The sequence below is a fragment of the Petromyzon marinus genome, chromosome 31 (assembly GCF_048934315.1).
Source record: "Petromyzon marinus isolate PM22_M1 ecotype Great Lakes invasive population chromosome 31, UKy_Petmar_22M1.pri1.0, whole genome shotgun sequence".
Taxonomy (NCBI): Eukaryota; Metazoa; Chordata; class Hyperoartia; order Petromyzontiformes; family Petromyzontidae; genus Petromyzon; species Petromyzon marinus.
The window spans coordinates 6,671,767-6,815,945 of NC_133697.1; the positions used below are offsets into that span (position 1 = coordinate 6,671,767).

At 52.6% G+C, this 144,179-nt stretch overlaps 1 protein-coding gene and 2 long non-coding RNA genes across 4 annotated transcripts; all 3 read right to left on the reverse strand.

The window, feature by feature from the left end:
- Positions 1-12,968: 12,968 nt before the first annotated feature.
- LOC142929573 (uncharacterized) lies at positions 12,969-18,939 on the reverse strand. The gene is made up of 2 exons (XR_012945721.1): positions 18,849-18,939; positions 12,969-13,471 (listed from the first exon to the last, which is right to left on the reverse strand). It is a non-coding gene; the product is annotated as an uncharacterized LOC142929573 (long non-coding RNA).
- Positions 18,940-36,912: 17,973 nt separating this feature from the next.
- Positions 36,913-96,668, reverse strand: LOC116947727 (uncharacterized). 2 transcript variants are annotated; one of them, XR_012945722.1, is made up of 3 exons: positions 96,489-96,668; positions 71,635-71,755; positions 36,913-38,544 (listed from the first exon to the last, which is right to left on the reverse strand). It is a non-coding gene; the product is annotated as an uncharacterized LOC116947727 (long non-coding RNA). The 2 variants fall into 2 exon arrangements; XR_004403720.2 differs by lacking the exon at positions 36,913-38,544 and adding an exon at positions 61,935-69,238.
- Positions 96,669-134,552: 37,884 nt separating this feature from the next.
- On the reverse strand, positions 134,553-137,599 carry LOC116947728 (uncharacterized). Its single transcript, XM_032963778.2, has 2 exons — positions 137,188-137,599; positions 134,553-136,433 (listed from the first exon to the last, which is right to left on the reverse strand). The coding sequence occupies exons 1-2, from the start codon at positions 137,239-137,241 to the stop codon at positions 135,126-135,128; spliced, it is 1,362 nt and encodes a 453-aa protein (XP_032819669.1). The 5' UTR covers positions 137,242-137,599; the 3' UTR covers positions 134,553-135,125.
- Positions 137,600-144,179: the final 6,580 nt, after the last annotated feature.

Genomic DNA, 144,179 nt, shown 5'->3' on the forward strand with positions numbered 1-144,179 from the left:
AAAACGACAGGACTGCAAAGGACAGGAGAGGTAAACAAATCACTCGAAAAATATTAAAATAAAACTTTTTATTTTATTTCAGGTAAAAACCCACTGACGTATTCACTTTCTTTTTCAGAAGCGACCTGGCCACAAATGATAGCTCGAACAAAGTCGCTTAGCGCGTGAATATTCACAACAGCAAACTAATGTGAATAATCCGAATGCACGTTTCTAAATGTGGAGAGAGAAAAAAAACCCGGAGAATAAAAACAAACATATCCACGCGACCACGGGGAGCGAGGGAGAGAGAGAGAGAGACGCAAACTCTAAATAAACGACGCTCAATAACCGCACCCGCAGCACCTGCTGGTCTGCGCGTGACGATGTGCATGGTGGCATCTCGTCTCTGAGCCAACTGCTCGTGTTTTTGCGCTGAGTTGCATGTTTTTATTCTTTCCGAAAACCCATTTACTTCCAACATCTGATTAGTCACATCGGAGGAAGTGTTTTTTTTTTTTGCTCAGAACAGACTCAGCTACCGCAAAACCGCACAGACATCGTTCAGAAGCGAAAGCTCATTCAGGCTCAACGAAGAAGACGAAATTTAAAAAATCCGTCTGCGGCAAATTTTTCACGCGGTTGCGTGGGAAGCAGTTGTTGGGTTTGTAGTTGCCTTCAGCTACTACTACTACCGGCCAGTTGGAAGAAGTCGCCCACCGACAATAACAAGGACGACGACCGGGAGTCGGAGGAGCGACACTCACCAACAACCAGCGGAGCGCCCGGGCCAATTAACGCAGCGAGTTGGCACAGTGGATTGGCACAGGGTAGTGCATCTGCCAGTCATCGGAGTCAGTTTATAAACGATTAAACTATTGTGTTATGTTACCAAGTAAAGCCCATTGAGCTAAATAGCTCGTTTTTTTGGTTATAAGCGACCTGGCCACAACATGATGTCTCAACGAAGTGGCTTATCACGTGGAAATGAATAGCAGTCCAATACTCTACACGTTAACCCATGACGGCTGGGTCTGTCCCGTGATTTAATGCCGACAGCGAGCCTTCTACACTTCACGTATCCTCAAAGTGGCACCTAGACTGGCACAAGCGCCGTGGTGACGTCACCGCCACTTGGTGGCGAACGGCGGGTTGGTGTTGCTGCTGCTGTTGTTGTTGTACAACCTGGTTTGAATTCGGAGTAAATTGATCAAAATGTACATCGTGAGAAGAGGCACCATGGGAAAATCAATAACGCGGCTGAGTGATGGTGAAGCGCCCATTGTGATGAAACCAGATGCGACAGCCAGACGTCTCTCGTCCTGCAAACCCTAAACGAGAGCACGTGACCCCCGACAGCGCTCCCTCCCCATCATCCCTCCACCGTGCTCCCAGTCCGATGCAATCCCCCGGATCAATGTCCAGATCGCACTCGCCGTCTTCAAGAGCGTCCCGTGCAGTTCCCGCTGGTCTCTCTCTCTCTCCCCTTCTCGCTCAACCCACGATATCCGCCTGTAACCTGCCTTCAATTCCCACTCATGGATATAATATGACTAGCGGCGTGCGCCATCAGAATAATAATCAAGTTAAATTTTGATTTAAAGCTTTCGTGACTGCAGGGATTCATATTCTTGGTTCTTTCGGTAAAGTCACCACGTAGAAGGGAAACAATAAAATAATAAAAATATAAGACAATAAAATTATCACGACGTTTCGACTGCAACACAAGCAATCATCCTCAGGTGTGAAACCACAGCAAAAAAACCCGCGACTTTTTTCAAATTTTCTTGCTGTGGTTTTCGCACCTGACGATGATTGCTTGTGTTGAAGTCAAAACGTCGCGATAATTTTATTGTTTTATATTTTTATTTTTTTATTGTTTCCCTTCTACGTGACTTTACCGAAAGAACCAAGAATAATAATAAAGTTATTTGTCCAAGACAACTACGCACTCTGAGTCATGGTACTCTTTTTCATTGGGTGTTTAAAAAAAAATTCTGCCAATTAATGATGAGTTTAGTTTATTCTTGATTTGAAGCTTTCGTGACTGCAGGAATCCATACTCTTTGGTTCTTTCGGTAAAGTCACGTAGGTAGAAATGAAATAAAATAAAACGAATCACGACGTTTCGATCGCAACACAAGCAATCTTCATCAGGTGGAACAAACAACAACAACAACTCTCGCCTACTTCAGCAATGTTTTCTTGCTGTGGTTGTTCCACCTGATGAAGATTGCTTGTGCTGCGATCGAAACGTCGTGATTTGTTTATTCTATTTATACCTACATGACTTTACCGAAATAATCGAAGAGTATGAGTTTAGTGTATTATTATTATTATACAGCTGGAAGGAAACCGAAGCACCCGCAGAAAACCCACGCCTTGCGTGAGGAGGCAACACTCTATCCCCATACAGATGGCAACAGATGGCGATTGGTCCACTTTCTGTACTGCCTTCTCCTGGCGAGCCAGGGTATGGCACCTCCTCGACACCCACGGGAAGGGAGTTTCACCACAACATCTGCGCGGTGGTGATCCACCAACCCTCACTGCTGCATCCGCAGCGCTGGATCACAGGCAGCTGCCACGTGCAGCAGCGTAGCCACGACCACCACCACGCTACAGAGCGTACAATGGGTCAACCACGTAGGTAAACTCAGCCTTAAATGAGCACCTTGCTCAGTGCGTAACCGTCAGTGGTGCTAAATTCAGAAAATCCTCGTGAGATGACAGAAGAGATGGAGGCGGGAGGTAGAGACGTAGCGAGATGAGAGACGCGTGGACTCGGGAGTAGTGGCGGGAGATACGGGCGATGTTCGACAACAGATGGAGCTGTATGGAGACGAGATGAGAGAGAGATGCAGACAGTACGGCCACAAGAGATGTATTATCTGATCTGTTAAATTTAACTGATATCCGTCGCACCTAGAATTTTTCAAGAACCCTTTTAAGCTGTTTGTGGGGTTTGGGGAACTCTACGATGTTTACTTTGAAGGGAAAAAAATATATATAATCGTCGACGTTTCGGGCAATGACCCTCCTTCACAGCACGTACGGTGTTATTTTGTGCCGTAGATTTCCTGCGCCTCTGAGCGCACCACGGAGCCCGCTAGCCCCACCCGCGCGCCCTCCTCGTGCTCTGCTCGGCAGGCGCCCGCCAAGAGCGCTCACAGCCGAGGGCGGCGGCTCCACAACGGCGGTGTCGCTGGGGCTGCTGGGAGCGCGCACGGATCGCAGCTCGCGGGCTGCCCCCCCCCACAGCCCCCCCGCACCGCCCAGCCCCCCCCCTCCACCGTACCATGCCCCCCGCACTGCCCCCCCGCCCCGCCCACTGTTGACGGTCGACCATGGGGAATGCGTCGAGAAGTCACACGTGTGTGTCATACCTGTGTCTGTGTGTCACACGTGTGTGTCATACCTGTGTGTGTCACACGTGTGTGTCATACCTGTGTGTGTGTCACACGTGTGTGTCATACCTGTGTGTGTGTCACACGTGTGTGTCATACCTGTGTGTGTGTGTCACACGTGTGTGTCATACCTGTGTGTGTGTCACACGTGTGTATTTGTGTCATACCTGTGTGTGTGTGTGTCACACGTGTGTGTCATACCTGTGTGTGTGCCACACGTGTGTGATTGTGTCATACCTGTATGTGTCTGATACGTGTGTGTGTGTGTTACACGTGTGTGTGTTACACGTGTGTGTGTGTAGGGCAGAGCGAGAAAGAGTGGCGCTCACAACAACTAACTTAGCGCCGGGCGGATAAAATACAGACAGTTGGCAGAGTAGGGGGCACAGGTGGTGCATCTGCCAGTCATCTCAGTCAACCCATAGCACCTGGGTCTGTCCCATGACATCCTGTCAGCGAACCTTCTTCGACACTTCACGTGACATCGGAGTGCACCTAGCCTGGCACATGCGCCCTAGTGACGTCACCGCCACATAGTAGCCATGGTTGTTGTTGTGTGTATGTCATACCTGTCTGTGTGTCTGACGCGCACGTGTTTGTGTCATTGTCATACTTGCGTGTGTGTGTCTGACACGTTCATGTCACGTGTGTGTGTATGTCTAACACGTGCATGTGTGTGTGTGTGTCATACGTGTGTGTATTTGTCTGAAGGCCGCCACGAGGATGGTATGGTGTGGTTGTCGCTCCGCTAGGCCGCCTTTGTCTCTCCATTGCTGATATTTTACACACTGCACCACGCACTCATTTATGGCTGAGTCGACCTAGGAGTCGAACCGGAATGTCTGATAATCGGCAGATAATCAGCGTAAGCTATATTTGGTCATAGCCGGGACTCAAACTCGGATGGTCGGGTCCGTAGGGCAATGCGCTAACCACCACGCTACCGTTCCACGCAGACGTGCTCAGATTCGCATACACAAAAAAACATTCGCCAGGAAGTGAAGTTGACCACCAACGCGCATGGTGCCAGGCTCGCTGTGCCGTGTGAAATATCGATAGCAGAAGTTTAACTAAGTTAACTGAGTTAAGTGTATAACAACCGAATGTCGTAGTTATTTACGTTTGAGTCGATAGGTAAATGTGTGGGTCTCTCTGAGTGAGTCCGTGGGTCCACATGAGCAATTGGTATCTGGGCTGAGGCCACATCATCTCGGCTCCATTGGAGAAGCCAGTTGAACCACGGGCAGCCGATAAAGCCCAGAATCCGATCCATGGATCTTCGCGGTGCCGACTCTGATCTCTGACCTCTGAACCACCTGGTCATCTCCTTGAACCCACGACGTCACACTTATGTACCAGGCTAAGTGCAACCTTACACACGTACGAAGATGTCCTGTTCTCTATCCACTGCTCCACGCGACCAGATTATTTGTACAGTACACATATGTACATCACGTTGCGTTGTTGACAGAGGTGCAATGTCTAATATGGAGTTCCCTTGTCAAAAAAAAACCATTTGGTAACGCAGCAGCATGTTTTGTATAGCAAGGCCTGGCTCTGCTGATGAGACCCGGGAGGTTGAAACCGGTCCAGAGTTTGTTCGCTTTCAATAATCGCTGCTTCATGCGATATTGGTCTGGCAAGCCAATAACATATAAGCTGACGGACCAAAGCAATCATTGTATTCGTGTGTGGACGTGGAGAGAGAGAGGGGGGTCAAGGAGCGGAAGTCTGCCTCGTCTTGAATTAAATGCCACGGTGGCGAGATATTATCTCTCTCGCCTGCTATGCAGGAGCGCGTGATATCGATCCCGACCCTAACGCCTGCTGCTGCTGCTGCTGTATATTTTGAGTTTGCAAGTTCTCCCCGTGGTCGTGTGGATTGTCTCCGCGTCCCTTACTTTTTTCCCCTCCACATTTAGAAACACGCGTTTAAAAATGTTGGCTGCTATTAATTTCCACATGGTAAGCCACTTCGTTGAGCTAACATTTGTGGCCAGGTCGCTTCTGAAAAAAGAGTTGTACAGCTCAGTGGGCCTTACCTAACCTGGTATAAAAGTGTAAATATACATACAAATGTATGTATATAATAAGCAGTTGCACCACTAAACTAAAAATACTTTTAAAAAATAATAGCTCAACAAAGTGGCTTATCAAGCGGACATTTATCGCAGCCACATTTCCTACACCAGTGGTTCTTAACCTTTCCTGCTCTCAGAAAGGGCATCTGGCACCCCCAGGGAGTGCGTGCACCCCAGGTTAAGAACCACAGCTCTAAACGCATGTTTATTTTTTAATGTGGAGTGAAAAATCCACGCGACCACGGGGAGAAAGAGAACACGCAAACTCCAAATAAACAGCAGGCGTCAGCGGCTCGGGATCGAACCCGCGACCATTCCTGTTTTCCGGGCGAGGAGAGGCTCGCCGGCGCGGCGCGGTAATACGATAAAATCGTACTCCCGACGACAATTCTTCGAGTTATTCACTGTTGTCGATTCACCGCCAATCGATCCATGGATCGAGCAACGACGTGACTGCAGAATGCAGCGATGTCGCCGATCGGCACCGGGACCCCCTCTGGCACCACCCCCCCCCTCCTCCTACACGTTGCACCAGCTGGGAACCCGTTGAGACATCTCGTCTCTGTGCGAGCGTCACCCCCGCCGAGGGTGACGCTCGCAGGGCGCCGTTGCAATGTCCCAGAGAGAGAGAGAGAGAAAAGGAGGCGACTCATTCGTCAACAACACAGTGGACAATTTCAAGGGCATTTTATATGCTGGGTGCTTCACGAAAATCAGTGTTGACACTTCTGAGAATTTGTTTTCTTTCCGATGGTCCCATGTAAGTGTTAATTTTTTTTTAAGCACCCTGTATATATAAAATAGGCGAAGTTTCAGGCAATGGCTCTTTATTACGTAACTATGAAAATTGGGGAGTCATTGCCCGATACGTCGACAATGTTTTATTTTAAGGCCAAAACAGTGTTATCGGCTACCAGAATTAACAAATATATATTTAAAGAACACGTGTCGAAAACACTGTGCATGTTTTTATTTTTACCCACGAGTCTGTGTGGTTAAGGCAGACGCGACGCCTTGCGATAAGTCTCTATTTGGCGTTTTGGATATCTTCACGCCTCCTGTTTTAGTGCCATTTACTTATCCATCATCATCATCATCATCTTCTTGACACCGACAAAACAGGGGCTCCATAGATTAGAGAGCACTTGCGTGGCCCTTCAAAGGAAATGTCACGATAGGCCGATGTGTCAGGCAGCGGTCCTTCTTGTGTGCCTGAGATGACACGCGGCGGCTGACACCCTTCCCGCTCTCTCTCCCTCGACCTTGAATGCCCAATTAAAGCGAATTATATCAGGGTGGAAGAATTTGAAGAAAAAAAAAGAGAGAAATAAATGTCACTTCGTAATTGTTGGGAGGGGTGGCACGGTGCCACAGTTGGGTGCAATGGGTGCAGGGCACCACTGACTGGGCTGGCAGTCCAGAAAGTCGCCGCTTGGATTCCATCTCCCGGCGTGGCAGCTAAAACAATTGTGCGAGTATCTTAATGAGTCGGGTTTTATAACCTCCCCCGCCCCCCACGATCCACCCGCCTACCACCACCCCGACCCCCACCCTCTGCATACGCAGCAGTGGCAATGAGCACAGTTACACCACGGTTCGCTGATGGGTAGGTCGCGCGTGTTGGGGTAAAGTGTGGCTACTTCCGCATCTTCCACGGCGATTGAGCACCCACTGAGCGGGCCCTCTCTTGAGCTCTCTTCAGCGAAGACCTTCCCACCAAAGGGGTCGTGAGCCGTGCTTTTGCAGGGCTGCGCCCGTGCCTTTCATTGGCCGCACACACTAAACAATGACAACAACAAAACAACAAGAAAACTAAATGGAGCAACAGCCCCCACTGCCACCCCCCCACTGCCACCCACCCCCCCACTGCCACCCCCCCCCCCAATGCCACCCTCCCCATTGCCACCCCCCCCCCACTGCCACCCCCCCACTGCCACCCCCCCTCCCCACTGCCACCCCCCCCCTCCACTGCCACCCCCCCCCACTGCCACCCACTGCCACCCCCCCCCCACTGCCACCCACCCCCCCCACTGCCACCCCCCCCACTGCCACCCCCCCCCCACTGCCACCCCCCCCCCACTGCCACCCCCCCTCCCACTGCTACCCCCCCCCCACTGCCAGCCACCCCCCCCCCCCCACTGCCACCCCCCAACTGCCACCCCCCCCACTGCCACCCCCCCCACTGCCACCCCCCGAGTGTTTTCTCAGCTGCTGCTTCAGGCTGATCCGTGACGCGCGTGGCACCACCGCGACCTACAGAGAGACCCTCCTCACAGCAGCCTCCACAATCACACTGGCAACAAGAAACACATCCCACCGCTTCTTCCATATGCTGCTGCTGGCTCAGACTGATGAAGGCCGCTTGTGTTGTGGCCGAAACGTCGTGAGAATATTATTGTGTTATTTTATTTTATCAATTTATTATTTTATTCTCATTCTACGTGACTTTACCGAAAGAACCAAAGAAGATGAATCATTGCAGTCACGAAAGCTTTAAATCGAAATTGTTGCTGCTGCTGGCTATTGTTATCTGTTGCTGCTTCTGGATGTTCCTGCTGCTGGCTGTTGTTAACTGTTGCTGCTGCTGGATGTTGCTGCTGCTGGCTGTTGTTAACTGTTGCTGCTGCTGGATGTTGCTGCTGCTGGATGTTGTTAACTGTTGCTGCTGCTAGATGCTGCTGCTGGATGTTGTTAACTGTTGTGGCTCCTAGATGCTGCTGCTGCTGGCCATTGTTAACTGTTGCTGCTGCTAGATCTTGCTGCTGCTGCTGGCTGTTGTTAACTGTTGCTGCTAGATGTTGCTGTTGCTACTGGCCATTGTTAACTGTTGCTGCTGCTAGATGTTGCTGCTGCTGGCTGTTGTTAACTGTTGCTGCTGCTAGATGTTGCTGCTGCTGCTGGCTGTTGTTAACTGTTGCTGCTGCTAGATGTTGCTGTTGCTACTGGCTGTTGTTGACTGTTGCTGCTGCTAGATGTTGCTGCTGCTACTGGCTGTTGTTAACTGTTGCTGCTGCTAGGTGTTGCTGCTGCTGCTAGCTGTTGTTAACTGTTGCTGCTGCTAGATGTTGCTGCTGCTGCTGGCTGTTGTTCACTGTTGCTGCTGCTAGATGTTGCTGCTACTGGCTGTTAACTGTTGCTGCTGCTAGATGTTGCTGCTGGCTGTTGTTAACTGTTGCTGCTGCTGGATGTTGCTGCTGCTGGCTGTTGTTAACTGTTGCTGCTGCTAGATGTTGCTGCTGCTGCTGGCTGTTGTTAACTGTTGCTGCTGCTAGATGTTGCTGTTGCTACTGGCTGTTTTTAACTGTTGCTGCTGCTAAATGTTGCTGCTGCTGCTGGATGTTGTTGACTGTTGCTGCTGCTAGATGTTGCTGCTACTGGCTGTTGTTAACTGTTGCTGCTGCTAGATGTTGCTGCTGCTGGCTGTTGTTAACTGTTGCTGCTGCTAGATGTTGCTGCTGCTGGCTGTTGTTAACTGTTGCTGCTGCTAGATGTTGCTGTTGCTACTGGCTGTTGTTGACTGTTGCTGCTGCTAGATGTTGCTGCTGCTGCTGGATGTTGTTAACTGTTGCTGCTGCTAGATGTTGCTGCTGCTGTCTGTTGTTAACTGTTGCTGCTGCTAGATGTTGCTGCTGCTGCTGGCTGCTGATGCTGGCGCCCTGTTTGGCAGCAACAACATCAGCATCAGCAGGCAGCAGCAGGCATCAGCAGCAGCAGGCATCAGCAGACATCAGCAGCAGCAGGCATCAGCAGGCATCAGCAGCAGGCTTCTGTAGCAGCAGGCAGGCATCAGCAGGCATCAGCAGCAGCAGGCATCAGCAGCATCAGCAGCATCAGCAGCGTTACAGCCGCCGTCGAAGTCTCGTTCGCAAGCAGCATTGACGACGCGCACATTGCGAACTTTAACAAGGGACATTGGGAGGCGCCGGATATAACTGAGCCGAGAGAAAGCTCTTTGAGATTCCGACGACAGCAGGGAGACACCCGCGGCGATGTGGAGCGAAGTGGAGGTAGGGAATGAGCACCAGACGAGTGGGGCTGCGAGAGCTCCACTCTACGTGAGCAGACACACACACACACGCACAGTCTACGTATGTGCGCGTGTGTGTGTGTGCGTGCGTGCGCGAGTCCATGAGGATTCGTCCATGGAGGGAGTGCATTGCAGAGGGGATGCGACGTTCCCGTCGGTTGGCTCGACTCGACGAAGAGGAGGTAAAGGAGTAGAAAGAGGAGGTGATGGACGAGCGACCGAGGAGGAGACCGAGGAGGTGGCCACTTGTGGCCCATCGGAGGTCGCGAGAGGTGACGTGCGGTGGGATGGGACGTGACGAGCCAGCCAAGCGCGTTGTTTTCTACGGCAGAGATAAAGCAACGTTCAGCACAGGATGTGTTGTTGAACTGGTAACCAGTGAAGTTGATTCAGGAGATCAGAGGAGGAATGCTGGGCCCTGGACTAAAATCCCTTTTCTCCCCCCCCCCCACTAAATCTGACCGCTCCTCCTCCCCCACGGGGATGGTGGTGGGGGGGCGCAGCCTGAGTCGCGAGTTCACAAAGGCGGCGTTGCCTTTCTCTCCCCCTCCCTTGTTGTTACAACAACAACAACCAACAACAACCTCATTTCGGAAATATTAAACAAGCAAAACAAACTTCCCGGCGTCTCTCCCCACCGCGATGTCTACGACTCTCACAGAACGGCGAGCCACCCACGAGAAGCGGCATTCGTGCCCCGAGGACGGGGGGGTGGGGAAGGTCAAGGGGTCATCATGACGAATACCCGTTTGATGGCACCACACCTCACCATCGCTTCCTTCCTTCTGCCAGACCCTGTAGCTGTTGTAATGTTGACACGTGACCTTTAAGATCCGCTCTTGCAATCTCAACACCACTACCACCACCACTACCCAGTGCTGGATTAAGCTAGTGCGGGGCCTGTAGCATATGTTGTTATTAAGAGGCCCTAAATAATACAAAAAAAACACGTAAATATTTAACGACTAATTTTTTACTTGCACAGTAAAGTCATTGTATTTTTTCATTTGCTATACAGCCAGATAATACGACAAATCGCTAGGCTTAAACACCCAGTCGTTCGTAAAAGTTGAAGGCGGTATAGTACTATAGTAATAGAGCAAGTGCCACTGAACCGGAATTGATAGCTTGAAAGCATTTTGCGCGGGGCCCTTGAAAGTGTGGGGCCCGTAGCACGTGTAGCGACTTGTGCTGCTGGGAGAATCCGGCACCACCACCACCGCTGCCATCACCATCTGGTTTTCCCTTCCCCTTGGTCATCGATCTCTGGGTGTCACTCCACTGCTGGTCTGGGTCACCCGCCTTCCTCCTCCTGCACCCTGCACAAGGGTGCCACCCATCGAACAAAGACGGTCTACGCATCGCGCGCTTTCAGGCGCACTTCTGCGGCCGTCTGGAACGCTCTTCCTTCCGATGTTAGGAAGCCACTTTCAAATCATTTAGATTGACCAACTCATTTATTTTAGAAATGCGTCTTTGCCTGTTTCGCTTGTTTGTCCTTCCCCCTCAACCTCCGATGAGCACCTTTGGCCAAGTACGGCCGCGGAAGCGCGCATCTGAAAGCGCCGCGCGACGCGGTGACCGCCTGGGTTCGATGGCCAGCCAAGAGCCGCTGCTGCTGCGAGGAGGACCGGAGTGGACGTGATGGTTAACGCGTCCCAGCAATCGCCCTTCTAAACCAACTCTCATCCCACTCGCAAGCAGCTGGGTATCCACGCACCTCCTCAATTCGTGCATTCTATAGAGCAGGGGCGGGGAACGTACGGCCCGTGGGCCGTATAAGGCACCGCGAAGTCATTTGGTGTGGCCCTGCCAAGGCAATCGCATGCGGGACTCGAAATTTTATGAATCTAGGAGCAAACCTGGAAAAGCAGTTGCGAGTAGCAACATCATCAATACCAGCTAACATCATCACATGCCTCGCCAAAGGGAAGCAGTTCCAGCCATCGCATTATGGGTGAGTTAATTAAATGTCTGAACAAATATAACAGGTACATTTTTCAGTTAATAATTTTGTATGGCCCGCGAATGATGTTATAAATATTCAAACGGCCCTTGGCAGAAAAAGAGGTTCCCCACCCCTGCTATAGAGCATGCGAAACTCGGGTGACGAAATCTTAAGTGGAACTGAGCTACACGTGAGGGATGCCATCCAATCAAAGACAACAACACCAACAGAGGCGTCGATGGCACTGTTATCGCCTTAACGGGAGAGCGCATCTAATAATAATAATAGGCGACGTTTCGGGCAATGATCCTTCCTTCGCAGCACATGCAATATGCCAATCAAAGGCAGACATAATCGGGACACTATCGTGCAAAATCGAGGCGCATGCACGAACGGCGGTGCGCAGATGCGGTAACTCAACTCGAACGAACGAAATTTCGTTTCTTTCCTCCATCTTCCTTCCCCTTCTCTGAACGGAAAACCCGGCGGCTGTTGATCGCTGGCCCAGGGTTTGAGGTTTCCCCCCTTCAGCGACTTGAATTCCCCAGGAGGTCGCGGAGAACTAGGAAGCAAAACAAAGTGTACTGCAAAGCAGAAGCAGCAGAAGCTAAGGGTGATGGCGGGAGTTGGCGGGGTTATGGAGGTGGGAGGGGCTGTGTGTGACTGTGCCTCCTTTGTGCGTCACGCCACGCGTAATGTGTTTGCAGAGGCCATGCGGAATGTTTGATCTCGCCACATACATCATCATGATCGTCGTCGCGTTACTTATATATATAAAACTGATGTCGCAAGACCATCCACCGACGGACGGAGTCAAACAAAATCGAAATCGCCACGCGTGCAAGCCTTTGGCGAGGCGTACAACTCGAGCTGCAGGACAATTCTCACCACCGAATTTAGCAGCAATCAGTTACGCGACGTTTCAAAAGTCCTACGTGTTAGGAGGAGGAGGAGGAGGATGATGTAAGTATGGTGATGATGACGATGATGATGAGCATCGCCACATCTTAGTTTCACATTAAGTGGCTGCTCCTTTGGTCCAGGTCGAGGAGACTTCAGAGAAGTTCACCTCCCGCGTTCTGTTTTCTTTTTCAACAATCCAATGTGCGTGACGCGTGCACGTGGATTCACTGGGAAACAGGAATGCCCTTGCAGTGGTTTCTCGCGTTACAGATCCATAGACTCATCACACGGAGAACCATAGACTCAAACAGAGAACCAGCGACTCACGCAGAGAGCCATCGACTCAAACAGAGAACCAGACACTCAAAAACAGAGAACCATAGACTCACACAGAGAACCATAGACTAACACAGAGAACCATAGACTCACACAGAGAACCATAGACTCACACAGAGAGCCATCGACTCAAACAGAGAACCAGACACTCAAAAACAGAGAACCATAGACTCACACCGAGAACCATAGGCTCACACAGGGAAACATAGACTCACAAAAAGAACCGTAGACTCACACAGATAACCTTTGGCTCGCACATAGACCCATCGAATCACGCAGACTTGATGGAAAGTGTGAATTAGTTTTATTAAAGATAATCGGAGACTCACATAGACACCCACAGTCTGGACCGCGCCTGCAGTGCCTTCATCATGAGACGCTTTCTCCAGCAGAAGGGCGCTCGCAGCACACACAGCTTCCCATGGGAACTGGTCCGGTGGGAGTCCAGCACCAGGACATCATCATCATCATCACACATCGCCTTCGTGTTCCACTGATCCCTGAGTCCCATCGACTCCCTTTGAGATCCACAGACTCCCACAGAGACCGGTAGACTCGCAACGGCGAAGCGAGTACTGGTGCAGCATCGCCATCAACCATCGCACGTCGCCCTTTGTCTGTGCGCGTCATCACCGGGGGCTGGGAAATTCGAGAAGGACCTCGTAGACTCCTCAAGGCGGAAGCACCATCCGCCAGTGACTCACGACGCACGGGGTTCCAACCTCTTCATATTTTCCTTCCAGGTCGTATTATTTTTTTTATTTTTCATTTTTTTTAAGCCGTCCATGTCCTGGAAAATAAACGCAAGTCTTTCCCATGACGTTAAAATGCCGATTGTTGGTCACTTGCGCAATGATGATGATAATAACCATAATAATGCAATGATGAAGACAATGTGTGTGGCTGTGGAGTAGCGCCCTCCCCCCCACCCCACTCCTCTGGCACCACGTGAGATTGCTCTTTCCATGTCGGTTAACCGCGTGCAGCACTCAAGAGACCAGCATAGGGTGACCTCGGTCAACCACCGTTCAATAACAAAACAAAAATCTGGGCAAACAGATCCCAAAAAATACACAACAACATATGAATCAGAACCAAGACGACCGCGATACAGAAGATATCGAAAACATAATTAAGACGGGAGGTTGAATCGTTCCTTCCAGGAAATGCGGCCCACGTGCGCGCGCGCGTGTGTGTGCACGTGTGTGTGTGTGCGTGTGTTTACGTGTGTTTGCGTGTGTGCGTGTGCACGTGTGTGTGTGTGTTTACGTGTGTGCACGTGTGTGTGTGCGCGTGTGTTTATGTGTGTTTATGTGTGTTTGCGTGTGTGCGCGTGTGTGTGTGCGTGTGTGCACGTGTGTGTGTGGGGAGCGGTGGTGTAACGGTTAGCGCGCTGCGCTACGAACCCGGCGGCCAACACCAGTGACGATTATCTGCACCGGCCCTGGGGCCTCCCCTAGGTCGCCTCGGCCTCAAATGAATACCTGGTGCGGTGTGTAAACAACGCCACTCGTGTGACAAAGTCGTGTACCGTTCCAGCCTTCATAGTCGCAAACAGCACTTGCCCCCAACAGTCCGTTGAGGCTATACGGGGGATCTTTGCCTTTGTTTGCCTCTGTGAGTATCACGGTCACGTGCCGACTGACGCACGGCAAATTCGTCCCAGACCCAGACCTTGGCGGCTGAGCGAGTGACATCGCGAGACTTACAATTGTACGAGTCAAATTAAGAGATCCATGGGCTCGTACCTGGCATGTTATTTGCACCCGTATTGATCTAACGATCCCCATCATCAGCGGCAGCAGTAACCGTGATCTATCGACTGCTAGATGATGCCCCTCCCCCGAAAAGCAGTCACCGCCACCTATCATTTCTGCATCTTGAGAACAGCTGATTGTCTTTAGTTTGTTATCCTTCCTCCGCACCTCCGATTAGCGCGGTTGGCTCCGTACGGTGCGAAATAAGTTCAACGTACAGTGCATACGCCTTCGCGATAATAGAGCGCCTGCTAAGAAGGGAGGCGTGCGTATGCGTGGGGAGCGGTGGCGCTGCGGCGAGCTCACTGTGCTGCTGTACGTGTATGTACGTGATTATTACGAACCCGGCGACCCGAGATCGAGTCCCGCTCACGGTCAATAACGGTGGCGATTATCTAAGCCACGGTCTGGGCGTCACCCTACATCGATGCGTACCCGGTGCGGTGTGTTAAACAGTCAGCACCACCACCAGCCCGCTAACGAGGCCGATTTCCATCGCTCCGTCTGCAAGGTGGGACTCTCTACGTGTGCGAGTCAGTCCGCCTCCGGCTACCACGGTGGCGAGATGTTTACTACCTCGCCTGGTGTGCAGGAGGTCGTGGGCTCCTTCCCGACCCTGACGCCTGTTGCATATTTGGAGTTTGCGTGTCTCTCTCTCATCACCATCATCACGGTGGCTAGGGTGTGTTAACTACCTCGCCTGGTATACAGGAGTTCGTGGGCTCCATCCCAACCCTGACGCCTGTTGCATATTTGGAGTTTGCGTGTCTCTCTCTCTCTCCCCGTGGTCGCGTGGTATTTTCTCCAAGTCCTGGGGGGTTTTGTTTCGTAACCCCTCCACTGTGTATGATCAACACGCGTTTAGATTATTTGGTTGCCGTACATTTCCGAAACAGAGTTATATAGCTCAGTGGGGCCTCACCTGGTAAAATAAACATAAGAAGTAGAGATAATTTATAGTTAGTTAGCCTCGACCACTCAACGAGCGACGTGGGCTGGACCGACCCCCGCCGTTTGTTGTAGCGAACGGTCCGAAAGATGTCCCTCTAAGTTGCGCGTGCACTTTAATCCGCGTGTCCATCTTAATGTAGCCTTGTGTGCTCCGTGGATGGCTACCTCGCAGGGAACAAATGTTGCCCAATATGACGAGTGATGTTTGTTGCTGGCCGCTTTGCACGACAACAAACCGGTAGGCCCGTGCTTCGTGACGGTGATTTGTCACAAACGCAGTTCGTGCACGCACGTGGCTGTGTGGTGGAGTGGTGGCGCAGCAGTCAGCGAGCGCACTGCACAGCAAACCCGGCGTATCTCAGTTCGATTCCCGGGTCACGGCTAACATCAGTGGCGAGTGATGGCATAAACAGTCACCCACCCCCCCCCCACTCCCGATCCCCCACATGCCCCAACCGTGGCTGACGCGGTCTTCTTAATCCGCTGGTGTTTTTGGAGAATAGCTGGCATGTATTATTCTTCTCATTATTATCGTGCACATTCTATTTCAGATATTCGACCTCAAAGTTTAACAAAACAAAAGTTTGCGCGCGCCTTCGAACAGAATACGCGCTACCTGATACACAACATGGGCTGCGAGCGTCCGGGTCGGGGTCTCTGTTACTGAACCGAATGCCCCCCACACAGCAGCAGCAGCAGCAGCACCCTCGCCTGCCCCCGCTGTTGTGGCTGGGCGGTTGTATTTGTGGATACCCGAGACCAGCAGAGTTGAATAGTTCACACTTCACCACCAGCACCAGTACCACCACCAGCACCACCACCAGCACCAGCTCCAGTACCACAACCGGCACCACCACTACCACCACAAGCACCACCACCAGCACCACCTCCAGTATCACAACAAGCACCACCACAAGCACCACCACCACCAGCACCACCACCAGTATCACCACCATCACTAGCACCACCACCACTAGCACCATTAGCACCACAACCAGGACCACCACCAGCACCACAACCAGCACCACCATCACCAGGACCACCACTAGCACCACCAGTACCACAACCAGCACCACCTCCAGTACCACAACCAGCACTGCCACCATCACTAGCACCACCACCAGCACCACCACTAGCATCAGTACCACCACCACCACTAGCACCACCAGCACCACAACCACTACTATCACCACCAGCACCACATCCAGCACCACAACCAGCACCACCACCACTAGCACCACCAGCACCAACAGCACCACCACCAGTACCGCCACTAGCACCACCAGCACCACCAGCACCACAACCAGCACCAGTAACACCACTAGCACGAACAGCACCACAACCAGCACCACAACCAGCACCACATCCAGCACCACAACCAGCACCACTAGCACCACCAGCACCACCAGCACCACCACCAGTACCGCCACTAGCACCACCAGCACCACCAGCACCACAACCAGCACCAGTACCACCACCACCACTAGCACGAACAGCACCACAACCAGCACCACCACCAGCACCACAACCAGCACCACCACCAGCACCACAACCAGCACCAGCACCACAACCAGCACCACCAGCACCACCATCACTACCAGCACCACCAGCACCACCAGTAGCACCAACCACGACCGACCACCACCCTCACCGTGGTCATCTGGTGCCACCACCCACCACGTGTGCGGTCTGCACGTCCACGTCGTTTCATCGGTTGGTTGGTTTTCGTTTTTCGGTTCGGCGCGACGCGGTGGCGTTTTGCTACGAGTCCGGCCATCGCCGCCGAGGGGAATGAGAACCACGTGGGCAACTCACGCGGCCCCGGTGAGGTTTGTGTGTGACGGTGAGGGTGAGGTGTGAGGTGTGTGTGTGACGGTGAGGTGTGAGGTGAGTGTGGGGATAGGAGAGGTGAGGATGAGGTGTGTGTGTGTGACGGTGAGGGTGAGGTGTGTGTGTGTGACGGTGAGAGTAGGGTGTGAGGTGAGTGTGGGGATAGGAGAGGTAAGGATGAGGTGTGTGTTTGTGTGACGGTGAGGTGTGAGGTGAGGGGCGCTACGGAGGCCAGATGTTATCTCCCTCGCCTGGTATGCAGGAGGTCGTGGGTTCGATCACGACCCTGACGCCTGCTGCTGTATATTTGGAGTCTGCGGTGTCCCTCTCTCCCCATGGTCGCGTGGATTTTCCTCCGGGTCCTCCGGTTTTTCCCTCCACATTTAGACTCAACATCACGCGTTTAGAGTATTTGACTGCTATACATGTCCACGTGATAAGTCACTTCGTTGAGCTATCATTTGTGATAGCCATATCGCTTCTAAAAAAAATAGCTATATAGCTCAGTGGGCCCTTATCTGGTGAAACTAAAAATAGTAATAGAGGTGAGTGTGGACCGTGTCTGTCGCTGACATTGTATCGCGTGAGAACTTCCCGACGCTCCACGTAACAAAAACTCAACAACAAAGACCTCTCGTATATCCTTTAACAGGCTGTTGTGGCAAGTGCTGTTAGCGAGCATCTACAGTATGAAGGCCCAAACAGCACACGATGAGGTGGGTGGCCAACACCACATCCCGGCCGCCTTTCTCTCCCCAGTGGCGATGTTTGCACACCGCACCAGGTACTCATTTGAGGCTGAGTCGACCTAGGGGAGCCCCAGGACCGGCTCAGATTTTTCCCTCACTGTTTTTCGCAGTGAGCGGGAATCAAACTAAATGGTCGCTGGGTTCGTAGCGCAGTGCGCTAAACACGACACTCCACGTAACATACACTCAGCAACGTCGACGCAAACACACAGACACACAATCCACAACCCGCATTGCCGGTTGGCATTCCAATAAAGGTTGCGCTGAACATGTTGTTTGATTAAAACCATAACGCAGCCCTTCCTTTGCCAGGCGGCGGCGGCGGTGGATAACCCGCACGTGGCCGCTGCCTGTAATCCAGCACTCTGTAGTGGCAGCAACAAGGGTTGGTGGATCACACACGGATGCTGTGAAACTCCCTCCACGTTGGCTCTGCCAGGAAAACAGCAACACGTGGATGCCACCACGTGTTGCTGTCTGTACGGAATATAACGTTTCTCCCTCGCATGCGTGGAGTTTTTTTCAGGGGCTCCGGTTTCCTCCCGCAATGTAGACATCCGTTAAGTGGGCGATAACACCTTAATATATTGAAATACACTTTTTTCATTTTTTGCCGGTAAGGTTCACTGAGCTAAATAGCTCTTTTTCAGTAGCGACCTTGCCGCAAATGATAACTCAACGAAGTGGTTCATCATATGGAAATGTATAGCAGTTAAACACTCTATACGCGTGCCGTTTATAATTGTAGAGGGGAATACCTGGGGACACGGAGAAAAATCCACACGACCACGGGGAAAACATGCAAAATATACAGCAGGCGTCAGGGACGGGATCGAACCCACGACCTTCTGCACACCAGGCGAGGGAGTTAACATCTCACCAGCACAGAGCTTGGGTGGGGGGATGTGGCTGTCTTCGCGCTCATCTGTTGTTCCTCCACGCACCCCTGGGCCGTCCTCTCTCCCAGCAGCAGTGTTCTAAGTAGACATCATTATTATTACTTAAAATTAGAACGTGAATGAACAGCCCAACTTCACTTTTTCTAATAAAACAAAACAAATGCATTCATGTGTTGTTTTCGTGGGCCCCTCTGGAGTTTTGGGGGCCCTGAACAAATATTCCGTTTGCTCGCCCCCCCCCACCTCCCTCCGCGCCAACCTCACCCCTCCCCGTGCCCTCCAAATACCACCCAACCCCCGTGTCCAGCGAAATCCGGCCTTGGATCAACCCAGCTCTATCATGGCCAAAAATGTCTCACCCCCAGCCAGCCAGCCAGCCACCCGCCCATCCAATGACCCAGCCAGGCAGCCAACAACCCAGCCACAGCTCTCTTATTCCAACATCACCACCATCATGAAAAACACGCGGCGAAAAACACGGCTCTGGTGAAACGCCACTGCGAACGGGCCAATGTCCGTGGAGGTAGAATTGCTTAATTATTGAGTGGAGTCATTTGAGCCTGGCGCATTTTTTTTCTCTTTTTCTTCTTGTTATTAAACGAGAGCTTCCCTCTGTTAATAAATTTTGACCTCGAAATCAAGACTGGCTTCCTTTCCATTATCACTACACGGGTGGGCGCAGATTGGTATCAGCCGGTCTCGGCAGCGTTTTACGTACGCGTTAACCCCTTGAAGAAGGGCTATTGGCCGAAACGTCGCCTCATGTCGTTGCCTCACCTTTTAGAACCGACCACGTGTGCTCAGCGGTAGAGTGAGCGGCTCGCAATCGGAAGCCTCTGGAGTTCAAATCCGAACATGGTCGACGAAGTGATCTATGGATAGACTCACCCTTGTCATAGGAATGTGGCATTTCCACCACTCGCTCAGGGCTGTAAACGGGAGCCTGAGCGCCACCTCGATTGGCCACGTGAACAGCAAATCACTTTGGCCCTTGTTGCCATCAAGGGCGGGTGGCCGTGCGTCGTTGAGGAGCGTGTTGATGTTTTGGTATTTGCACCTCTTTGTGCTCCATCGCCAATGCAGCGTCACGAGATCAATTTAATTTTCTCTGCACCTTAGATTGGAGGTCTCACGCACGCTCAAGGCGCCACGGAGGTGGGATGTTAACTACCTCGCCCGGTATACAGAATGCCGTCGGCTCTGGAGCTCGCATGTTCTCAACGTGGTCGCGTGGATTCTTTTGTCCGGGTCCACCGGTTTTTCCCTCCACATTTGGTACTGCGCGTTTTGAGTATTTGGCTGCAGTACACGTCGACGTGATGAGCCGCTTCATCGTTGAGCTGTCATTTGTGAGAGCCAGGTCGCTTCTGAAAAAAATAACCACAGAGCACAGTGGGCCTTACCCGGTGAAAAATAAATGTTTCGTTGTAAAAAAAAAATAAAGCATTAGGACAGCGACTACGGCTGGCGAGCGAGTCGGTGAGCAGGACGCGCCACGGCCAGAAGGGATGACGACCGGTGGTCGAGAGTGAGGACAGAACGGCAGGCAAAGGAGGGACGACCCACACCCCCCCCCCCCCCGGCCGCACGGAGATGGAGCCATGAGATTGACTTCAGCTCACGACGCAGGTGCTGTCCAAGCGGGGTTGTTGCGTCGCAAGAACTTCCAGCGGCCGGCGAAAGGGAATGCGTCTGAGGGTTGAGAGCGAGACGGAGCGGTGAAATCAGCTCGTGCGCAGGTGCTGGGTGGAGTGTTTACGTCGAGCCAGGATGAGGATCGCGAGGGGTGCGGGCGGCTTTGGGGGAGGCATTCATCCGGCGGTGGATTGACCACGGCGGATAATGATGATGATGATGATTATGGAGTTAGAGAAGGAAATATGAATAATTGCTCGTCAAATCTACAAACGAGGCGTCCAAATTGGCGTTAAGCGGAAATTCCAATTAGGGGGAACATCATCATTAGACCTCCTTTGCCAGTAGCAAAATGTAATAATAGGGTTTTTCCCCTTTTTTTTCTGGCAACAAAATTGAAACCTTTTTACAAGGATTCATGTCTGCATTAACCACAACACCTGCAGTCAAAATGCAAACAAAAAACCACACACTATGATAATATATGTGTCATTGTCCTTGAAACTGATTGGTCAGTTGGATGCAATGGGTTCATGTGACCAGCCACTAGAGGCCGCTATGTTCACCACAAAGGAACCAACAAGAATATAGCCTCCGATGCAAATTGAGAGCCTAAATGAATAAGTCAGCACCTAGTTGATATTAATCAATCAATCTATGTATCGATACAGGTTAATAAAGTTCTGCTTTGATGAAAACTCCCTGTGTCTCCCTCTAGCGGTGAAAGCCGATCGTGCAAGCGTTACTGTCCCAGAATCTGAACACCAACATCCCTCTGCAGGTATCTAAATCGGCTCAAGGTTCCCGTAAATCACGTGACTCCTGCGTGGCCACCCCCACCGTCGAATCCCTCGCCTCGCCCCGCCCACTATTAAAACAGACGCCGTTTCTGCGTGCAGCATCGTCGAGGCCCTCCATGCAGCCTTAGTTTAGAGTAGTTGCTCAGGATACCCATCTTCGCATTTATGCGGCGCTTCCTGAAGAAACCCCACGCATGCGAGGGGGAAACATTCTATCCCGTACAGAGAGAGGGGAGGGGGGTAGTGGTGACTCCTCCGTGGAGTCTAACTTGATTTATTTTAACGCGAGCATCAACACATAACAGAATGGTAATTCATCTGATCTGAGCCACTGCTAAATTCGGCGAAGCGAAACAAAACAACAACAATCAATACGAATATATTATAGAGCCATGGATCAATCCACTGCTGGATGAACCGTTTCGTCAAATCACCGAAACTCCGCATTGAAGAGCGTGCGGTGGTGAAGTACGGTGAAACAAGCCCGACCACCGCCACGGTGTGCATAGGGAGGCCTTCATCCAGCAGTGGATACACAAAGGATGGTAAACTCACACCGCTGACTTCTAACCATAACTGCACACCCGACACGAGTGAAGGATGTCGAGTAGTCAGGGCAGTCCAGTCGGGATGTCACGGTGGTGGGATCTTAACTCTCTTTGCCTGGCGTGCAGGAAGTCGTGGGTCCGATCCCGACCCTGCCGCCTGTAGATTTGAGGTTTGCGTTCTCTCCCCCCCCCCCTCCCCCAGTGGTCACGTGGATTTTTATCCGGGGCCTCCGGTTATTCTGTTCACATTTATAATCGACGTCCGTTTAGGGTATTTGGCTTCTGTGAATGTCCACGTGATGATAAGCCGCCACTTTCGTTGAGCTATCATTCGTGGCCAGGTCGATTCTGAAAAAGAGAGAGGTTGCTCAGTGCGGCCTTGCCTAGTAAAATAAAAAATACCCACGTGACTTTGTCGAAAGAACCAGAGTATGGATCCCTGCAGTCACGAAAACTTCAAATCTAGATCGAACAACTTAGTTAAATAGTAGTTCGAGGTTAGAAGGGGTCGACACAAATGACGAAATGTGCAGTGGACACCGACGGGATATCTGCCCATGGATCGCGATGATGATGATGAGGAGGAGGGGTGATGGACCGACGGTCGAAACGAGTGATGGAATGACAGCCAAATAGTTGAAATGTGTCTAAGGAAGGACGTCCTTAGAGCGAACAAGCTCGCATGTGCATAGCAAGTGCCAGGTTGGGTTATTGTTTTATTTTATTTTTGTACCACGACATCGCCAGATCGTGAAGGATAAAGACGGCTTGCGGAGGAGGCGTTTACCCAGCAGTGCATAGATGATGGACGGTAATCGCTGTTGTTGTTGTTGTTATTATTGTTACGGTATTACTACCACTGCTGCCTTGTTTGTTTCGATCATAGCTTCCCAGGGTGACTTACGCGGGCAACGGGGTCCACATCATCACAGCGGCTGTGGTCGTGGAGGGAGGCAGCGGTGGTGGTGGTGGTGGGATAGCATCATTGACCCTAACCCCATCTCTTAGTGGTGGGGGGGTTCTGTCGCAACCTCGCGGGTTGGTGGTGGTGGGGGATGAAGGGGGGGGGGGCGTGAGTGGTGGGGGCGGTGGGGGGGGACTGATATATCTGTAGTCGCTGCCCTTTGCAACCATCGCACTGTGAACACTCAACGAGACAATGGAGGGTCTGTTGAGGCCATCACCGCCACCGCTACCATCATCGCTACCCCCCCCCCTCCACGAACTGCCCTGTTTACCGCGTTACCCATTAATGCCCCCGCGCCGTGCCGGAGTTTTAATATCAAACGGCGACGGGCCGAGCTGCAGCAGCGTTACAAACAGCGCGGGCGCGCTCCTGCTCGTGCAACAAAAGGCAAAGGTCGCCCGTGTGACCTCTGGGCAAGGGCTGCTCGCGAGCGCCTCTTGAAAGGTTTGGCGGGCGGGGGAACGGCGCACGAGGATGCGGCATTGTGGCCCGGGGCTTTTGTTTGTTAACACACCGCAGCAGTGAATCGTTTAAGGCTGAGCCGATCTAGGGGACGGTCAGGATCGGTTAAGAACGTCAGATTTGACTCGCCACTGATGTCAGGCGTGGGGGGAGGGGGATGAAGCAGTGCGGTAATCACTGCGCCATCACTCTTCAAAGGCATGCAAATGAACCATCAGTCACACACTCATAGCCCCAAAGCACGACAATTCCCCATTAGGACAGAAGACAAAGACCCCCCCCCCCCCGATAGCCTTAACAGGCATGTTGGGAGCGCCTATGAAGGCCGGTATCGCACGCGAGAGGGTGGCTGATCAGGACAAGGTATTCATTTAAGGCTAAGTCGACGTAGGGGAGGACCAGGACCGTTTCAGATAATCGTCCCTGGTGTTGGCCGTGAGCAGGAATCGAACTCGCCGGGTTCGTGGCAGAGCGCGCTAACCGCTACACCACCGATCCCCACAAAAACTCAGAGCTCACACACACAAAAAGACAAATATCCTCCGTATAACCTTAACAGACTGTAGGGGTAAGTGCTGTTAGCTAACATCTATGAAGGCCGGCACGGCACACGAGGGGGTGGGTGGCCAACGTAACGCCCGGTTGCCTTTGTCTCCCCAGTGACGATGTTTTTACACCGCGGCAGATACACATTTGAGGCTGAATCGACCTAGGGGAAGCCCAGGACCGGTTCAGATAATTGTCACCGGGGTTGGGCGTGAGCGGGAATCGAACCCGGGTCGCCAAGTTCGTAGCACAGCGAGCGAACCACTACACTACCGCTCTCCACACACGCACACACACAGTCACAACCAGCCACACACACACTACATAACTCGCATAGCTCACACACACACACACGCCTCATAACTCTCACAAACACACACCATCAGTCACATAGACACGGTTACACACACACACATCATTCACGTAGCTCAAACGCACACACAATCGCCAGCAGTCACCCACATGCAGACACCATAACTCACACACACACTCACCATCAGACCCACACACAAACAAATCGACAATACGCACACTCCCCATAGCACACACAGACATACCGACGTACCCATATAGCAAACACACATTGCTCACCCCCCATAATGCATACACCATCAGTCACACACAGCACATCTCTATGGAGTGCACCAAATACACACACACATTGAAGACAAAGATCCCCCATATAGCATTGACAGGCTGTTGGGGCAAGAACTGTTAGCAAGCACCTATGAATGCCGGAACGGCACACGAGGGGATGGGTGGCCAGCCCACGTCCAGCCGCCTTTGTCTCCCGAGTGGCGATGTTTTTTACACACCGCAGCGGGTACTCATTGAAGGCTTCGTCGACCTCGGGGGAGGCCCAGGACCGGTTGAAATAATCGTCACCGATGCTGTTTGTGAATCGAACTCGGGTCGCCGGGTTCGTAGCGCAGCACGCCAACTCTTGCACTACCGCTCCCCACAAACTTACACACACGTACAATAACGCAAACACTCGTGCGCACACACACACACACGCGTACTGGGCATTCACTCACACAAGCTTCCTGTACAATTCCCTACCCCGGCATAATTCATCGCAGCAGGAAAAGGCAGCCGTGAGCTGCTCTTTCGCCAAGACCGAGTTTGGCCTCGATTTGAGAAATAAATAAAAAACACTTGACCAATCATATTTTTTATTCATTGAAAATGATCCTTGTTTTTGCGTGGTATAAATACAACCCGTAATAGTGACCGCCTTTTTCCTAACCGTCTACAGGCCAACGACGATTATTCATCATCCGTCTTGATTTGAAGCTTTCGTGACTGCAGGAATCCATACTCTTTTGGTTTTTCGGTAAAGTCACGTAGGTAGTCACGTTTTTTTAAAGTCACGTATTTTTTCTACCTACGTGACTTTGCCGAAATAACCACAGAGTATTCATAATCCTTGTCGGCCATGGTCAATCTACTGCTGGATGAAGGCCTTCCCAAGGAACCACCATCAAAATCAGCCGTGGTCAATCCGCTGCTGGATGAAGGCCTCCCCAAGCGGCCTCTTGCCATCCTAGCGCTGTAACAATCTCGGCAGCAGCTGCGCCAGGGATCATCTCGCCGCTTTATTATTTCACCACCGGTGCCGAGCGTACGCGGGTCCCGTGCCTAAGCTGCCAGTCCATTACCAATCTTGACCCGTTGGTCGTCATCGTCATCCGTTACGGCGACGTGTCCTTGAACGAGCCCACTGACTCTCTTTCATCATCACCGCCGTCGTCGTTGTTGTGATTATTTACAATTACTATGATCAATACCCGTGCGTACACGTACAGCGAGCGCCGTGTTGTCAATCCTCACTGCTGGATGAGGGCCTCTCCGCACGCCTTGCTGCACAGGCCGTGGTGAGATTTAAACCATACTTCACCACGCTGGTCAGCGTGGGTTGAAGGTGGGGGGGTTGACGTTGCTCTGCTCCGCACTTTACTACCCCTTCCACAACGCATACTGTAACACCTGTGACTGCTGTACACGGCAGTCGCCCAACTCCACCGCTATCGATGTGGTCATATTATATCATGAATCATCTATAACAGCAATACTCACCGCAAGACATATACTTATCACCAGCCATGGTCAATCCCCTGCTGGATGAGGGCTTCCCCGAGCCGCCGCCATCTCTCATGATGCTGCGTCGTTAATGATCCACCCGGTACCCCTGCACATTAACCGATCTCATCACTCCCCTTCATCGCTCCGTCTCCTCCGTCGCTGCGAGTATTCTCAGCACTTCCGAAGGTGCCAGGGTGGGGCTCAGGGCGGGGTGTGGTTCGTGACCGCACGGCAGCATCCAGCAGTGGATTGACCATGGCGGCTGCTGCTGCTGCTTATGATTATTTTTAAATTGCGTTTTCGTTCCATTTCACTTCCAATCATGTGGAATTCATTTAATCTTTAAACGTTATCTTGGATATTTTGGGAACTATCGTGGGCGACGACGCACGGCGGCGTCTGAATTGAGAATGCATTCATCCAGCAGTGGATTGATCACGGCTGCGGCTGCTGCTGCTGCCGCCGGTGATGGTGATGATGATGATCACGACGACGACGACGGCAATAGCACGTGCTGCAAGCCCACGTGCTGCAAGCCACGTGGCAGGCTAGCGCGCCTTGCGGTGGGCAGTCTGCCACGCACGATAAACAACGGCGTGATTATTTTCAGTCTCCGAGTAGGCGTGCAGAACATTCCACCGCGACCACTCGCCCGCTCTTGCTCCCTCTCTCTCTCTCTCCGATTTCATTTCCAACCTTCGCCGTTATACGAGCTCGTTAATATCGCCCTGCGTAATGGTTGGAACGGAGTGAATTCTGCCACGCGTCCGTAAGAGAAGGGGGCACCGGACGGGCCGAGGAGATGGAGCGATGAAATTGGGTCTCGTGTGCAAGGTGGCTATGCGAACAATTGATCCGTCGCGTGATCGCCGGGGAGGCCTGCGGCGGCGGATCTGGATTAGAGAGGCCTTCATCCATCCATTGCTGGATGAGGCCTTCATCCAGCAGTGGATTGGCCATGGCTGTTGCTCCCGCAGCTGCTGTTTTGTTGTTGATCGTGTTGCTGCAGACAACGAGGCAATGGAAATTATAGTTTTTGGATTGTGCCTCTAAATATAATATTATTTCACTGGCCCTGTAAATTTATGAAGCCAAAATATTTTGGAAATCCCCCACCGCTCTCCCGTGGATGGCAATGGGTTTATATTTAATTGTGTTTTTGTGGCTTTTCACTTCCAGTCATGTGGAATCTATATTTTATTTTTAAACAATATTTAGGAAATATTTACGTATGAAATGTGCCTAGTTTCCATACTCATGAGAAAGAGTTTGTGGCGCTATATTTTGAGTAGGGACTGGCTTACCCCTGACCTCTCACCTCATCACGTGACCTCCCGCCTCATCTCTCATCTAACCTCCCACCTCTCATTAAATTGATCACCTTTCAACCTGATCACTCACCTGACAATGTCACCTAAATTATCTCTTGAACTCTCACCCCGAACTCTGACCTGACCTCTCATCCTTACCCAGATCAATTTCGGTGTATAGTCTGGTCACTTATATATTCACATGCAGTTTAAAATAATAACAATTATAATAATTATAATAATGCGGCCACGTGTTCATCCTCCGCTGGAAGAAGGGCTCCCGACGCAGTGTCTTGCCACAGGCGTTGTTTGAACATATGTCGCCACGCTTTGCCAGTGCGAGTTGGTGAAGGGACTGCATTAACCGACTCGATCTCCTGCGACTCAAGTGAGCATTGAGGCATGAGCGCTCATCTGTTGAAATTCCACATTCCTATGGCGGGGACGACTTCAACACAGAAGTGGTACTCAATGTACTGTATCGACCTCCGGAGGGAGGGATGGGATGATGGGCTGTCAACCTCCGTGGGCGAGATGTTAACTCCCTTGCCCGCTATGCAGGAGGTCGTGGAATCGATCCCGACCCTGACAGCCATATATTTGGAGTTTGCATGCCTCTCCCCCCGTGGTGGCGTGAATGTTCCTCCGTGTCCTCCGGTTTTATTTCCTCCCACATTTACAATGAACGTGCTTTTAGAGCATTTGGCTGCTGTGAATTTCCGTGTGATAAGCCGCCACATCGTTGAGCTTTCATTCGTAGCAACGTCTCTTCTGAAAAAAAAAGAGCTGTACAGCTGAGTGGGCCCTTACCTGGTATAAAATAAAAAAATAGTTTATAGGAAGCGAGTTGGCCTCGCCCACTCGGCGCCGTTCCTTTCGAGCGAGCGACGTGGGCTGGACCCGACCCCCGGCCGGGTGCTTTGCGAGGGGTCAAAATGACGTCCCTCTGACTTGCCCGTGCACTTCTATCCGTGTGTCCGTCTCAGCGTGGTGGGTTGTTTGTTTTTGTTTCTCCCCAACTATACTTTGGACTTGCTATCCGCGCGTTCGCATCGTTTGTTTGTTGGTTGTCACGTTCTGACCTGCCCCGCACACGGCCACCAACGGCGGTGGTAGCGATTATCTTGAACCGGTCCTGGGCTTCCCCTAGGTCGACCCAGCCTCAAATAAGTGCCTGGTGCGGGCGTGTTTGTTCTTTTTTGAACCCCCCTGCGCTCGCTCCGTACCGCTTGAACCACGTCAGCTGCTGCTGCAGCTCGGGGCGATGGCGTGCTGAGCAAATTTCCCCGTTGCAGGATCCCGCAAGCGGATTGCAGATTGCGCCATCAACCGCCACCAGCCAAGCACCCGCGTTTGCAACGTGTCTCAGGGTTCGTCGTCAGCGGCGTCGTCATCGCCACCGTCGTCGTCAACTCTTTGCCATCAGGTGCTGCAGCTCGCTGAGCTCTCAGCTCAAGGACGTGCAGCCGGTCACGTGTGCTGATAGCTCGTCGTCGAAGTGGTTTAACATGATCATCGCCGCAGGTGCGAATTTGTCGTCGCAACCAAAAAGTGATCCGAACGCGTGTGGGTTCTGGAGGAGGAGGTGGTGGAGGGCAACACCGGAGGAACCCGGAGAACGACCCACGCGAGCACCACGGAAAGACAGAACGCGCAGATTCCAAGTATTCAACAGGCATCGTTGAACCCAGGACCTCCTGCGTCCCAGGAGCAGCAGCGGCAGTAGTGGTCAATCCACTGCTGGATGAAGGCTTCCCCTACTCCGTGTCATTCGTGGGGATGTTGTTTCGACCGCTGGTGTTTGTTTGGTCGGTGCCGAGTGAAGATGTTTTTTTGGATGACGCTCGCTCTGGGCACAAGTTGGTGGTGGCGCTGTCACTTTTGTCAATATTGGGGCTGAGCAAAGTTGGAGTGGAGTGAGAGAAGGGGTGGGGTTTGGGGGAAGAGTGAGGTGCGGGGCGGGGTGGTGGGGGATGTTCAGACCACAGAGCCTGCGACTGAATGCATGGGAAACCAAAGTTAAGGCTCTTCGCGTCATCGACTCCTGCCGAGCCGAGCTGGAGATGGGGGACGGGGAAGGGTGGGTGACGTGTTGACGAGTCGGGAGATTGGGGGGAGGGGAGCGAACGGGGGGGGGGAAGAGAGAGCGAGAGGGGGAAGGAAGAGAGGATGAGAGAGAGAGAGATGTGGGGAGGGGTAATGGGGGGGGGAACTTGGAACTAAAGCAAAGCTTTGTGGATCTGTGGTTTGGATGCTTATCCCGTGATCGTGACTCATTCGGCTATTAATATAGAATCAAAGACAAAGACAAATATCCCCCGTGTAGCCTGTAGCGGGCTGTTGGGGTAAGTGCTCTGAGCCATTACCACGCCCGGCCGCCTTTGTCTCCCTACATGGCGATGCTTACCACACCGCACCAGGTACTCATATGAGGCTGCGTCGATGTAGGGGAGGTCCAGGACCGATGGCCGTGAGTGTGAATCGAACTCGAGCGGTAGTGGATACAATCACACGCACGTACACGCATTGCAGCGCATAGAATGCGGTTGTAAATCTCGCACGAAGCCGCTTTTTCAATCAATACACTGCTGGATGACGGCCGCCGACCCCCTCCCTCACGTCGTGCGGGTCTCGTGGATTTGTCTTTGTGTGTGTGCGTTTGTGTGACTGCTGAGAGTGGTTGGCCATACTTCACGCTGGTCAGTGCGAGTTGGTGAATGCCAGAGCCATAGACGTGGGGGTAATAGAAGTGCAGTACAACACGTGCAGCAGCCGATAGCAACCGGGTGTACGCGGTGGTGGTCGTCCATCCAAGGACGACGATTCAGACTCGAAGCCGGTGACGCATTCTGCATTACATTTGGTCATAAGCTGTATTGCGTTCATGGACCATGACATTCCACCACCATCACTGTAATCACCACCACCACTGTAATCAACATCACCATCACTGTCATCACTACCACCACCACCACTTTCATCATCACCACCACTGTCATCACCACCACCACTGTAATCACCACCACCACTACTGTCACCACCACCAGTCACCACCACCATCACTGTCATCACCACCACTTTAATCAATCACCACCACCACTGTCATCACCACCACCACCAGTTACCACCACCACTGTCATCACCACCACCAGTTACCACCACCACTGTCATCACCATCACCACGAGTCACCACAATCACCACCACCACTGTCACCACCACCAGTCACCACCACCATCACTGTCATCACCACCACTTTAATCAATCACCACCACCACTGTCATCACCACCACCACCACCAGTTACCACCACTGTCATCACCATCACCACGAGTAACCACAATCACCACCACCACTGTCACCACCACCATCACTGTCACCACCACCACCACTGTCATCACCGCCACCACCAGTCACCACCACTGTTGTCACCACCGCCCAATAACCAACGTGTCCCGAGCACCATCGTGCACTGTGAAATCTTCGGCTACAACTCAGCCAATCTCTATGCTCACTCGCTCTGCTTTGAAGAAGGACCATTGCCCGAACCGTCAGCCTATTATACCTCTCTCTCTGTTGAAAGGCAGCGTTGGCTCACTGTGTTTGGTGAGATGTAAACCTCCGCTTCTTGTGTTGTGCAGCTTGCTGATGGTGGTTGGCATGGGCCCTGGTGAAAGGAATGGAATCGGGCCCCTGTCCAATCCCCCCCCCCTCCCACCTCTCCCCCACCCCCCTTGCCCCGCCCCTCCCCCCGCCCCCCTTTTTTGTGCCTGAGCACCTCTGGCCCCTGAGCGGCGCAGTTGCACCGCCTGCGCACTCGATAGCTACGTTCCAAAGCGGAGCCGCCTTACTTTCTATTTTAAGTGCGGGGGCTCTTCACCAGAATAACCCCACGCATGCATTCCGTGAACTATTCATCAGACGGTGCCCACTCTCACTCTTGTACTCTTCTAAGCACACACCCCGTGCGGCACCCTTGGCGCGCTGATAGTCTATAAATCAGCCCCAAGTACTGTACTGAAGAAGCTTGATTCCATCTATCACTCGGCATTAAGATTTACATTGAACTGCCCATATAGGACTCACCACTGTGATCTCTACATTGGGTCAAACTTAGCATCTCTTAATGTTCGACGGCTTGTGCACCAGATCTTATTTATTCACGATGTACTTACAAAAACATCCGCAGACTACCTGCTGGATCTCCTCTCTGTTTCAAAGAACAAATTTGACCTCAGGTCTTCGCTCATTTACCAGCTTCACATTCCCTATTGCCGTACAAAAACTGGAGGAAGGTCCTTTGCTATTGATGCCCCCAGGGTCTGGAATGCTATTGCCAATAAACTGCAACTTGAATCGCTACCAATAAGATCTTCTCTCAAAACTGCTATAGAGGAGTTGTACACCCCTAGCTGCCACTGCTATTCATTGGCGTAAAATAAAATGTTTCACTCCGGATGACGCTGCAAAGTATTATCTGTATTTAGATTTAGCGTGCTGATCTTAAAGGTGCATTGAAAAATGTGATACTCCGACTGATGCTTCTGTTGTTGTGGAGTAACTCATGCAGCCAGCTATGGCTCTAGGATTTGGTGTTACATGTTATTTATGTAGTTTATTGTAAAAATTCGGTCACAGTCCCTATGATCACTGTTACGTTGCAATTATGGCTTTATTTTTTGGTGATTTCGAAAACGTGTTTTGGTTCGGACATGTTTGTTGTGTTGTAGTACGGAGTTAGATTGATGGCCTTAATCTAAGTTGTCTTGTGGTTGTTGTTGTTTGACTTGCATCCCACTGGGATTTTGTGCACATAGCGTTGGTGTACGGTGCTTTTTTCAGGAATATTTTGATGTTTTTTTCCCTGGATTTTCTGTTTGCCCAGTCACACACAGTCACTTTAAGATGTTTTTCTTGTTCGTGTTTTTTTTGTTTGTTGTGGTTGCACCCGATTCAAGAGCCGAATGGCTCACAGGGCTATACCAAAATACATCAACTGAAACTGAAAACCTACTAACATATATCAAATCAATAGTTGACAAAGTTTACAGTAAGTTAGTTGGCCTCGCCTACTCCTCGGCGCCGTTCCTTTAGAGTTAAGAGCGAGCGACGTGGGCTGGACCCGGCCCCCGGCCGGGTGCTTTGCGAGGGGTCAAAATGACGTCCCTCTGACTTGCCCGTGCACTTCTATCCGTGCGTCCGTCTCACTGTGGTGGGTTGTTTGTTTTTGTTTCACCCCAACTATACTTTGGACTTGCTAGCCGCGCGTTTGCATCGTCTGTTTGTTGGTGTCACGTTCTGACCTGCCCCGCACACGGCCTCCAACAGCAGTGGTAGCGATTATCCGTACCGGTCCCGGGCCTCCTCTAGGTCGACTCAGCCTAAAATAAGCGCCTGGTGCAGTGTGCAAACATCGCCAGGCGTGGTGGTGCTGGCCACCCATCCACTCGTGTGTGCCCCGCCGGCCTTCGTAGATGCTCGCTAACAGCACTTGCCCCAACAGTCTGTTAAGGCTCCCATGAGGGATCTTTGCCTTTGTTTTGGGTGGTGGATGCGAGCGGTGATGGTGATTGGTGTCTGTTGTTGACGGGTGTAGGTGGTGAGCATGGGTGGTGGATGTTGGTTGTGATGGTGGTTGTGGTGGTGGGTGCATGGAGTGGTGGTCGTGGTGGCCGTTGGTGCTTGTCGGTTTGTTGTGGTTGTGGATGTTGGTGGTGATTGACGTGGTTCGATGGAATGTGATGGTGAGATTGTTTTACTGGTTGTTTGAACAGTGGGTTTGGCAATTCGTGTTACAATCTGCATGGACACGAGTATACCTTGCTCGTATTTCGATAACGTATGCCTCTTGCCTTCCCGCCATCAATCACCCTCCCACCCACTCACTTACTCACGCACCCGCCTACTCACCCTCCTGCTCACCCACCCACTCACCGACTCAACTACTCACTCACCTACCCACTCTCACTCACCTACCCACTCTCACTCACGTTACCCCACTTCCCACCCACCCAGCCGCAAGTGGCGTAGTAATCGGGTGTGTACAGGCGGTGCAACTGCACATGGGGCCTCCGGGACAGAGGAACCCAGAGAGGCGCAGATGTCGTGGGCTACGAAAAGTATGCATGGGGAGGAGCGGTGGGGTGGGAGTGCGGAATTGGATAGGGGGCCCCCATTTCATTCGTTGCACCAGGGTCCATGCCAACCCATGCCACGCAACTGGCACCCCACTCACCCCCCTCACCCCTTCACCCACTCCCCACCTCCCGCCCGGCCGCCACCATCACCCAAAACAACCTTTTTTTTTGCTGCACGAAACTAAGCCGGTAAGCGAAACGGCGATTGTGCAACAGAAAAAACACACACACGGACACACGGACACGCGCACACCACGCAAACACACACACACGTACACACACACACACACGGATACACACACATGTACACACGCACACACACGTACACACACACGCACACACACGCACACACACGTACACACACACGTAAACACGTACACACACGTACACACCCACGCACACAAAGACAAAGACCCCCCGTATAGCCTTAACATACTGTAGGGGCAAGTGCTGTTAGCGAGCACCTATGAAGGCCGGAATGGTACACGAGGGGGTGGGTGGCCAGCACCACGCCCGGCCGCCTTTGTCTCCCCAGTGGCGATGTTTACACACCGCACCGCTCCCCATACATGTACACACACACGTACTCACACACACGTACATACAGACATGTACTCACACAGACATACAAAGATCCCCCGTATAGTCACACAGGCTGTCTGGGGCAAGTGTAGTTAGCGAGCAACCGGTGAAAGCGAATGCGACGCACACGTTGTTGGTTTGGCTACGCCCCACCCCCGGCCGCCTTTGTCTCTCCAGTGGTGATGGTTTACATACGCCACATCAGGTACTCGTTTTTTAGTCTGAGTCGACCTAGGCGAGGCCGAAAACCGGTTGGAATATTCGTCACGGTTATTGGTGGCGAATAGGAATCAAACTCGGGTTCGCCGAGTTTGCAATGCAGTGCGCTAACCACTGGGCCACCGCTCCTCGCAGTCACACACCCACGACGAACGATCCTGCGTATCGCCTTAACAGACTGTAGGGGCAAATGCTGTTAGCGAGCACCTATTAGGGGCCGACATTGCAAACGAGGGGGTGGGTGGCCAGCAGCACGCCCGGTCGCCTTTGTCTCCCGAGTGGCGATGTTTCCACACATGGCACAAGGTACTGTACTCATTTGAGGCCGAGTCGACCTAGGGCAGGCCGGCGACTGGTTCAGGATATTCGTGGCCGATGTTGGCCGCGAGCGGGAATCCATCTCTGGTCCCCCAGGGATTTGTAGCGCAGTGCATGCGAAACCCACTGCGCTACCACTCTCAGCAGTCACACAAACGCACACACACAAAGACAAAGATCGTGTGGGGGACGCGGGCCCCCGGCTACCCCTCCGGGGGAAGGCTAATCTCGGTAGGGCTGCGGGCTCCGGACCCCTCGCTCGTGTGAGAGCCGCTGTCGGGGAGGCTGACCCCCAGCTCCTTGCTCACGTGGGATCCACTGCTCCACTCCTCCGTGTCCTGGGGAGGGTTTCTGCTCACCGTCTCCTCTTCACTGCGGTCCCTCGGGGCATGATTCGTGGCTGGCGCTTAGCCACCTGGGATCAATTCACACAATCTCTGCGCACACTCACTCACACCCACTCACTCGAAATCCGACGTCGCTCCTCTCCCCTGCCACGCATCAATCGCGCGCGGGACTCGGGGTCGGGGGTCAGAGGGCAGGGACGTCACTCGCACACACACAGCCGATTGGGGGGGGGTTGTCTCGGAGATTTATTTAAAGGGATGTATGAACAATCTCACGGGTATGCCGCCCATTCACCCCACGCACACGCTCAACAAAAGGCCGTACGAATAATCTCGCGTGTACGCCGCCCGTTAGCCTCACGCACACGTTAAACGAAAGGGCGTATGGGTAATCTCACGTGCCCCTGTACGAGTCCGCCGCCGCGCACCACACGCACACGCTAACCACGAGCTACACGCATGGGCGAGCGCAAGCACGTGGGTAAATACACACTCACGCACAAACACAGGGTACAACTACGCACACCAACATGCATCCGTTCCACCCTCGCAGAAACCACACGACAAGGCTTATTGATCCCCAGCAGTTTATTCTCAGCAAGTCCGAGGTTAAATTACCCGAGTCAGTTTGAGTCAGCAGGGTAGGTCTAACCTATCTCCCGATGGTCTAAGACCCGATCTGTATCGCCTCTTTCAAATCACTCTCCTGAGACAATCTCACAATGGCCTCAATATCTCACTCTCGGGTACTCACGGTTCGACTCGTACGGAGCTGCTGGGTCGGATCCTCGCTGCACTTCGACTCGTCACACGGACGTTCGAGTGGCTGGGAAGTCGACGGCCCCGAGCCTGGCTTGAATAGAATACGAACTAACTCTATCCCTACCTTCTCTACCCTTTTTATTGTCCTCTACATCAAATATAAATCGGCGCTGATCCGCTGGCCTCCCGTCCAATAAGATGGCTCGGATTTCCCGCCACTCTCCCTGGACCGGTGCTCTCTCAGACGTCCGCTTTTCACCCTCTAAACAAGCGCATCTGTCCTACCAATCAGAGGACCGGCCCTGTTTTTCCCGCCGTTCGTGACTCCGTCCCCCCTACCTGCCTGCTGACCCGTGTGTGTTGTATGTGTTTTCTATCCGCGGTGGCTCAGCAGCCCCGTCGTGACCACGTGATTACAACCCAAGTCACGGCGCCGCGGTACGAGTTAGCCTCGGGGGAGGTCGCCCAGTACCCTGGTCGCAGGAAATCGTGAAGTTTGGTCCCATGAGAGGACTTCTGGGTGAAAACCTGTCGGCCAGGTGACCTCCCCTCAGGGCTCTATGTGGTGTGTGTGTGTTCATGTGGGGGCTCTATGTGGGGGTGTGTGTGTGTTCATGTGGGGGGTGGTGAGGGAAGAGCAGCATCGGCCCCGTCGCTCGGAGGTGGCGGCGTCGTGGCCATGGCGTCGGCAGGACGGCCTCGCTGCTGCGGCATCACAGCTGCAGGCACGGCTCCGACAGAGCGGCTTCGCTGCTGTGGCACCGCACCGCCGTTATCCGGCTCCTCGCTCGTGGAAAGAGGGCTGCTGCCCTCCGTCTCCTCTCCTCGCGGCGCAGCCCCTCGGGTCCGCAGGTCCTGTTTGAGGGGCATAGCTCGGGGCTGGCGCACGGCTGCCTGGAATCAATCCGTCGCTTCTCAGCCACTCAAACGCAACATCTCCGCTCACACAACCCCGCGCACCACTCACATGCTCTGAACGGGGGTCAGGGGTCAGAGGGTAATGACGTCCTTCGCACACGCGTTGCCGATTGGAGGGGGTGTCTCCGAGATTATTTAAAGGGCTGTGTGGATAATCTCACGTGTACCCGGGCGAGTCCACCGTCGCTCACCACACGCACACGCTAACCACGAGCTACACGTATGGGCGAGCGCAAACACGTGGGTAAATACACACGCGCAAACACAGGGTACAACGATGCAGGAACCCTGGTCGGGTGTGCATACAATGGCCGCCTCAACAGAGTTACCCGCACGCAAATCCCCGTACCACGACGAGCGGACTCGCACCACCATGCGCCCGTTCCACACTCGCAGAAACCCCACGACAAGGTTTATTGATTACTGACGATTTATTCCCAGCGTGTCTCCGAGCTACTATCACCCAAATCAGTCTGAGTCAGCAGGGCAGGTCTAACCTATCTCCTTATAGTCTAACCCGATCTACCTCGTCCCCTTAGAATTAAACTCCCTAGGATCTTACCCTAAATCCCAACTCTCTCTTTCGTACTCACGTTTTGCCTTGGATGTGCGGGAAGCCGTGGAGAGGCGAGGCTGCTCAAAATTCTCGCTGGGAGCGGGGCCTGGCTGCGCTGTGACTCGTGTCACGGACGATCCAGTGGCCGGCAAGGTGACTACCACGATCCCTGACTTGAGAAGAACACGTGACTCCTCTATCCTTACCTTCTCTCGCCTTTTATTGTTCCCTACATCAAAGATAGTTCGGCGCTTGACCGCTGGCCTTCCCGGCCAATCAGGTGGCTCGGATTTCCCGCCACTCTCCCCGGGCCGGTGCTGTCTCAGACGTCCGCATTTTACCCTTTACACAAGCACATTTGTCCTACCAATCAGAGGACCGGCCCTGTTTTTCCTGCCGTTCGTGACTCCGTCCCCCCCTACCTGCCTGCTGACCCGTGTGTGTTGTGGGTGTTTTCTATCCGCGGTGGCTCAGCAGCCCCGTCGTGACCACGTGATTACAACCCAAGTCACGGCGCCGCGGTGCGAGTTAACCTCGGGGGAGGTCGCCCAATGCCCTGGTCGCAGGAAACCGTGAAGTTTGGTCCCATGAGAGGGCTTCTGGGTGAAAACCTGTCGGCCAGGTGACCTCCCCTCGGGGCTCTATGTGGGGGTGTGTGTGTTCATGTCGGGGCTCGATTTGGGGTGTGTGTGTGTTCATGTGGGGGCTCTATGTGGGGGTGTGTGTGTGTTCATGTGGGGGCTCTATGTGTGTGTGTGTGTTCATGTGGGGGCTCTATATGGGGTGTGTGTGTGTGTTCATGTGGGGGCTCTATGTGGGGGTGTGTGTTCATGTGGGGGCTCTATGTGGGGTGTGTGTGTGTTCATGTGGGGGCTCTATGTGGGGGTGTGTGTGTGTTCATGTGGGGGCTCTATGTGGGGTGTGTGTGTGTGTGTTCATGTGGGGGCTCTATGTGGGGGGTGTGTGTGTGTTCATGTGGGGGCTCTATGTGGGGGTGTGTGTGTGTTCATGTGGGGGCTCTATGTGGGGTGTGTGTGTGTGTTAATGTGGGGGCTCTATGTGGGGGTGTGTGTGTGTTCATGTGGGGGCTCTATGTGGGGTGTGTGTGTGTGTTCATGTGAGGGCTCTATGTGGGGGTGTGTGTGTGTTTATGTGGGGGCTCTATGTGGGGTGTGTGTGTTCATGTGGGGGTTCTATGTGGGGGGGGGGTGTTCATGTGGGGGCTCTGTGTGTGTGTGTTCATGTGGGGGGTGGTGAGGGAAGAGCAGCGTCGGCCCCGTCGCTCGGAGGTGGCGGCGTCGTGGCCACGGCGTCGGCAGGACGGCTTCGCTACTGTGGCACCACAATCGCCTGTATAGCCTTCATGGACGGTAGGCACACACACGCTCCCGCTTTGGCGGTGCCGTGTTGTTTTCGAGGTCAGCTCAGAATGGGATGCAGCGAACACGGGCGTGAGGCCACCGGTCGACCTCGCATCGCACATGGACACTGAAAAAAAACGAGGGACAGAATTCTAATTTGGCGGTCGTTATCCAATCAATATTTCCCCAGAAAGCACCACAAGCCGCTTAAATTTTTACCTGCGTGACTTCGCAACAACAACAACAACAAATGCCATATTCGACGCAGAGGACGAAACTGCTTCACGCAACCGTCTCCATGTGCTGCTGTAGAGTGTTCCGCATTGTTGTTGTTGTTCGGCGTGACGTCCGACGTTTCGCACCACGCGGCCGGGAACTTCTGCAATCGCGCTTCCCTCTCGGTCAAGTCAGCTGCTGAAGAAAGTTTCTACAAGCACGTGGTGCGAAATGTCGGACATGGTGCCGCACGGGAGAGCTGTAATGCAGCACATTGGCAAACAAATAAACTAAAATATTTACGCGGTGGTGATTCGTGTAAATCAAACGAATCCGCCGCCTTCCCTCCCACCGGTACACTGCAGTACAAGTGGCAGTACAGCAAGTTTGTGAACTTGTCTGTATGCATTGTTGGTTTTCTCTGACTGCTGTGGGTCATGCCAACTCCTGGAAGGAATTGGCCTAACGTTCCGATGCAGGATCCTCCTGACAAACAAACCCCACACTATTGAGACTCATTTTGTCCCTCCACATTTTCTTTCAAGCGACCCGATTATCTTTAAACATGTGCAATTGGAACTCGTGCGGCTGAGGGTGGTGCGGTGTATACCCACCGTGTGTCGCAATGCGGCCGCGAAAGTAGACATCAAAGAGACACTCCAGAAGTCACTTCAATAGCGCTCTTACAAGCACCAAGTGGTGGCCTTCATGTGCCCGTGTTCAGTGTTGGTCGCACGTCAATACTACCAGAACTGTTCATCGCTAAGGCTGGGATTTACCCAACTAAGTGACAGGGCAAATACATACGTGATGGGTTGTTTAGCGAGTTCAGTCATTGGTGACTGCGCTGAGACCACCGTCAACTCGCACTGTACTTGGTAGTGCGGTTTAATCAAAAGCACTCCATGTGAGTGCAGATGTCTCTGTCTAAGTCGATGGCTCTCTCTGCGAGTCTGTGGGTCTCCACGCAAGTCATTGGTGACCGGGCTGAGACCATCAGCTAACTTACATTTTAGAACCCGGGTTCATCGCAATGAGATATATACGAGTCAATGGGTCAACGTTTGTTGGTCTATGGGACTTTAAGTGCTTCTCCACGCGAGTCTGTGGGTGTCCGTCTGCGAATCCTCGAGTCAGTCTGTAGTTCTCTCTGTGAACGCGGTTCTCCGCGTGAGCCACTGGTGCCTGGGCCGAGACCACCAACTCACTGCACATGAGAACCCGGTTTTTAATCGCAGGGCAAAATAAAATAAAATTTGAATTTCGAACCCAGGCTCCCAGCGGTGCCGGGCTCAGCGCTCTGACCCACTGAGCCACCCGTTTTGACCTCTGAGCCACCAGTTTTGACCTCTGTGCAACCCGTTTTGACCTCTGTGCAACCCGTTTTGACCTCTGGTAAACCCGTTTTGATCTGTGAACTACGCGTTCACCTAATCTCACGGCGATAATAGCGTGGGACGTGTACGTCTGGGTGTGGTGCGGCTGGGGTAGGAGACGGGGGAGGGAGGAGGGGGAAAGGGAGGGGGGGGCAAGGGGAGGAGGAACGAGGGGACTCAAGTTGCGCCGGAAGGGCGGAGAGACGAACGACACTCAGCGAGTCACGTACGCGATGTGCCACCCCCCCACCATCCACTCGCTTCCCAGCGAGTAAATTAATTATAATTACGATTCAAAGTTACGAGCCGAAACAATAATCGAATGTTGTTATGATTATTATGAACAGCGGATGAGGCCCTCATCCAGCAGTGGAGAGACTAAACGCCGCGCGTGTGCACGATGAAGGGCCGTACACCCCTGCCATTTAATTACCCATTAGCCAAAGGTCCTAAACGACTCCCCTTAAACATTAACCGCGTTTAGTACCTGGGAACTGATTGCGTAAATGCTGGGACTTAACGCCCGTAACGTGAGGTTAATCAGTTGCACTCTGTCTCCCCATAGCGCAACTGAGTGGGGGGCGGGGGGGGGCATAATGGGCACGTCCCGCCAGAGACACCGAGTAGGAGACAACGCTGAGAGCCTTAGGTTCGCATCCGAGTCTCGGGCGCGCATCGCCACCGTTCTGTCCGCGTCATGCCTCGCCAAGGCTCGACGTCGGAATTCACTCCCGTCGGATATACTTCCCCCAGGTGATAATAATCTTGCTCACTTCAAACAAGACGTGTGGACTCTTCTGCGATTGCGAATTTTACTGCTTCTGCGATTGCAATTTTACTGCTGTTTATTGCTGGCCGCTTGGCGTACTGGGGGATGGGGGTGCTTTGGATCTCTGTGGTTCGGTCAGTTTCATTTATACAAAAATATAGATCTACAAATACTAAGGGTTGCAGGTGTATGATGGTCCCAGCCTAGTCATGAATGAAAACTTGATATAAAATATATATGAATGTATGCCACGCTAACGATGTTCGTCACGTGTCAATCAAAAACAAGGTTTGACGTCTCAAATCCGGAGTAAGCAGGTGAAAGTGAAAACAAACTAACATTTTACGTGATGCGGTTTTGTGTGTGTGTGAAGTTATTGGTGAACCGACTGAGACAATCAGCTCACTGGATCCATCAACTCACTGAGCATCAGCTCACTGGGTCCACCAACTGAGACCATCATGTCACTGAGCATCAGCTGACACCATCAGCTCACTGAGTCCATCAGCTCACTGGGTCCATCAGCTCACTAAGTCCATCAGCTCACTGGGTCCACCAACTGAGACCATCATCTCACTGAGCATCAGCTGACACCATCAGCTCACTGGGTCCATCAGCTCACTAAGTTCACAGCTCAATGGCTCCACCAAATGAGGCCATCATCTCACCGAGCGTCAGCTGACACCATCAGCTCACTGGGTCCATCAGCTCACTGGGTCCATCAGCTCACTAAGTCTATCAGCTCACTGGGTCCACCAACTGAGACCATCATCTCACTGAGCATCAGCTGACACCATCAGCTCACTGAGTCCATCAGCTCACTGGGTCCATCAGCTCACTGAGATCATCAACTGAGACGGTCAGCTCACTCCGCTTTAGATTGAGATTGAATCACGCGCGTACGACAAAACGAGTGGCCAACACCACGCCCGGATGCCTTTGTCTCCCCAGTGCTGATGTTTATACATCACCGCACCAGCTACTCATTTGAGGCTCAGTCGACTTTGGGGAGGACCCAGACGGTTTTAGATATTCGCCACTGACGTTGGCCGTGAATCGAACTCGGGTGGCCGGGTTCGTAGTGCAGTGTGCCGCTAAGCAGTGCGCCTCGGCTCTCGACATGTAGCACGCGACTCACGCGCGAACGCACTCCGCGTGTGACTCGTGACACACGAAATCGCCTGCGTTGTTGAAAGAGCGCGCGCATGGGCCTGACCTAAGTGACGTTTGAGTAAACGAAGGAACGCATTTTTGCAAAGTAAAAACCCACAGAGTACTGTATAGGGTAAAGGCGCAGCCCTGCGATATCCCGATGACGCCACAGATGTCCAGTAGGGCCCGAGTGGGTGGGGCCATGTTAGCGGCAGCGCGGCTTGGAAGAGGTTTGAGTACCCTTTGGTTCTTTTGGGTAAAGTCACGTAGGTAAAAAATAAAATAACAAAAATCACGACGTTTCGGCCATAACACAAGCGGCCTTCATCAGGTGAAGGGACGAGACTGTCTGGAGGACAGCGCTGTCCTCCAGACAGTCTCGTCCCTTCACCTGATGAAGGCCGCTTGTGTTGTGGCCGAAACGTCGTGATTTTTGTTATTTTATTTTTTACCCTACATGACTTTACCCAATAGAACCAAAGAGTATGGATCCTTGCAGTCACGAAAGCTTCAAATCGAGGTTTCAGTACCCACGCTTTACCCCATCCGCGCCCGGAGACCCTGCCGATCTACTTCATAATAATAACAACGGTGATGTGCGGAACACATTTTGGGTCGACACGTCGTAGGCTTTCGCGACCAATATCGTAAATATAAAATTGTTTTTTTTGGCGGGTGGGGGGGGGGGGAGTTATATCGCGTAAATATAATTGTGTCGTTGAACCCGCCAACACCCGACACAGCCAATCCGTAAGTTTTGTCACGAAAAACAAAACGTGCCAATGCGTTTTGCTACGGCAGCCCACGGGTGTGTTGGAGAGTAAACCCCCAGCGTTTACGATTCGAGTACGACGAACTAGTATGGGCAACCCATTTCGTTTGAAACGTATCGGTGGACATCGGCGCGGAGTCGGATTATGTTGGGGTGGTGGGGGAGGGGGGAGTTGAAGGGGAGCTGGGTTTAATAAACTTAGTTATTGTTTATTCAACTGCCTCGCCCGGAGATCGAACCGTGGCGAGGCAGCTGTGTGCTGGGCTCAGCCGAACGCGACGCGCGGTTTGAAGACGAAATGGGTTCTTGGCACGGGCAACGTCGCGCGTTTGTTCACAGTTTGACATTTTAGAGGGGGTGGAGAGAGCGGGAGGGAGGGAGGGGGGGTAGCAAAAGTTTATTCCTTTTTTTTTGCAAAAACATCTGCTTCCTGTTTTTATAGCTTATGGTGAAATATCGAGCGCACACAGAGAGAGGGTTTCACTTGGGTCTCTCAGCAATGCGCCACAACAAATACGCGCACAAGTAATCTCTGGAGTTAAATAACCTCAGCACCCCCCCCTCTTCTCTAACCCCCCCCCCATCACCACCACCCAGCCCCCCTCCACCCACTACACCCCGCCTTCCCCATGCCCCCACGCTGCTGTGCGCGTGTGTGGCGCGGTTGGAAAATGTCGAACCGCGAAGCCACGACGGAGTGAGTGACGTCAGCAACAGTTACCCCCCCCCACCTCCTCTGCCCCCCCCCCTACCTCCTCTGCCACCCCCCACCTCCTCTACCCCCCCCCCCACATCCTCTGCCCCCCCTCCCTTCCACGGCCCCCACCATCAATGCGACTGTACCAGTTGCCGTAGGGCCCGTTCGGACTGTAATGGGTTGGCCCGATTATTTTAGCGGCGCAAATGACACAATGCCGCGGCGCGACGTTACTCGTCGACAACGCACGCGTCAATCGTGGCTCTCAAAGAACAAACATTATATACGTGTGGACGACGTTTCGGGCGACAGCCCTTGTTCATAGGGGGGAAGTAGAGAGATCTATTCGCTGTAGACATAAAGAAGGTGCGTTGCCCGAAACGTCAGCCGTTAAATATATACTGCCGTTACTTTCACTGCTATTGTTATTGAATAACGTTAACTGTAACCATGGGCAATCCACTGCTGGATGAAGCCCCCCCCCGCCCCCTCCAGTACTGCGACGTAACAATGCACGCAGCACGTGCTCCCACGAGCTCCATCCGTGCGCTCCATCTCCGTGCTGCGCGTCCTCTCCGGGACGCGTCCCATGCTTTGGCAGTGCCGGATGAAGCTAGTGCGGCGATTGTAGCATGTTGTCGTTATAAAGGGGCCCGAATTTTTTTTTTAAACACGTAAGTATTAAAACACATACATGTTTAACTTGCATAGGAAAGCAATTGTATTTTTTTCATTTGCTATACAGCCGAATAATACGACAAAACGCTAACCTTAAACATTCAGTCGTTCATTAAAGTTGAAGGCGGTATAGTACTATAGTAATAGAGCAAGTGCAGAATCACTGAACGCGAATTGATAGCTTGAAAGCATTTAGTGCGGGGCCCTTGAAAGTTCGGGGCCCGTAGCTACTACATATGTACTACATATGTACAGTGAGGGAAAAAAGTATTTGATCCCCTACTGATTTTGTACGTTTGCCCACTGATAAAGAAATCATCAGTCTATAATTTAAATGGTAGGTTTATTTGAACAGTGAGAGACAGAATAACAACAACAAAACCCAGAAAAACGCATGTCAAAAATGTTATAAATTGATTTGCATTTTAATGAGGGAAATAAGTATTTGACCCCTCTGCAAAACATGACTTAGTACTTGGTGGCAAAACCCTTGTTGGCAATCAGAGGTCAGACGTTTCTTGTAGTTGGCCACCAGGTTTGCACGCATCTCAGGAGGGATTTTGTCCCACTCCTCTTTGCAGATCTTCTCCAAGTCATTAAGGTTTCGAGGCTGACGTTTGGCAACACGAACCTTCAGCTCCCTCCACAGATTTTCTATGGGATTAAGGTCTGGAGACTGGCTAGGCCACTCCAGGACCTTAATGTGCTTCTTCTTGAGCCACTCCTTTGTTGCCTTGGCCGTGTGTTTTGGGTCATTGTCATGCTGGAATACCCATCCACGACTCATTTTCAATGCCTTGGCTGAGAGAAGGAGGTTCTCACCCAAGATTTGACGGTACATGGCCCCGTCCATCTTCCCTTTGATGCGGTGAAGTTGTCCTGTCCGCTTAGCAGAAAAACACCCCCAAAGCATAATGTTTCCACCTACATGTTTGACGGTGGGGATGGTGTTCTTGGGGTCATAGGCAGCATTCCTCCTCCTCCTCTAAACACGGCGAGTTGAGTTGATGCCAAAGAGCTCCATTTTGTTCTCATCTGAAAACAACACTTTCACCCAGTTGTCCTCTGAATCATTCAGATGTTCATTGGCAAACTTCAGACAGGCATGTATATGTGCTTTCTTGAGCAGGGAGACCTTGCGGGTGCTGCAGCATTTCAGTCCATCACGGCGTAGTGTTACCAATTGTTTTCTTGGTGACTATGGTCCCAGCTGCCCCGTGTAGTTCTAGGCTGATTCCTCACCGTTCTCATGATCATTGCAACTCCACGAGGTGAGATCTTGCATGGAGCCCCAGGCCGAGGGAGATTGACAGTTATTTTGTGTTTCTTCCATTTGCGAATCATCGCACCAACTGTTGTCACCTTCTCACCAAGCTGCTTGGCAATGGTCTTGTAGCCCATTCCAGCCTTGTGTAGGTCTACAATCTTGTCCCTGACATCCTTGGAGAGCTCTTTGGTCTTGGCCATGGTGGAGAGTTTGGAATCTGATTGATTGATTGCTTATGTGGACAGGTGTCTTTTATCCAGGTAACAAGCTGAGATTAGGAGCACTCCCTTTAAGAGTGTGCTCCTAATCTCAGCTCGTTACCTGTATAAAAGACACCTGGGAGCCAGAAATCTTTCTGATTGAGAGGGGGTCAAATACTTATTTCCCTCATTAAAATGCAAATCAATTTATAACATTTTTGACAGGCGTTTTTCTGGATGTTTTTTGTTGTTATTCTGTCTCACACTGTTCAAATAAATCTACCATTAAAATTATAGACTGATCATTTCTTTATCAGTGGGCAAACGTACAAAATCAGCAGGGGATCAAATACTTTTTTCCCTCACTGTAGCTACTTGTGCCACTGGGAGAATCCGGCACTGATGCTTGGGCTGCCACTGCGTCACTCTTCTCGACCATAGGCCATCGTGAACCTTCCAGCGACGCGAGTGTGGCCCAAGCCCACTAAACTCTCCTCCGACAGCTGTTTAAATGATATATTAATCCAAAGCACTGTGGCTGTGTGTGTAGCGGCCTGCGTGTGTGTGAGAGCGCTGCGCTATGCACCCAGCGACCAGAGTTCGCTTCCCGCTCACGGCCAACGCCAGTGACGATTTTCTGAAACCTGTCCTGGGCCACCCCTGGGTCGACTCAACCTTTAAATGAGAACCTGATGCGGTGTGTAAACATTGCCACTGGGGAGACAAAGGCGGTCGGGCGTGTTCCTCTTTGCGGCGCTCAATGTCGCTGGCGTCGCGGAGAGGAAGAGGCGTCGCTTGGCCAGGACAGCCTCGCTGACGAAGTGAGTCCCGTGACTGTGGTTTTTTGTTGTTGCTCCAGGAGGGAAATGCCAAAGGGAAACGACCGGGAGAAAACATTTTCATTCACAGCCTCCACACGCCGTCTCCGCCGCAACGGTCTCAACGCCCCGATCAAATGCTGTTTTAAACGCTCTCGGCTCTGCACGGCGAGGAGCCGTCGCGTTCGCGGTATCCGGGGCAGCTTTAGAGAAGAAAATCGGAGAGGGGCACGATAAATAATGTGAACGACCATCAATCGATCTGAGAGCAGGTAAACAGCTGGCGTGTCACGTGGTTCACGTAACGAGGTGGCGCGTCACGTGGTTCAGATAACGAGACGGCAGACCACGTGGTTCACGTAACGAGGTGCCGAGTCACGTGGTTCAGGGAACGAAACGGCAGACCACGTGGTTCAATCAACGAGGTGGCGTGTCACGTGGTTCATGTAAAGAGACGGCAGACCACGTGGTTCATGTAACGAGGTGGCGTCTCACGTGGCTAGTGTAACGAGGTGGCGTGTCACGTGAGGCAGGTAACCTCGTCAACACGAGTCACGTGAGAAGGGCAGGGGCCGACTCGCGATGTTTGCGCTGCGCGTTAATGATTAGTGTCGCGCCAAACATAGCCTGGGTCAGGAGTTGAACTGGGTCGCTCAATCACCGCGGCAATCTCCGCCCCGGCGGAACCTCACGGGGCAATTGATTGTCCTTTATTTAACCAGGTGAGAGGGCACTTCGATTGCTGATAGAGTGAGGCTATTTTAGTTAAGCAAACGCATTCCTAATTAATTAATCGTGTCCTTAGGGCGCAGCGGCGTGTGTGTGCGGGAGTGATGACGTACAGGTGTGTGTGTGTGTGTGCGGGAGTGATGACGTACAGGTGTGTGTGTGTGTGTGTGCGGGAGTGATGACGTACAGGTGTGTGTGTGTGCGGGAGTGATGACGTACAGGTGTGTGTGTGTGTGCGGGAGTGATGACGTACAGGTGTGTGTGTGTGTGGGTGTCAATGTGTGCATTTGTCTGCCTTTGTCTTTGGTCGGTGCTGGCCTGGGACTCCCCTAGGTTGACTCCGTAGTAGGTGTACTAGGGAGACAAAGGCGGTCAGGCGTGGTGGTGCTGGCCACCCATCCCCTCGTGTGTGCCCCGCCGGCCTTCGTAGGTGCTCGCTAACAGCACTTGCCCTCTAACAGTCTGTTAAGGCTATATGGGGGCATCTTTGTCTTTGTCTCTATGAGCACTTCTATGGGTGGGAAGCGGTAGCGTAGTGGTTAGCGCTCTGCGCTACGAACCCGGCCACCTATCTTCGACTCCTGGCCACGGATAACATCAGTGGCGGCGTCTCAACCGGTCCAAGGTCCTCTCTCGCATTCCTGCACTGACCAGCGTAGTGAAGTATGGCCAAATAACTCCCATGACCCAAATAACTATCGTGGTGTGAGGCCTTCGTCCAACAGTGGATTGTACATGTACTTGACGGCGCTTTGTTAATCCACTGCTGGATGAAGCCTTCGGTTAGGCGCATTTGTTCGTCCATACTTTACCACTCTGATGAGGGTGGATTTGTCAATCTGCTTATTTAAGGGTGAGTCGACCATAAAGAGCCTCGGAACCGGTGAGAGATATCACTCTGAACCGGTTAAAGATAACACGCTGAAACAGGTAAGATATCACTCTGAACCGGTTAGAGATATCACTTTGAACCGGTGAGAGATATCACTCTGAACCGGTTAAAGATAACACTCTGAACCGGTTAAAGATGACACTCTTAAACCGGCGAGAGATATCGCTCTGAACCGGTGAGAGATATCACTCTGAACCGGTTAAAGATGACACTCTGAAACCGGTTAAAGATAACACTCTGAAACCGGTGAGAGATATCACTCTGAACCGGTTAGAGATATCACTCCGAATCGGTTAAAGATAACACTCTGAAACCGGTGAGAGATATCACTCTGAACCGTTGAGAGATATCACTCTGAACCGCTTAAAGATAACACTCTGAACCGGTTAAAGATAACACTCTGAAACAGGTGAGATATCACTCTGAACCGGTTAAATATGACACTCTGAAACCGGTGAGAGATATCGTTCTGAACCGGTTAGAGATATCACTCTGAACCGGTTAAAGATGACACTCTGAAACGGGTTAAAGATAACACTCTGGAACCGGAGAGAGATATCACTCCGAACCGGTTAACGATAACACTTCTGAACCGGTTAGCGATATCACTCCGAACCGGTTAACGATACCACTTCTGAACCGGTTAGAGATGTCATTCGCCACTGATGTTCGCCGTGGCCGGGGAATCGAACGACCAAAGGTGGCCGGGTTCAAGAGGCGCATGGGCGCAAACCGCTCAGCGCCACCCCCCCGCCCCGTGTGCGTGTAACGTGGTGGGAAAAAAACAAGCACACATCCCGTACGATATTGCATTCGATCTATCACGGCGACCTGCCGTTCGGGGCCTGTGTTAACGACGGGGCGCGTGTTTAAACACGCGGACTTTGGAGCGGCATCGATTCGTATCTCTCATCAGCGGAGTCAGGCTTTGTAGTCAGCAAACACCGCCTGAGTTAACTCCGTGAGATATTGCTGAGGACAATCCCTCCAGGGGAGGGGGGTGGAGCATCCCTGTCAGAGGAAACCAACACTGTCATCACCAGCAGTGCTCAATCCACTGCTGGATGAAGGCCCACTTAAGCCGCTGCCATATCTCACACAGCACGGGGGGGGGGGGGGGGAGGGGGATGTCCCACTCTGCACCTATCATAAAATTTTCATTTTTATTATTTTACCAGGTAAGTCCCACTGAGCTATGTAGCTCTTTTTCAGAAGCGTTCTGGCCACAAATGATAGGTCAACGACGTGGCTTATCACGTGTGGAAATGTATAGCAGACAAATACTCTGAACGCGCGTTAATTCTAAATGTGGAGGGAAATCCCGGAGAACCCGAAGAACGATCCACGCGAGCACAGGGAGAAAGGATACACAACATCCAAACATACAGCGAGCGTCATGGTCGGGATCGAACTCTCGACATCCTGTATACCAGGCGAGGTAGTTAACATCTCCTAGCCACCGTGATGATGATGAGAGAGAGAGAGACGCAAACGCCAAACATACAGCAGGCGTCATGGTCGGGATCGAACTCTCGACATCCTGTATACCAGGCGAGGTAGTTAACATCTCCTAGCCACCGTGATGATGATGAGAGAGAGAGACGCAAACGCCAAACATACTGCAGGCGTCATGGTCGGGATCGAACTCACTACATCCTGTATACCAGGCGAGGTAGTTAACATCTCCTAGCCACCGTGATGATGATGAGAGAGAGAGGGAGACGCAAACGCCAAACATACAGCAGGCGTCATGGTCGGGATCGAACTCACTACATCCTGTATACCAGGCGAGGTAGTTAACATCTCCTAGCCACCGTGATGATGATGAGAGAGAGAGGGAGACGCAAACGCCAAACATACAGCAGGCGTCATGGTCGGGATCGAACTCACTACATCCTGTATACCTGGCGAGGTAGTTAACATCTCCTAGCTACTGTGGCTCCCATTTGCACGTTGGCGGCGCTCTCAGACACGTTTCATTCATTGGCAGCCACTCTCGTGGGACCATCGGTCCCTTGTGCAATTGAATCGATTGCGCTGCACACGCAACATGGGATGGATGTCACGCTACGCTTTACTCGCTGTTACGTTGCGTGCGGATGAGCTTGCAAAATGGAAAAAAAAATGTGATTGTTCCCCCCCCACCGCCCCAGCAACTTCCTCCCTCCCAGGAGTTTTACATGGGGCAGGTGCGGGGGGGGGAAGTGGGAGGAGTGGGGGGGGGTGCAGAGTGGCGGTGCCGTGAGTCGATGTCATTTCCTTTTTCCAGGAAAAAAACCTCACCGAGTTTCAAGACTGTTATCAGAAGAGTCCGGCTACAAATTCTCACTCGTTATTAATTGGAAGAAACCCCCAACAGAAAAAGACAAAAAAAGCCTTAACAGACTGTTGGGGCAAGTGCTGTTAGCGAGCACCTATGAAGGCCGGCACGGCACACGAGGGTGTGGGTGGCCAGCACCACACCCGGCCGCCTTTGTCTCCCTAGTAGCGACGTTTGCTCACCGCACTAGGTATTCATTTGAGGCTGAATCTATCTGGGAGAGGACCAGTACCGGTTCAGATAATCATCACCGGTGTTGGCCATCAGAGGGACTCGAACTCGGGATACCAGGTTCGTAGGGCAGTTGTGCTAACCGCGACACTACCGCTCCCGCACCCCCAACGCTCACACACACACAGCACCATTTGTCAATCCACTGCTGGATGAAGGCCTCTGCCCCACCGCTGTGTCGCTCGCGGGAGTTGTTTGACTACACCTCATCACGCTGGGTCAGATGGGACAAGGGTCCAGTTCTGACCAGACCAGGGGTTTGCAACCAAAACAACAATAAGTGCCATTTTTTGTTCGAATTCGGTGAACAAAAAAAACCCAAAACACCCCTAAATATGTCAAGAGCCGCTATGCACGTGATGAATACGAGACGGTGGTGGGTCCTTGATAATAATAAACTGTCACGAAGCGGTCCTTAACGTGCCGCCCCATGTGGCTCCAGTGCCACAGGTTGCTGACCCCTGCAACCACAGACCTTGCCCACCGAACTCATTAAAGGTTGATTCGGTGGCCTATTGGCAGCTTTAGATGTCACCTTACACTGACATTAGCCGTGGCCTTGAATTGTCAATCGGGTCGCCGGGTTCGTGTCGCAATGCGCTGACCGATGCGCCTCTGCTCGATCATCATCAGTCAGTAATTCCCATAATCTGGCTGCGGTAAAAAAAAAAGATTTTTGCTACGTTCTTTGAGCAGTTAATGAAATGTGGGTTCAAAATGACGAAAAACAGAACAGGCGGCCACGTACATCGATGTTGGGGCAAGTGCTGTCACCACACACACACTCCATCTACTGATACTCACCACAAACACACTCCATGTATCCCACACACACCACACACACAAAAATACCAATACTCACAACACACACATTCCATGTACTGACACACACCACACACACACACTCAATGTATCCATACTCACCACACAGCCACACAATGTACACACCCACACACCCATACACTCAGTGCACCTATACTCAACACACATACACAATGTACCAATACTCACCACACAGCCACACAATGTACCCACACACACCAAGACAAACATTCCCCGTATAGCCTCACCAGACTTTTGAGGCAAGTGCCGTTAGCGAGCAGCACCTATAGATGCCAGCACGGCACACGAGGGGGTCGGTGGCCAGCACACCGCCCGGCCGCCTTTGTCTCCAACGTGGCGATGTTTACACATCGTGCAAAGGTACTCATTTGAGGCTTAATCGACCCAGGAGAGGTCCAGGAACCGGTTCAGATAATCGTGTACTGGTGTTGGTGGCCGTGACCGGGAGTCGAAGTCGGGTCGCCGAGCCCGTAGCGCAACGCGCCAAACCTCTGCACTACCGCTCCCCACACACACACACACAATACACCCACGCACACCACAATCACACACGTTCCACCACACACACAATGTGCCCACGCACACCACACCGCACGCACACACACACACGCGCGCGCACCACACACACCCACGCAATGTGCCCACGCGTACGCCGCAGAAACGCATCGGTTCCGCTTCTCCGGGCTCCCCGCTCGTGCGTCAGGGAGGCTACCGGGGCGCGCAGCTGCCACGGCGACGGCCAAATCAGCCGGCGAGCTGCTTCTGCATTCGCCGTTGACGACCCGACACGGTCCGCGTTCCCTTCGCCCCGACGGGGCGAGGCACGCGGCGCCTCCGAACGCCACTGAACTCCGGGCGTGTTACAGGAGCAGCCCCCCGCAATTGCGAGTGCCCGAGCCACTGCCGGCGAGCGTGCCCCCCCCCCCCCAACTGGAAGGAGCTCCTGGGAGAGCACTCTTTTCCAGGAGGTATATTTTGGCCTGCTCTTCCGCGCGGGCCATTCGTTCGGGGAAGAGGCGGGAGTAACCCCCCCCCCCCTTCCCACGCATCTGACTCAGCGTCGTACGCGACCCTAACCATGGTGGTTTAAATCTGCCGGGTGGGCAGAGGCGGTTGTGATGTAAGCAATGTGTGCACCGTTGCTGCAACACTGCGGCTTTGAAAGGAAGCATCATAGGCGACGCACAAAGGCCAGCGAATTAAGAGCGGATAATAAAATATCGTTGAAGCTCGTTCCTCTTGGTTACGGCTAAATTCATGAGCAGAGTCTCGATGAGTCTCAAGACAACCTCTCAGGAGGGCCCTGCTCCATTGGGGTGATCCCTTCGCGTGAGAGGAGCCCGGAGAGGCTGGAGGTAAAAAATAAATAAAAAGCTCGCACACGACGGTGAAGGGGGGGGGGGGGTTAACGCTCAACGCACCGCACAGATAGATTTTAGAATCCACTTCCGTGCTGCCATATATTGACAACGTTGCAACCCCGTAGCCTACACTCGCCTTGCCTAGGATATTCGCAAGCAGCAGTCTCCCGTTGCAGATGCAGTGCGAACCAGGCGCACAGCAGTGGAGCTTTCCCCAGATCTGAGATCCGTGGTGACTCGGTCACTGCTGTGGTGCGCGTGTGTGTGTGGTGTGCGTGGGTACATTGTGTGGGTGTGTGTGGTGCGCGTGTGTGGTGTGCGTGGGTACATTGTGTGGGTGTGTGTGTGGTGTGCGCGTGTGTGTTTGGTGTGCGAGGGTGCATTGTGTGTGTGTGGTGCGCGTGTGTGTGTGGTGTGCGTGGGTACATTGTGTGGGTGTGTGTGTAGTGTGCGTGGTTACATTGTGTGGGGATGTGTGTGGTGTGCGTGTGTGTGTGGTGTGCGTGGTTACATTGTGTGGGTGTGTGTGTGGTGTGCGTGGGTACATTGTGTGGGAATGTGTGTGGAGTGCGTGTGTGTGTGGTGTGCGTGGTTACATTGTGTGGGTGTGTGTGTGGTGTGCGTGGGCCCATTGTGTGGGTGTGTGTGTGGTGCGCGTGTCTGTGTGGTGTGCGTGTGTACATTGTGTGTGTGTGGTGCGCGTGTCTGTGTGGTGTGCGTGGGTACATTGTGTGTGTGTGGTGCGCGTGTGTGTGTGGTGTGCGTGGGTACATTGTGTGTGTGTGGTGCGCTTGTGTGTGTGGTGTGTGTGGGTACATTGTGTGTGTGTGGTGCGCGTGTGTGTGTGGTGAGCGTGGGTACATTGTGTGTGTGTGGTGCGCGTGTGTGTGTGGTGTGCGTGGGTACATTGTGTGGGGGTGTTTGTGGTGCGCGTGGGTACATTGTGTGGGTGTGTGTGTGGTGTGCGTGTCTGTGTGGTGTGCGTGTGTACATTGTGTGTGTGTGGTGCGCGTGTCTGTGTGGTGTGCGTGGGTACATTGTGTGTGTGTGGTGCGCGTGTGTGTGTGGTGTGTATGGGTACATTGTGTGCGTGTGGTGCGCGTGTGTGTGTGGTGTGCGTGGGTACATTTGTGTGTGGTGTGCGCGCGTGTGTTTGGTGTGCAAGGGTGCCTTGTGTGGGGGTGTGTGTGGTGCGCGTGTGTGCGTGGTGTGCGTGGGTACATTGTGTGGGTGTGTGTGTGGTGTGCGTGGGTACATTGAGTGGGGGTGTGTGGGCGCGTGTGTGTGTGGTGTGCGTGGGTACATTGTGTGGGTGTGTGTGTGGTGCGCGCGCGTGTGTTTGGTGTGCGTGGGTGTGTGTGTGGTGTGCGTGGGTACATTGTGTGGGTGTGTGTGGTGCGCGTGTGTGTGGTGTGCGTGTGTACATTGTGTGTGTGGTGTGCGTGGGTACATTGTGTGGGTGTGGTGCGCGTGTGTGTGTGGTGTGCGTGGTTACATTGTGTGGGTGTGTGTGTGGTGCGCGTGGGTACATTGTGTGGGTGTGTGTGTGGTGTGCGTGTGTACAATGTGTGTGTGTGGTGCACGTGTGTGTGTGGTGTGCGTGGGTACATTGTGTGTTGTGGTGCGCGTGTGTGTGTGGTGTGCGTGGGTACATTGTGTGTGTGGTGTGTGTGGATACATTGTGTGTGTGTGGTGCGCGTGTGTGTGTGGTGTGCGTGTGTACATTGTGTGTGTGTGGTGTGCGTGGGTACATTGTGTGGGCGTGTGTGGTGCGCGCTGCGCTAAGAACCTGACGACCCTAGTTCAACTTAGCCTCAAATGAGTACCTGGTACGGTGTGTAAACATCGCACTAGGGAGACAAAGGCGGCCGGGCGTGGCGTTGACCACACACCCCCTCGTGCGCCGTACCGGCCTTCATAGGTGCTCGCTAACATCACTTGCCCCAACAGTGTGTTAAAGGCTATACGGGGAATATTTGTCTTTGTTGTGCACTGTACATGTCCACGTGCTGGTGTGTACAGTAATGTGTGTGTGTAGATTGCAGGAATATTCCAAGCCGCGTGCTCGCCTCCTGTAAACAGGAACTTAAGTTAAGATGCGGTCCTCTGATTTTATGAACGAGGCTTGTCAGCATAGGTGGGGGTTGGGGTTAGAGCCAGGGGCAGGGTTAGGAGCTGGGAGCTGTTTGGCTACGTTCGAACCGGCTAGGACTAGGCACTGGTCTTCACTGACTTCAGTGAGCGCTACGGGCATGGGTGTTGCATGTTGTTGACTAGTTAGGGGTCGTCCATAAATGACGTCACGCGATTTTGGACGATTTTTGACCCCCCCCCCACCTCGTCACACGGCGTCACAAAAAGTCAGACCCCCCCCCCCCTCAAATATGACGTCACAAAGCTCTGCCCCCCCAAAGAAAAATATTAAACATGCTTCAAATCGCTTCAAACTATTGTCATTGTAGTGCGTATTTAATGTGCCGCTGCACTCTGATGTTGTAGAAGACATTTATCAAAAAGTCTATTTAATTCAGTAGAACGTGTTGTCTATATTTATTTAAAGTTGCGCATTTTGATGTGACGTCACATTTCTCAAACCCCCCCCCTCGTCACACATCGTCACAAATGTCTGACCCCCCCCTATGTGCGTGACGTCATTTATGGACGGCCCCTTAGGGAATTGGTTAGTGCTATGGCGTTGGTTGCCACGTGTTGGCAGTGGCGCAAATGCATTCGTCAACACCCTGCTATATTATTAGACACAAGTCTTGCTGGCTGGCTTGATGCCTGGATTCCTGGCTGGCTGGCTGGCGCGCCTGTGCGTGCTGACGTCACCGCGCCTCCCGCGAGTGCGTGCTGACGTCACGCATCCACCCCGCCCTCCAATCCCGGGCCGTGAGTCCCGTGCAGAGCGTGGGGGAGATGCTCGTGGCAGACTATGACAGTGCTTCATATTCTTTGGGTCTTTCGGTAAAGTGGCGTTCGATAGGTTCAAATGAAGATAACAACAAAAACTACGCCCTTTCGATCGCAACGCAAGCGATCGAAACGTCGTAGTTTTTTGTTGTTATTTTTTATTTTAACCTATCCATTAACGTGACTTTAACGAAAGACCCAAAGCATACGAATTCCTGCAGTCACGAAAGCTTTAAGTCAAGATTCATTACGGTGCTGTTTAACACGTCGGTAAGCGCTTTGGCTTGGCTCTCCAACACACCACCGGTGTTGCTGTACAAGTAACGAATCGGCACGTTCTGTTCACGTGACAAACCTTACTAATTGGCTGTGTCGGGTGGTGGCGGGTTTAACGACACAACATTTATATTGTTACGCGATATAACCCCCCACCCACCCCCCCAAAAAAACGTGTATAATTACAGTGCTGTATATCATGCTATGCACTGTGTATGTATGTTGCACTTTATTAGCCCCATAAGTAGCCAAACCGTGGTAATGGGCTGCAAGGAGGGAGGGACTGTCACGTCCAAAGGAAACGTGCGGGCAGCTATTAGGGGCCGTCCATAAATGACGTCACGCACCTAGGGGGGGCGGGGGTCAGACATTTGTGACGATGTGTGACGATGGGGAGGGGGGGGGTTGAGAAATGTGACGTCACATAAAAACGCGCAACTTTAAATAAATATAGACAACACATTCTACTTCATTAAATAGACTTGTTAATAAATGTTTTCTCCTGCAACATCAGTGTGCAGCGCCACATTAAATACGCACTACAATGACGATAGTTTAAAGCGATTTGCAGCATATTTTTGGTTATTTCGGTAAAGTCACGCAGAAGGGAAACAATAAAATAATATTTCAATTTAAAGCTTTCGTGACTGCAAGGATTCATCTTTTTTGGTTCTTTCGGTAAAGTCGCGTAGAATGAGAATAAAATAATAAATTAATAAAATAAAATAACACAATAAAATTCTCACGACGTTTCGGCCACAACACAAGTGGCCTTCATCAGGTGAAGGGACGAGACTGTCTGATGAAGGCCACTTGTGTTGTGGCCGAAACGTCGTGTGAATTTTATTGTTAATTTTTTTTATTAATTTATTATTTTATTCTCATTCTACGTGACTTTACCGAAAGAACCAAAGAAAATAAAATAATAATGTGAGAATTTTATTGTTTTATATTTTTATAATTTTATTGTTTCCCTTCTACGTGACTTTACCGAAAGAACCAAGAATATGAATCCCTGCAGTCACGAAAGTTTTAATTCAAGATTTGAAGCATGTTTATTTTTTTTTTGGGGGGGGCAGAGCTTTGTGACATCATATTTGAGGGGGGGTCTGACTTTTTGTGACGCCGTGTGACGAAGGGGGGTGGGAGTTAAAAATTGTACAAAATCGCGTGACGTCATTTATGGATGGCCCCTTACCTTAAAAACAAATAAAGTATATATACTAGCGACAGGCAATGACCCCTCACAACACGCAGAGAGGCCACTAAATGGTTAGTTTGTTCAGGTTAGCGTTAGGGCTCGAGTTTCCTTGGATAGTTTAGGGTGAAGTGGTTATTTGGGGTGGAGTGGTGGCGCAGTGGTTAGCACACTGCGCTACGATCGTGGCGATCGGAGTTCGATTTCAGGCCACGAGCAACGAGTTACGCAACCGGCGTTGCAATCAAACCGATATTTTCATTCTCAGAGGTGAAAGTTAGCGAAACGAAGTGCAGATCCACGTGTAATGTCATCGTTTTGTGTGTTATAATTTAGTTTGATCACAACTCGTGTCAGCGTATGTGAGTTTATGGGTCTCGACATTCGCCTATGGAACATGGGTCTCTATTTGAGAATGTGGATCTCCATTGAAGTCTTTGGGTCTCGTTTTGAGTCTGTGGGTCTCTATGTGAGTCTCCAGGTTCAATATGGGCATGGGTCTCTATGCGAGTCTGTTTCTATTTGATTATGTAGTTCTCTGTGTGAGTCTATGAGTTTCAGTTTGAGTCTGTGAGTCTCTTGTGAGTCTGTGAGTCAACATGTATGGGTCTCGATGTGAGTCTACGGGTCTCGATGTGAGTCTGAGTCTCAGTTTGAGTCGGTGGGTCTCTGTGAGTCAACATGTATGGGTCTCGATGTGAGTCTACGGGTCTCTATGTGAGTCTCTATGTATCTGCGTGCGAGTCATCGGTGCCCTGGTTGAGCCAATCAACTCACTGCCATTGAGAACCCCCCCCTTCTGTGATCGCAGGTGGCGGCGTAAACCTGGGACTCGAACGCAGTGCGCTCTGAACTCTGAGTCACCCTACGACCACCACCACCACCACCACCTCCGTGCGGAACCCTGTCGTGTGTTGGGTCGACTTTTATTCACTCCCGCCGCCGCTGACCATTAATTGCGCGCGGCGCTATTTTCTCACCGCACCTTGCCACGTGTTTATTGATCCAGGGTTGCGTTTCGTTTCACTAAATGGCCTTTCTTGTTGCGCGCGCGTGTGTGCGCGCGTGTGTGTGTGCGCGCGTGTGTGTGTGCGCACGTGTGCGTCTGTGTGCGTGTGTGTGTGTGCGTGTGCGTGTACGTGCGTGTGTGTGTGCGCGTGTCCAAGCAAGAACATCTGCTGGACCACGTAGTAACTTATCAGCGGTTGCGAGCCCATGTCCTTGACACCAGGACCTACCGTGGAGATGATCTGCCCTCTGACCATCGACTTGTGATCTGTAAGATGCGCCTGCCATTCTTCCACTCCGGTGGTGGGTGTACACCCCCTGACCATCGACTTGTGATCTGTAAGATGCGCCTGCCATTCTTCCACTCCGGTGGTGGGTGTACACCCAGGACCCCATTCCAACCTAAGGTGGCCTGGTCTCAGTTAGCTAATGAAAGTTCCAAGCGAGAATTTCATCATCGCTTGCGGCTGGGTTTGGCATCGTCCTCCACTCCTCCTGATGTCGAGGGTAAATGGGCGAGGTTTAGGACTGTGACTCATGTAGCTGCAATGGCTGCTTTGGGTACGCGGTCCACACCTCCCCAGAGACCCTGGCTGACAGAGGAGGTGTTCAGGATGGTTGAGAAAAAGCGACAGGTCCACTCTAATCGTCTACAGAATCCCACGTCAGAGGATGAGGAGACTTACCGCAGCCTTCGCTCGGAGGTTCGAAGAGCCGTGAGGCGCTGCAAGGAAGGGTGGTGGTCGCGGGTTGCTGAGGAGATGGAGTCTGCCTCAGTGGCCCGCGATCACAATCCCTATTTAACTTAATCAAAAAAGTAACCTGCAGCGCCACACCTATTACCATCATCAGGGGAAAATACGGTGATCCAATCTCCAAACCCCCAGGAGCAGGTTTGCAGATTTGCTGAGCATTTCTGTGAGGTCCTGGGGGAGGGGAAATCCCTCAGCCAGGAAAACATCGTGCCACAAAGTGGGGATGACCCTGCTGAGGCTGCGGTGCCTCACATTTTGGAGGAAGAAGTCACCCCCTGTGAGTGACTGGCTGAGGTGCCATCTGTTGAGGAAGTACTGAAGACGATCCGGAGTCTGAGACCAGGAAAGGCACCGGGCAGAGATGATCTCCCAAGCGAAATGCTAAAGGAGGGTGGCGTTTGTGCACAGATTGCCCTACATGACATCATAGCAACAGTCTGGACCACTGGACGGGTTCCGCAGGATTGGAAGGATGCCCTGGTGGTTCCCCTTTTTAAGAAGGGGGACCGCACAGACTGTAACAACTACAGGGGCATCTCACTCCTCAGTGTGCAGGGAAAGGTCCTGGCAAGGATTAGTCAACATTGCCTTGCTAGGCACGCTGAGGAGAGGCTTGCAGAGCCCCAATGCGGTTTCAGGAAAGGGCGGTCCTGCACACATGCCATATTTTCTGTCCGTCTGCTACAGCAGAAGTGTAGGGAATTCCAACAAGACCTACATCTCTGCTTTATTGACCTGGTCAAGGCCTATGATACCAACAGTAGGCCTGGGCTCTGGGTTGTTCTTCGTGCTTTCGGAGTCCCTGACCCTCTGCTCAAGATCATTAAGGACCTTCATGATGGTGAGCGGGCCCGGGTAAAACTACGTGGCCGGGAGTCAGAGCCATTCCCTGTACACCTTGGGGTGCGACAGGGATGTCCTCTGGCTCCCACATTATTTAACATCTATTTTGACCACGTAGTTCGTGAAGCCTTCAATAGCTGTACCGGGGGAATTTCCATTTGGTACAGATATAATGGGAGGCTGATCGATGCCCTGGTGCGGTCAAGGGATGGCTCCCTATTGCTCAACCACGTTATGTATGCCGATGATTTGGTAATAGCTGCTCATTCAGAGGAGGAGTTGGAGACGCTGCTGCTGAGACTGGAGCGTGCCACTAAGAGGTGGGGCCTTACCATTAGCCCCACCAAAACTAAGCACCTGCCTGGATATTTTGTACCATCGGACACTCCACCCCCACAACTCTCAATCGGTGATGGGGCAGTTGTGGAGAGAGTGGAGAGTTTCCCATACCTGGGCAGTGTGCTTATGACTGGCTCCAGTTTAACAGCAGAGGTCTCACTCCGAATCAGTCGAGCGGCAATATATTTTCATCAGCTGCGTAACGCTGTGTGGAAGCTACCTGGTCTGTCGCTCCGCACTAAGCTTCAGGTCTTCTCGGCCACGGTCATTCCCTCTCTTCTCTACGCTTGCGAAACGTTGACCCCCCTAATGGAACATCTTCGCCGGTTAGAAACATTTAGGCTGGCCTGCCTACGATACATCCTGGGTTTAACCAGACTGGATTGTGTGAGGAGCTCACAAATCCTTGAAAGATCTGGGCAAGGTCCCATCGGTGAGCTCCTCCGGCGGGGAAGGCTGCGATGGCTGGGTCATATAGCCCGCATGCTCAGCCACCGCATGCCGAAACAGCTTTTGTTCGGCCGTATTGTGGGGGCTAAGCGGGCGCGGCACGGGCTAGAGAAGAGATGGAGTGATGTGGTACAGGAGGACGTGGAGCTGAGTGGACTTGCCGATGACTGGTACCAGCGGTGTCAAGATCGGCCTCTGTGGAGGAGGCTCGTGATGGACGCTACTGGGCAGTTGGAGATAGTCGCCCTCCAACAACAACGGAGGGCGGAGGAGCGACGCTCACAACAACGAGCGGAGCGCCGGGTGGCTGAAGCACAGCGAGTTGGCACAGTAGGGGGCACAGGTGGTGCATCAGCCAGTCATCTCAGTCAGTCGACCCGTGGCACCTGGGTCTGCCCCGTGACCTCCTGCCAGCGGGCGTTGGACACTTCACGTGGCCTCAGGGTGCACATAGCCTGGCACAAGCGTCGTGGTGACGTCACTGCCACTTAGTGGCGAATGGCGGTTGTTGTTGTTGTGTACGTGTGTAAGTGTGTATGTGTAAGTGTGTGTGTATTTGTGTGTGCGTACCCGTGTGTGTATTTGTAAGTGTGTGTGTACGCGTGTAAGTGTGTGTGTATTTGTAAATGTGTGTGTTTGTGTATTCGTGTAAGTGTGTAATGTAAGTGCGTGTGTATTTGTGTGTGTATTTGTGTGTGCGTGTGTATATGTGTGTGTGTATTTGTAAGTGTGTATGTATTTATAAGTGCGTGTGTATTTGTGTGTGTACGCGTGTAAGTGTGTAATTGTGTGTGTGTATATTGTGTGTGCGTACACGTGTGTGTGTATTTGTGTGTATTTGTGTGTGTGTACGCGTGTGTGTGTGTATTTGTGTGTGTGCATGTATTTGTGTGTGTGTACGCGTGTGTGTGTGTATTTGTGTGTGTGCGTGTATTTGTGTGTGTGTACGCGTGTAAGTGTGTAATTGTGTGTATATTGTGTGTGTGTACGCGTGTAAGTGTGTGTATATTTGTAAGTGTGCGTGCGTGTGCGTGATCGCGATGGCGTTGTGCCCCCGTAGTTTTCACCGCAAGCCGTAAAACAGAAATTTCGAGTGGAATTACCGCTCCTATCGCCGCGATCAGAAAGCAAGGGACACACTCACTCCGCCTACCTGTGTCCAGTGTTTAAATATAAACACGCGTTTCCTCTGCCACCACCCCCTCTAACCCCCCACTCACGGTCCGTGCTGGGGGTTAGGTGAGAGCGGGGGGGGGGGGTGGTGGGAAGTTTGAGAGGTGGCTGGAGAGCGAGCCGTGGTTTGGCGACTCAACTAGTCCACCTGAGATCGGTTCCTCGTCAAGGCGAACAGCAGTGGCGAGCGATACCTGGACCGGTCCCGCGACCCCCCCCCTACCCCACCGGTGAAGTCTGTTCGGTCATAGAACCCTCACCCCCCCCCGTAACCCACCTCCATCCAGCAGTGGATTTACGAAGGGCTCAACATTATTCGTTGTTTTAGTCTCCCCACCTACTCGCCCTTGTCGACAAAAGCACGAGACGCTTGTTACTTTGGCTGTCATTCGCATGTTCAATCCACTGCTTGATGAGGGCTTCCCCCACGTCCTATGTGTCGGTGTGGGGGGGGGTTGACTTTACTTCACCACCCTAGTCAGGGTGCCACGGTGGCGAGATGTTAACTACCTCGCCTGGTATACAGGAGGTCGTTGATTCGATCGCCGACCCTGACACCTGCTGTATATTTGGAGGTTGCGGTGTCTCTCTCCTTGTGGTCGCGTGGATTCTTCTCCGCGTCCTTAGGGGTTTTCCCTCCACGTGTATAATTAACGTCACGCGTTTAGAGTGTTTGGTTGCTGTAAATATCCACGTGACAAGCCGACACTTTGTCGAGCTACCATTCTGTGGCCAGGTCGCTTCCGATAAAAAAAAACAGAGCTTATTTCGCTCATCGGGGCCTTACCTGGTAAAATCAAATAAAAAAAACAATGTTCAGTTTACAATAGTTTCAGTGCGTTGTTGATGAAGTGGAGGGGAAGCATAGTGCAGTACAACACCGGATTTTTACGTGTTTGCCTTGCTGCACTGGCCTCTTGTCGCTCGCAACGTAGCGGCCGCATCAGCCTGAAAGCAACCTGGCAGGGCGTGGTGGTCGCCCCTCCAAGCACTATCCAGGCTCACACCAACCGCTTACACTTCCAAGATCTTGCGACAACAAAAATTCGGGAGCTTTACTTGCACCTGTGCCGAACTCTTTTTTGTTGTTGTTGTTGTCGCTGGCGCCTCTTGATCCCACACGCTTGCAACTCCGTGCGTTTCAATTCGAGCGTGTCTATGTCACCGATGGGCGAAGACGTGGAGCACATTTGACAACTGTGCCTTGCTTTCTCCGGCACCTCCTGGGTACTGTTTGATTGTTTGATTGTGTTCGCGCGCGTGTTTCGTGTGCAACCGTGAAACACGCCCGGCCAGCGAGTGAGTTGTTTCATCTTCCGAAAGGACCCTGCTCTCTCTACTCGTTCTCTGCGGTGCTCACGTCCGTGTCTTTGTTCTGTTGCTGCTTCTGTGCTCACGCAGCACCGCGAATCTCCCGTGTAAGATTGCCCCCCCCCCCCCCCCCCCGGGGCGACTTTGCTAAACTGGACCATCATCCGTGTGAACAAATAAAATCAACGCAATTGTCAGAGTGACATTGATAGATAAAACAATGTGCGAGCAATGCCTGAATGCAGTGGTACAAAACAAGTCTGCGTGTGGTCGCACCCGCACAAAATGCCAATTTCACAATGAAATCTACCGAGAGCTGAATCGGTGGAATTATTTCTTCATTCACGGGTGCATTTTTAATGATTCCTTGTATTTAAAATAATCGGTTTGCGATGATTTGTCGTGTCCAGAACGAAGTCTCCCTCCCTCCTTTTTTTTAACGATCAGAAGAAACTGAAAGATGCTCGGTCTTTCGGCACTTTGCTTCGTTCATCATGTCGTCTTTTTTTGTCTTTTTTGTTTGCTTATGTGCCCCCTTTAAAAAATAAAATAAAATATATAACACGGTTTTCCCATGTAACGTAAAACCCATTGTGTGCTACTGTGTTCATAAATACCAGCAAAAAAAATTCAGCCTTAAAAACCCATCACCACCAGATCCCCTGCTTTCGTCACATGACACAAAGCGCCCTCGGTAGCCCAACGCGTCGAGAAATACGCGACACTCCCCGTCAACTGAGCGTACCGAAATTCCAGCCAAATTCTGGCAGAAATCAAGGCCTTGAAGATGCGGCAGTGGCTGGAGAAGCCGCTCCCGTCAATTGCGCATTTTCTGGCCCTATAGATGGCCAGTTTGGCGTTGTTCATGATAAAAGTTAATCAACCCCTCTATATCCTTGGTACCCTCGTTCCCCCTATATACAAAAATAAGAATTGTGGGTGAGAAATGAAGATTGAATTTCAGTAGAATATTGCGTGACAGCTTATAGAGTGAGTCTAGGCTTTTGCTGTGTACGTATTGATGCGCCACTGTTTCGAGCTCACCAACAGAATCCGCATTCAGGATTTGTGTCTGTGAAAAGTGCCAGAAATGTGTTCGTGGTCACAGTCCCATGGGCAATGCTCCAGCTAAGATCACCGTGGCACTTGTACGATGGATGTGAGTAAAACAGCTCCCAATGAGGCCTCACGCGATCACTGCAGAGCATCGTTTCCCTCCAAGCATAGCCTTTGCGTGACGTTATTATTTGTTGGTGGTGGAAATCGACCATTTGGGCGTACAGCTTTTTCCGGTCTACACCTGAGAAGCACCCCTCCTCCTGGTCAATCCCCGAGGTGTGCCCCCCGTGCTGCTGTGAAGAAGAGAGTTGAGTGTGCTCCCGTGCTGGGGCGACATTCAGTGTTGGTGGAACTGGGCCACCGCCGGCTGACTCGTCACCAGCACTCACAGCAGGAGCGCTCCCCGCTGCTGTTGAGAAGGACCTTCGTACCTCATTGACGAGTTTTGCGGCGAGTCCGAGTACATTTTGGTCATCGCAGTTATCTCGGCAGGGAGAAGCCACTGCCCCTCCGTGCCCGGTTTCACCAAATCGCCCACCCTCGTGAGACGTGCGTCCACCACGGGTTTCTCCATGGCAGGGCCCACACGAGAGGGTAGTGCCATGTTGGGGTTTCGTAACAGCGGCTCGTGAGCGAATTCTGATGCTGACTGGGGTGTATTCAGTCGGGCGGTGACAAGGAAACCTCATGTATCTAGGATACTCCTGTAGAAGTGGGGAATCTGTGCGAGTGGAATATCTTTAATGTCCATAAAGAAGAGCTGCTTGCTGCACTGAAGGCCCCCGAGGTTATTCAGAAAAAAAGATGCTGTGGAACACCACGTGGGTGATGGAACCGTGTAGAGAAACCTCTGTACGGCTTGTAGACGAAAAGTAGAGAGCTGGCTCCGTACACACACCAGACCGTGGCCGCCCTCCCGCAGTGGTAAGGCCAAGATACCAGCAGTCGCACGGTGCTTCCTCTGCGACCAGAAGAAGGCAGCTACCAGTCTCTCACGTTTTGCTATGAGGTATGCGGGTGGAGTGAAGGAAAAAAAAAGTGGTGCCACGAGGTGGATGCAACCAACTGGTTCACCACCAGGGTTTTCCCTCTAAACGTGAGAGACTTGCGCAGGCGCCCCCACGGCTCCAGTCGTTTCCTCACCTTCTCTTCCAGGAAATCCCAATTTTCCTGCAGTGGTTTTTCTCCAGGCCCCAGGAGCACGCCGAGATGGTGCAGACGCTCTTGGCTCCACGTTATTGTTTTGGCCAACTCAGGGAACTGGGCTTCGTCCCACTTCCCAACAAGCAGCCCTCTGCACTTCTCCCAGTTCATCCTGGAGGAGGACGCACGGGAGTAAGCCTCTTGGCACTCGTGAAGCCGTTCGATGTCATTCAAACTTAGTAAAAAGAGGAGGATGTCATCGGCATATTCTGTGAGGGTCACTCTCATACTGGGCTCCTTTAGAATCAATCCGGTGAGTCGGCGTCGGAGTAGATGCAGAAAAGGCTCCACGACGAGGGTGTAGGGCTGTCCTGACATAGGACAGCCTTACCTGATACCTCTTCTGAAATCTATAGGAGCAATTAGTCCACCATTAACTTTAACCAGACACTGGGCCATGTTGTACAGCAGACTAATCAATACATTGAAGCTGGTCCCAAAACCAAAAGCTTTCAGAGCGTCAAGAAGATACTGGTGATCGACCCTGTCAAAGGCTTTCTCTTGATCAAGGGAGAGAAAGGCAAGTGGAAAGTTCAAATGCTCGGACAGACTGATCAAATCTCTGACCAGGAAAATCCCATCATCGATGGTCGTCCCTGGAACAGTGTATGCCTGATCATCGGCAATAACCTTAGCCAACACCCTCTTAAGCCTTGCAGATGCAGCTTTCGCGATAATGTTATAGTCTGTGCTCAGCACTGAGACTGGACGCCAATTTTTAAGGTGTCTGAGGTCGCCCTTTTTCGGAATCAGTGTGAGCACGGCTCTCCTCCAGGACTGAGGCATCATGTTGGTTTCCACTGCTTCATCCAGCACGGCTTTGTAGTCTTTACGTATGGAGTGCCAAAAATGGTGATACAACTCCCCCGTCAGCCCATCAATCCCTGGGGATTTGTTCCCGGCCAGGGCACTCACTGCCATGTCCAAGTCGCTTTGTTCGACTTCTTCTTCTAGAAGGTCACTGTCTTCTTCACTCAAAGTAGGCAGGTCCTTCCAGATTTCATTCTGGGCCACTGTGGATATATGCTCTGGAGAGAAGAGATTTCCATAGTACTGTGCTATTGTTTGTAGCTATCTGATTATTGTTGGAAACAAGGACCCCCTTGTCATCAAATAAATGCTCCATGGCTTTGCGTCTACCATTCTGCTTCCCTAATGAGAAAGTGTCGAGCTTGAGTCCATATCGAGGGTATCTTTAAAACGAGAGCGTACAAAAGCCCCTTTTGCCTTTTCTTTCTGCAACCCTTTTAGACATTCTAGGGTCTCCACATACTCCTGCAGTAGGGCCTGGATCGTCCCCAATCTTCCGCCTTTGCTCTATAATATGGACCCTGTTCTCCAGCTCACAAATGTATCGGTCAATATTTGTTGTGTTTCCCCAGGCGTACAACTGACACAGTTTTTTTATGTGTACTTTCCCTATGTCCCACCATTGTGCTAAGCTATTAAACGATCTTTCTTTCCCTGCCACTCCACCCGGAAGACCCCAAAAAGACCAGTGAAGGTGGTGTCTTGCAAAAGGGCATTATTCAAATGCCAGTATGCCGATCCCCTTGGGACCCCTCGTATTTTCATTTCAAGTAGTATTAGGCGATGATCTGCCAGTGGTGCTGCCTGAATACTGGACGACACCACTATTTTCAAGATCTTTTGAGATGTAAAACCGGTCAATCCTTGACTGTGACAGTGTTCTGTCAGCTCGGATTCTCGTAAAGGTGAAACTTCGCTGTTTTGGATGTTGCGTCCGCCACACATCTACAAGCCTGTAAGTGCGGAGCACGTGCCGCAAGGTATTGAGGACACCGCTTTTGCACTGCTCAGTGGCAGTGCGGTCGAGGACATCGAGTGTACAGTTAAAATCTCCTCTCAAAATCTGACACTCGTCATTTGGGATGTTTTTGAGATGGTCCTGTAACTCATTGAAACAATTCAGTTTTTCCGCATCATTGATGGGGGTATGAATGTTTATGAGGTGGACAGAAATGTCATTAAGTTTGATCGTTATGTCGAGGGCTCTTTCCGGTACTACCTCAACCTGGTTAACTATAGTGGGTGTAAACCCTGGTGCAATTAATGTTGCTACTCCTGAAGAATAATGAGTAAGGTGACTGAAAAATCAATCACCTTTCCATTCTGTTTCCCATTCATCCTCCTCGCCGGTTGTAAGATGCATCTCCTGCACAAAGAGCACCGAGGCTTTGTGTTCTTTTGCGAGAGAACGCACAAAGTGTATCTTGAGTAGACCTCTACACCCATTTATATTAATTGCAGCTATCCGCAGCATTAAGTGTCAGTGGAGTTGTCGCCAGGTGTATTTTCTTTCCACGTAGTTATTTGGCTCAGGAAATACCTGATCCTCTCCCTTTCCTTCCCAGATGACGACTTTCCCTGTCTCTTGAAGTCCTGTTCAACATGGAGTAGGGAGGCTATAATTGCCTCCACATTTCGCCACCTTGTCAGAGCTGCAGTCACTCGTTCTTCTGAGCCATGCACTTAATCTAAAAAGGTCCACAGCTCTGACTGTGATAATATTGGTGCCCCTTCAGTCAGCTCAGCAGATGTCAGGTTCATCCCACTTCCTGTGCTGAGGGTTTCTTCCAACTCCTCTTCTTGGCTTCCCCCCTCAGCCCCCAGGCTTTGAGGATTTTCAGTCATCGTGGTATCCTCCGTCATTGCTTTATTGGGTGATGCCGCTTGCCCCTCCACTGATGGCCCTCCATCGTCCTCGTCCTGGTCACCCCCCGTAGTTTGGTCAGTTGGGTCCTGTTTGGGCTCCTCCGTGCTCTTGGCCGCTCGCGTTTCCTGGGAGCCCTCGGCCGCATCACTTGTCTCTTTCACCACTGCACAGATTGCGTTTTCCGCCGCTTCTATTTCAGGCTCCAGATTTACTTCAGGCGTCCTGCGCTTAAGCTTGGTTCCTGCAGGGGGCTTCTTCCCTGTGCGTGTCCCACCTCTAGGGGCATCTGGGATGGTGAAGACCCCGTGCTTGCCACCAGTGCTCTCCGAATCTCCCCCAGGCGTTGGTGCGATGTCCGACTCCAACTCTGGGAGATCTTTAAAGGGATTGACCTCATCCCCACTTGACTCTGGAGACAACGAAGCCGAATCCTCCATAAATTTCCCCTTCAGAGGTTAGGCTGTCAATGATGGCTGGGTGGCTGGCTGAGCCTCAGTCTCCATGGGTGTAGCTGGTGTTGGAGCGGGGTCTACCGCCATCTCGGGTGATATCCGTAGGGAGGGACCCTCTCCTGAGTCACTTGTTGGGTGTGCTTCTTTAGCGCACTTTTCCACCCTTGCCTCGCTGTTGGATTGGGCATTTGCTGTTTTTGGGCAGTGTTTTTTTAATATGCCCCTCTGCTTTGCATAGGTTGCATTTTAGCACGTCCCTGCAGTAAAACAGCCTATGGGCCCTTCCTCCATGCATGACCACAAAGGAGCCCTCCTCAAGCTGCCCATTGGGCACCAGCATGTAGACCTGTCTTCTAAAAGACAAGACATGCCGCAAGGCAGGATTTTTGAGGCCCAAAGGCACACGCTGTAGGTTGGAAATCAGCGTGCCCAACTTAGCCAGGTTATCTTGGATGTCTTTATCGGTAATGTAGTGGGGGACGTTGGTTACGATCACACGTACCGATGGCGATGACAGTGGCTCCAAAGTGAAGTGCCAATTGTCAACCGTCAGCCCCTTCTCCATGGCGGCGTTTGCCACCTTTTCGGACTCCATGAAGAAAACCAACCCTTCCGCTCACCTTGGAGGCGTACTTTATCGAGCCTCCAGGCGCGATGGCGCCCAGCGCTTCCACGTAGACTTCGAGCGGGACATCGGTGGAAGCCGGGCAGCGGATCCCAGCCTCCAGCTGCTGCTGCTGCTACGGGCGCCTTGCAGGCCCCAGAGACCGGCCTTGCGTAGGCGCGGTAGCTTTTGCGTACGTTGTTGCGAGTGGGGTGGACATTGTTGGTGAAAAGAAATCCCTAAAATAGAGTGAGAAAAATACAGTTTTAGAGGTAAGGCCAGGAGCTTTGGGTGAAACACGTCTCTCTCCCTCCCTCCCTCGCTCTGACCGCCTCCCTCTTTCCAGTCGGTGGTCAGAAAATAATTATGACCGCAACGTTTGTGTCGCAATTCACCACAATTACATAACCACTCCCCACACCTAGGGGAAGGGGTGAGGGGGCGAGGGGGTGGATGGTGGGGGGCGGGGGGAGTTGCTCATGGTCAGCATTGAACTCATGCCGAGCCAAGGGAAGGTGGCCGGGTTTCTTGTTGTTGTGAATTATAACCTAAACATGTTAAAGGCGCAGCCCTGCAATTGCTCTCTCAACGCCGCTGCTGGCGAAGAGGGGTCTCCTCCACGAACGACATCGCTGTAGTCATTTGCTTCGGCGTCCTCTGTACAACGTGTACAAAGACAAAGATTCCCACCCTCGCCGTTATAGCCCGCACAGACTGGCGGTGCAAGTGCTGTTAGCGAGTACCTTGTTGGGCCTGGCACGGCACACGTAGGCGGTGCAAGGCCAACACCACGCCCGGTCGCCTTTGTCTCCCCAATGCTGATGTTTACACACCGCACCAGGTACTCATTTCAGGTTGAGTCGATATAGAGGGAGGCCCAGGAACCGGTTCAAGATATTCGCCACCGTTATTGATTGCGAGCGGGAAATCGAACTCGGGTGGGAGCCCGAGTTCATAGCGCAGGGCGCTTACCGCCGTTCAAACGCGCACGTACAGCGTCACACCACAATCATCATAATCATCATCATCAGGCGCGGGTAGCGTGTTACCGGCGTTGTATTTGAACGAGGACTGGTTAGCACGGTTAGAGGTGTATACCGTGGGCAGTGTGGACATCTGTAATGTCGCACACCATGCCTTAGACTGTTGCCGATCAAGACGATATAACCAACTATAGCATATATTCACAATTTAATTCACATTCGTCAATAACACTGTGGCCTTGAATCTGAAATATAGATGCGTGCTATGAAGAAGGGCTATTGCCCATGACGTCGCCTATGATACGTTTCATTCGAAGGCCATTGCAATGCCACAAGGTGTTATTGACGAACGTGTTGGGTGGTATTGTTGGAGGTTGTACTGGACATCTGTGAAAAAGAGCATTATAGATCCCTCCAGTATAAATTCAGATTTTGAGAAAGATACTGATTTTGCACGACTGCCAACGCAGCAGCCATCAACATTATATTTCGCTTACATATAACAGATATATATTTGAATCACCGTTTCTGATAAGGCCAGTCGCGATGGGCCGCAACGGGGAACTAATGCGACGTAGCAAATGGAACGAGCGATGGCTGTGACTGATCTTTGGCCGTAAAAAAAAAAATATTGCGGCTTTGATCCTCGCCAGACCATGAGATATGGCGGGCACATGTGTCGGCTACTGTGGCACAGCGGTGGGGGGGGTTAGGGTCGGGGTCGAGGTCGAGGTTGGGCACACGGCTCATCCCAGTCCCTGAGAATGCACGTGTGCGTTCGTGTGCACGCGCGCGCGCGTATGTGTGTGTGTGTGAGTATGGGGAGACACTGGAGAGACAAAGGCGGCCGGGCGTGGTGCTGGACACCGACCCCCTCGTGTGCCGTGTCGGTCTTCATAGGTGCTCGCTAGCAGTCCTTGCATCCAAAAATCTGTTTTGGCTCTACGGGGGATATTTGTTTTTTTGTCTTTGTATTTCTGCACACGTGTGTGTAGGGGTGGCGTTTTCGTGTTTGTTTACACGTAGGCTTTCGCGTAAGTGACATATATGGCGTACACCCTTATCCACCATGTACAGCCAGTTAATAAAGGGTTGCTGTGTACATGTACTTGAAAGGAATCATTTATCTCCCTCCCCACCCCGCACCCCCCAACAATGAAAATAATCGGGAATAATATTTTGGAAACGGTCAAAAAAATATTGTCAAGACAATCCACTTCTAGCGCAGTCACAGGCCTACTGTCAACAAGGCCACCACCACCAACACCACCACCAAGGCCACCACCACTAACAACACCACTCCCAACACCACCACCACCACCAAGACCACCAACACATCACTAAAACCACTGTCACCATCACCAAAACCACCACCAAGACCATCACCACCAATATCACAAACACAACATCGAACACCACCAACATCACTACCACCACAAAGACCACCACGACCATCACCACCCCCAATACCATCAAGAACAATACCACGATTACCGTTACCACCACCACCACCACCACCGCCACCACCACCGCCACCACCACCGCCACCACCACCACATTGACCATGCTAACACCAGCACTGCCACCAGCCCCACAAAACACTTTACAAGGCCGGGCCCCCTGTCCCTGATGAGTATGCTTCACAGGATCACCTTTAACCCAGCTCATCTTTGACCTCTGCGTGGGTGCTCCCTGCCACGCCGATTATCCCGATATTGTATGCTCCCCGGAGTCCGAATCTCCCTCGGCTGTGGTGAAAGGACTCCAGCCCACCTGACGCACACACACGCACACAAAGACAAAGACCCCTCGTGTATCCTCCACAGGTTGTTGGGGCAAGTGCTGTTAGCGAGCACCTATGAAAGCCAGTACAGCACACGAGGTGGTGCGTGGCCAGCACCACGCCCGAACGCCTTTGTCTCCCCTGTATCGATTTTACACATAGCACCGGCTACTAATGATTGAGGCTGAGTCGACCTAGGGGAGGCCCAGAACCGGTTCAGATAATCGTCACTAGCGTTAGCCGTGAGGGGGAATCGAACTCGGGTCGCCGACCATAACCTTCGGGGCTGGATGGCGAAACTCAATATTTATTGTTTACATTCGTGGTTTTTTGGTTTTTTATTATTATTACGTATTATTTTTATTCACTTAATTTTTCATTATTTATTTTTCTTCTATCGACGTGACTTTACCGAAATAACCAAATAATATTTAGTGTTTCTTCTCAGAGCTGAATTTTTGAAGGCAAAGTTCAGTAGCAATTTTTTTTTAAATAACCGCACCTCCGATTAGCACGGTTGGCTACGTACGGTGCGAATGAAGTTCAAAATATCTACGAGACAAATATCCCCCGAATAGCCTTAACAAACTGTAGGGGCAAGTGCTGTTAGCGAGAACCAATGAGGGTCGGCACGGTACACGAGTGGTTGGGTGGCCAGCACCACGCCCGACCGCCTTTGTCTTCCCAGTGGCGATGTTTATACATTCTACCAGGTTTCTCATTTGAGGCTGAGTCTACCTAGGGGAGAAGGCCCAGGACAGGTTCAGGTAATATAATCGTCACCGTTGCTGGCCGTGAGCGGGAATCGAACCTGGGTCGCCGGGGTTCATAGCGCAGCGCACCAACCCATCCCAACACACAAACACACGTACACATGCGCGTACAAAGACAACGATCCCCCGTGTAGCCTTAACAGACTGTTGGGGCAAGTGCTGTTAGCGAGCACCTACGAAGGCCAATACGGCACACGAGGGGGTGGGTGGCCAGCACAACGCCCGGCCGCCTTTGTCTCCCTAGTGGCGATGTTTACAAACCGCACCAGGTACTCATTTGAGGCTGAGTCTACCTAGGGGAGGGCAATGACCAGTTCAATCAATCGTCACATACACACGTACACATGCACGTACATACACACACACACACGCGAGCAAGGCTACCGAAGAGGGAACTCACCACTGTCAAGCACAATCCCCCCGCTTCTCCCCCCGCACAACCCAAGCAGCATCTTCCAACATCTCCGTAACGGGGGGGGGAGGAGGAGGAGATGCAATCATCATCCTCATCATCGTCATCACGGAGCTCTGCACACTGGTGGTGAGGAGGGAGGTGGGATGGTGAGGAGGAAATGGTGGAGAGGAGCAAGTAGTGGTAATGAGGGAGTGGTGGTGAGGAGGGAGGTGGGGTGGTGAGGAGAGAGGGGGTGGTGAAGAAGGAGGTGAGGTGGTGAGGAGGGAGGGGGTGGTGATTATGGAGGTGGGGTGGTGAGGAGGGAATGGTGTTGAGGAGGAAGCAGTGGTGAGGAGGGAGTGGTGGTGAGGAGGAAGGTGGCGTGGTGAGGGTGCAGTGGTGGGGGAGGGGAACCATTCGTTGGAGGTTACTTAAGGAGAGAGGCTGGAGGGGGGTGCGAGGGGGTGACCCAGTGAATGGATGTAGCGGGTGGTGGTCGCGGGTGGCTTTGGAAGATGAAACTAGAAAGTGGAACAAATTCCATCAAAGGCGCGAAGCACTGAGCTCCGGAGAGATCACAGACAGAATGTACCTTGTGTGTGCGTGTGTGTGTAATTAGACTAGCGCACGGGCGGGAGCGGTGGCGCAGTGGTTAGCGCACTGCGTTGTACGATGAACCCAGAGACCTAACATCAGTAGCGAGTGCTATCTGAACCGGTTTCTGCCCCCCCCCGCTCCTCCCCCCCCCCTCCAGGGCCCCTGCTCACTTCAACAACAATTATCACCGATTATTTGCCACGAAGAAGAGTCATCTCCCGAAACGTCGCCTATTAAATACAAACAATGAGTTGAATATTACCTCTTTCGGCCCACCTCCCTCGTGTTCTTTCCGAACGTGCTGAGTGTTACATGTCTGGTCATCCAGATGGTGAAGTATGGTCAAACAAGCCCCCTCCCTCTCCGCCCAGCCGACCGCACGGACCATTTGAAATGAACCCTGTTGATGAACCTCTACAAAGTTAAACAGCAATTGCGTACCGCCGTGTAAAAGTGTAGCGGTTAGCGCCCTGCGCTACGAACCCGGCGATCCAAGTACGATTCCCGCTCACGGCCAACACCGGTTGACGATTATCTTGACCTACGAGTACCTCGTGCGGTGCGTAAACATCACCCCACCGGGGAGACAAAGGCGGCCGGGCGTGGTGCTGGCCGCGGATCCCCTCGTGCGAGCGAATGCGTGGCCAGCACTTCGCAAAACAGAATCCTGCCCCAAAATTACGCGAAGGCTATGCGGGGGATCTTTGTCCCGTGAAGGTAAAAGCGCTCAACCTGCAATTGCTTTGCTCGCAGTCACTGTTGGTGGACGCGCCTCAAGGGCGTTTGGTGTCCTGTTGGACGACGCGTGAACGTCTTCTAACGTCTCCAAGACAAGCGAAAGACGAAAACAATTATATACCCCCCCCCCCTCCTCGACTCGCAGAGTTCGGGGTGGTTGCGTGATTATTTATTTATCTACTCGTTACACATTTATTTTGAATAGCAGAGCGAGAGGGGATCTCTCTCTGTCTCTCTCTCCCTCCCCTCCCACCCTCTCTCTCTCTCCCTCTCCCTGTGCCTAAACAACATCTGCTGCACAGTCAGCCGCCCTGCGAAGCAACCACAATGACTTATTCAATCCACTCGCGCAACTCCTCACAAATCCCAAACGCCACGTGCACGGCCCACCACCATCCCCCACCTCCCCCCCCCCCCCCCACGTGCGTACCTCCGCTGCTGGATGAAGGCCCTCCATCTTCAACGCCATACTTCACCGCGTGGGTCGGTGAAGAAATTGCGGGCGAGGGCGCAAATTTGAATGAGTTCGGAATTTTTTATTTCTCAAAGTACAACTTTTTTTTGGTTTGTTTTATATATTTCCGTAACGCGCAACCGAATTTGCTTCGGCCGTGGCTAATACTGTTGAAGTTTAATAATGGGGATAAATATTGTTTTTTTCTCGTCCGCTCAGTAAAATTAAACGGACACGTGTATTTATTAATGTCCCCAACCACAGATCCGAATGGGAGGAGCGGTGGCGCAGTGGTTACCGCAACACGTTTACGTGAACCCAGTTAACCCTTGGGGGAGTTCACGGTCCGGCCACCGCTGACGATCCCTCAGCAGCGGAGAGTGGCGTCAGAATCCGTTCCGGACTCCCATCTCCACTGCGCACTGACAGGCGTGGTGAAGTATGGTCCGACAAACCCCCGTATGGGATGGGGGTGGGGTGCTTGGTCTTTATCCAGCAGTTGATTGACAAAGGCCCGTAAAATATAATACTGATTGTATTATTATAATTTAATCAGCCGCGCACAATAGGGTCGTGTTTGCGTGTGGAGTGGGCGGTTCGGGGGAGTGCTGTGCGTGGGGTGCGGTAGTGCAGCAGTCACCGCACAGTCCTTTCGAACACGGCGACCCGAGTTCGATTCTCGCACACGGCCAACATCGGTGACGGATATGTATGTACAACACATCGGCCACTGGGGAGACAAAGGCGGCCGGTCGGCCGGCACGGACGTGGTTAGCTTGCCAACCCACCTGCTCGTGGTTGCCGTGCCGGCCTTCATCGGTGCTACTCGCGAACGGCACTTGCCCCAACAGTCTGTTAAATGCGGGCACGGGATGGGGAATCTTTGTGTTGGGAGTGTTGTGTGTGTGTGTTTTTCCCACGTGGTATTTCCCAGAACGATGGTAGCCGAGCTCTCCCTTGCTAGGGGTGGGACAGGCTAAGGGGTTAGAACAATGAGGCGTTGTCACGCACACGACAATGCGTGCCAGTGAACCGTCACCCAATCCCGAGGAAGGCATTCATTAATTCATCAGCAACAAAGCAAGCCCCCCCTTAGCACCCCTCCTTTAGCCCCCCCTTAGCCCTCCTCCTTTAGCCCCCCTCCTTTAGCCCCCCTTAGCCCCCCTCCTTTAGCCCCCCTTAGCCTCCCTCCTTTAGCCCCCTCCTTTAGCCCCCTTCTTAGCCCCCCCCCTCCTTGCATGTAAGACGGCGATGGATCTGTGAGCGAGTCGGTGTGATGCTGCCATGCACGTGTTGGTGAGAGTTTACGTTCCCTTGAAACATTATCGGGTTTCTTTCGGGGGTAAGATCGCATTATGGGGGGGGGGGGGTAAAAATGTCGTTTTTGTTTTACTGTCACCCTGCAACCTTCACCATCCTACAAGTTGTTTCCTAAGCATCGTAGGAGACTATCGCTCGACTGGGTTTTGCGGTGTTTTCGGCAAAAAAAAATGTTTGCGTCGCTGTAAATCCCTCGCAACAAAAAAAAAGAGTGATTTTTTTTCTGTTGTCCGACGTTTCGTATCTGTCTAAGTCACCGGTGCCCGCGCTGAGTCCTCCGATTCGCGTTGTACTTAAGCACCACGGTTCGATCGCAGGCGGCGGCTGAGACCCCGGGATCGAACCCATGCGGACAAAGAGTGCTGGTTCGGACTCTCTGACCTCTGAATCACCTTCCGACCGCACTAAACAAGATTTGCAAACATGCAATGCCACCGATCGTCATTTCGGTTACATTTTGGTTACATTATGCACATTCATGAATAAATCTGCATGCGTAAAACGTGGAACAAAGTATGCGGTATATGTTTGACACGCAAAGACAAATATCCCCCGCATAGCCTTCACACACTATCGGAGGCAAGTGTTGTGAGCTGCATACGAGGGGGGGGGGAGGGGGTGGGTGGCCAGCACCACGTCCGGCCGCCTTTGTCTCCCGAGTGGCGATGCTTACACATCGCACCAGGCACTCGTTTGAAGCTGAGTTGACGGGGGAGAGGCGCAGGACCGGTTCCGATCATCGTTGCTGCTATTGGTGGCCGTGAGCGGGAGTCGAACTCGGGTCGCCTGGTTCGTAGCGCAGCGCGCTAACCGCTGCACCACCGCTCCCCTTTCGACACACGGACACACAGTGAGCGTGTTAGAGAGCGCCTATTAAGGCCAGCACAGCACGCGCGGCGCTGTGGAGGAGGAGGAAGGGGGGGGGGGGCGGAGGTAACCCTAACCCGGCCGCCGTTACCGATGCCGAGAAACACAAAACCAAGGCAAAGCCCCCCCCCCCCCCCCCCCCCATATGGCCAATAACAGACTGCTGGCGCAAGTGCTGCTAACGAGCACCCACGAATACCGGTACGGACGGTACAAGAGGCGGGGGTTTGGGGACCAGCAACCACGCGCCGCCGCCGCCGCCTTTGTCTCCCTACTTGGTAGCGATGACACATCCCAGCAGGGGCTCTATGTGTAACTCTATGTGGACCGACTCTATGAGGAACGACTCACAGAGTCCCTCCTCGCGGTGCGCTGTGGGCTGCTGCTTTGGCTGTTGCGAGTCTCCCTCGCACGTCTCGACGGAACCAGAGCCGATGGCTCCAGAGATTCGGCTCGCACCTCCACAAGGAGGGAGGGAGCGGGGAGCAAAGGAGGGGATCATTCCCGGGCCTTCCTCAGATGCCCTTTCCTCGGGGACCCCCGCTCGCCTGTTCCCACCATTAACGCGATTTCACGCCGACGATAAACTCGGCGAAAGTCAGGCGAGGGAGGCTCCTTTCATATCCCAGCTCTCCCTCCTGTCCCCCCCCCCATACTCCCCTCCCCCTCCCGTGCCACCCTCTTGATCTCCTCCCTCCTCCACTCTAGATCGCCTCCTCCATCGCCCCCCCCCCCTCTCTCTCTCTGCGCTCTTTCCTCTTCTCTCCTTTCCTCTCATCTGTTCCCGTGCCGCCCCCCCCCCGCCCCCCCCCCGCCCCCCCCCCGCCCCCCCTCTCTTCTCATCTTCAACTCACCGCCTCCTGCCATCTCCTCATCCGTCTCTCTTCTCTCTCTCTTCGCTCTCCCCCGGTGCTCTTCTCTCATCTCCTCCCATCTCCTCCCCTCTCCTCTGCGCCCAGCTCCACCTGAATTCATTAAACTCCATCCCCGACTGGGAGAAGCACTGTTGTTCCCCCACTTCCCCCCCCTCTCTATTCTCCACTCCCCCCGCTCCCCACTCCCTGCTCCCACACCAAGTCCCGCGGGGACGCCACGTGACAAAGGAAATAAATAAATAAACTGGGGGGGGATGGGGGTCGGGAGGAGGGGGAAGTATGACAAATTTGTTGGGCATTGTAATACATGACGGTGAGCAGGTCCCACTGGAATTGGCTATCTGAGCGTGACCAACCACTGTGAAATGAATTATCACCATCAGCAGTATCATCATCACGACCACTGTCATCAGCATCAGAGGTATCATCGCTACCATTGTAGTCATCTTCAGCAACAGAAATATTATCATCATCATCGGTAAGAGGAGTGTCATCATCATCAGCAGCAGAAGGAGTGGCTGAAGGAACAGTAAAGGGAGGATTATCATCATCACCAGTATCATTCTACAACAACATCATCAGCAAAAGTACTACCACCCGCAGCATCATTAGCATCATTAGCATCGTCAGCAGCAACATTACTCGCATCAGCAACAGCCACAGCAGCATAATCATCCTGAGAGAAATCATCATTATCTTCATTAACCAACATCTTCGTTTGCATCATCATCATCATCACCATAAAATAGCAGTATCATCATCATCATCCTCAACTTAAGCCATTGTCTGTCCACTGCTGGATGATGGCCTCACCCACGCCGTTGCCATCCCTCCCGAGTCTCGCTCGTGATGCCCCCATCTGTCCCTCACTCCTGCTCTTCTCTGCTCGGAGCGGTGACGCAGCCCCGGTGGCAACAGCGGCGCATCTCCCCGCTTGTCGCAGAGGTTCGCGGTTCTGTTTCCAGCGGCCGCCCCGGTGAATATTGCGGTTCGTGTGATTGCCGTGAGAATTCGCGCCATCTCCTTCGCGGTAGTACGTTGCAGATCCGCTGACCGTCATTCGCAAGGGCAGGCCATTCTGTACCGGCGTCATTGTCCAAATTTGTCAAGAATTGCACCGCAAATGACTTCAGTTGAGATTGCACACCGCAGCAATCATCGCTGTCCCGTACCGGCAGACTCACGTACCCAGGTCACTCATGCAAATGAGACTCATCCTGGTCTCTGGGAACAACATTCACCAAAACTGGAACTCACGGGGTGATGGTGCAAGTAGTTGTTTTTTTTCTGCAGCGCGATTTTCATTGCACACTCGCGCGCTCCTCTCTCGACTACCAGAACCAGACTTGCACAATGCCTGCGTCGCATATCCGTCTCTCTCGACGTAAAACTTAAAAACAAATATTGCAGAGCCCGTCGGCCCTGCCCCAAGGCATTACTTCCGTCGGCAGCATTGATTCAGGACAAGAAGACATCTGCACGGGGACTGCGGTGAAGGATATGCTGTGTTGATGCCTACAGATCGCACACTCCCTGGCGAGCGGACACACGCACACATTAGCCCGTCGGATTATAGTCGCCATCCCACCGCTGGACGGAGGGCGAGCCTACCCGATCGCGCCCGGTGCCGTGATTTGACAACACTCTGACCGCGCTACTCGGTCGCACCAGGTTAGCGAAGGCGTGGAGCGCATAGACGCAGGAGCAAAGTGCAGTACAACGGTTGGGTTCCGCTGCAATTCCCTACGATGCTGCTGCTGCTGCTGCGTGTCTCATGCACAACGCAGCCCCGCAGGAGCCAACAACACCTACAAAGGTGGTTATGGGTGGCAGTAGTAGTATTAGTAGTGATAATAATAATAATATTGATTGATTAAATACATATTCATTCAATGCTAACACTGATTTTAGGGGTCTGGGGTTTCTGTGGGGGGTGTAAACAATTGGGGGGGTGCGGGCGGAGGGGGGGGGCATCTGTCTGGGCTGCTCAAGTTAGACGCTCCAGCAAGTCGTCTTCGTGGCTAGACTCGCCTCATTTGGAAATCATCATCATCATCATTAGATGGTGAAGGGGGGGGGGTAGCGTGGAGGGGCTGGGTGGGCCATTGGGCGTCCTGTGGCCGAAGTTAAAATGAAACCAAAACTCTGGGTGCCGGTTGCGCGCGCCCCCACGATAATTAAAACACTAACAGGATCAATTAGAGACGGTAGCGCCTCGTTGCCACGGCACTGGACTTACTCGGTGGGACTAAGGGGGGTAGGCGAGACACAAAGGAGGGTTGTGGCGAGGTGTGCCACTGTATAGGGTGGGGTGTGTGCGGAGGGCAGTGATGGTGATGGGTTTGGTGGGGGGGGGCTGCGGTGAAGAAGACTCAGGGCACACGGAGGGGGGGGGGGGCATGAGAGGAGGAGGGAGGTGGATGAGGATTGTGGGGTGGGACAGGGGGAAGTTAAGGATGGTGATGGGGATGAGGAGTTGTGTTGATTGTTAGAGGACCCACAAACCTAAGCACACGCGCACACAACACACACGAAGACAATCATCCCCCGTATAGCCTTTAACAGAATGTTGGGGCAAGTTCTGTTTGTGAGCACCTATGAAGGCCGACACGGCACATAGAGGGTGGGTGGGTGGTCAGCACCACACAATCAAGACAAAGATCCCCCGTATAACCTTAATAGACTATTGGGGCAAGTGCTGTAAGAGAGCACCCATGAAGGCCGACTCGCTACACGAGGGAGTGGGTGGTCAGCTCCACGCCCGACCGCCTTTGTCTCCCCACCACCGTTCCCCACACACAAACACAGAAAGGACGAAAAGACACGCACAAACACATAGACAACACCAAGCAATACCAATACCATTCGCCACACAGTGACGGTGACGCCACCACGGCGCCTGTGCCAGGCCACGTGCACTTTGAGGCCACGTGAAGTGTCGAAGGCTCGCTGGAATAGACAACACACACCAAACATCGCCACGCACTGTCGCTCCCTGAGTCGCACTCGGTAAAATCAGCTCCGTTGCCTCGGCGTTCATTAAAAAGACACGCACACGTCACGTACAGACAAAGATCAAAGATCCGCCAGTATAGCCTTAGCGGACGGTTGGGACAAGTGCTGTTAGCGAGCACCTATAAAGGCCGGCACGGCACACGAGGGGATGGGTGGCCAGCACCACGCCCGGCCGCCTTTGTCTCCCCAGTGGCGATGTTTACACATCATACCAGGGTACTAATTTTAGGCTGAGTCGACCTAGGGGAGACCCAGGACCGGTTCAGATAATCGTCCCTGGTGTCGGCCGTAGAGCGGGAATCGAACTCGAGTGGCCGGGTTCGTTGCGCAGCGCGCTAACCGCTACACTACCGCTCCCCACACACACGCACGCACATGCACGCACACGCACGCACGACAAAAGAAGCCACCAGGCAAACAGCTCTTCTCTCCTGGCCCAAAGTGCCATCAACACAAAGACAGCGGCTCTATGGAGTTCCCCCCCCCCCCCCTTCTTATCTTGACCACCCCCTCCCTGCTCCTCCTCATGCACCCACGTGGGCACAGAGAGGGCCCTTCACGCGCCTCGCCTCGCCTCCCCGGCACGGATGTGTCGGCTCCCCTGTTTGCTTAGCAGGCACGATGGGCTAGGCTGGCACGGCATGGCTGAGGTTTCTCATCGTTATTGTGTTGTGGGGTTCCCCCCCCCCTTCCACCCCCCCCCTCCCCATTGTGGTGAGTGATGGGGTTCCAATGCATCGTCATCGGAACACAAAAGTGTGAATAATGATGATGATATTAATTATTTACCCAGACAAAGTATCTCGGAGTCCCAAGACTCGGGTTGTTTTGTTATTGTACAGGAGGGTGGTGAAAACACGTGGTGCTCATTTTGCCTGTGGTGGTGGAATGTAGTGGTCGTGGGGAGCGGTAGCGCAGTAGTCAGTGCGCTACGCAACGAGTTCCATTCCCGATGACGACCAACAACAGTGGCGAATATCTGAATCGATCCTGAGACTCTCCTAGGTCGACTCAGCCTCAAAGGAGTGCCTGGTACGGCTGGTCACCCACCCCCTCGTGTGCCGTGCCGGCCTCTATTGGTGCTCAAAAGCAGCACTTGCCCCAAAAGTCTGTTAAGGAAACACGCGGGACCTTTGTCGTCGGTATTTAGTGGTGGTGATCGTATTGGTGGTGGCGATTTAATGGTGCTTGTGTTACTCGTGGTGGAGGTGATTGCGTTTGTGGTGGTATTAGTGGTGGTGATTGTATTTGTGGTGATGCTGGTGTGGTGATGTTGTTTGCGTTGATGATGGTGGTAGTGGTGGTGTTTGTGTTAGTGGCGGGATGTTAACTACCTCGCCTGGCGTCCAGGAGGTCGTGAGTTCGATCCCGACCCTGACGATATTTGTATATTTGGAGTTTGCGTGTCTCTCTCCCCACGGTCGCGTGCATTTTTCTCCGAGTCCTCCGGTTTTTTTCTTCCGTATTTTGAAATATGAGTTTATAGCTATTTGGCCTCGATAAAGTTCCACATGATAAGCCACTTCGTTGAGCTGCCATTTGTGGTCAGGTCTCTTCTGAAAAAGAACTCCATCGCTCAGTGACTTCCGGTGGTGATAATTGTGGTGTTAGTTATTGGTATTGATAGCGTCGTGGTAATGGTATTGGTGGTGGCAATGTTTTTGGTGTTGGTGATGGTCGTCGTGATGGTGTTAGTGGTGGTTAAGATGGTGTTGTTGGCGATGTTAATGGTGTTGTATGTACGTTGAACTTCTTTCACACCGTACGTAGCCAACAATGCTAATCCGATCCAACCGTGCTAATGCTGTTGGTGATGGGAGTTGTGAAGGAGTTAGTGGTGGTAATGATGGTGTTGGTAGTTGTGAAGGTGTTCGTGGCGGTAATGATGGTGTTGGTAGTTGTGGTGGTGTTAGAGGCGGTAATTATGGTGTTGGTAGTTGTGGTGGTGTTGGAGGCGGTAATTATGGTGTTGGTAGTTGTGGTGGTGTTAGAGGCGGTAATTATGGTGTTGGTAGTTGTGGTGGTGTTAGAGGCGGTAATGATGGTGTTGGTAGTTGTGGTGGTGTTAGAGGCGGTAATGATGGTGTTGGTAGTTGTGGTGGTGTTAGAGGCGGTAATTAGCCGTGGCAATGGCGCTGTTTGACTCCCTTCCCCCCGCACCCCGCCCCTCCACCTCCTCGCGGAAGCCCCCGCCGCGGCCCCGGCTCTCTGCTTCTTGGGCCACAAGGGGCCACAGCTGCGGGCCCCATCACAATGCGAGCAAAACAAACTCGCGGTGCTCGCCATGGCGAGGAAGAAAGGCCAGGAAGGAAGACATAAAATTGTGCGTCTCGGGGCCACAATGAGAGGAGGAGGAACTTTTTGGTGGGGGCCCCGGGGGGGGGGGGTGGGGGGGGGCGAGGGAAAGGGTGGGTGGTGGGGGGTCAGACATGAGTGTGAGACCTGGACCAGGGCTACAACCCGATAACAACAAGAAAAACAACGGGTGTAAGGCGCCAAAATATTTTAGTGGAAAATTGAATTTGTAAGCAGAGCTTAACTTCCTGTTATTAGGCGTGGGTGGGAGGGAAACTGGCTCTCAGTGTGTTATTATTAATAATTATAAAACAATAAAAATGAACACACTCGTCAATAACACTGTGGTCTGAATGTATAAAATAAATGTATAACAGACGACGTTTCGGGCAATGAGCCTATTTTTCTTTCATCATGCAACTGTCAGCGCTGTATCATAACAAGGACTATTTAATCATAGACTCTAATTTTGAATGTGTGTGTATATTAGCTATCGTGATGATAATGCCAAATATTTTTTCACAGGAAAGCATCACCGAGTCTCCAGAATCGCTATTCAAGAGGGTCCTGCTGCAGTGGGATGTTAAGTCAATCCCGTTACAAGTGAAACGAATTGTTTGATACTGCTGCTGCATTGGCAGTAGTGCACAAGCAAAACTAACAACAAAAACAATCTTCATAACTATAAACTATTTTTTTTTATTTCACCAAGTAAGGCCCACTGAGCTAAATAGCTCCCGCACCTCCGATTAGCACGGTTGGCTACGTACGGTGTGATAGAAGTTCAACATACGTGAGTACATTTCAGAAGCCACCTGGTCAAACAGTATCGCTCGACGAAGTGGCTTTTCACGTGGAAATGTATCGCAGCTAAATACTCTAAACGCATGCTTCTAAACTCGACACACTCATTAACAACACGGCGTGGCCTTAAAAGAACAACTCTCTAATAGACGACGTTTCGGGCAATAGCCCTTCTCCATAGCACATCATGGAGGCCAGCGAGATTGACTGGATGCTAAGGGTTGGAGACCGACCTTGGAGCCTGATAATAAATTACGGCTTTAAAAATTATTTCCTGATGGTCACTTTATAAATAGATAGGTGACTATTTACCTAATAGTAACCATGGAATAACAGACAGACCCTTCAATAATAAAAAAACGTTATTACTCAAATAAACTCGTTAATATTCAAAGTAGAGTTATCAAATGTTTGCTGACACATGGCCACTGAGTGTGACCTAATGAGTTGGATTTCATGTGTGAGGAACCTTTCGGGCCCGGAGGAAACCCATCACACATGCATACACAAGGGAGGTAACACTAAGAAGCTCCGCACGGATAGATAAAAAAAAACTATTGCAGTACTGCCATATATATGCATGTTTGGTGAACTGCGTTCGCATCGAATGTAGTCAACCGTGCTAATCACAGAAAGCAGTTCTACGAATAATGTCTCCTCTAACGAGACAATAAGAATGCCCGCCGGCAGACCCTCTTAATCGTTGGCCTCCTTTCCGAAAACCAACAAAATAGAACCGAGGGCCTTTGCGATTATTCACAGCCGTACTGTTCAAGCGTGCGGCCTGCTTTGAAGGCTCCTATTTTCCTGGCCATCTCGCAGCATAAGCCCTCAAACACCTAGTATCCCCATCCAGGTTCACAGAATCAGACTCAGTATTTAATACCGGAGGAATCACCGATGGGATTTAAATCTCCCTTTTTTCACAAAGCAGCGTCCTGCGCAAAGCTATTTAGACTGTTCTTGGTTTTAGCTGTTGCACTTCGTCGATGGAAAAAGAATAAAAACTTTGAATCCCGGGAGAGAAAAAAAAATCGCTAACGAGGAGCGAATGTTCGGAATCCATTGGAATCTAAGGGTCAATAAAGTGCCAAACTGAGTACATTACCACACTACTGTTGCTTCAAATTGCGCTGCAGCGGTTCCAAATCGCAGCGTGCGTTGCGTCGTCTTACAACTTCGTATGCTACTCTTACAGCCTTGAGTCACATCCACTGCTGGATGAAGACCCTCCCCCACACCGTGCTGCTATTGGTCTTTGAGGCTTTGTTTGACAATGCTACTTCACCACGCTGGTCAAACACGCGTTGTTGGTGCAAAATGTGCGGAGGGGGGGGGGGGTTGCTACTGAAGCTAGCGAGCGGTACGTGGGCCGCGTGGTCAGGGAATCGAACTCGGGTTGGACGGGTTTCAGAGGGCCGAAGTGACGAGCGGGCATTGATTGAGGCTTGGGAGTATAAGGGGGTGGGGTGTGGGCATTGGAACGAGAGGGGGAGGGGAGGGGCAGGAGGGGTGTGGGGGCATTGAGATGGGGGAGCTGCCCCCTTCTAGAGGCTACTGCTGCTTACAATGCGGGGCTCATTGTGGCGGAGCTGGGATCTTCTGTGAGGCCACGGGGGTGGAAGGAGGGGGGGGTGTGGAGGGGAGGGATGGGGGGGGGGTCCCGGTGATGGGGATCGGAGTGCGGTGGGGGAGAATAATAAAAATAATGATTTAAAAAAGTTATCTCCGCCGCTTCGCCTCCTCGTGTTCTGGGAAGCAAAGCAGAATTAATGCCCCCACCCCGCCCCCCACCGTCACAGCTCTCCTCATCCTCGTAAAGCGGAGAGAATAACAAAGCGCTTTGTGAGAAAGGCGCGGAGGGGGGGGGGGAATGGGGGGGAGGGGTCGTGCTGGAGCTGGTGGTGGAATGAATCCCCGAGGAGCTGTTTTGTGTGTGTCTGGCAGTGTGTGTGTGTGGCGGTGCGCGCGTGTGTGTGTGTCTGGCAGTGTGCGTGTGTGTGGCGGTGTGCGCGTGTGTGTGTGTGTGTGTCTGGCAGTGTGTGTGTGGCGGTTCGCGCGTGTGTGTGTGTGTGTCTGGCAGTGTGCGTGTGTGTGGCGGCGCGCGCGTATGTGTGTGTGTGTGTGTCTGGCAGTGTGCGTGTGTATGGCGGTGTGCGCGCGTATCTGTGTGTCTGGCACTGTGCGTGTGCGTGGCGGTGTGCGTGCGTGTGTGTGTGTGTGTATGGCACTGTGCGTGTGTGTGGCGGTGTGCGCACGTGTGTGTGTGTGTCTGGCAGTGTGCGTGTGCGTGGCGGTGTGCGTGCGTGTTGTGTGTGTCTGGCAGTGTGCGTGTATGTGGCGGTGTGCGCACGTGTGTGTGTGTGTCTGGCAGTGTGCGTGTATGTGGCGGTGTGCGCGCGTGTGTGTGTCTGGCAGTGTGCGTGTATGTGGCGGTGTGCGCGCATGTGTGTCTGGCAGTGTGCGCGTGTGTGCGCACATTGGTGTAGGGAGCGGTAGTGCAAGGGTTCGCGCGCTGCGCTACGATCCCGACGGCCCGAGTTCGATTCCCAAAACCAGTGACGATTATTTTAATAATTTATGGGCCTCCCCCAGGTCGACTCAGCCTCAAATGAGTACCTGATGCGGTGGGTGAACATCGACACGAGGGAGACAAAGGCGGCCGTGCGTGGTGCTGGCTACCCACCCCCTCATGTACCGTAACGGTTCTTCATAGATGCTCGCTAACAGCACTTGCCCCAACAGGCTGTAAAGGCTATAGGGGGATCTTTGTTGTTTTCATTAATGTGAACCCCAGAGTGTGGGTATGTGTGTGTGCGTTTTTGTGCGTGTGTGCTTCCGCGTAGTGGAGAGCGGTAGCGCAGAGTGTTTGGCGCACTGCGCTACGAACCCGGACACGAGAGTTCGAACCCCGCTTAATGGTCCAGCAAAACTTCACTGCCCGTCTTTATTGAGGGCGATATTGGCACATGAAGTGTAATGGTTGATGGATTTAAGAGCATTGGCGAATATCTGAACCGGAACCTGGGCCAACTCAGCCTCAAATGAGTACCTGGTGCTGTGCGTTAACATCGCCGGGAGTGGTTCTGGCCACCCCCCCCCCCCCACCACGTGTGGCTTCATAGGTGCTCGCTAACAGCACTTGCCCCTAGCAGTTAAAGGCTACACGGGGGGCATCTTTGTCTTTGCTCGTTTGCGGTGGTCACCCATCCAAGCGCTGACCAGGCGCGGTCACTGCGTCGCTCGGCGCGTCCATCGAAGTGATTGGCATTCGGATCAAATCACTCGACGCCCACCGCCAAAAGTAATTACGGGAGCTTGTGGCTACCTGCTCTGTACAGCGCGAGCACTCCTCCGTCGTTCCGTGAATGTTGTTGCGCTACAATAAAAAAATTGTGGTCGAGAGAAGGGCATCTTTGTCTTTTGTTGTATCAGTGGACGTGCTTCATGCCCGCGTCGAGTGTGTGTGTGTGGTGTGTCCGCGGCCACGTGTGTTTGTGTTAACAGGGGCCTGTGAGCACGTACACTCTGCAGTGAGGCCGTACACCGGGAGGAGAAGGAGCGATTAAATAAAACTCGCGTGCAGGAGCGGAATTGGACCATCAGATCAGTCCCGGGGCCGTGATAGATGGCGGGCGGCGGCTTTGGGGAGGGGAGGGCGGAGCCATTCACGCAGCAGTGGATAGAGCACGGCTGCCGCTCATATCCTGTATAGCAAGCTCACGTGACCTGTACAGTCACAAGAGGCCGCGACATTCACCACAATTCACAATGGATTTGGCACGTTCTGTTTACGTGACAACCCTTACTAGTTGGCTGTGTCGTGTGGTGGCGGGTTTTAACGACACATTTATATATTTACGCGATCTAACCCAAAAATAACCTTTATTATGGATTTGATAAAGTCGCCACGACCTACACACACGTGGCAATCGCTTGGGATTTCCTCCCCCCCCCCCCCCCCTCTGGATCCCTCCGTTTTTCCCCTCCACATTTAGAATCAACGTCACGCGTTTCGAGTATTTGGTTGCTATAAATGTCCAAGTGATGATAAGCCACTTCGCTGAGCTATCATTTGTGATAGCCAGGTTGCTTCTGAAAAAATGAAGAGCTCCATCGCTCAGTGGGTCTTACCTGGTAGAATTAAAAAGAAAGTTTTAAGTTTAGTAGTTTTAATTTGCTGTGTCGGGGTGCAGGAAGAGCGTACGACAATTTTGTTGACAAACATCTGACCCTCCCAACAACAACGACAACATATGTACATTAACAACAATTCCCGTATCATTGGTCGCGAAATCCCGCAGGCGTTAAATTCACCGCAGTGTCGAAAACACGAAAGGAATCGATGCCGCGAATCGAATCGCCGAGAGAGTGAATCTTTCTGGGCCTGCTCGGGGTGCCGTAGCGGGGGATGAGGTGGGTGGTGGTGGAGGGGGGGGGGTAAAGTTTAGACCGTTGGGTGCTGGGCCGAGCAGGGGGAGAGACCGGGAGGGGAGGGGGCGGGAGTTGATGATCGAGGGGGGTGGGGTAAGGGGTGGGTGATGGGGGGGAGGCTTCGTTGAAAGAATTCCAGCGTGCAAGGGGCCTGGAGATTGATTAGTGGGAAAGGGGCAGACGCACAAATGGGACTCTCCCTCCTCCTTCACCTCCCCCACCCCCGCCCCTCCCACTATACTCCCCTGTTTTTTTTTACATTCCGACAGATGGGCACAAAATCACAGGCGCGGAAGCCTTGGGGGGGTGTGGGGAGCGAGGATCTGGTGGGAGGGGAGAGAGAGAGAGGCGAGGATCTGGTGGGAGGGGAGAGAGAGAGAGAGGCGAGGATCTGGTGGGAGGGGAGAGAGAGAGAGAGGCGAGGAGATGGGGGGAGGGGAGCCAGCGAGAGAGCGGGTGACCATCAGCAGCATCGACCTACACCAAGCCACTCTGGCGCAGTTGTGGAAACCTCGGCGGAGCAATGGGAGGAGACCAGGGCGGGGGGGGGGGGGGGTGTAGAGGAGGGGGTGAGGGCGAGCGAGAGAATGAAGGAGGAGGAGGAGATGTGGGGGATGTTTTTTGTTGTGGTGCAGCCATTTCGCGTTGTGAGCGCCGTGGCGAAGAAGCAAGCAGATGTAGCCCCCCCCCCCCGTCTCTCCTCGTCCTCCTCTGCAGCCCCCCCCCACGCTCCCCACCGCCCCCCCTCCTCTTCCACCCCCTGAGCTTTGTACCCCGGTCTGCTGCGAGCCCATTCGTGAGGCGTGTGAACCCCTCGCTGCATTTGTCGGCGCGCGCAAAACTCCATGCCTCGCATGGCGTTCCCACACTCTCGCCACAGACCCCGCCCGCCACTTACACCACCACCACCACCACCACACCCCCCTCTTCGTATTGCAACATCTTGTTCCCTTCTCCGCCTTATGTCCATGAGCTCTGGGTCCCCACAGAAGCCGCTGCTTGTGATGTGAGAGCGTGGCCGCGATGTCCCACTGCGTCGGTGTCTGCGTGCGTTTTGTCTGTTGTGTTCGTGTGTGCTACGGGGGTATCGTAACGGTTCGCGCGCCGCGCTGGGAATCCCGGCTAGCCGAGTTCCATTCCCGCTCACGGGTCGACACCGGTGACGAGATATCTGAACCGGTGCTGAGGCTCCCTCTAGGTCGACTCAGCCTCAAATCAGTGCCTAGCGTGGTCTGCAAACATCGCCACCGGAGGAGACAAACGCGGTCGGGCGTGGTGTTGGTTTCACCCCCTCGTGTTCCGTGCCCGTCTTCATAGCTCCGATTAGCACGGTTGGCTACGTGCGGTGCGAAAGAAGTTCAACATACATAGCTGCTCGCAAACAACACTTGTCCCAATAATAGGTCACAGGCTATACGGGGGATCTTTGTCTTTATGGGTGGCTGTTCACCGCTCCTATGGGGATGGGGTAACGTGGTGGCTAGAGTTCTGCGCTCAAGCCATTGTGCTTGTTTGACCATACTTCAACCACGCGGGTTAGTTCCGGACCAGTGTTCAGACATTAATCGCCCTGCTATTACATCAACTGCGTATCCCGGACGCACGAGATATGCTTTAGTTTGTAGAACGAATACACCGTCCTCATCACCACCACCACCACCACCCTATCGATACTCCGAAATAAAACAATAATAATATAACGTATTCTTTGGGTGTTTCGGTAAAGTCGCATAGATAGGTTCAAATAAAAATAGATGAATTCCTGCAGTCACGAAAGCTTTAAGTCCATGATAGAACACGGGTGACATGAACAGCACTTGGATGTGGAGCGGTGGCGCAGTGCTACGAACCACCCGGCGACCTACGTTCGATTCCTGGTCACAGCCAACACCAGTAGTGATATCTGAACCGATCCTGGGCGACACTGTCACCAACCCCAAACTGACCAGCGTCGTGAAGTATGGTCGAACAACCTCCATGGCCTCGACTATTTGACTACTTTTTTGTAAATCCAAATTGAATTTCAGTGTAAATATCAGCGCTGGGGAGACAAAGGCGGCCGGGCATGGTGGGGGCTATCACTACCCATCTCGTGCGCCGTTCTGACCTCAATAGGTGCTAACTAACAGCACGCGCCCCAATAATGAGTGGAGGCTATACGAATAACAAATTAACAATTCCATACATTCGTCGATAAAACTGTGGCCTTGGAGGGAAATGTATACAGCAGGCAACGTATCGGATAGTGACCCTTTTACATCGCATATAAATAGAGGGGATACGATTTGCAGATTGCTCTTCATACCATGGGGCCTAATGAGAATGATTTTCAAAGTTCCATCACGAGGGGGTGGCACCCCCACGTGCCACCGCCTCGTAATTTCGAGCCGCCATTTTGTTTGCAGCCACGTGCTCAGTGAAGCGCCACGCACGTGGTTGACGCGTTCGAGCGTCGAGAGAGATCAGCTGACTCATTGCGTTTGTATGACGCGTGGGGCAACGCCGACGGGCAGGCCGCGGTGCTCTTTAAAGCGAGCTTTGAAACCCAACCAAGTGCCCGTTTAGCACCTCGTGTGTCAACTCATTGCACCCTTTGAGTGCGTCTCAAGAAAGAGAGACAGGAAGAGGTGTGAGGTGTGAAAACCCACACCCCGTAGTTTCGTACTGCAATTGAAAGGCAGCCGCTCAGGCACCGCCAGGAACAGCAAACTCATCATCAATATCCGTTATCAAGCCACTGTTGAATGAAGGCCTCCCCAAGCCAAAAATATATCTGACAGGTTCTGCGATGCGATAATCCACGTCAAAAGGAACCAGTTTCCTGTGGTACTGATGATGCACTGAGATTTCATAAGTGGGCTCTCACGGTCGATATTATTTCGTTTTGTAAATTCGTTTATTTAGGGGTCAGTTCGTGTAGGTATAATGTAAATTAAAACTTTAACCCTCCACCATCCGACGCGGCCAACGATTACGTATTTATGATCTGGCGCAACAAAAACCCATGACCACAACGTCTCGTGATGCTAATCCGCAGTGACATGACAGTGGAGAGCGAACACTCAATGAGCTTTCTGACCAACTCGTTCAACGCAGTTTTATTCAGGATTGCATCGAGTAGTTTCAGAAGAGAAGATCGACCCCGTCCATAGGACGGGCTGGCATATAGGATTGTGTAGCCCGACAGACAAATAGGCGCGCTTTCAATCGCGAACGCATTCAACAAATCGCCTGCCACACCGCCGTGGTACAGCATTGTTTGGATTAATGCCAAACAAAGCTGTCGACTCGTTGGATTTCTCTGAGTCTCATCATCAAGAGGAAGAGGGGAACGGCCCAGATAAGACGGAACGAGCTGCTGTGCGCATCAATCGCGGGATCGCGAGAGATGCTGACGGCTTGACGAGGCACTCATCCAGCAGTGGATTGACCGTGGTTGCTGCTGCTACTGCCACCGCCACCGATGGTGTTGCTATTAATGATCGGTGTGGCAAGTGGGGTAAAGTTGCAGCCCTGCAAGTGCTTGCTCACGTCTCATGCTGGCGGAAGAGTCTCCATAGAGCGAGGGTATGATTATTCCTTTCCGGTAGTGCTGAACTCACTTTGTACCGAGAGACATTTTTTTTTGGAAACCCGATAACGAAACCGCGCTCCGATTACCATCGTCAACAAGTTCCCGAAAGTTCCCAGAGACGATCTCTGCCCCTTTCCCGAGCTCACTGCCCTCTTATCCCCCCTAAACTCACTCCCACCACCGTGCACAACAAAGACAAAGATCGCCCGTAAAGCCTCAACAGATTTGTTCGGGCAAGTTGTTGTTGTTGTTGTTCGCGTTAACGGCAAGTGCTGTATTCTATGCCCTGCTACCCCTCCCCCTACCCCCCCCCCCCCCACCCCACTCACAGCACTGAATGCGCTGTGCCAGGAATGGGAGTCCTTTTGTGTGACAGCAGCTGCCAGCATCTGGAGCATAGCAGCGAGAACACAGCCGCCGCCTCCAGTGATGAGGAGTTAAAGAAGCGTGGAGAGATGGAGCATGCTTGGAATTACGATGAGACGCAGCCAGAGGAGCACGCGGGTCGGAGGATGCAAAAGCTCTACGCACGTCATGTTGAAAAGTATCAGACAGTTTGAGGACAGTAACACAGATATGTGTGCGCACGTAGCAACACATGAACACGTTTGTCGGAAACGCCGCGGCATCTCGACAGAAAACACGAACGCATGTTGAACTTCTTCTGCGCACGTACGTAGCCAACTGTGCTCAACGGAGTCGCGGGGGGAGGACAACAAACTAAACATTAAACGCAGTTCCAAAGAAATTCGTTTTGAATGTAGATTTTATTTTTAAATAAAACATATAATCCACATATTGGGCGACGTTTTGGGAAATCGTCTCTTTAAAGTGGCCTTCCCACTGTATTTTGGTCGGTTGCCCCTGCTCTGTTTTTGTTTCCTGATTTTCATGCATCGCGGATTGGGATCCTATGATGGAATGCGCATTATAAATTGGAATTATTATATGTTAAAAAACATTTGCTTGGGCAGGACGCGTCTTGACTAGAAGGGACGATGACCCGGTGGTCGAGACTAATGAACGGTGTGGCAGCTAAGGGAGGCAAACACGACCGAGAGAAGGTCTGCCATAGGAGTTGGAGCGTTGCCGAAGTCAGCTCGCGTGCCAGCGCGCTGCGTGGATCGCTGCATCGCAAGGGCCCGTGAGATCGAGATGAAAGGAGAGGTTTTCATCCAGCAGTGGATTCATCATCGCTGCTGCTGCTGCTGCTACTGCTGCTGATGGGTTAAATAGACAGGTGGAAGGGAGGAAAGGAGTTACGGGTGAAGAGGAGGGAAATCAAATGGAGGAGCTGAGCTCCGTTTTGCGTCGGCACACACGAAGACAGCACGTGGTTTATTGGTATCAGCCTCGTGGATTTTCACACCAATGTGGGCCAAGAAGCATTTGTTTAATCAGGACAAAACCCTGCAGTGGTTGATGGTGCCTCGTCAGCAGAGCCTGGTTTGTTGCAGAGTTCAAATGCTGCAGTGACATTAGTCCGGAAAGCTAATACGTAAAAAAAAACGGGCGATGAACTGAAACGTAACCAAACATAACGGAGTTCCATTGCGCGCATTTTGGCCGTCTGATGATGCTCCACGCACAATACCGCGTGCGTGCGTGCGTCGAAGTGATGTTCAGGGTTTGGGGAAGGTGGCGGGGGTCGCGGTAGTGAAGTCTGGGCAAGGAAAGTTGCGAGATGAGCGGGGGAGAGTGGTGGTGGGGGGGTAGAGAGAGAGAGAGAATATGTTGAATGGGAGATGAAACAGCCCCCTATATAAACCCCATTGTTGGGATTCCCACGGAAGGAAGGGAAGTGTAAATAACAGCGGCGGAGCGAGACACCAAAAAAAAACCCCACACACACAACAAAATAAAAAGAAATCTGCCGGTCAGTGACGCGGCGTTCGAGCCAGGGATGGAGGGAGGGGTCGAGGATCTGAGAGGTTTGAGTTCTCGGTGTGCCGAGCCCCAAAGCGTGAGTTCGGCCAGGTGACCTCCATCCCACCGCCCCTTTGAAGCCTCGTTCATTGCTTCCTGACCCAGCCAGGCGGCATCAAGACCACCCTTTGTCCCGACCCGGTCCTCGAGGGGGGTGGGGAGGGTGGTGGAGGGGGGTGGGGGGAACACTCGGGGAGGAGAAGGAGCGTGGGCGATGGAGCGAAAACAGGAAACTGCGTGCGTGGCCCAGAGAGGGCCGGATTCTGTGGCCATAAAAGCCAAAAAAATAGAGCCGGGCTTTAAAGAGTGTCGAGGAGCTCCAAACTTGTGCGCGGGTGTTAATAAGAATAATAATCATTAAAAAAAAAACACACATTCCCGGGACCCTGCCTGTATCGCGAGACGAGATCACAAGAAAAACCAAACTCGCGGCGCGTTAAAGTTAACAAATCTCCCGCCGCTGACGGCAGCGCCGAGAAGGGGGGCCGGCGTCGGGTCGGGCGAACCGACCCGGAGATGCGACTCCACGGGGCCGCCTCTTGCTCGCTCGCTCGCTCGCCCGCCCGCCCGCCCGCTGGCCCGATCGCTCACTCGCTCGCTCGCTCGTTCGTGTGAACTCCCGCACAGGTGCGCACGCGGGAACGGGCCGCGCTCTGAGGTTGCCGATCGTGAAACCCACGCGACCAAGGAACGTGCCTCGAAATGTTTACGGCCACTTTCCAAAAACGTCGGTGCGCGTGGAGCAACGGTGGTACGCGCTCGAGTGCGTTCCTGTGCGCGGCTAACGTCAGTGGCAAGTGATGCCTTGAACTGGCCCGCTGCTCCACCCCAATCCCCCCCCGCCTTCCTACACCAACCTTGACCGACTCACACTGACCTGAGTGGTGAAGTATAGTCAAACAATCAGAATATCCCTCAAGGGCTTGAGGAGACTTTCATCCAACAGTGGATTGATAAAGGGCTAATCTTAAGTGAGCTATACCGGTGGAATAATATATCCCCATCTGCGTTAGGTTAAAAATTAATCTTCACTGCCCTAGCCAGTTCTTGACGAGACATTGGGTTCCTTGCTCCAAGTAAATAAATGAATGTAACCGTGTCGGAAATGTGCTTTGAAGACCATGCCGTATGTCGCGGATTAAATGACTCTTAAAGTTGCGTTTTTTTTTTGTCGGGCCGTGATCGCACGTGATAGGCGAAGAACTCTCGCGAAAAAACGTTCAACGGGTGTCCAGTTAATAATAATAATAATACTGCCACCCAGCAACTGCGATTCCTGGGCAAAATCGCCAATTCTACAAAAGCAAAAACAACCGACGCGTCTATTAATTAGTAACCATATGAAGCACCGCCAAGTTTGTCTTTGAAAAGTAATCAAACAAAAGGGTTTCTTTAGAACAAACAAATAAACACAATTAAAATTTGACGGTGGGGTTCGCGGTGGTGTGGTTTAGCCCCCCTCCCCCTCCCCTGCTTGTCCCGCCGCAGCTGGGCTGGGCTCTTGCGAAAGAAGTTCGATAAAGGGCTCTGTGTGGGCTGACGGTGGTTGCGAGTGCTGAGCGCCCCTTCTTCTGGCCCTATCTGTCAAATCTGACATCTCCGTGCCACATGTCACCACCAGCTCACAGCACAACACTTCCGATAAGCAAGTGTCGCTGTTTTTTTCCCCTACTTCTAAACGTCTTTCGGAACAGTTGTTGTTTGACACCAGATTAACTTTGTAGTCGGCCAACCCACTTATTTTTTTGTAAAATATTTTTTCAGAATAATTATTTTACCACTCTTTAAACGTGTATATATATATTTTTTGAGAATTCTGCGATTGGCAAAGTCATGAAATGAGGAATCCATTTGAAATTTTCGCACAGCAGTGCAGTGAATGACTTTCGGAGGAAATTTTGCACCGAATTATCCCAATAAACACAGTAGGAGGCGCACTTTCACACACGCACTCTACTATGAGATCGTTTGTCACGTGGCAGTAAATATGATTGGGTTTTTTTTCTTCTCAGAGCTGGATATTTAGCAAAATCAAATAAAAAAAACTAATTTTAATGTCGTGCAGTTATCAGTAACTGAACTGAGACTATTAATTCGCTGCACTTGAGGATGCGGTTCACTCACAACTTAGTCGACTTGAGTCCATGGGTCTCTATGCGAGTCTATGACTCTATATGTGAGTCTATGGGTCTCTAAGTACGGTTGACAATCATAAATCCATCTCTGTGAGAACGCGGTATATTCACGGTTGGGTGGCTAGAACCCAGATTCCAACCCAGAATTCCAGAGCATCTGGCTTATTATCTATGATCTCAAGGCCACCTGGCCTCCTCTGTGATTTGCAATATTAATCTCGGAGCTTGTGCCAGTGTTGTATGTAGATGTACGTTGAACTTCGTTCTCACCGGACGTAGCCAACCGTGATAATCGGACGCGCGAGGGAATCACAACAAACTAAGCACAAAAAACAGTTCTAAGGTTATTACTTTTCAATCGAGATGCTTTAAAAGTGCACAGCTCCAGTGGCTTCCTAATATCGGAAGAGCATTCCAGACGGCCCCAGAAGCGCATGTGAAAGCGCCGCTGCTGTTGGATAGTTATTATGTTGCTGCTTAACTTTTGTGATCATCACCATCAACAATTAATCCAGTACTTACACATTAACTAGTTCCGTCGCTCCATCTCCCCTGGGTTGGACGTACTCTTAGACGCGTTCCATTTCTCGGCTGCCCACTCCATTCGGATTCTTGGCCATCGGTCTCTTCTAGCCACCACGAGTCCTGCCAAAACCCACTTTATTTGCGTTAACAACGTGAAGGAGGTATTAGTTTGATAAATGATTTTCATTTTCATTTGCAATTTCAATCTTTTTTCTTTTAACCAGACCTTGGTTTGACAGAGAGAGGCAACGGGGGAACTGCAAATCATTTATCCTGCGTCAAATTGCTTATTTCTCAGTCTTCATAGCGTGTGGCTCGTGACATTGATGACGATGACGAGTCTAAGCCAACCAGAACTTGGACTCGCTCACATGAAGCTTGCCTTCAAGCCGATTTAAAGTTGCAGTGACAAAAAAAACCCAATGCATTTACGGGGAATTGGCCGCTGGGTGGTATGTCGGCCGGCTTGCGCAATATTCCCGCCAGAGACGGCCGGACGAGTCTCTTTGTCGCATCACTGCACCCGTAGAAAGTTTGTGTCGTAACCGGAAGAATATAAATACTCAGTGTTTTGGCACACACACAAAAAATGAAAAGGATGACTATTTTGTCCATCCTCATCGCTCTCCGAACGCGCCTGGCATGGCCACGGTTGCCGTGGACTTCTGTCATCACTCCACCCACGTTGAGGGCTGGGTCGACACCAGACTGGGTGTTCCGTCTCATTCACACTGCGTGCACCCACCCACCCACCCACCACCACCACAACGAAGGTCATAGCAGCACAACAACAACCGCCATTCGCCACTAAGTGGCGGTGACGTCACCACGACGCTTGTGCCAGGCTATGTGCACCTCGAAGCCACGTGAAGTGTCGAACGCCCGCTGGCAGGTCACGGGGCAGACCCAGGTGCCACGGGTTGACTCACTCACTCATACACTCTCCCATCCACTCGGGCACTCACTCGCACACTCACAAACTAACTCACTCACACAGAGACGAAAGCAACAGAACTCCCGTGTTGCCTGAACAGACTGTTGGGGCAAGTGTTGTGAGCGAGCACCTATGAAGGCCGGCACGGCACACCAGGGGGTGGGTGGCCAACACCACGCCCGGCCGCCTTTGTTTCCCCAGTGGCGATGTTTACACACAACACACCAGGTACTCATTTAAGTCTGAGTCAACCTAGTGGAGGAGGCCCAGGACCGGTTCAGATAATCGTCACTGGTGTTGGCCGTGAGCAGGAATCGAACCCGAGTCGCCGGGTTCGTAGCGCAACACGCGAACCGCTACTACACTACCGCTCCCCTACACTCACGCACTAACTCACACTCACTCGCTCACTCACACACTCCCCCGTCCTCATACTCACTCACCAACTAATTCACTCACTCGCTCACTTACTCACCCACTTACACATTCACTCACTCACTCGTCCACTCACCCACCCACTCACACACTCACCCATTCACCCACACACTCACACACTCACCCATTCACCCACACACTCACCCATTCACCCACACACTCACCCACTCACCATACTGCAGGTTACCGCACTTCTCTCTCCGATTATTCCCTTCCACTGCTTCACTGAGCAACAGTCTCCCATCACCGTTTCCCCCCTCCCCCCCAAACTCTTACATTAATGATGCATTGAATCGTTGATAATAGTGCATTTTGCTGCTGTCCGCTTGACGTTTAGAGCCTTTGGACCTGTACTCAATAGCTTTGTAGAATAGACACTGTCGTGAAACCCTAATCTTCTATTAGAACGTAGTGCTATTTAAATTCCCGTGGTAATCATTCCGCCACTTAATTATGTTGATCATTAAACAATTACACGTTAGATATGCCGGCTCTATACGCTGTTGCTTTTGACCTTTTGTCACTTAATAACGTTCGTGATTCATCATCATAATCATCATCTGCCATGGCTTATCCACTGCTGGATGAAGGCATCCCCCAGGTTCGTCGCCATCTCTCATGGTCTCACGATGCAGCGGTCCAGCAGGCTCCTAGACACGAGCCGATTTCGTCGCCCCATCTCCGCGGGTCGACGTCCTCTCTCCTTTGGGCTGCCACGCCCTCATTAGTCTCGACCATCGTCCATCATCCTTTTCCATACATGCGATATATCTTGCCTTTGTTCTCTAAAGTCCAAACCACGTGCTCCCCCTCCCTCCGTGCTTCTCCACACGCTCGACGGAGACCCCCACGTGCGACCGCCTCGTGCCTTTGGGCCGCCATTTTGTTTTGTAGCCACGTGCTCTGTGAAGCGTCCCGCACGTGTTTGGCGCGTTCGAGCGTCGAGAGGGAGAGAGACGGAGAGATCAGCTGGCTCTTTGTGTTGCGTAACGCGTGGGACAACATCGACGGGGGGGGGGGGAGGGGGAAACGTTCGTTGACCTTAAAGAAAGCTTTGAAACCGAACCAAGTGCCCGATTAGCACCTCTTGTGTATCTGTTGTTCTTTCTTCCTCGCCACCTTAACTCACGAAGCGAACTTAAGGTGGTCGCACCCAGGATGGTCTAGTCACGATAAATGATGAATGAATAACGGTTAATGAGCCGTTATTTGACTAATTAAGAACTGATTAAGCAACTTCAGGAAGCAACAACAACAACACACAACCTGTCAGTAACCATGGAAACCATCTCTGTCTCAGCGAATGATGATGATGGTGATGATGAATATTCGCACCCCCACCCCCCCACTCACCCTCCCCCCCCCCCCGCCCCCCCAAAATTGTGGCTGCGATCACGGTATGATAGTCACATGCACAGTCTGTGGGATGCCTTATCGCCTGCCACTGCTTGGCTACAGATGTCAGTTTCGTCAGAAATTCACAGTCGGGAAGGAAGGGGGAAGGAGGGGGATGATGGGGGTTGGTTGAGGGGGTTGGGACTCATTGGGTCCCGCTCTCGTCGACAAAGATCTACGGTCGCGGGCGAGAGACCACGGTGGCTTTGGCCGGGGGCCTCGGGAGAGACGCGATGGCTGTGCCACTCCTCTGGGCTTAACTGATTGGCACCGCGGCTTGTTGTTCGCACGATTTAATGGAAGTTGACTAAATTTGGCCGGGCAGCTAAAAAAAAATTGTAATGGTTTTGACATTAGGCCTATTCGACGCTCAAATCCTGGTTGGGTGGGTGGACTCAACCCATCATCCATATGGGGTTCGTAAAATGAGTACCACTGTCTGTGGGAGGGTCAACACCCGTTGTTTTGTGAAATTTCCCTGCTTTGGATCAGGGCTGTAAACAGGAGCTCAGCGCTGCCTCAATGCTCTTCCGTTGAGCAGGGAAATTACTTTGACTTTGAGAGGCGACTGAGCGACCTTCCGAGCCGAGAGAGGTCTCTTTGCTGGAGGCTCCGACGGAAGTCTCCTTGGTCCACCTATGGGGATCGGTGCCGGTGTCGAATGGAGGGTCTTGTTTTGGTGATGCTGGAAATATTCTATATTTGAAATCCCACGAACTCAGAGAGAGAGAGATAAGGACAGGAGGAGAGATGGAATGGGAGAGAGAGAGGGGGGGGTGAGAGTAGAGGAGAGAGAAAACAAACCTTTACATAATTGCTCGGAGCTTGCCAAAGGACGTTTACGCATTCCTGTCGGGAGATCACAGGCAGGGTCGGGCTAGCGGAGAGGGGAAAAGAACGAAACGGTGACCCAGCGACTGCGGGGATGGCGATGGAGGCGCAAGGTGCCCCCTGCCCGGCAAGGAATTTCAACGATTTCCGTTCCCTCCGCAAAAAAAAAAAACCTTAACATTTCCACTGCGCTGATCTCACCGGCACCGATGTGCGAGTGTGTGAGCGAGTGTGTGAGCGAGTGTTTTGTGTGTTTCTATCGTGGGGGAGTGGTGGCGCAGTGGTCAGCGCACTCCCCGCTTGCCTCGATACCCCTTCTGTGCTTTCCAACCTGAGTTTGATTCCTGGTCACAGGTGACGCCAGCGGCGGGTGTTAGCAGCACCGACGCTCACCTACCCACTCACCCAGTGACCCACCCTCTTGCACATTCATCCACTCACTCACTCACTTACCTGCCCTCTTGCTCACTCACCCGGCTCACCCGCCAAATAACTCATTCACTCTCGCGCTCGCTCAATCATCTGGCGAATTCTTAAGTTTATTTCTGCAGTCGGCCACCCACTCACCCACTCAGCCACTCTCCTACTTACCCACTCACCCACCGACTCACTCACTCACACACTAACTCACTCACCCACTTGCCCACCCACTCACTCACCAAATCACTCACCCACCCGCCCACTCGCTCGCTCGCTTGGCGAACTCTCAGTCCATTTCTGGAGTCCTCCCATCGCTCGCCTCCCCCCACCGCGGCCCGCTGGCTCGAGTCCCACGGCTCTGGGACAGCGCAAGTGGATGCCACGTGTGCGATGGGGACACACGCGCGCACGCAACCTCCATTTCACACGCAGCGCTCACTCTCGTCACTCGCGCGTTACTCGCCGGCCGCTGAGTGCCGTTCTTGTTGCCGGCGTCTTAGCCGGGAGGATTCGCACGCATCTCACACATTGCAGGCATTTCTCTCTTCTCCTCCTCCTGCCGCTGCTGCTCCTTCTTCTCGCCCCTGCGTGGCTGGTTTCGGTTCGAGTCGAGTGTGCGGTAGTGGCACATGCCACTGCCACCGAACAATATCGATCTTCCAGCTCTCTCCCCGATGTGTTGTCTGGGTTGTACCGCGGTGTTGGTTCGGCACGACTTCCGACGTTTCGCTCCGCGTCGCCTAGGCTGGGAAACTTTTCAGGGAAGTCTATTTACCTCCCGATGTTAGCCTCCCGGGCTATACGGGCAACAGCGAAAACCTAAGATTTAATGTTTGGAGAATGAGTTGGATGAGCTGGTGGGTGTTTGGCCGAGTGGGTTGGTGAGTTATGGGGGAGTAAATTATGGAGTGGGTGTGTAAGTGAGTGGTTGAGTGGGTGGTTGGGCCAGTGAGTGGGTGAGTTAGCGGATGAGTGAAATACTCAGTGGGTGAGTACGTGAGTAAGCGAGTGTGTGGGTAGGCGAATGAGTTGGTGAACTAATAGGTGAGTTAATAGGTGAGTGGGTGAGCGGGTGGGTGAGTGGAGGAGTGAGTTGGTGAGTTAGTGGTTGTTTGGGTGCGTTTGTTGGTGGCATTGGGTTGGCATTTCCAAAGTACCGACAGAGCCAAGTCAGAAGAAGAGGTCAACGGGCAATGGTGCAGCCCTGAAATTGGTAGCTCGCGCCGCTGCCGACGGAAGTGGCCTGCACTAAAGGGGGCTCTCGAGGGGGAGGCTCTCCTCTATAGGACGTTTGGCCTACTTCTCCACACTTAAACCGCGCCACGTGTGGTCTACGCTCCTGAAATGCGTCGGGCTCTTGAGAGATAACTCATAATGTTTGTGCGGATTCCCCGAGAACGATGTTGGAGGCCGAATGAAAATGTCACGCCATGAAATCAGCTGGCGCGTAGGAGTCGGGCGGATTGTTAAACGCGCGAGAGAGAGAGGGAGAATGACGGCTTGGTGATTGGGAGGAGGCCTTCGACCAGCAGTGGATAGATCACGGCTCATGGCCATGATGCTTGTCGACACGTGGCGAGAAAGGATGATGGACGTTCACGCAGTCTCGCCGAAGGGTTTAGGGGATCATCCACGTCGATAGATTCCAACACATCCGGAATGTTCTAGAAGTCGGCCAGGATCTTTGAGTTGTTAGAGGGAGAAAAAATGTATCCTCGAAATCCTGGGCTTATTCAAGGGTGGGTGAGGTGGGGGGTTACCCCGGTATATAGTTTTTCTTACCAAACCGCCGTTATTTCCACGAAGACCACCACATTTGGCTCTGTTTACAAACTGCGCTACGGAAATAAACGTGCTGTTATTTATAATCGCATTCATTACGCGCAAGTATACAGCGAAAGCAATTCTATCAAAGCAAAAAAAAGGTTAAAAAACGACACCCGGAAATGACGAACTAATTCTGGAACTGTAAAGCCGTTTATCTCATTTCGTATGATCGCGACACGCTTACGAACGAGACGGTACGGTTTGTTGTTGTTGTTGGGGCGAGCCACCCCCGGGTGATTTCTCGAGACGCTGAGTGAAGAAACGTGAACAACTCAAGAGTTTGTTGCGGCTGGAAGTTGCACTTGCCCCCTTTTTTTAGCACCGCGCGTAGACAAAACGCCGTGGCAATCAGTGGCATTTAACGCCGGGGTCGAAGTCACTGCGCGGATTGCCACCGTGTGTGGCGGGGGTGGGTGTCTCGGCTTTGCTCGCTCTCACATTTTTGGAGCATTCGGCCCTGGAGAAGGCCTTTCATCCAGCAGCGGATTGACTGTGGCTGGTTCGAGTCAAGTCGAGGAGATGTTTGTCTAACGAGGTGTTATCCGAACTCTGCAGAGACCACGAATAGCGCGTCGCTTGCGAGGGTGACGACGGTAACAACGTACGGCGAGAAAACAAACAGAAATCAGAGCAAAAAAAAACAACTGTGTCGACGTTGTCTGCTGCTGTTGTTGTTGGTTTTCTTCATCGAGAATCGAACTCGGGTCGGCGGGCTTCGTAGCGCAGTTCGGAAAAAAATAAACACCGCCGCGCTCTACCGTTCACCAACGACCCCGGGTACGAGAGATCACGTCTCTGGCGCGATACCAACACTGTGCCGCCATGCCCACATACCCACATACCCTTCGCTGTGTATGAATGGACATAATGGCATGTAGCTGACACACACACACAGCCACAGGCACGCACACACACACACGCGCGCGCGCACTCTTCACGCGCAGCCTTGCTTGCGCTCCGTGTCCGACCCATTCCGGCACAAAGACGCAGGCTTACAACTGCATCTATGCATGTGCTTAGTCACCCACACTGACTGGCCCATTATGAAGAGGCTCTGGGAGCCCAGGGTTAGCGGGAGAGCTTCGCTCGCCCTGATATGCATATCAAAAGTCCCCCGGGCAGCTATTAGCTTAGCTTCCCAGCTTCTCCGCACAATGCTCGCCTTTGTCAGGCTGGGCTGCATGTCAGCTGTGTGCGTGCGCGCGTGTGTGCTGTGTGTGTGCGTGCTGTGTGCGCGCGCGAGTGTGTGAGCGCGCTTGTGCAAAAAGTGCGTGAACGTGTGCGTGTGTACGCGGGGGGGTGGGTGGGTTGGTGGTAGGGGGGGGGTGGAGCGGTGGTGCAGAGGTTAGCGCATTGCGCTACGAACCCGGCGACCCGAGTTCGATTGCCGCTCGCCACCAATAACAGTGGCGAATATTTGAGGCGGTGTCCTGGGCCTCCCGTAGGTCGACTCAGCCTTAAGCGGGTGTCCGGTGCGGTGCGTAAAACATCAGTATTGGGGGAAGACAAAGGCGACCGCGCGTGGTGATGGCCACCCCTCCCCAACTCGTGGTGCGGCGCCTTCACACGCGCGACTCGCCAACAGCGCTTGCCCCAACATTCTGTTGAAGGCCGTACGAGGGGGATATTTGTGCCTGCGTGCGAGTGCGTGCGATTGCGAGCGTATTCGTAATTGTACGCACATGTTGGACCGTGAGTGGTAGTATGTGCGTGGGTGTGCGTGGGCGCATGTGTCTGTGCGTGTGTGTGCGCGCGTGTGTGAATGTGTGTCTTGGAAAAAGCATTCTCAGTGGCGGTGGTAGTGTTGGTGCTCGCTAACATCACTCGCCCGGATGGTCTGTTTTAAAAAAAACAAGAAAAGAGGCTATACGGGGGATCTTTATCTTTGGCTTTGATAGTTGCTGAGCCCAGCCGAGTTGCAATACGACGCAGGCATCGACTCCTGACCAACGCCGGCGGTGATGAGTTGCCTTACTGTTAAGTTGGACCACCTCTAGGTTGATTCAGCCTAAACACGCGAAATGTGTGAGAACCAATTTACGTGTTGTATGTATGGTACATGTTACTGAGCGCGGTCTCTCCGGGGTCAGCGACCAGTTAAACATTTACACACCCGGCACACCACATCGAGTGCAGTATGCTTCTATCGCTATGAATGTGTCTGTCAGTCACGTGCCACCTACACTAGAAAGCCGAATAATACTCGTCGATAAATGTAGCCCTGAGTGAGTATGTGGGTCCCTATGTGAGTTCATGGGGGCCTTCATAAGTCGTATGTGTTTCTGTGTGAATCTACGCACGTAATTGGGCCTCTATGTGAGACCGGAGCGTCATTTCAGTCCCGGCATGCCACATCTAGTATACCTCTCTCGCTGTGGCTCTTATCCACGTGACGCCCGGCACATCACGTCCAATGTACCCATTTTACCTTTGGCTGCTGGTTACCAGTCGCGTACCAGAGATATGTTGAGCCTCGGTGTACCTGTGCGTGGCGCTCACCAATCTCACCTCGAACAATTCCGTTGAATTGTTAACAATCAATTAATAATCAGGCGAACACTCCGTCTACCGTCGCATATCGATCGCTCCGCGTACATAATAATAACCGTATTCCTATTACAAACCTTCAGCCCCACGGCCTTGTGGGAGCGCATTATTTCAGCAGCATTGTTTCAACACAAGCAAAACTCTGGACCGGATTCGACGCAGAGTGTCTCCATCAGCAGAGTGAGGTTTCCGTGAATCAGTGCTGGTGAAATGCCGATCTTGCAGGCAAAAGACCCTTGCCCTAATATTATAGGGGTCTTAGTTCGACGCAACATTATGTAAGGGTGCATAATCACCAGCGTCGTGGTGGAGGATATGAAGAATAGTTCATCGGCACTGATTCCAGCAAGCCTTGACTGCTGATGAGACTGCTGACGGGAGTGTTGCTCGTGCTGAGTCAATTATGCCGAAGTTATGCACTCCCACAAGGCCGTGCGTGCGCGGCTGATGGATTGTCTAAGAAATGTTTCGACTTTTTTTGTTGTTGAATGTCGAGAGACGGCTATGTTGAAGAATATGCATATTTTGAGTCAAGCTTTATTAAAAAAAAGTTTACTTGATCAGAATTAGAGAAACATATATACACGCATATTAATTCAGGCGTAAAAGGAGGTGCTTTAGAACGATGCAGTCTTTGTGTGTGTGTGTCTGTGTGTGTATCTGTGGGTGTGTGGGTCTGTGTGTGTGGGTATGTGTGTGGGTATGTGTGTGTCTGTGTGTGTGTCTGTGTGTGTGTCTGTGTGAGCTCCTGGGGAGAGGTGGTGTAGCGGTTAGCGTGCTACCAATCCGGCGACACGAGCTCGATTCCCGCTCACGGCCAACACCAGTGACGTATATTTGAACCGGTCCTGGCCCTCCCTTAGGTAGACTCGGCCTCAAATGAGTACCCGATAGCTGTGTGTAAACATCGCCACTGGGGAGACAAAGGCGGCCGGGGGTGGTGCTGGCCAGCCCACCCACTCGTGTGCCATGCCGGCCTTCATAGCTGTTTCTCGCTAACAGCACTTGCCCCAACGGTCTGTTGAGGTTACAGGGGGGCTCTTTGTCTTTGGAGCGAGTGGCTGTAGATTCTGTTGAGTACAACACACGAGAACACTGTGGCACGGCACAAAGAAACACAAGGGGGCATTGACAAAGATGCCACCACTATTATGTATTTTATAAATTAATATTTCCATAAATACCGAGAGTGATGTGCTTTTTATCATTCCACATTCATATATAGCGACGAGTCTGATGGCTCGACATCGATAACAGGGGTTCAACACATTGTGTAAAAAAGAAAAAAGTAACTACCACGCCTTTGTTAATGCACTGCTGGATGATGAAGACGACTTGCTGTGCCGATGTCAGTCGTGGAGGGGTTAGGTTGACCGTACTTCACCACGATGGTCAGTACGAGTTGGCGAAGGGAAGGTGGTCCAGTGAGCCGTGACCAGGAATCAAACTCAGCTCGCTGGGTTCAGAGCGCGGTGAGCGAACTAACCACTCCGACACGACCTCTGAGCGAGGAATACGATTGTACAAATGGATTGGGCATGCTGCTGTTGCTGCTGCACAAGAAAAACAACAACATTAATATCAAAAACACAAAACATGAGACAAATATTTCGAGGGTTTTTTTTTATTCAAGATTGACCTACATGTGACGGATTCCATCCCATCACATAAAGTTTTTGTTGGAAAATGACCTACAAGTGACATAGTCAATTCCATCACGAACAAAGTCGATAAAATACGCAGCACGCTGGTGGTAAAGTTCAACACTTTACACAACATTTTACACGCATTGCAGCTTTATTAGCTTGTCAAAACTGTAACTTCTGCGATAGCGGCCACTAAGTTAATGAATCCCCACGTTCACTGGAGTCTCCTTCCCTGCCTCCCTCTGATGCCCGGTACCCTCAGGGCATGGCGTGAGCGAACAGCATGCTGTGTGCGTGACCAGGACCCCCTGGACAGAAATACCGCAAACTTTATCCAACATTGTATAAAAACGACCGCGGCTTTTCTGTGAACCGAGATTCACAATGCACTTTCTCAAGGACCTCCCAACCCAGGCAGCAAAAAAAAAAGGACTTTCGTTCCGAATTATTCCGGTGCTGGGATTTTTTTGTAGATTTTTTTTCTTCTTCAAAATTAGCAAATCTGGGCCGTGACGCCAAAAAAAAAACACACACACACAAAGGGCCAACTTCTTTGAGACGGATTCACAGGCGGCTTGACACACATTTACATCTTCGCGGCTTAGTGCGTGGAGCCAAAAGCGGCGTGAGCTAGCCACGTGAGTTCGATCCCAACCCCTGACGCCCGCTGTATATTTGGAATTTGCGTTTCTCTCTCTCTCTCTCTCCCGGTGTATTTCTTTCCGGGTCCTCCGGGGTTTCCCTCCACATTTATAATGAACGTGCGTTAATAGCATTTGGCCGCTATACATGTTCACGTGATAAACCGCCACTTCTTTGAGCTATCATTTGTGGTCAAGTCGTTTCTGAAAAAAGAGCTACATAGCTCAGTGGGCCTTACCTGGTAAAATAAAAATTAAAACTGAGTTTAGTTTTAGTTTAGTGTGCAGGCGGTGCAACTGCACCGGGGCCCTACAGACCGAAGGGGCTCAGGGCAGAGAAGGCGTTTGGGTGAGGTCACAGTAAGGAGCACACGTGGTGCATCTGTCATCTCAGTCTGTCAGTCATCTCAACCCCATAGCACATGAGTCTGTCCCGTGACCTCCTTGCCAGCAGCGAGCCTTCGACACTTCATGTGGCCTCAAGGCATAGCTAACCTTGCACAAGCGCCGTTGTGACACCACTTAATAGCGAAAATAAGTTATTTGTTTTTCTTCTTTGGTTCTTTTGGTGAAGTCAAGTAGAATGAGAATAAAATAAGAAAATTGATACAATAAAATAACACAATAATATTCTCACGACGTTTCGGCCACAACACAAGCGGCCTTGGCGGATGGTACGGTCAGCTCAGACCTTTACAGCTTAAAGGTCGCGGTCTGAGCTTGGCTGTGTTTCACTCCAGCGCTGTCCTCCAGACAGTCTCGTCCCTTCACCTGATGAAGGCCGCTTGTGTTGTGGCCGAAACGTCGTGAGAATATTATTGTGTTATTTTATTTTATCAATTTATTATTTTATTCTAATTATACGTGACTTTACCGAAAGAACCAAAGAAGATAAATCCTTGCAGTCACGAAAGCTTTAAATCGAAATTTATTTTTTGTTGTTGTTACGGAGCCAACGAAATGATGGCGGTATCATGAAAGGAGAGAAGAGGCGATACAGAAATGTAGCACAAATCAGGGAGATGCAGACAAGCGAGAGGAGAGAAGAGCCATCCATTCACTATATGTCACGTGGAGTATTACGTTTCGTCGGATCTCAGTTTGGTACGTCCCTATTTTGTCAAGAATCCCTTGAGCTTCGAGGGTTCCCTGAGCTTTTGCTGCGTCGTCTCGTGCCTAGCGCCACGAATTACCACGTGGAGAAGCAGAGTGGTGGTGGCGGTGGTTGTGGGGGGGGGGGGGGGGGGTGAGTGGGTGATTGAGTGGGTGAGTGAGTGAGTGGGTGGTTATAACAGGAGACACTGTCCAGGCTTAGAAGCCGTGGGATCATCTGAAGTTGAGCCGCACAATGGGATCATCTCGACTGCCTTAATTGCTCTCGGCGCCCCACTCGTGCTACTCGCTAACAGCACTCGTGCTCGCAGAGCCAACAACCATGCCCCCCCCCACCCCCTCCCACACCCCCGAAAAAAACCCCACATCATCTGCACCGTTGACCTTTAACATTTGTCTGTGAACTTGACATTTGCGAGGACACCGTGTGCTCTCAAGGGCCCAGCATGTGAAGCGACGAAAGAGCGGTGCGGTAAGACTTTCAGCGACTTTAGCGCGTATATATATATATATTTTGTTGACGTTTTTGCGATCGGCGTATTGTACCGGGCTCGCGTTGAAGTTGCAATTTAAATTAAAAAAAACACATTTATTCTTTTGGACTTTTTTTTTTACTACCCACAATTTCATCCCCGTCGGCGCCGCGTCACGAGACGGGGACAGCATCTTCGGATTTCATCGCGGGGAGGCAGGGCCCCGAACACTTCGCGTTAGATAAACGGCCCCACGGAAGAGAATGTCACAGAGCTACCGCCGAGAGCGCTTCGTCAGGGCGACACTCTGGTCCACACCGGAGGAGGCAGCGTTTTCCCACCCGCACCGCCGACTCAGAGTAACCTTCGTCGTTTGACAGTCAATATTTATCATTTATTCTCAAACACGAATATCGTCAAAGTTAGTGAAGGACTACGCGTAATGTGATGGGGCTCTTTGTGTGCAGTCATCGGTGACCGGGCTGAGACCATCAGCTCGCTATACTTGAGAACCCGGTTTAATCGCAACTTCGTCTATATATGAGGCTACAGACCAAAAGCGTGAAGTCTATGGGTCTCAGTGTGGTTCGATATGCGAATCAGTGGATCTCAGTCTGTGAGTGCGTCTGTGAGTCTCTGTGCGAGTCTATGATGTCCAGGCTCGAACGCCTTACACTTAAGAACCACGTTTATATACAGGCAGTGACTGGAACTTGGATTCGGACCCAGGATCTGTGCAGTGCCAGCTCAAGCGCTCTGACCTCCGAGTCATCTGGTGATATCTCAAAGAGAATAGCTGCATATTTTGACTTATTTCTGTCATGCTTAACATTTCCATCACGCATGATGGTAGTGTTGTTTTGACCTCATTTCATGGGTTGTTCTGTATTGATTTCGTCATCCAGGTCTCACTTGAAAGGATAAAAAAAACACTTATATTTTTAAGAGTCTCTCGTCGGCTTTTAAATGAACGATTTGATTGATTGATTGAAGCTGTTTACACAATAACAATAATTCACAGCCCTCTTATTCATCCACCGATGGATGCGCTGCCCCCCCCCCCCCCCCTTCGTTAGAGAGGAGAGCCCAACAATTTTTAAATATTTCTAGTTACAAGCGTAGACTGGATAATGTTTGTGCCATGTTTGAGCTCTCTGGGCCCTTGTAGAACAAGAGGATTTATATCACTCCCGGCCGGTAATAATTGCGTGTCGTTTTGTTCCAGGAAGCCCATAGGACTTTGTCGCACAATGACTAGTGCCGTGAGTGGAGCGGTGGTGCAGCGATTAGCACACTGCCGTGTCTATCCGTCAAACCGCTTTCAATACCCGGCCACAGTTAACAGCATCAGGCGGCGGGCGTGCAATATCTGAAGCGGTCGTGGGCCCTTTCTCAGCTCACTAACCCCGTACTAACCAGCGTGGTGAAATATGGTCAACCCCCTCCGCCCTCTCCCCCCAACCCCCGCATGCCCGCGCCCTCCATAACAGACACGGCTTTGCGGAGGCATTAATCCAGCAGTGGATTGACAGTGCGTAGCGACTACTGAATGAGGCAATCGTTGGGACATGTTTACAGCTTAAATTACACTTCTGTAAATAGCGCTTGTGGATTTTTGTGCGTGCCGATGCAAGTGGGCCTCCAACCCCACCCCACCCCCCACCCCCGGTTCTCATTTACGCGTTGCGCAAAAAGGACTCAAAGAGGCCGTGTGACGTCATCGGAAGGATGCAACTCACTGGCGTGTTGACACGCGCACGTACACGAGACGCGGACAAACATCCACCGTGTAGCCTAAACGGACCGTGGGAGCAAGCGCTGTTAGCGAGCACCTATCCACAGACACGCGCGCGCGCGCGCCCGCGTACACACACGGGCGGAGCGGGTTTTGCGCTGCGCTACGAACCCGGCGAATCTGAAACTATTTGACGTGCGTTCATCCCGTACAATGCAACCACGTACAAAGACAAACATCCCCCCCCCTCCTCATATAGCCTTGCAAACACCTCTGGGGCAAGTGCTGTTAGCGAGCACCCTTGAAGGCCGGCACGGCACGCGAGAAGGTGGGTGGTCAATACAAAGCCCGGTCGCCTTTGTCTCCCCGGTGCTGATGTTTATACACACCGCACCAGGTGCTCGTTTAAGGCTGAGTCGACCTCGGGGAGGCCCAGGACTAGTTCAGACAGTCGTTACTGGCGCTGTCGTCGTGAGCGGGAATCAATCTCGAGTCGCCTGCACTACCGCTCTAAACACACACTAATACACTTCCAAAAATGAGATGCCCCGTATAACCTACATACATAGCCTGTTGGGATAAGTGCTGTTAGTGAGCGAGCACCTATTAAGGCTGGCACACACACACACACTCAATGCACACTCTACTGATATATACTCATAGGGTACCCGCATACATGCATAGAGACAAGTCCTGTTAGTGAGGACCAATTAAACATTGACATCCCCACTCACCCATACACATGCAAAGATAAAGATCCCCAGTAGAGCCAAAACAGACTGTTTGGGCGAGTGCTGTTAGCGAACACCTATCGAGGCCGGCACGGCACACACACACACAACACAACACCCGCACACTCTCAATATTGATATCATGTTCTGATGATTATGAAAAATAGGACATCCAACTCACCCCAGCACTCCCCCCCCCCCCCTTGCAAAAACACAACCACATGTCTGTTTCATTACTGCGTGGGTGTTCGCGACTGTGCTGTACAGCACGTGCAGCGAAACGTCGGACACCATGGGCCGATCGACTCGCGCCACAACGCGACAACACATCGAAGAGGTGTACACATCTGTCTCAACGGCACCTCACCTGGTTCCTCACTCGATATTCTCCCGAACGCTGCTTAGGCCGGCTTGGAGCAATGAACTATCGGCGTAAGGCACTACCACTAGATTGCAAGATAAGCCCACCCATAATAATTTCGTATTATCATCACATATTATTTAGATCTTCATCCTATAGTGCAAAGAACATGTTTGTGCCATGAGTCTGGAATTTCCTGGGGAAGCGATCCGGACTCTTCCAGCACTGGTCTGCTGATGAGACGCTGTGTGTCAAAACCTATCCAGAGCTTCGCATGTCTTAAACACTTTTCTAATTACTAGTTTTTGTTTACCAGGTAAGGCCCATTGAGCTATTGGGCTCTTTTCTGAAGCGACCTGACCACAAATGATAGCTCAACGAAGTGGCTTATCAAGTGCAAATGTATAGCAGCCAACCACTCTAAACGCATGCCGATCCTAAATGTGGAAGGACAAGCCGAAGGAGAAAAATCCACGCGACCACGGGGAAAGAGAGAGAGACACACAAACTCCACAGATACAGGCGTCTGGGTCAGAATCAAACCCACGACCTCCTGTATACCAGGCGAAGGAGTTAACATCTCCTAGCCACCGCGGCTGCTATTATACACTCCAAGAAGCCCGTTTGGCTGATGGTTTGTGCAAGAAAGGGATGCTGTGTTTTATGCATGGAGAGTCGGAGATATGAAGGAGACATTGTCTGATTATTTATTTTGTTGTTCATAGAAAACATCCTTTGTTGTTGTTGAACAGTCTAACTGGTTGCCAGGCAAATACATAATTTCGGCTAACCAACAAACAATGTAGGTTTTTTTTTGTTTTAATCGAGTCAACGTAAAACAACCAACGCAATAGTGAGCAAAGTTTCGTTCTGACTGACCAAATCACTCACGCGGTTCTCGATTCTGTCACACCACGTCAACTGAGCAGGAGTTGAACCTGAGCGGTGTGTTGATGGGCTATCGCGATGCGCAACAGGTTTTAACAGGCTGCGCGGTGCTACGTGGTGGGGGGGAAGGGCAGGGCAGTATTAACATCGATGATTGTACTCTACTTCAGTGCGCCAATGAAAATCCTTTGCTCACGTCTCATCAACGCTAAGGTCTAGAGGTGGACAACCTCTGACCTGACAAGCTGGTCACAGCGCTGAAGAAGATCAGCAGCGAAGGTCAATAGTTCAAGGTCGCGCTTCGCCACGATAGGGGATCGGCCCCCAACCACTCGTGAGTTGGCAGGTGGTGGATTAGAATAAAAAACAAACTGGTTCGGTGCGGCCAAAAAAAAAAAACCCCGATATAACAAACTCAAGAGAGGCGAACGAACGATAGTTACAAACGCGCGGGTCGAGCGAGATCCAGTTCGTGACAAGCGAGGAGGATGGCGTTGCCTCAGCGCAGTGGCCGTAGATTATCGAGTGAGCAGGCGGTGCAACTGCACCGGTGGCAGAGCGGCAGAGATTGGGTACGGACCCCCCCCCCCCTTCCATGCCCCCCTACCCCCCATTGCATTCCTGGTACCCGGGACCCTTGCCAACCACACGGCGCCGCTGCGAGTGTGTTACGAGCAGAAGGGAGTGAGTGGTAAATGGTTGGCAGCTGTGTACGCGCGCGTGTGTCTGTATGCGCGTGTCTGTATACGCGTGTGTGTGTGCGTGTCTGCGTGTCTGTCTGTGTGTGCGCGCGCGCGTGTGGCGAGGCGGTTAGCGCGCTGCGCTTTGAACCCGGCGACCCGAGTTCGATTCTAGCTCACGGCTAAAAATACCACCGGTGACGCGATTATATGAGCAGGTCCTGGGCCTCGCCTTGGTCGACTCAGCCTCAAATGAGTACATGGTGCTGACCACCCACCCCCTCGTGAGCCGTGCCGACCTTCATAGCTGCTTGCTAACAGCACTTGCCTCAACGGTCTGTGAAGACTATACGGGGTTCTTTGTATTTGTATATGTATGTGTGCATCCGTGCATCTATCTGTGTGTGTCTGTGTGCACTGTACGTGCGTGTAGGTGCTTGCTCACAGCACTTGCCCCAAAAAGTCTACTCGGGCTACGTGTTGTCCTGAACGGCGCACGAAGGGGTGGATTTGGCTGACACAACGCCCGGCCGCCTTCGTCTCCCCGCTGTCGATGTTGATATAAACCCCTCGAGTTACTCAGTCGACTTTGGGGAGGCGCACGGCCTCTTGAGACGGCACCGATCGTGCGCCACGTTGTTGTTGTTTTTACTTCTTCTGAGAATCGGCAGAAAAGTGGCCAACTTTCGTAAAGCAGCGCGCACACCGACCCACCACCCACTCACCCACCACACACCCACCACATATCCACCCACCACCCACCACACATCCACCCACCACACATCCACCCACCACCCACCCACCACACATCCACCCACCACTCACTCACCAACCACACATTCACCCACCACACACCCACCCACCACACATCCACCCACCACACACGCACCAACCACACATTCACCCACCACACATCCACCCACCACCCACTCACCCACCACACATCCACCCACCACCCACTCACTCACCACACACCCACCACATATCCACCCACCACCCACCAAACATCCATCCACCACACATCCACCCACCACACATCCACCCACCACACACCCACCCACCACACATCCACCCACCACACACGCACCCACCACACATCCACCCACCACACATCCACCCACCACCCACTCACCCACCACACATCCACCCACCAAACATCCACCCACCACCCACCCACCCACCACCCACCCACCACACACCCACCAAACATCCATCCACCACCCACCAAACATCCACCCACCACACAACGACACACCCAGCCACCAAACATCCACCCACCACACACCCACCCACCACACATCAACCCACCACACATCCACCCATCACAATCCACCCACCACACACCCACCACACACCCACCCACCACACACCCACCAAACATCCACCCAGCACACACCCACCCACCACACACCCACCAAAAATCCACCCACCACACACCCACTCACCACACACCCACCCACCACACATCCACCCACCACACACCCACCCACCAAACATCCACCCACCACCCACCTACCTACCACACATCCACCCGCCACCCACTCACCCACCACACACCCACCCACCACACACCCACCAAACATCCACCCAGCACACACCCACCCACCACACACCCACCAAACATCCACCCACCACACACCCACTCACCACACACCCACCCACCACACATCCACCCACCACACACCCACCCACCAAACATCCACCCACCACCCACCTACCTACCACACATCCACCCGCCACCCACACACCCACCACACACCCACCCACCACACACCCACCAAACATCCACCCAGCACACACCCACCCACCACACACCCACCAAACATCCACCCACCACCCACCCACCCACCACCCACCCACCACACACCCACCAAACATCCATCCACCACCCACCAAACATCCACCCACCACACAACGACACACCCAGCCACCAAACATCCACCCACCACACACCCACCCACCACACATCAACCCACCACACATCCACCCATCACAATCCACCCACCACACACCCACCACACACCCACCCACCACACACCCACCAAACATCCACCCAGCACACACCCACCCACCACACACCCACCAAACATCCACCCACCACACACCCACTCACCACACACCCACCCACCACACATCCACCCACCACACACCCACCCACCAAACATCCACCCACCACCCACCTACCTACCACACATCCACCCGCCACCCACTCACCCACCACACATCCATCCACTACACACCCACCCACCACACATCCACCCACCACCCACCAAACATCTACCCACCACACATCCACCCACCACACATCCACCCCCCACCCACTCACCCACCACATATCCACCCACCACCCACCCACCACACACCCACCAAATATCCATCCACCACCCACCAAACATTCACCCACCAGACAACCACCCACCACACATCCACCCATCACAATCCACCCACCACACACCCAGCCACCACACACCCACCCACTACACACCCACCAAACATCCACACACCCATCAAACATCCACCCACCACACACCCACCCACCACACACCCACCAAACATCCACCCACCACACACCCACTCATCACACACCCACCCACCACACATCCACCCACCACACATCCACCCATCACAATCCACCCACCACACACCCACCCACCACACACCCACCCACCACACACCCACCAAACATCCACCCACCACACACCCACCCACCACACATCCACCTACCAAATATCCACCCACCACACACCTACCACACATCCACCCACCACACACCCACCCACCACACATCCACCCACCACACACCCACCTACCACACATCCACCCACCACACATCCACCCACCACACATCCACCCACTACACACCCACCCACCACACACCCAACAAACATCCACCCACCACACACCCACCCACCACACATCCACCTACCAAACATCCACCCACCACCCACCTACCACACATCCACCCACCACACACCCACCCACCACACATCCACTCACCACACACCCACCTACCACACATCCACCCACCACACATCCACCCACCACACATCCACCCACTACACACCCACCCACCACACACCCAACAAACATCCACCCACTCACCACCCTCACCACCAACTACCCCCACCACCCACCCACCCACCACCTTTCCGCCCTCGCCTCCCACCCCATCTCCTAACCCACCCACCCCCCCCCCCCCTCTGCAGAGACCCCCAGCAGAGTGAGCACGGCTGACCTGGTGTCTCACCAATTACCGCGATGTAATTATAGCGCGTCAAGTGACAGACCCAGTCACGTGCGGGGTGATGGATTATTTTTTTTTTAATGCAGAAAATGGTTTTGTGGGTCACGGTTGGGGTCACGTAAACATCAGCCCTGCTGCCGCTGCTCCGCTATTGCTGCTCTGCTATTGCTGCTCTGCTGTTGCTCTGCTGCGGCTCTGATGCTGCTGTTGCTCTACTGTTGTTGCTCTGCTGACCGCACAGCTCTCCCGCGCGTCTTCTCGTCGCTGGGGCACGACTGTCCGACGTTTCGCTGCGCGTGCCGGAAAGCTCCTTTCAATCACCGTGCCCTCCTCAATGCACGTTCCGAAGAGGTGTCAAGCGCGTGGGGCGAAACGTCGGACAGTCGTGCAACGGCGGAGAAGAAACCTACGCGGCTGTCGTCCGTTCGTTCGGCTTTTCTCGAACCATCGGCATTCAAATCACCACCACCGCCACCATCGCCGTCGTCGTCATGAGCCACGACCACTACACCGCTGCACGAGTGAAGACCTCCGTTTACTAGGGGGGGGGGGGGGGGGCTTCGCAACCTTTCACCCACGCCCTCGCTACGCAACGATCTCGTCTCGGCACGAGAAGCGCGCGGGATGATTTTCCCTGTCGCTCCATCTCGCCGAACGGACGCCCTTTCGTCGCCCGCTAGCCGTGTCCGCTCGCGCTGCCGCTCCCCGTTTGTTTAGTCTCGAACCCACCGGTGCCATAAAACCAGGCACGTGTCCTGCTTAAACTCCCCCCACCCCCCCTTGTTGAAGTATTTAAACGTGCGTCTGTTCTCTGATGCGTGGTCTTCCTCTGTCTGATGCTCGGTGTACCTTCGAGCACGCGACTAACTCGACCCGTTGTTTATTTTGCCGGGTTTGTTGCTGGGCCAGTGCTATGGTTACGGAGACGGAGGAGGAGGAGGCCGCTTTTCCTCCTGCCGCCCTCCCACGGAGAGGAGCCAACGCTCGTCGAATAACACGCGCGCATATTTGGTCCATTGTCAGAGCTGGAATTTTGGCCATAATTATCCAGTATAAAACCGCGTGTTTGTGAAATCAGTCTGCACGGGTCTATATCACATTCTTTCTCTCGTAAGTCCGCGCGTCTTTTCTGGAAAGGATGTGGTTATCTCCGTGCGAGTCTATGGGTTTCTGTGTACGTCATTGGTGACCTGGTTGACACAAATCGACTTTCTACGCTTGAGAACCCGGTTCAATCACAAGCAAATATTTTAACAACTCTTCGTGATTGTGTATGGAACTTTGTCTGAGTCTATAGGTCACTCTCTATGTCGGTGTGGATCTGTCTGGAATCCACTGAGACTACGTCGCTTTTTTTGTTCAGAAGCGACCTGGCAGAAGCCACCTGGCAGAAGCGACCTGGCAGAAGCCACATGGCTATGACAAATGATAGCTCAACGAAGTGGTGGCGGCTTGTAATGCCACCAAATACTCGGAAATGTAATGCCACCAAACACTCTGGACGCGTGATGTTGATTCTAAATGTGGAGGGTGCAAAACCCGAAGGGCCCGGAGAGAAAAATCGACGCGCCACGGTGAAAGAGAGAGAGACACAAACTCCAAATCTACAGCAGGCGCCAGGGTCGGGATCGAACCAACGGCCTCCTGCACACCAGGCGAGGTAGTTAACATCTCCGAGCCACCGTGATGATGATGATGATGTGAGAGAGAGACGCAAACTCCGAACATACAGCACGCGCCAGGGTTGGGATCGAACCAACGCCTTCCCGTATACCAGGCGAGGTTGTTAACATCTCCTAGCCACCGTGGCGGCCCCACAAAGCCTCCCAGGCCGTCGATGCCCTGCAGGGACTGCTGGGAAGTCGGAAGGGCGCCCTTGCACGACGAGGAGGGTGCTATGGCCAGAACCGCTCCCGCATGGCTTCGTCTCTCCAGCAGTGCTGATGTTCACACACCGCAGCGGGAATGTGCGCGTTTTTGAAGGCTGAGGGCCCAAGGACCCGTTCAGATATTATTTTTTTAATTTGTTTCGCTTTTTCGCCACTGGTGTTAGCCGTGAGCGTCTCGCCGGTATCGCGGAGCAGTGAGCTAACCACTACTGCACAACCGATCCCTGCAGAAACACACACACAAGACAAACATCACCTGTATAGCCTTTAACAACCTTGCTGGGGTAAGTGCTTTTACCGAGCACCTATGAAGGCCGGCACGGCACACGAGGGTTCTGAGTGGCCAACACCACTCCCGGCCGCCTTTGTCTCCCCAGTGGCGATGTTTACACACCGCACCAGGTACCCTCATTTTGGGGTGAGTCGATCAACGATCAGCATACGCTCACTCACATGGCGTGAGGCTGAGCCGTCACTGTGCACGCAACACGTGGACGTGCACAAGAGTGTGAACACACCGCTGCATGAAGGACTCTCCGACACGTGACGATCCTCGGGAAGAAGCACCATCGTTCTTTGACCACACTTCACAACGCTGGTCAGTGCTGGTTGGTGACACTGCGCGGTGTGGTGAACCAGCTCGCCACCGGTGGTGGCCCTGGCCAAGAATTAAACTCAGGTAGCCGGATTTCCATCGCGTTGAGTGCGTTAACCACTGCGCCCACCGCTCATCCACGCCTTCCTCCGGAAAACACCGATACAGTCTCCGATATAGGTGACAAATCATAACGCTCTATATGAATGGCACGATTTTTATAGAAATATATTTTTTTAAGAACGGGAACATTTGACCTGCCAAATAAAATTAAATTAATTTAGCATCGCGTGCGACGGATCGAGCACACGCGCCACGTGTTGCCACGCCACATCCCCGTGTCAAACCAGGTCGCGTGTAGGTGAGAGGCGCGCGGACACAACCGCCTCGCTGTCTGGGCCGTGTTTACGCGGCGACCTGGGAAGGCCAAGGAAGGGGGGGGGGGGTGGGGGCGTGCGGTCACCAGCCTCACGGAGCTGCCCCCATCACCGCGCGAGCCGATGCTCTTCTCGTACGCAAACACGTTAAAAAAAACAGAGAGAGCCACACACGTAGCGGGGACCCTTAACCAGACGATTGGTGCAAGTGCTGCTAGCGAGCGGCACTCATGCAGGTGCGGGCACGCCGCGCTCGGTCGCCTTTGTCTCCCCAGGTGTCCTGACGTTATACACATCGCACTCACTTGAGTCTGAGTTGCACCCACGGGAGGCCCAGACCCCGGTTCAACGATTCACCGCCTGTAATTATCGGGTCGTGTCGCGAGAATCGACTTCGGGCTCGCCGGGTTCTGAGCGCAAGTGCGCTAACCACGGCGCCACCGCTCCCCCCCCCCCTAACCACTGCACCACCGCGTACACGGTGTCACGGTGTCTTCACTCCAACGCTGTCCTCTGGACAGTCCAGTCGCTTCACCTGATGAAGGCCACTTGTGTTGTGGCCGAAACGTCGTTATTTTTTTTGTTATTTTATTTTTACCTACGTGACTTTACCGAATAAAACCAAAGAATATGGTTCATTGCGGTCACGAAAGCTTCAAATCTAGAATCGCCCGTGTAGCCTTAACGAACTGTTGGGGCAAGTGCTGTTAGCGAGCACCATGCAGGCCGACACAGCACACGAGGAGGTGGGTGGGTGCTTACACGCACAGAGACGCGGTCTCTGTTAGCAGCTAGAGAAGGAGACGAGGGACGGGGGGGTCAGGGGTTGCAGGAGAGAGCATGGGAGGGAAGGAGGTAGACGAGGGAGGGGAGAGAGGATGGGAGGGAGGGAGACGAGGTAAGAAAAACATCCTCCTAAGGTTCAGCCTCCACTTCTCCCCGACGGTCCTCATCTTCGGATAGCCGAAGGTGCGACGGACCCCAACATCTTCAGGGGCTGGTCAACGTGCTCTTCGGCTACGCCAAGCTCGCCATATAAAGGGCGAGGAAGGTAGCCCTGGAGGGGCAACGTCCGGCCAGCAGCCTGGGCATCTTCCGTGCTCTGGTCGGAGCCAGGGTGTGGCCGGAGTTCCGCCACGCGCGGCTGACCCACGCCGTGCCGGCCTTCAAGGAGCAGTGGGCGCTGGAGGAGGCCGTGTGCTCGGTGGCAGATGACGGAGAGCTCTGCATGCAGATCTAAGCTACCCGTCGGAGGACGTTTGACTGTGGGAAAGGCTGCGTGCAGATTCAGCACTTGTCGTAGTTATAAAAAAGCGAGAGAGAGAGTGAGCGAGAGAAAGCGACATGGAGTAAGAAGAGAGGGGGTAGAGAGAGAGGGGGGGCAGAGAGGGGGGTAGAGAGAGAGGGAAGGGGTAAGGAGAGAAGAGCGAGAAATCTTTCGTTAAATCTTACATTTAAAAGGGGGGGGGGGGTTACATAAAGCAAAGCATTAGAAAAAACGAAATGATGAACGAAGCAAAGTGCCGACTACACCGAGCATCTTCTGTTTTCCTCTGATCGAAAACAACGAGGTAAGAGGGAGGCGAGGTAGGAGGGAGACGAGGGAGTGAGGATCGGATGGGAGTGAAGGGGAGGAGGGAGGACAGAACTGGTGCGAGGGAAATACTGAGATAAGGAATTGATCGAGGGAGGCGGCTAGAAAACGAAGGGGGTGGTGGGACGAGAGGGAGGGAGGGGGGAGAAAGGGAGCAGGCATCTTACGAGTCGGAGCTGCGAGGAGTTTGCTTCACGTGGGGGTTGGGTGGGCGTGAGGAAATCACTGTACACAATCATTACAGCGACGTGGACGTGGCAGCGCGCGCGCGTGTGTGTGATGCCGTGTGTGTGTGATGCTGTGTGTGATGCCGTGTGTGTGTGATGCCGTGTGTGTGTGTGATGCCGTGTGTGTGATGCCGTGTGTGTGTGTGATGCCGTGTGTGTGTGATGCCGTGTGTGTGTGTGATGCCGTGTGTGTGTGATGCCGTGTGTGTGTGTGATGCCGTGTGTGTGTGATGCCGTGTGTGTGTGTGTGTGATGCCGTGTGTGTGTGTGATGCCGTGTGTGTGTGTGTGATGCCGTGTATGTGTGTGTGTGATGCCGTGTGTGTGTGTGTGATGCCGTGTGTGTGTGTGTGATGCCGTGTGTGTGTGATGCCGTGTGTGTGTGATGCCGTGTGTGTGTGTGATGCCGTGTGTGTGTGATGCCGTGTGTGTGTGTGATGCTGTGTGTGTGTGTGATGCCGTGTGTGTGTGTGTGATGCCGTGTGTGTGATGCCGTGTGTGTGTGATGCCGTGTGTGTGTGTGATGCCGTGTGTGTGTGTGTGATGCCGTGTGTGTGTGATGCCGTGTGTGTGTGTGTGATGCCGTGTGTGTGTGTGATGCCGTGTGTGTGATGCCGTGTGTGTGTGTGTGTGGGGGGTATATGTGAAGTGGCTTGTGTGAAGCAGTGTACGTGTGTGAGAAGTGTTGCGTGTATAGGTATGTGCGTGTATAGGTGTGTGTGTATAGGTATGTATGTGTGTGTATAGGTATGTGTGTGTATAGGTATGTGTGTGTGTGTATAGGTATGTGTGTGTGTGCGGGGAGCGGGCAGTGTAGCGGTTAGCGCACTGCGATTACAAACCCGGCTACCCGAGTTCAATTCCCGCTTACGGCCAGCAACCAGTCAGGATTATCTGAACCGTTCTCGGCCTGCCCTGAGTCGACTCAGCCTCAAATGAGAACCTGGTTCGGTGTGTATACATCGCCGCTAGGGAAACAAAGGCGGCCGGGCGTGGTGCTGGCCACCCACCCCTCGTGTGCGACCATCATAGGTGCTCGCTAACAGCAATTTGCCACAGCAGTCTTTTATGGCTATACGGGGGATTAGTATTGTAGAGGTATGTGTGCGAGTATGTAAATATGTGTGTCGTTTGAAGTTAAGTTGAGGCCGGATAGAGGGGCTAAATGGGCGCGGCAGCGGCTCGAGAAGAGATGGATTGATGTGGTACAAGAGGATGTGGACTTGCCAATGACCGGTACCAGCGGTGTCAAGATCGGCCTCTATGAAGGAGGCTCGTGAAGGTCGCTGCTACTGGGCAGAGGGAGGCAGTCGCCCTTCAACAACAGCGGAGGGTGGAACAGCGACGCTCACAACAACGAGCGGAGCGCCCGGTGACTAAATCGCAGCAAGTTGGCACAATGGGGAGCACAGGTGGTGCATCTACCAGTCATCTCAGTCAGTCAACCCATGACCCTTGACCTGCCAGCAGAGAGCCTTCGACACTTTACATGGCTTAAAAGTGCACCTAGCCTAGCACAAGCGCTGTGGTGAATGGCGGCTATTGTTATACATGTAAATGTAGTGTTCTGCGTGTAGTACCGGTAAACTAAGTTTGATTCCCGGCAGAGGAACCCCTAGCGTAGTGACGACGATTAACTATCAACTATTTTTTTAAATTATATTTTACCAAGTAAGGCCACTGAAATATATAGCTATTTTTCAGAAGCGACCGGGCACACAAACTATAGCTCAACAAAGTGGTTTATCATGTGGACATTTATAGCAGCCAAATACTCTAAACGCATGTTTTTTTTTTACGTGGAGGAATTGCAGCGTGAACTTTGTTAACCTTTGTCCGTGCGCGTGTCAGCCCGCCACGCCTGATACCATTCCGCGTGTGTGTGCGTCACGCGTGTGTGTGTGCGTCACGCGTGTGTGTCTTTTGCGGTGGCGTGGGCGCTTGTTTGGGTGTCTGAGTGTGCTATGCTGGTGTACAGTGTTCCGAGCGTGTGTCAAGCCGCGTACGTACGTGTGCATCGCGTTTATCGCGATTGTGCATCCTGTGTGTATGTATGCTCGGCCTTTGAGGAGCGGTAGTGTAGCGGTGAGCGCGCTGCGCTACGGACCAGGCGACACGAGTTCGATTCCCAATCACGGGCAACGCCAGTGACGGCCAGCACCGATCATGTGACCTGGTCCTGGGCCTTCTCTCGGTCGACTCAGCCTCAAATGAGTATTGCACCCGGCGCAGTGTGTAAACATCGCCACTGCGCATGTATGTATATTGAACTTATTTCACACTGTATGTAGCCAACCGTGTTAATCGGAGGTGCTGACGGTAGGACAACAAACTTAACACGCAAAACGCACTAGGGAGACAAAGGCGGCCGGGGCGTAAGGTTGACCACCCATCCCCTTCGTGTGCTGTGGCGGACTTAATAGGTGCTCGCTAACAGCACTTGCCCCAACGGTCTGTCAAGGCTATGCGGGGGATCTTTGTGTGTTGTGTTGTCGGCGCGTGTGTCCTGCCAAGCAATCCCGGATTCAACCAGGCCGAAGTTGTGCGAGTAAACTCAAAGATCCGGACAGTCAACTGGGTCACGTAGCCAGCATTGCCCAGCCACCGCGTGCCCAAGCATCTTCTGTTTGGGCCAGAAATCGTGGGAGCGATAAACAGACATGGCCACAGGCTGGAGAAGAGATGGGCTGACGTGTGACTGTTTGAGTGTGTGATTTGACACGGTCGGGAAAAGAGGTGCGCTGATGCTGTGCGGGAGGATGTGGAACCGGGTGGACTCTTCGATAACTGCTACCAGTGGTGTCAAGGGTCGGCCTGTGTGGAGGGGGCATTCGTCCTCCAACGGCAACGGGGCGCAGATGAGCGACGCTCACAACTAGCGGAGCGTCGGGTGGATGAAATGAGCAAGTTGGTACAATGGGGAGCACAGGTGGTGCGTCTGTCAGTCATCTCAGGCAGTCAACCCACGTCACCTGGGTCTGCCCCGCGACCTCCTGTCAGCAGCGAGCCTTCGACACTTCACGTGGCCTCAACGTGCACCGAGCCTGGCACAAGCGCTGTGGTGACGTCACCGCCACTTGGTGACGAGTGGCGGCTGTTGTTGCTGTTGTTGCTGTGTCCTTAAGTGTGGGATTGTACGTGCGCTCTGCGGAATAAGATGATGTGCCACGTGCAGAGTGTGTCAGAGGCGTGAGGGCGGCTTCGTAGCGAATCCGAGTGGCGTGTGCGGGTCTGTGGGTGTGCGTGTGGGGAGCGAAACCGGACCAACACCAGTGACCATTATCTGAAACCGGTCCTGGGCCTCCCCTCGATCAACTCAGCCTCAAATGAGTACCGGGTGCGGTGTGTAAACATCCCCACTGGGGAGTCAAAGGCGGCTGGGCGTGGTGCTGGTCACCCCAACCCCACCACCAACACTCCTGGTGTGCCGAGTCGACCTTGATAGGTGCTACTCGCTCACAACACTTGCCACTTGTATGTTGAGGATATTCCGGGGTGGGCGGGTGGGTCTTTGCATTGTTTCTGTGTGTGGTGTTTGTCAACATAGCCACATTTTCCATTGTTATTCAATTCAACTTATCACACAGCACTGTCTCCAAGTCACCATTGATCCTGTTTTTTTTAAAGGGGCAATGTCCCGAAACGTTAGATTTGTTTCTATATTTTAAACAAAACTCGTATGTTATATGGCAGTGTGAATCGTGGCAAGCTTTTTCAAATTGCTCTAATCATTTCAAATACAAGATCCTCATGAACACAACATACATGCACGGTGATGAAACTTTCCCTGTACATAACTAAGAGTAAATAATATTTTATTATTGTTGTATCGCAGCACATCCACTCCACGAATGTAATAATTTATTTGACATCTGACTCAGTAAATATCAATAATGGCAAGTCATTATTTTGTTACAACAAAAAATGCCTCTTACTCATGAGGCTCCTGATGCCAAATCCGGACCAATGCCGAGGAATGCGACTGTGACTCGAAAATACGTGTGTGGGAGTGTGTGTGCGTGTGTGGGAGTGTGTGTGTGCGTGTGTGGGAGTGTGTGTGTGGGAGTGTGTGTTTGGGAGTGTGCGTGTGTGTGGGAGTGTGTGTGTGGGAGTGTGCGTGTGTGTGTGTAGAAGTGTACATGTGGGAGTGTGCATGTGTGAGTGTGTGAGTGTACGTGTGGGAGTGTGAGTGTGTGTGTGTACGTGTGCGTGTGTGTGTGCGGTACCGCCTGGATCTCTGTGGCATTCAGGAGGTCCGGTGGACCGGTTCTGGCTCCTACCACCATGAGGGGTGGACAGTCCTCTACTCGGGGCAGCAGACCGTCAAACAACAGGGTGTGGCTCTTCTTTTGAACAAAAGAATGAAAGGAGCGTGGGATCGTGGCGGTGAGGTGTGGGAAGCTGTAAGCCCCAGGCTTCTTTGGGCTCGCCTTCGCATCAATCGGAGGCGAGGATTGGTGGTCGTGGTTACTTATGCCCCTACCGAATACGAACATCCGTGGAGGGATGCAGGCAAAGCCGATGAGTCAGATGCCTTCTATGACCTCCTGTCACAGGTGCTGGCTAAAGTGGCCCCTCGGGATAGAGTCATCTTGTTGGGTGACTTCAATGCCCGAGTTGGTCATGATGCTGGCACCTGGTCTGGAGTGATTGGAGGGCATGGGCCGGATCAGCTCAATAACAACGGTAGGAGGCTGCTAGATTATTGTGCAGCCATGGGCTTGTAATTACCAACACGTTGTTCCAGCATCGGCGCATCCACACAACATCATGGATGCATGCCGGGTCCACGCAAGAACATCTGCTGGACTACATAGTGACGGACCAGCGAATGCGAGCCCATGTCCTTGACACCAGGACCTACCGTGGAGCTGATCTGTCCTCTGGCCATCGACTTGTCATCTGTAAGATGCGCCTGCCATTCTTCTGCTCCGGTGGTGGGTGTACACCCAGGACCCCATTCCAACCAAAAGTGCCCTGGTCTCAGTTATCTGATGAAAGTTGCAAGCGAGAATTTCATCATCGCCTGCGGCTGGGGTTGGCATCGTCCCCCACTCCTCCTGATGTCGAGGGTAAATGGGCGAGGTTTAGGACTGTGCCTCATGCAGCTGCAATGGCTGCTTTGGGTACGCGGTCCAGACCTCCCCAGAGACCCTGGCTGACAGAGGAGGTGTTCAGGATGGTTGAGAAAAAGCGACAGGCCCACTGTCATCGGCTACAGAATCCCACGTCAGAGAATGAGGAGGCTTACCGCAGCCTTCGCTCGGAGGTTCGGAGAGCCGTGAGGCGCTGCAAGGATGGGTGGTGGTCGCGGGTTGCCGAGGAGATGGAGTCTGCCTCAGTGGCCCACGATCACAAATCTATATTTAACTCCATCAAAAAAGTAACCTGCAGCGCCACACCTATTACCATCATTAGGGGAAAAACGGTGATCCAATCTCCGACCCCCAGGAACAGGTTTGCAGATTTGCTGAGCATTTCTGGGAGGTCCTGGGGGAGGGAAAATCCCTCAGCCAGGAAAACATCGTGGCACAAAGTGAGGATGACCCTGCTGAGGCTGCGGTGCCTGAAATATTGGAAGAAGTCACTCCCTGTGAGTGGCTGGCTGAAGTGCCATCTGTTGAGGAGTACTGAAGGCGATCCGGAGTCTGAGACCAGGAAAGGCAGCGGGCAGAGAGGATCTCCCAAGCAAAATGCTGAGGGAGGGTGGCGTTGTGCACAGACTGCCCTATATGACATCATAACAACAGTCTGGACCACTGGACGGGTTCTGCAGGATTGGAAGGATGCCCTGGTGGTCTCCCTCTTTAAGAAGGGGGACCGCACAGACTGTAACATCTACAGGGGCATCTCACTCCTCAGTGTGCCGGGAAAGGTCCAGGCAAGGATTATTCATCATCGCCTTGCCAGGCACGCTGAGGAGAGGCTTGCGGAGCCCCAATGCGGTTTCAGGAAAGGGCGGTCCTGCACAGATGCCATTTTTTCTGTCCGTCTGCTACAGCAGAGGTGTAGGGAATTCCAGCAAGACCTACATCTCTTCTCTTTGGTTCTATTCGGTAAAGTCACGTAAAAAAACACAACAAAAAATAAAAAAATTCACGACGTTTCGGCAACAACACAAGCGGCCTTCATCAGGTGAAGGGACCAGACTCTCTAGAGGACAGCGCTGGAGTGAGCACAGCCAAGCTACATCTCTGCTTTATTGACCTGGTCAAGGCCTATGATACCATCCGTAGGCCTGGGCTCTGGGTTGTTCTTCGTGCTTTTGGAGAACCTGACCCTCTGCTCACGATCATTAAGGACCTTAATAATGGTGAGCGGGCCCTGGTAAAACTACGTGGCCGGAAGTCCGAGCCATTCTCTGTACACCATGGGGTGCGACAGGGATGTCCTCTGGCTCCCACATTATTTAACATCTATTTTGACCACGTAGTTTGTGAAGCCTTCAATAGCTATACTGGGGGACTCTCCATTTGGTACAGATATAATGGGAGGCTGATCGATGCCCAGGTGCGGTCAAGGGATGGCTCCCTATTGCTCAACCACGTTTTGTATGCCGATGATTTGGTAATAGCTGCTCATTCAGAGGAGGAGTTGGAGACGCTGCTGCTGAGACTGGAGCGTGCCACTAAGAGATGGGGCCTTACCATCAGCCTCAGCAAAACTAAGCACCATCGGACACTCCACCCCCACAACTCCCAATCGGTAATGGGGCAGTTGTGGAGAGAGTGGAGAGTTCCCCATACCTCGGCAGTGTGCTTATTACCGGCTCCAATTTAACAGCAGAAGTTTCACTCCGAATCAGTCGAGCGGAAATATCTTTTCATCGGTTGCGTAACGCTGTGTGGAAGCTACTTGGTCTGTCGCTCCGCACTAAGCTTCAGGTCTTCTCGGCCACGGTCATTCCCTCCCTTCTCTACGCTTGCGAAACGTGGATCCCCCGAATGGAACATCTTCGCCGGTTAGAAACATTTAGGCTGGCCTCCCTACGATCGATCCTGGGTTTAACCAGACTGGATTTTGTGAGGAGCTCACACATCCTTGAAAGATCTGGGCAAGGTCCCATCGGTGAGCTCCTCCGGCGGGCAAGGCTGCGATGGCTGGGTCATATAGCACGCATGCCCAGCCACCGCATGCCGAAACAGCTTTTGTTTGGCCGGATCGAGGGGGCTAAACGGGCGCGGCACGGGCTAGAGAAGAGATGGAGTGATGTGCTACAGGAGGACGTGGAGCTGAGTGGACTTGCCGATGACCGGTACCAGCGGTGTCAAGATCGGCCTCTGTGGAGGAGGCTCGTGAAGGACGCTACTGGGCAGTTGGAGGTAGTCGCCCTCCAACAACAACGGAGGGCGGAGGAGCAACGCTCACAACAACGAGTGGAGCGCCGGGTGGCTAAGGCACAGCGGGTTGGCACAGTAGGGGGCACAGGTGGTGCATCAGCCAGTCATCTCAGTCAGTCGACCCGTGGCACCTGGGTCTGCCCCGTGACCTCCTGCCAGCGACTGTTCGACACTTCACGTGGCCTCAAGGTGCACATGGCCTGGCACAAGCGTCGTGGTGACGTCACCGCCACTTAGGGGCGAATGGCGCTTGTTGTTATGACGCCCGTATCGACCTCACCGTGTCGGCGGGAATCGCGAGGCGACCTTTGTTACCCAGCTGGCTGTACCTCCAGCTGCGGCTTCACCTGTTCTGTCGCTCCTGTCCTGGGCCTACCCCGAGGTTAACCGAGCATAAAAAAACGAGTACCTGGTGCGGTGTGCAAATAACGCCCCTAGAGAGACAGACGGCGGTCGGGCGTGGTGCTGGCCACCCAGCCCCCGTATACCGTGCCGGCCTTCATAGGTGCTCGCTATCAGCACTTGCCACAAATGTATGTTAAGGCTACACGGGGGATCTTTATCTTTGGTGGCCAATATATTTGTTTTTTTTTTGTCATGTGGGCAGAATACATTTCTGCGTATACCGTCAGTGCTATGAAGAAGGGCTCGTGCCCGATATGTCGCCGATTCCAATCGCCTTCCTTTTAAGGTCCACGGCGTTTTTTTTGTCGAGCGCGTTAGAGTTTGTTGTGAATTGTGCTTGCGCAACACCGCAATGCCGCCGCGTCCGTCCGAGACGCCAGGTGGCAGTAATGATTCCCAGCGCAGCTGCTAGTCCCACCAAAGAACGCCTCGTCGCCGCACGAGGTGAGTTCCCCTGGCCATGAACTCGAAGCTCGCATTGGCTCTCAGCGTCGACGGTGAATGATGGGCCGGCTTCGGTGGAGCCACGCGAACTCGCCTAGGCTGCATCGATTCGGTGTCGCGTGAGTCGATGGGTTGGTCGGCTGAATTTTCGTTAATTGCCGGGCAAAATTGTCGTCCTTTTGAATCCACGCACCGACAGGTCGCTAATTAGCGCTCACCACGCACTCGCGAGCGCGAGTTGACGTTATTAACGCTCTTACCGATACCCCAATGAGGTCCTCGTATATTCCTCATGGGTAAAACAACATGTACGCAAGCAAGAACGCATCCCCGTATATGAAAAACGATTCGATGAGCGCTCACTTCTCAAAGGAACGCATCCTGAGCGCTAAACGAGGTCTGCGTGAAGTTAGGCGGCGAGCGTCACGTATCAGTAACCCGACCTGCGGGATGAAAATACAATAGAATTGTGCGGTGTGTATATCTCCATTTATTTATTATTGTGATTTGCTGTATTTTGTCGCATCATCTGCTGCGCGAAGCGCCGTGTCGGACGTGGAAGGGTCAGTTGATGATTCTTCACCGCGCTGATCAATTCGAGTTGGGTTCGGGTGGTGGAGGGAGAGGGGCACTCGGGACGGGTTCTGATATCGCTCGCCACTCACCGGCAGAACGGCCTTGGTTGGGCTGCGAACGTAGGTTGCCGGGTTACAAGCGGGAGTGCGCTAACCATCGCGCTGCGCCCCCCCCCTACCCGCCCATCACCATTTACTGGACATCTATGAAAAATAGCTCTACAGCTCATCGGATTCCTCCAGTATAAATACATATTCTCATTGCGATTCGTCATGAAGACTTGTTTAAATCAAAATACTCTCGAACAAGGCGATGTTTCGGGCAACAGTCCTTTTTCATGGCACTTATGAGCGGCTCCAGTGAGAGGCACCCGCTTTGCAATCGACATTCTTCTGCACAGAGAGACCTGGATGTCAAAACGTGAATGCGGACGAAAAAAATACTCGGAAAAACGAAGTGTAAATAAACACATGGTAACACATTTTTTTACATAAATATACATATTATTTGAATAAGTTTGGTTAAGTGTGCAAGTTTCAGCCAAAATTAATAGTCATGAAGTTTAACCAACGTTTAAAAAAATACTGCATTCACCCAGAAAGAGTCATCAGGGTGCGGTTATTTAGCTTATGGATTGGGTCACGCCATGGGAATGTTACATTTCCACCGCGATCCGCATCTCAGTGAAGTAAACAAGGACAGGAGCTGAACCACGATGTGTACTATGCTTGGGCAAATGGTTCCGTGGGGGTTGTGTTTAGTCTGTTAAGAGGGTGATGATGCTAGTTGTAATCACTGGCGAAACGTCGTACTCAGATTGTGGATGCTGTGGCTTTACTCTCCAACACACCGGTTAGTGCTGTACTAGTAACGAATTGGCACGTTCTGTTTACGTGACAAACCTTACTAATTGGCTGTGTCGGGTGGTGGCGGGTTTAACGACAACATTTATATATTTACGATGGCAGGAGGCTGCCGCCGCGGAAGCTGCTGTTGCTACATTGGAATGTTTCTCCAATTCCTTTATGAATGGCAGTTTTGGCAGCGTGTACGAGAAACCTGGAGTTTAAACAGAAATACCCGGCACGCATTTCATCAATGAGAGGTGTCAATCGGTACTGCCGTCTTCAGGACTTATGATTATTTTGTTTGTGCAACCACCGGGCGGCCCGAGAGTTCGATTCCCGCTCGCGGCCAACACCACTGACGATTATCTGAACTGGTCCTGAGTCTCCCCCTAGGTCGGCTCAGTGTTAAATGAGTACCCGGTGCGATGTGTAAACATCACCACTGGGAGACAAAGGCGTGGTGCTGACCACTCACCCCCTCGGCACTTGCCCCAACAGCCTGTTAAAGGCTGCACGGGGGATCTTGGTCTTTGTTTGGTTGTGGTGGTCACCCTTCCAAGCGCTAACCAGGCTCGTCACCCGCTTAACTTGGCACGCCCATCGGAGTGATTCCGAGTGGCGAGTGATCCTCACATTCGGACCAAATCACTCGACGCCTACCGCCCAAAGTAATTACAGGAGCAGTGGCTACCTGCTCTGTACAACGCGAGCACTCCTCCACCGCTTACGCTGTGAACGGTGTTGCACCGTAATAATGTTATGAACAATATTACTCTTGATATGCTGCACCACTGTAACTGACCGCAAGGGACTGATGCAGCAGCTTTGTATTGCGGGCGTTATTTGGTGCGTATAGGATTGTCTTTGTGCGTAGGGTTTGTGTGTGTGTAGGGTTGTGTGGGTGTCGGATTGTGCGTGTGTGTATAGGATTGTGTGTGTAGGATTGTGTAAACATCGCCCTTAAAGAGACAAAGGCGGCCGGACGTGGTGCTGGCCACCCACACCCTTGTGTGCCGTTCCGGCCTTCATAGGCGATCGCTAACAGCACTTGCTCCTACAACATGTTATAGGCTATACGGGGGATCTTTGTGTGTGTGTGTGGGTGGAGGCGCTGCTGCTGAACCTGGAGAGTGCCACTCAGAGGCGGGTCTATATATCAGCCCCACCAAAACTAAGCGACTGCCCGAGTATTTTGCGCCATCAATCACGCCACCTTCTCAACTCCCATTGGTGATGGGGGCAGTTGTGGAAAGAGTAGAGTTTTCCATACCTGGGCAGTGTGTTTACGACCAGATCCGGTTTGGCAGCAGATGTCTCACCCCGAAATAATCGGGCGGCATTATTGTTTCATCGCCTGCGTAACGCTGTGTGGAAGCTACCTCCACGCAAAGCTTCGGGTATTATCGGCCACAGTCATGCCCTACCTTTCTCTATGCTTGCGAAACGTGGACCCCTCTAATGGAGCATCTACGCAGGTTAGAAACATTCAGGCTTGGCCTGCCTCAAATCCATCAGGATGGATTGTGTGAAAAGCTCACACATCCTTGAAAGGTCTGGACACATCCCCATCAGTGAGCTCCTCCGGCGGGCAAGGCTGCGTTGGCTGGGTCATGTAGCCCGCATGCCCAGCCACCGTATGCCCAATCAGATTCTGTTTGGCTGGATAGAGGGGGCTCAACGGGCGCAACACGGGATGGAGAAGAGATGGATTGATGGCGGTACAAGAGGATGTGGAACTCAGTGGACTTGGCAAATACTGGTACCAGCGGCGTCAATATCGGCCTCTATGGAGGAGGCTCGTGAAGGACGCTGCTAGTGGACAGTTGGAGGCAGTCGCCCTCAAACAACAGCGGAGAGCAGAGAAGCGACGCTCACAACCAGCCGAGCGCCAAACAAATAAAATTACAGCAAGTTGGCACAGAAGGGGGCACAGCCGGTGCACCTGTCAAAAATCTCAAGTCAACCCATGGCACTGGGGTTTTTGTCCCGTGACCTTCTGTCAGCGAGCCTTCGACACTTCACGTGGCCTCGAAGTGCACCTGGCCTGGCACAAGCGCCGGCGTGACGTCACCAACACTTAGTGGCGAATGGCGGCCTTTGTTGATGTGTAGGATCGTGCGTGTCGGATTGTGTGAAGGATTGTCTTTATAGGATTGTGTGCGCCAAGGCTTTCGTGTGTACAGGGAGTTAACCAACTGCCAATTGTGGCCACGTGTGCACAATTGTACCCCCAGCATGGGGCAAACAGCACTGATAAAGATCCCCCACCGTGGGCTTTATCAGGCCGCTTGAGCAAGTGCTGTTTGGGAGCAACTATTAAGGCCGGCACAGTACACGTGGAAGGGGGCAGGGCAGCACCACGCCTGGACGCCTTTGTCGTCACAACGCCGATGTGTACACAAGGCAGGAAGTATGTTATTTTTAAGGCCGAATCGACCATGGCCCAGGGACCGGTTAAAATATTTTCTGCTATTGGCCATGAGCAGCGAATCGAACTCCGGTGACAGAGTTCTTGGTGCAGTGCGCTAACCACTGCGCCACCACTCGTTTCAGCCACTCGGGGTGCAGGCGCACACACACACACACGTCCTGGGATTTTGTTAAGAAACTTTATTAAGAAACACTGATGATAAATAAGAACTTAGCGTAACTGTAGTGAACGCAAAGTAGCAACACAACCTTCAGGAAGAGAAAAAAAAGAGATTTCCACTTTCCAAAAGTTAAAAGAGAGAATTGTTTTTTTTGCATAGAATAATTTAATGTTTTTTTTTAAACCACCACGTACATTTCTTATGTCGAACAAAATAAAACACATATGCGTTAAGGTGTGTAATAAGTTGTGGAATGATCTTGTTTTGTATTTCTATATATTTAACAGTCAAATTCAACATCAGTTTAATACTTGGTTATCGCTACTCGAAGCCTGCTTTTTTGGTGTACTAATTTATACTTTTTAGGTTCAATGTATCTCTTAAATAAAAAAAAATATCGGGGACCTCTGTTGCAACTACTTTCTATAACCGCACAGATCCGTAAACAGTCATCATTACAACATCGAAGGCACCAACCCCAATCACCACCACCACCCTCTTCCTTTCCAACCGTACTTTCTAGTTCATATTCAAACCAAAAAATAATAATCATAACTTAATGAACGTATACAAGAGAGAGAGAGAAAAAAACCACGAGTTTTGCGTGAATCATATCCGATAAATACTAACAAAAAATAAAAACAAAATTAGCAAAATGAATAAATGATAGATAAATAAATAAGTTAACTGTAAATAGTTTAGGAGCATGAACCAAGAGCTAATCGCAATGAAATCACCGGGTTTAAATGTTCAAAAACACTTAAAACATTTTAGACTCCGCGCAACAACAAAACACAAAAGCCACGGTTTGTCCCAAGTTTAGAAAACAAAAATTAATCGAGTGCATTTTCTTTTTCTTTTCAAATTTCAGCAGAGATAAAAAATAATAAAATGTGGCACTTTTAATATGTCGCACGGACGCACACACGCGCTCAGACGAACCACGCACAGACAAGAATGCTTTTACAATCATTTGAACGCGTTATCAAAATTAATTCTGCAACCAGCTATCATCAATGGCTCTACAATTCACGTACAACGACAAAAAAAATTGAGGCAGTTCGTTTAGCTAAAAAAAAAAACCAATGAATTATTAGATAATTAGAAAAGTGTGGGGGATTGGGGAGGGGAGACTCATCAAGAGCGAATTAGGGAACAAATTGTTTCAACCCATCCAAGTGGGGCAATAGATTTGCACAAAAAAACATACAATCTTTGCACCACCACCACATTCACAGATCGTTATTACTAGAATGTTTTTTTTTTAAACGGCTATTGTTCTGCCACGTTACATGGTTCAGAGTTAAAAAAAAACTTATTGAAGCCATCTTACTAGAATCAATAGGCACATCACCACCACCACTATCACAAACCCGTTGTGGGCACGGCTTGGCTAGCCGGGTGACGCCAGGCCAAGCCCAAGGCACTGCTGCTGCTAGGTTAAGGCACGGCGACGCGAGCCGAGAGAGACTCGCCAACAACGCCATCGCGTTCCTACAAACAACGACGAAGACGCGCGGCGCTCGGGCGCGAACTCATCCCGCCCTTCCCCTCCTCCTCCTCCTCTTAAGCGCTGGTGCGTTTGGAAGCAGGTCACATCTGTGCGCTATCATCAACATCATCCAAACATAATAATCATAAGACAACACACATGCACCGATTTAACAGTATCTCCCCCAACACCATCATCATCACCATCGATAAGAGCGCAATCATCGTTGCTACCGTAATCATGAAAGGACTACTTGATGGTGCTGCTGTGTTCTGTTGCCTCTATAAATCGTATGTCTGCTGCTGCTGTTGTTGTTACTGAGATTGAGTACTGGGTGGGGGGGGGGGGGGCGACACTCAGTCCTCGGAGATGGACAGGCGGCTGAAGATGGGCAGCCTCTTCCCCGATCCATCGGGACCCGGGGACTCGCATCCGCTGGACCCCCCAGAACTGAGGTACCCCGCGTCGGGGTCGGAGAGCGAATCGAGGGGGGACTGCGAGCGGGCCACACCGGGCCCGCTGTTGCCGCTGCCCATCATCGCGGGCACGCCACGGTGGTTGGAGAAGACGAAAGGGTTTTTGGTGCCCGTGGGGAGGGGCGACAGCTGTTGCAGGATCGCCTCCTCGCTCACGGACGAGAACAGCAGGCCCGGCGGTGGCGTCAGAGACGCGGGGCTCTCCAGCAGGGTCGGCGGCGAGTCGGATCGCGCGCAACGACGGCCACCGCCCGCCGCCCCGCTGGGGAAACCGGCGAAGCTCACGCTGTGGCTGAGCCGAGGCCTCGGCGCCATGGAGTGAGAGCCGTGGGAGCCAGAGCCGCCCGCGGCTGCTGCTGCTGCTGCTGCGGCCAGGCGGTTCTCTTCGGCGTTGTGGATGAAGTGGCAACGCGGCCCGTAGGGGCAGAAGCCGATGGTGTGGAACGTGCGGCACAACTCCGTCTTGTACTTGGGGTGGCGCACGAGGCCACGCAGCTCATGCAGCCCGTGCGCGAACTGGCACTTGTCGCCGTACTTGCAGGTGCCGCTCTCCTGAAAGGGCCGGCAAAGCTCCGTCTTGTAGCGACTCGAGTTGCTGCTCTGGGTCGACGACGAGGCGGCTGCGGCGGCGGCGGCTGCTGCTGCGGCTGCGGCTGACGAGGTGCAGGAAGATGAAGAGGTCGAGGAGGAGGAGGAGGACGAGCACGAGGAGCTGCTCGCCACGAGCCCGTTGATGCTGCCGCAGCTGCTGTCGCTGCTGCCGCCGCCGCCGCCGCCCCCCATGGATTTGTGCAGAGAGCCGAAGCCGTGGAGACCCAGGCCGAAACCCAGACCGAGACCAAGGGCTGTGGCCCGATCGCCGGTCTCGCTGAAGGATCGGTCTCGGAACCTCAGGTCGCGGCAGCCGTGGGAGGCCGTGGAGAGGTCCCCTAGACCGGACAGACCCAGACACCCTAGACCACCCAGACCTCCTCCTCCTCCTCCGTTGCTGCTGCCGTTGCTGCTGCTGCTGCTGCCTCCCAGTGCGGACCTCGGGTTGCAGTAGGAGGAGGAGGATGGGGAGTTGTGGCCGAGCAGAGAGAGGTTGAGAGCCGAGGAGCCGCGGTAGGGAGACTGCAGACTCGGCGACGAGTCCAGGGAGTACTTGTCGGGCAGGTACTCGAAGTCGAAGTCCTTGTTGACGTCGTTCTGGAGAGTCAAGGGGGACAAAGCGGAGACGACGTTATAGACACGCGTGCTTGTATGTGACATGAACTTCTTTTGCATGATAATCGTGGAAATTCGGGCTAAGGACAAACAAACAAAAAACACACTACACGCCTCCAGACAAGACAATAGTGTGGAGCCCAATTGTCATCGTTTCTTTGTACGTTCAAATGTTTAATTAGCGAGCTTAAATAAAAGGCGTGTGCTACTTTGCCAAGGCGTTAATTGTCAAAAACTTGGGAGCAGCTTAACAAAAAAAAGTTGGCCATTGTCGTCGCCTTCACAGCTGTGGACACGCTACACACACACACGCTACACACACACACGCTACACTGGAGCTAGGCTTAAATCGTTCAAACAAAACCCCCTTCCGAATCCTCTCGCATCGTCTCTCCGACCCGAAGTTATTTTCGGCTTTTTGTCGCCGAATGTTGGACGAAGCCGCTGCCATCCACGCACATCGAGCAGCAGCAGCAGCAACAACACGTGGCGCAAGGGTACTAACGCCAAGCAGACCACTTCGGGGTGGTGTCGGTGGTTAGAGGCAGTAGGAGATGTGTTACAAATGGAGCTGGTAACAGCAGCAGCAGCAGCTACCGCGAGCAAACATCGCTCACTCAACAACCACAACCATGGCGCTAGCAACTCGGATCGCTCTCGGCGGATTCATGTCACGCCTACCCGCCCGCCTCGTACCCCTCCACTAACACGAACCACCACCACCAACTATACTTACTTTGAAGAACATATCGCCGATGTCACCAAACGGGTACACGAGAGCCGTGGACATGATGATGATGATGCTGCGGGTTGTTTGTTCCTTCTCGCCCGAGTCGAACTGGAGTACAAGAGATCTCTCCTAGCTTGTCCGTGCCTCCCCCCAACAAAAATCAAAAAAATCGCTCCAGTCACAGACGGAAAAGGGCGACGGGACAGACACGAGCCGGGAACAGCAGCAGTTAAAGTCGACGTGGTTAGCAGCAGAAGTAGCAGCGCCGAACTCGATGAATAATACGGGAGTTGTACGGGTAGCCGGATCGGGGTGAGAGGGCTTCACAGTGGGGGGGGGGGGGAGGGCGATTTTAAAGAGTCTCCGAGTCGCTCGCAACGCCACAAAGACACGAAGCGCTCCCCCGAACCCCGCTTTGCTGGTATCGGCTCCGTCTCCCCAGGTCTGCGCTACTTATATCGCTCGAGAGGGAGGAGCGCTGGAGCTCGCCAATGTGAACGCCAGTTAGCTCACATACAAGTCATGCGCGCCGCCCCCTGAGCCGCCAACCATCTCCCTCTCCTCCTCATCCCCCCCTCCCGCCGCAACACCACCAACACCTCCCACCCCTCTCCTCCCCCATCATCGTCATCATCATCAAACCACCACCACCACCTCCCCCCTAACCGACTACGGCCATAACGCGGAAAGGCGAACGCGGAAAGGCGAGCGAGCGAGCATGGGGTCGTGTTTGTTTGAAGACATTTTTTTTATTTATGGCTCAAGCCGTGTTGTTGACTCGACCCGTGGCTGTTGCGCGCACGCGGCTATTGCGAGCGACTGTTGTTTCCCAACAACTTTAATAGCGGGGTTGTGTTTCTGTTTGTTTGTTTGTTACTAATTTCAGACGAGATAGGGCTTCGCCTGTAAAGTGGCGTCGGGAAATGAAGTGTGCGCGTGTGTGTGGTTGTTGTTTTTTGTTGTTGTTGTTGTAGACACTTGGTTTCATTTGCGTCTTCAGCGGGGTGACTCGACGGCGTTGTACTCCAATGAGCAAACAATGCCCAGAGCGCGCTCTGTCATGACACGTGGTTCAACATAACCATATAAGGTGATTAGCGATTGTCTTCATTTACGGGGGATAAAAGCTACGTGTCGAGGCTCCTGTCTAAAGAAGGGGGTGGGGATCCTGCGACAACGGGGATGTTTGGCTTCGCTGCGAGAGAGAATCCAGGATGACTCCAACCGAGCCCGCCACAGCATACATACGAGGGGACTAACAATAGCCAGCAACACTCAAAAGCTACGCACAGATAGATTCAAGAATCCAATGCTGCTATTACCATCTCCTGGGCACATCTCGCCGGGGGGAGAGGGGGGGGGGTTCCGTATTATTCAACAGCATTCGGGTTTAATGAATACAAACACAAATGGGTGGAACTAAGGTGTCTTCATCATCATAGTCATCAGCATCATAGTCATCAGCAGCAGCGGCAGCGGCGGCGGCGGCTCGAACCAGAACCCGGCAAATTGTCCGACGAGTTGTTCTACGGGCATGGGAAACTTTCGTACATTTTGAAAAGCGTCCTCCGACAAACACACACACACAACACACACACAACACAACAGCCGAGCTTGCGCCGGAACAAAAGAAAGCGAACTTACGGCGCGACGCGCAGAGATACGTGGGGCCCTCCACCACCCTACGACCCCACGACGCTCCAAAAATGTGTTGGCGCGCACGTACCAGTTCGCGCAGCGGGGGAGGGGAACGCTGAGCAGAAGCAGCGAGGAGGGGGAGGTGGAAGGGAGTAGAATTGGGAGGGGGGTGGTGGTGGTGGGGGGAGCAGACGGAGGAGGTGGGGAGGGGGGGTGCAAGGCGACTGAGGTTCACGATGTCGTCATTTTCGATCAACAACAAAAAAAAGCCGTCGCTCAAATATTTTGCAACGACGCACGCGCGACGGGGGATGGGGGGGGGGTGACCCGAGCAAGCGTAGATACGCTCGCGTTCAACCGCGAATCCCCGATACGGCGGCGGCGGCGGATGGGGGGGTCGGAGTAAGGGGGGGGGGGGCGCAGAGCGTCGGTGCCGATAAACCGGTGCCCGGTGCGGTTTTGTTGGACGCAGTTGGCCGCCGCTGATGATGATGGTGGTGGTTTTGGGTTTTTTTGTTTGCTGCTGCTGCTAGCGGAGGGGTGCCATGTGCGTTCGCGCGTCGCCTCTCGTGTGCGCGCGCTAGATATGTCGTCCGGCGGCGGGGCGAGATGGGGAGGTTGTTGTTGTTGCTGCTGCTGCTGTTGCACGGGACCGTTTCTCGTAAAGCCCCAACGAGTGCGCCGACATCGACCTTGGGATGAAGGATGTTGTGGAGCGACGAATTGCAACGACGCCCGCGGCACGATGAGAACCACGTCGAGGCTGAAAACGACGCCCGAGCTCGTTCCGAGCTCGGGCGTTGTTGCGACGATGGGTCACCGTCGCAACAACCAACGTTCCCCCGTATAACCTTTAATAGACTGCCGCGGGCAAGTGCTGTTAGCCAGTAGCACCTACGAAGGCCGGCACGGCACACGAGGGGCGGGCGGGGGTGGTGGTTTGCCCAACCTTTGTCTCCCGAGCGGCGGTGTCTACTCACGGCGCCAAGTACTCATTTGAGTCGGAGTCGACATAGGGGAGGCCCCGATACCGGTTCAGATAATCGCCGCTGAGGCTCAGAACTTGGTTTATGATAATCGCCCGCTTGTGTTGCCGGCCCTGAGCGGGGGAATCCCAACTCGGGTGACGCAGGGCGCTAACGCCTGCACTACCGCACCCCCGCGTCCACCACCCGCCACTAGGAATGTGCCTCCCCACCCCCCCGTGTTTGCAGGTCGTGGAGGCTGCTTGCGAGGTGTGGCCAGTAGGTGGCAGCGCTGAGTGCCATTCGCGTCGTGAGCAGCGCGGAGTTTTTCTCTGAGGCATTTTTAAGCTTTCGTTGCACGCACGAATGCGAACTCTCGCGAGCTCTGGAATGAAATGGGACACCCGCGGCCACGTGGCAGGATTCTCCTGAGACTCGGCGATGCTTTTCTGAGTAAATAAAGGCCATCGGCAAACTGTAACTTACACACTAAAACTAAACTCTTGTTTTTATTATACTGTACCAGGTAAGGCTCACTGAGCTATAATATAGCTATTTTTTCAGAAGCGATTTGACCACAATGATAGCTCAGCAAATGATAGTTCAACGAAGTGGCCTAATGTGGAAATGTATAGCGGGCAAAAAGTAGAAACGAGTGATGTTGATTCTTAATGTGGAGGAAAAACCGGAGGAACCTGAGACAAATCCACGTGACCACGGGGAGAGAGACACCGCAAACTCCAAATATACAGCAGCAGGCGTCAGATTCGAGATCGAACCCACGCCCTCCTGTATACCAAGCGAAGTAGTTAACATATCCTAGCCACCACGATGCTCACGAACCACAATTCTTTATTTGCTGACGTTCCCTGTGCCCCAGACACGAATCCTGTGATGGGAATTCCACATTACCATGGCAGAGCCTAGTGTTTTTACCATGGGAAAACCACTTAGTGTTGACTTGCTACTAAGTGGTTCTCATATCAACACAAAGGGGGTGACGATGACGGTGCTGATTGTGTTATTGACCACGATTATTATAATTATGATAATCGTAGGCGTAATTATTATACGACGTGGAATCTTCATGCTGATGATGATGTTGATTACTTTTTCTATTTGTGTATGTTGAACTTCTTTCGTACCGTACATAGCCAACCACGACGATGATTTCATGCTAATGATGCTGATGTTAATCGTGCTGGTAATGACGCTGATGTTAATCGTGCTGGTAATAATGATGATAATCGTGCTGCTAAATCCATGATGATGATGGCAACAACGCTGATGAGTAATTTATCTTCAACCACCCCTCCTCCCTCCTCCCCGACCAGGACTCGAACCCATCGTTTTCCAACATCGAGTCCAGAATTCCGCCTTCGCGTACAGTAAAACCAGCGTGTGGCAACACGCTTTTTAGCGACCCGTGATCTGATTAGCCCTGCTACTGTACTGTATTTTTAAACGGGGATCTGAGGGTGGTGGTGGTGGTGGTGGAGGGGGGGTGGCCTGGCAGGGGATGGATCGGCTTGACAGAGCGGGGGGGTTGGAGGGCCATGGGATGAGAGGCGGGGCCGGGGGGAGTGGCAGTGATCTCTGAGGCGGCGTGGACGAGCCGAGAGGAATGATTTCGCGAGGAACTTCTGAGAGTTTCTCCTTCGCCCCTTCTGTTGTTCTGCACAACAGAGGGAGTACACGGGTCTCCAGGCAACACTTACTATGTATGAGCTAACTTTACACAGAGACATTGTAAACAGAGCATTAAACTTACGACACACACACATACAAAGGCAAAGATCACCCGTATCTCCTGAACAGGCTGTTGGGACGAGTTCTGTTTGCGAACACCTATTAAGGCCGGCACGGCACACGAATGGGAGTGGGTGCACAACACCACGCCCGACCGCCTTTGTCTCCCCAATTGGCGATGTGTTCCACACATTTTACAAGCTACTCATTTAAGACTGAGTCGACAGAGGGGAGGCCCAGGACAGGTTCAGATATAATCGTCAGGGATGTTGACAGTGAGCTTGAATGGAACCCGGGTCGTCAGGTTCTGAGTGCAACACGCTAACCGTTCAGCTACCGCTCCCATCACACATACAGACGTGCACACACAACATAAAGACAAAGTCCCCCATCCCCCCCCACCGTATAGCATCTAGACAGCTGGGGCAAGTGCTGTTAGCGAGCACCTATTACGCACATAAATACAAAGGCAAATATCCCCCGTGGAGTCAATATTAGGCCCTTGGGGCAATTGCGTTTAACGAGCACCTGTTAAGGCCTGCGTGGCGCACGAGGGGGATTGTGATGGCCGTAAACACGCCCGGCCGCCTTTGTCTCCCCGGTAGCCCACTAACATTTAAACACGCAAACACGCGCATACACGAAGAGGCGCAACACACGTGCACGCGCACGAACGGGTGCACATCGACACGTTCACAAAAATAAAGACAAATATCCCCCGCGTGACATAAAAAGGATGTTGGGGCAAGTGCCGTTACAGAGATGACTCGCAAAGGGTGGCAACGGCGCACGTGAGGATGGTGTGAGCCAACACCACGCCCGTACGCCTTTGTCTCCCCAAGCGGCGGTGATTACGCACCATACCAGGCCGAGTACACGCACGTACGAGACAAAGATCCCCCGTACAGCCTCAACAGACTGTTGGGGCAAGTTCCTTTTGCGAGAACCTATCGAGACCGGCACTGCACACGAGAGGATATCTGGCCAGCACAACGCCGCTGCCGTCTTTGTCTCCCGAGTGGCGATCTTTACGCACCGCACGAGGTACCAATTTAAGGCTGAGTCGAGCTAGGGGAGGCCCATCACCGGTTCAGATAATCGTCGCTCGTGTTGGCGGTGGCCGTGGGCAGGAATCGGGTCCGTGGCTCGGTGAGCTAAACCGCCGCGCCACCACTCACTCTCCACCTGTGGGAGCGACTAATACACACATACACACGTGTACAAATACGCGCGTGTGCTCTCGCATACCTCCACGCGTGACTAAACAAACACGGCGGTGGCCGTGTGACAGCGCGCGCCCTATCCACACGTGTTTTGATTCAAACGGAGACAAAAAGCGGCCCAACACGATTTTTACAGAAATCCGCGGCAGCTCTCAAACGACTCCCGCAGCAGAGGGTTTCGTAATGCGGTACGACAGCTGCAAGGGACCCGGGAGGGAGGGGAAGGAGCACCACGGCGGTGTGATCATCATCAACCACGTCTGGGTGTCGTAGCCTGTCTGTGCGTCTGTCTGTCTGCCTGCTTGTCCGAGCGTCTGTCAGTCTGCCCGTTTGACTATCTCTCCGTCCGTCCGTCTGTCTGCCTGTATGGCTACCTGCTGTTTGTCAATCCCGTCAGTCTGCCCGCCCGCCCGCCCGCCTGTGAGTTAGTATATATCTGAGGAGCGGTGGCGCAGCGGTCAGCGCACTGCGCTACGAACCCGGCGACCCAGGTTCGATTCACGCTCACGACCAATAACAGTGGCGAATATTCGAGCGGGTCTCGGGTCTCCAGTAGGTCGACTCGGCCTCGAATGGGTAATTGGTGCGATGTGTCGTAAACATCGCCACCAGGGAGACGAAGGCGAATCGGGCGTCGTTTTTGTCACCCACACACCTCGTTCACCGCTCGCAAACAGCCCTTGCCCCAACAGGCTGTCAAAGGCTCTCCGGGGGGTATCTGTCCGTAAGTCGGTCGGCTCGTCGGTGTCTCCCGCCCGTGCGTATGTAGCACGTCAGTCCGCATTCGCAGTACGTGACAACGTTGTCACCTTGACACGTCTGAGACAAGCAGGCGAGAGGCACACCCACACCAGACATGTTCCCCTCGCCGCCGCATTCGCCACAACGCCCACACAGCCCCCCATGTGCCCAACCCCCAATGTCGCCTACCCCCCGCCGTGTCACCTTCCCCCCCCACCCCAACGTATCCGACGGCGATGTTGGTGGTGGTTGGTGGTGGTGGCGGCGGCGGCGGCGGCGATGCGTGCCGGGTAAACAACAACCACGAGGGCTGAGGTGTGCCTCACGTGACCGCGTGGGAGTTCGTCACGTTCAGACCGCCGAGACTGGTGTCCCGTTCTGTTGTAAATCATCATCAACAACAACATCGTCGTCGTCGTCGTCATTATCGTCAGCATCGTTATCACATGCAGGGGAGGCATCGTCATCAGCAGCAGCATCGGTAACAGCAGCACAACAATGAGAATGAGCAGTGTCATCCGCACCAGTAACATCGCTATCATCAGCCATGGTCGCTCCGCAGCTCGATGGATATGCCTCCCCGTCCCGCAAGTCGTCGCCATCATCACATTTCGAGGTCACGGGAAATATCCGAAGCAATTGGTACAGCGGCAGCACCGCCCGTACCATCCCCAGATCGACT

What these genes read in the sequence shown, in the direction of transcription:
- LOC116947728 (XM_032963778.2), bottom strand. Translation starts at nt 137,241, where the DNA reads ATGTCCACGGCTCTCGTGTACCCGTTTGGTGACATCGGCGATATGTTC. An exon ending in TCGGCGATATGTTCTTCAAA is followed by an intron (nt 136,434 to 137,187) that starts GTAAGTATAGTT and finishes TTGACTCTCCAG; the next exon opens with AACGACGTCAACAAGGACTT.